This window comes from Convolutriloba macropyga, chromosome 4 (genome assembly GCF_964194025.1).
Source record: "Convolutriloba macropyga chromosome 4, txConMacr16.3, whole genome shotgun sequence".
Taxonomy (NCBI): Eukaryota; Metazoa; Xenacoelomorpha; order Acoela; family Convolutidae; genus Convolutriloba; species Convolutriloba macropyga.
The window spans coordinates 55,926,349-56,070,527 of record NC_134471.1 but is presented as its reverse complement, the minus strand read 5'-3'; the positions used below and the strand labels follow the sequence as shown (position 1 = coordinate 56,070,527).

Genomic DNA, 144,179 nt, shown 5'->3' with positions numbered 1-144,179 from the left:
ATGGTATTTATTACTTTGAAGTTAACTGTTTCAAAAAAATAAGTTAATTTTTTTACTTTACTGTTTTTGTTCTTTTTTGTATAATTGTTACCAAACCTTTTTATGGACTGGTCGCATATGTTTTCTGGTGATTTATAAGTTATTTTTGTTTAGTTTTAGGTTTATCTGACGGTATGTTGACTTTGTTATTAAATTTAGTTTTTCAGAGGGACATAAATTTTTTGATGTAATGTTGTTGTTGTTTGATTTTGCTGTTCGTCTTGACTCGCTTTCTTAATATTGACATATTACAGCAATCTAATGCATCATTTTTTACTCCACTGAGTTATTTGCTTTGGAGGCTATCTTATCGTTCATACAGAATTTTTTGAAAAAGACTTGGGATTTTTTGGGATTCGCAAAAAATAATTTTTGGGTTTTTCTATCTGTTCCTCATTTGGTAGACAATTATGCCAAAATTCTTGATGGGCGGGGTCGGAACCTTATGTGCCATCGCACATTACCGAGCCGTCTTGTTTCATAAGTCGACACATAAAACAGAAATTGATCCGTAATATTGGTTAATCTGAATTTCTGTTTTTGATTAAGTTGTATTTTCCAGGAGAGCCTCAGAACAGTTTGTTTGTTTTGCACTTGGAGAGTGACTTCGCCCTTGTTTACTTCTGCTACGAACTGAGAGGGGGCGTGAAAACCGACATTGCTTGGGTTCTCTCTAGAGATCGGTTCCCAAACAAACAAAGGTAAGTTTCTAAAGCTTGGTCTGAGTTCTGACTAGTGTAAAAAGTCAAAGCCCAAATTAAATGGAACAGCTGGATTAACAAAATTTTATAATTCTGAGATTTTCAACAGAAATTTCAAACTTAAATGTTGATTTTCAATGCGTATTTCATCAGAAACTCATCCAACGTTATGATACAGGTTTTTAAAATTAGAATTAAAGTGGCTTAAAATGTTACACCGTTAAAAGTAAAATTATAAGCGGGTAAATTTACAGCAATTTTTTGCATGATTAACGCTTCAATAATGACCTTCTCTTCAACGAGCTGGTTATTTTTTTTCAAAAACTGATGGAGAAAATATAACTTTTTTGTAATAGATTAATCTATAACGTTGAGATTTGGAATTATTTTTAAATCTTATAGATATGCTCACTTGGACGAAAAACTCAAACAAAAAGGCGTCAATATAGAAATGCATGACGTCAGCCAAATTGACTGTCCACCGCCCAAATTGTCGAATTACAAGTGGGCCGAAGAAACAGACTACGAAGACGAAGGCGAAGATCCAACTTACCCACCGCTGAAAATTCACGAGTCGGATTTCCGATATTTCAGCCCTAAAGACAGAGCTTTTCGCGAGAAGAACTTTAAGAAAAGGAATGATTTAGAGCAGAAACAAAAAGTTGGGAAGCGCGGCTACAATATCGAGGAAAAAGACAGGAAGTTCCAAGAATGCATGAAAGAGTTTAATCACATAGATCTTGATGTTATGATGTTTTGCTATAATCATAAAGCGTAACACTAAAAAAGTTGTAAGTCATCAAGTTCTGGGAATTATATATAAACTACATAGCCCGAAATCCATTTTATAATAAAAAGTGATATAACAGTTTTCTAACTGACTTCTTTTTTAAACGAAAACTTCAGCGTGTAGCAACTAAAGTCTGCCAGGTAAATTTGACAATTACAGCAAAACATAAAGAGAGGAAAAAAATGTAAATACTTGTATTTTAACTTCAGAGCAAACCACATGTTGATCGCAACTATGAATTACTGCTGACATAGCAACTTCGAGAGAAGACTTACCCTGGGGCTACTCTTGGAAGAGCAGTTTAAGAGTAGGTGAAAACCATAAGAAATCCTTTTGAAAACAGTCAGGTAAAAAGAATTAAATTTTAAAAAAGGATATGAAAGGCTGATTGAAACGTCGTAGAAAGCATTATAGGTTAGGATGTTTGCAGAGTGTGTGAGAAAAGTCTCAGAGCAATAAAAATTTTGCAAAATCGTGAGCTGAAAAAAGATGCTTACATTGGGTCGATCCTTGAGTCGGATCCTGGTAATAGTTCTCATAGTCACAATGAACATAAATTTCAACAATAGGAACAAACCCATCAACACACTAAATAAAGTTAAGGTATTATTACCTTAACGGAGTGAAGGTAAACCGTTGACAAGGTAAAGTTAAGGTGAAGTTTACCTTAATTTTACCTTAATTTGAGATAAAGTAAAAATTTACGTTAACTCTCTTTGCTAAATTACTTTAACTTTCTTTTGTTACGTTCTGCAGTAACATTACCACAAAAAATTAGTACTGTAAAACAAACATAAACGAGCCTCCAATACACCGTTTCCAGTCGTAGAAAAAGATTAACAAAACGATTCAAAAGACTTGATCCAAAAGCAGGGGTCTCGGGCCTAATCGGAAAGTTTCGTATCAACTTTACCGTCGATAACGTGTTTGAAATACTCGTTTCCACAAAAAAAGTTCAATGGTTGTTTTAATGGTTCATTCTGTTCACAACAAGTGTGAATCACTTCGTAAGTACTAAAAAAAAGTTCATAAAAAATATTTAATGTACATATATAATGTTTCAACCGACTTTTTGCTTTGTAAATGGGACTTTTCTGTGAGTCCATACACTTTGAATCAGTAGCAAGAACCCAAAAAACCAAATGTCAGTACACGACCTAATTGTGTCTCCCGGTAAAGACGGTACAACATTTTTCAAAGAATGCACTCCCTTCTTTAACTGCATTCCACGTTTGTATCTTAATGCATCATAAAAGTGGAATGAACTTACATATACATATCTTTTCAATTGTTCTGCCTTTTTCTTTGAAATTAAGTTTTTTCGGTAATGGTATACACCTGTAAAACTAATTGCTCTAAGATGAATGGAAACTTTACGCAAACATTCTACTTTGGTTGTACTGTGTAGAATTATTCTGGGAACTTCTTTATCGAGGTTATTAGCAGATTTGATTAATCAAAAGTTACCAACAACTCCAATCTTCTTACAAAGATATTGGTTCTGGACTTAATTGTTTCAGCTTTAATCTGCTCGCTATGCAGAAACTGATTTATCAAATTATTTTCATTGAAAATTAGGAACTTTAGGCCGCAAAACGTACACGAAAAACTAGCAATCTTACAATGTACATTTCGCGGCGTAATGAGCAGATATTCGTCTAGTGTACCACTAATACAATAAAATTACTTTTTATCAAAAAGATCTGGACGTTGGAGGGACAAAGCAGGATTTGAACAGTATCATCTAACTTATAGCGCAAACCATTACACCACATTGCCTTAAGTTGCGAAATTAGTTCTCGCTTATAAGCTATTTTTCTGTTCTTTCTCGTTCCTCAAGGCGAGTTCTCTCGAGCCAAATTTATATTTATCAAGAAGAATTTCGTTTCTCGGCTATATAAATCTTAACTCATATGCAAATTACATCAGGTTGCACTTTCAACCTTGGATCAGTACTGAATTTAGAATGTATCGACAGACACTGACCTCTGTTTTGATTTTGGTCTGGACTGTTCCATTGATCTGTGCATTGACAATAGCCTGTTGGTGTTCGTGTGCTGCCTGGATCAACTCACTGGCAGCCACTGCTGCTGTCTGTGGATGACCATTCAGGACTACAGCTGCAGCAGCTGCAGAAGTGTCGAATTGTGCACCCGGGGACATTTTGCCACCTCCAGTTCCGTCTACTTGGGCACCGTTTGGTACTAAACATAGGACTTGCTTCCTTCAGCAGATCAAAGTTTAGAAAACTCTCAGTTTTTAGTTTTTTAAGCCTCGATTTTTACAGTTTGATACTACTACACATTTATATTATAGTTGTTTTTTTTTAAATCTCCAATTTCAAATTTCTACAATTTTTATATACAATTTTGATGTTTACACCTTCAAAAATAATATCAAATGAAGGTCGTAGTGTTGGCTAATTTTCCTCTAAAAAACGGAGAAATAAGAGGAAAAGGGAGAAATTTGATGTGATAAATGTGCTAAATAAGCGGGGAAAAAGGCTCAAATTCCAATCACATCTCGTTTTTTTTTCAAACAATTCCTTTATCAGGGCTTTGCCAATTTGGACACTGAAACAGAATTGATTCGCAAATTTCTCACCAATAGCATTAGCAATCATGCTGGCTGCATTATGGTTGGCCACTGCGGCCAGAGCAGCCACGTCAATTGAGGCCCCGTTCGGACCAGAAACACTGGAAGGGGTGGTCGAAGATACTGTAGGGTCCAGAAGTCCAGCTGGGTTGGGGGCGGTTTGAGCCGAGGAAGGGGGCACTGCTGCTACGGGTCCCTGGAACAAAAACAGCAAAGTTGAAACCTCCATAGGAATTGGTCTAATTCAGTAGCTGATGGCTTCATATGTTGACTCAATACCAACATTATAGTTGTGAGTAGAGTTAGGGAATTTAATGGTTTTGGTTGCAACCCAAACTATGTTTTGTGGGTTGCAATCATAAGAGGCCTCAAACTGGTATCCATATTTTTCTTAGAGTGTTCACAGTATTTATTTTACTAAAGATCTATAATTGATCTGACCAACAAACTTCGCAAGATTTAAACTTTCAGTGTACACATCTGCACAATCTGAGAGTCGGCAAAGGAAAGAGAAAAGACAATAATAATATGAATTATTAATCTAAACAGTTCGTCTGTTAAATCTCCTGATTTGTTCTTTCATAAAGCCAACGCCAGACTACATAAAGAGCTCTCTGACTGCAATTTTCAAAAATGTGCAACAGTTACCCCAGTCGACTTCAAATGGTTGAGAGATCTTGCAGCAAGACAACCCTTTATCTTGCAAACAAGAAAATCACGGAGACATGCCCGAGTATGCCCACTCATATGACCAGAACAGTGTTTTCAGTCACCTCTTTTCATAAGTTTGCAACCAATTTGACTGAAATTTATTTTTTTCTCTGCGCGCAATAATTATGCAACAAAAACATCTTTATTTTGTAAAAAGAAAGCAAAAATTGAACCGACATGATGGATATTAATATCCAATAGCATAATTTTTATCAAAGAAACATAATCGGAACTTAATTCAGTAAATATAAATGAAACGAAAAACTACTGAAGTGATTCCATGTTTCTGGGAAGTTCAATTTTTGAGCTTTTAAATGTTGCTTTTAAAAGAGTAGTGGTTTGCCTGACTGAACTTAAGTTCTCCTTAATTGTAAATTTCAGGACTAAGAAAAATTGGATATCTCGTAAAACACACGCATCTACAAAATTTCTGCGCTATAAGTGAAGAAAGAGCAGAGCTCAAAAGCAAAAAAACTTGAAAGAATCTGGCATGACAGCCATTCTTCCAAATCTTCTTGCAAAATCTTACAAAATGTTTTTTCTCAATATAAACAATCTCTGTACTTGGTTTAGGTTTTTTACTGCTTCTACGTCCAACTGGTGAAAAAAAATATTATTCGCAAAAAAGATTCTTTAAAGGTTTTTTGGAACCATTAAAGGTTTAGATTTTTTATAGCAGTTTGAAAAGCGCTTCATTTTTGTGATTATATATTCAAAAAAGAAAATTACCTTCTTATTTTAAAAATTTTATATAAATTGGGCATGTCACTGATTCTAAAGTTTCAAAAGTACAAAAATTACCGTAAGAAAAAAAATACATTGTAAAAATTCCCTGGCGGTTAATCAATTTTTTAGACTTAATAAACATTAAGAATCATTTTGTTTTTGTAATTACAAAAAAATTAATTTTTCTATTGATTTCAACTTCTACGAAAAAATCGGATTTCTGAAAATGACCGCTCAAAACTGGAAAATGATGAAGTAAAAATTATTGTAACATAACTCACAGTTATAACTGTTGATCTCGGAAAAGACACAAAGATATGTAGATTCTAATCATTTATAAAAATTTCTCTATTTTGACTATTTATTGGAATTGAAGAAACAGGTTTTGAAAAAAAACAATTAATTAGTTTCAATTGGCGAAACAGTTGAAATAATAGAATGTTTTTGATTCGGAAAAACTTGTGAGTTTGCATTAAGAATGAATGCTTTAAAACAATTATAAAAACGCAACGTTTACTTTAAAACGTACAGTAAGCGATTGAACGTCATTCAGGTTATCGATAAAAGTTTCTAAATTTCTTTGAAACAATATAAAATTTTATATTGACAAAGATCTTTTTCTAACAAAATTTTACATTTTGAATTTACGTTTTTTAAGTGATATGATTAGTCATAGAAATGCAAACCTCTAGGCAACCAACCACATCGAAAAATGGATTAAATATTTCAGTCAATAAATAAAAATTTGATCATTATTGTATTACCGAAACGTATACAACATAATAAAGTACGTTGCTGGTTTGTACTTTATTTACAAAAAACTTTGGAACTAACAGCACAAATAGATATCCAAAAATTATCCAAATTTATAACAATGCTACTTGACAAAACTACATGACAAAAATTTCCTGAGAAAGCAATTCAAAAAGAATATGGGAAAAATTTAGCAGTTAATAATTAAAATATTAGCAGTTCTGCTCTGGGAAAATTTACGCCATCACGAATTAAATGTATTCGCTAATGCGATCTAATGCGATCTACGTATCTAATGGGCTTTCATGACAACATTTAAAATGATCAATTGACATACCTATGTCTGCTTATTTTGGTATCCATTCACACATAGATTGAACCTATCTTCTTAAAAAATTGGATGATAGATCACCGAATTTAGCTGATTGGTGTTCTGATTTTCACGAGCTATAGAGAATCCAATAATTTGGGGCGCTATGATGCTCAGGTCATCAATAACCTTTGGGCAATTAAAGGGTATAAACTCAGTAATTCTCAAATGTTATGACCTTAAATTACCAATTTAATTTTCTCAATAATAATTGCTAATAACTTCAGAGTAACCATCTTTTTATTTGAAAACGTTCTCATTTCACTTTTGACGTCAGATTTCTCAAATTCCCCGACCCAATTACTTGACAAAAATGGGATCCTTTTTTATAACTAGCACGACTTGAATATCAACTCTAAAATCTCAAAATTATCGCACCGAAAATTTTGCGTCTCCCTCTCAACAAATTACGACGATTAAGATTTTACCGTCTTTTTTGTACACTTGTGAAATATTAAAAACCAGTTTAAATTTGGATCTAGGCGAGATGACAAAAAGACTCAAGAATATTGACCTTGTGTTTTTCGTGTTTTTGTAATAACCATTCGATTAAGAGTTTGCGTTAAGTAATTTCAGTACTCTCTTTTGTTGACAAATATTGAATATTAGAAAAAAATATTGTTGACCGGAAGCTTACCGTATATATCATGCTTTTCCACAAAGTTCAGGTCGCACAAGCAACTAACAAGTAAATATATCACAAGCTCTCTCTTTATGTGCAAAAATAAACTTTTCCACAAATAATTACTATTTTCTCTACAATCAACTTTGTTCCCACTAAAATCAATTCTTTCTCTCTAAGGACAATTTCTTCACATGTGCAAGCTGACAAAACAAGCTTTCAGGCCGTGAACAATTATGGTTGTTTTCAACCTTTTCAGAAAATTTGTGACTTTCAGGCTAATGTTGGGGTGCAGAAATGCTAAAGGTGCAATTTGTTTTCTGGGGTTAAATTAATAAACAAGTGTTTTCAAATGCAGCGAACGATAAACGAGCATTAAGTGAGAGATAATTAAAAAAACGAGCAAGTTTTCAAATAGTGTGTTTTAAGGTCTGACAAATTTGAATAGTGGTATTGAAGAGTAAATTTTTGTGAATTAGAACAATTAAAATTTTAATTGAAAACAATAATTTTTCATGTAAAATTTTTCTTCGGGGTGGTCTTTACTGAATTTTCTCGTTGTTGATCGGGTTTCACAAAAGAAAGTGATGATTTAACAAACAAAATGTGATGAGATTTATTGTTTCTGGAGTAAATTGTAAAGTTTTTTTGTGGGTAGGACTCAAGTATGGGGGTGAAAGGTGTCTTAGTATTAATTATGGGCAAGGGTTTAAAGTTTGGGGCGTTTTTTTACTGTAGTAGGGGGCAAAGTAGTGTGGTGTTTGGGTATGTTTAAGTGTGGGGTAAGGTAGTCTGTGTATTAATATAGATATAGGAAGATAGGTAGTAGTAATAGTGTTGTAAAGATTTTGGGCATGCAATTTTGCAGGCAAATAAGCTATAACACAGTCACACACTAGCTAGCGCAAGCAAAAGACAGCAAGAGAGGAAAGAGAGAGAAGAATAGAGGGGGTTGTGGAAAATGGGAAAATGTGGGAACAGACGAACCACGCGGAGTGGGAGAGAAAGACATAGAATGGAGGAAAAAGTAGAGAATATATATGGGATAAACTACGGAAAAGAATGGAAATAAGCAACACAAGTGACTAGCTATGAATTAAAATAACGAATAGCAAAATTCAACCGACCACGGTTGCCTCGTTCCTCGCTATTTCCCCCCGTTCTATGTCGCTTTCCTTTTCTTCTCAAAATTGGGGAAAATCGGCTAGTATTTGGGGAATTTAGAAAGAAACATTCAAAGGGAAAAGTCTGTCCTATCTATTTGTATACAGCTATGAAGGGCGAATTTATCCCCAGAAAAAGCGTGGAATTATTGGGAATGAAAGCGCGAATCAAATAGAAGAAAGAGTAGAACGAAGAATGTACTTGAGAAATACTCACTACTAGAGAGAATTGAATGTAAAGCCAAACTGAAGAGCGGGAAAAAACAAAATATCCTCTCAAAATTGAGGGGGGAAAATTGGAGGAAAATGAAAAATTTAAGGAAAAAATGAGCTATTCCCTGATATACAGCAACAACTTATAATGAAGTATAACAACACGCTACTAGTAGTAAGAGTATTGAAATCCCACTTTAATAAAAACTTTCTTTCATCCAATGGATATTTTTAACCAAATTTTTCCTTTACTTTTACTTGTTAACATTTTATCTTCGATACGTCTTTAGGGCCGGCACTTTAAAGTCGCGTTTCCATTTTCGTTCAGATATGTTAGAGCCGAGGCGAGGGCGAAATTGCGCTCTTTTCCAATGTAGCAATAAAGTGCTGGAAGAGGGGAAAATTAATGTGGGAATTGCTCTACAATTCGGCAATAGACTCGCTGTGAAATAAGGAAAAACGATTTATTGCCCAACATTTAACCCGAACTGAACGCTATACACAGCTCTAAATGAAGTATATTAAACTATACAGAACAGCAAAACCCGTGTCCAATAAATACCCCCCCCCCCCCCCCACCCCCACACCGTCTTAGTGATCCTCGCCTCACTTGAATATACTATCCCCCTTAATGGAAGCCCTTGGGTCCCACTATAACAATACTATCATTACGTATTCTGTTTTCCTTTTACAATGCTAACTAACTACAAAGAAAATGTAAAATAGCCGTAAGTCGGAGGCTATTCTATCGATATACAGAAGCTCTTCCCTGAATTTAATGAACAACAATTTCTACGGAGCAAAATCACAGCAGCAAAATACTTTCAATTTTTGTGTTTGTTACACTATTCGTGTTTTCTTATTTTATGTGAAAATACCCGCATAGAGATAAGTTTACCCAACAAAGTAAAAACCCACTATACACAATATACTGTATCATGCACAAGAAGTGAAATATATAACTTAGTGATCGCTAATCCCAATTTAGCTAAGAAATTGGAAAAGGTATGGATAATATATCATGGAATTAAATTGGTCACAAAATGTCAGACATAGTCAGCTTGGGTGATCAAATTACTGCCTTTATTTTGTTCACCTCGCATGGGCTGCATTATATCCGGTTTACCTGAATGTAAATGTATTTGTTCACCCTTTAAGCTCCTGTATATACCCTCAATTTCCTGCACAAAATTAATTTCTTCATATGCTGTTTTGAGGCCAACCTGTGCTGCTATTTTGTTTATCAAATTTTTCTGAAAAAAATTGTTGCAGTATAAAGTTCCAGTAATGTTTGTATGAAATATTTATCCATATCTTTTAATCACTCGGGGGAACCCATATAAGAAAAGTCAATTTTTTTTTAAATTTTAATTTTTTATTACTTTATTCTGTATTTTATTTGAGAAGCCATATAAATAGCCCATGTTTGGAGTTAATTTTTCAACAATTTTATAACCTAGAAAATGAAAATTGCATATTATTTTGTGGGCACTTTCGCCCGACAATTCTATGTAACATTTGCAATCACATTTTTCTTGTCAATTTTATGCAATTGCATTAGAAAAAGCGATTAATTGAGAGAAAGGAAAAATTTAAATCGGGGCAAATGGGCGAAAATTTTCAGGTAGTACGTACAATCAGCAGTCATCACTTGTTCTCGATTATAATATTTCCCCCGGCAATATGATCTCCTGAATATTTGCCCTTAGAATATAAAGTGCGTGACGCATAAAAAGAAGAAAATCAACCATGATTGTTGTCAAGGTCATGATGAAATGTTAGAAACTGGAACCCGACTTAAACAAGCCCTGGCCATGAGTATAGATGAGTTAAGAAAAGTTGAATGAAAACTGTGAAAACTTTTAGTGAAAAGTATGTGCTCAAAAGTTATTTTTATATAGTATTAGGAAGAAAAAAAACAAATTTAATTATTTTAATAATTCTATAAATTGATTTCATACTTAAAATAGTATTATTTAATAGTTGTCGGATTTGAAAATTATGTTTTTTAAAGTATCTTTAACCTTTTGATTGTAGTCTAATTAATTTGTTCAAAAAACCTGTTCATTATTTAGTTCAAACTTTTCTTCACCTATGCGCAATTGTTTTTGAAATCAATGAGTATTAACTCAAGTGGTTATTGTCATGCATCCGGATTTCAAACATGCAAATAGGGGAACCGCAGTCGATTTATTGTATTGTTGATTGGAGGGGGGGGGGGGGGGGGGGGGGTGTTGTTTAGTAATAAATCAAAGTAGTAAACGTCAATGACCTGAAAGTTAGAGACCGTTAAGTGGGTTGCATGTGTGAATAAATTACAATCGGGTAGCGTGTGTGAACGCCCAGGTAATCTGCAGGGGCCGCCCTTGTTCAAAGGAAACCACTTACAACCATGCTGAAGAGATACGGCCCAATACGGCGTTAACTGAGCAAGGCAAGGTAAATAAACAATCAGCAAAGCCTCTCTTGTTCAATGCAGCACAAGATTAGCACATTTATCAGATCGTGTGTTGATAAATTGAAAAACGCTGAATTATAATACAACCAACAATTTTTGAACTTTTAAACTTTTATAATTGTTCCGACCCCCCCCCCCCCCCTCACCTTAACCTGAAGGCAGGAACTATGGTGAACAGACAAAACCTTCCCTTCTAAATATGCTCAGGATAGTTTTTTGCTCAGTCAATTTTGTCCAAGATGTATAAATCTATGTGAGAACTGTGAATGGTATAAAGCGCGTTCATGAACTTTTGATTATATGAAAATTTCGAGCATATAATGACTCAAGGCAATCTTTTGCCAATTCGTCAAATTTTTAACGTGTTGTGACGTTAGTCACTCTAGTTCGCAACATGTGTTTATTAGAAAACAATTCAAAACTCCGGAACAATCAGAAATATTTGTCAAAAATTTAAGCTACATTTTTGCTACTTCTGGAAGTTTTTTTGCTCATTTTGCGGAAATTTTATGTAATTGGTTTATTTTCAATAAGTTGGCATCATGCTCTTGAACTTTTTTAAACCCCAGTTAAATTAAATCCTTCCTAAATCAAGTTTTCCCAAAACTCAATTCAATTAATCTTTCAAAAATAGATCAAGGTAACAAATTTCTATTTTTCGTAGATGAAAGAATAAATATATAATCTCTCCTATCTATTGCCAAGAAGCACGAGTTAAATCTGGGCTTTCATTGTTTTCCAGGAATCAGAGCCAAATTCGAGATAAATTTTGTAATTACTAAATAAACAGAAAAAGCTATTTTTGAATTGTGAACACCAATAATTGAAATGGTAGATAAATAGATAGATTGATAAATACATAAGTAGGAACAGCACACATCATGAACCAAATTTGAATTCACGCCACGTTAATTCGCCAAATTGAATTTGGCCTGGGTCCTTCTTGAATTTTTCTAAACAGTGAGTTTTGTATATTTTTTGGCAGTCACAGAAGATTTTGACAAGGTTTCATTCGCCCTCAAAATTTCAATATGAAATCAAATACCACTATTCATCACCCCCTGTTCAATGTATTTAGTTCTAGCAATCATTTTATCTACTAATTTTCTCGTCCGATTGTGAAAATGAAAGTTCGCCGTTGGTAATGGATTGCCAGAAAAACTTTTAATTGCTTGCTTTTTGTAATTAAAAATTTGTCTGGTGTATAGTGCAACCCTATATTGCATTAACATTCGAACAGGTAATATGTTAATCATTTTTTTAAGATCGTGAGATGAATCAAACTTTTCACGATTGTAGCGAGCTTTGACTGCACAGTTTAATTGTTTTTAGAGAGTTGTTATAAGAGTCTGAGAAAATGAGCACAGAAGTACTGCTGGATATTGCAGGTGACTTATAACAAGAGAGTTAATAAGTTTTTTTGAAGCTTTCAGGAACTCAGTTCCGCGATGTATAGATTGATATTACGCCTTGTGCCATACTTCGTAAAATATTTTTTTTACCTCGGATTGAAAGGTGAGTTTTTTATAAATAGTAAACCCAAGATATTTTACTTCCGTTTCTTCTTTAATTTTTTGTCCTTCAATTGTAACTGACATAACTTTAGATTCTTTGGAGCCAAAAACAATGAATTCTAATTTGTCAGCATTCAGCCTAAGAGAAATGCAATCAATGAAATTAACCAATTGTTTTACATCCTTTTCGAGAATTTCGAGACACTTGAAAATTTTTTTCGGAGGAGAAAATGACTGTGTCACCTGCATATTGGACTATATTACCAACTAAATTGACTTGCAGGTCGTTACCGTAAAGATTGAGTAAAAGGGGACCGAGAACCGTACCTTGCAGAACCCCTCTGATTAATTTCAACCAGTCCAATTCGACGTTGTTTACTTTAATACACTTAAACTCATCATTAAGAAAACTTTTGATAATGTTCCTGGCTGAACCGGTAAATTCCAGGGTTTCAAGTTTTGTGAAAAAATTCTCGTGGTCTATCAAATCAAACACTTTTGATAAATCAAGGAAAACGGCTGCTATATGGTCTTTTTTGTCAAGTTTACATTGTAATATTTCTGTTATATATATCAGTGCGTCTATCGTGGAATAATTTTTCCGGAACCCAAATTGCGTTGTGTTGTAGATATTGGTTTAGTGAAAATATTGTTCAATTTGCTCTTTAAGCAGTTTTTCAAAAACCTTTGATAAGACAGGCGTTAAAAAGATTGGTCTACATTTTAATGGATTTTCAATATCACCCTTTTTAAATAGAGGAGTGATGTGAGCAATCTTTAAATGAAAAAGAAATTGTTCGGCTTTCAATTATTCATTAAACAGAAAAAACAACGATTTAGCTAGTTCTGGTGATCCTAATTTAAGTGCCCAAGCAGGCAAGCGAGAACGACTCAGTGGTTTATCTTTGTTTAAGTCAAGAAGCACTCTTAGGCATTCATGGCTGGTTACAAATCTAAAAAAAATTGAGAGGAACCGAGTGGTGGTTATCAACCTGATATTTCCTATCCTTATTATTAAACTTAAAAGCCCCTAATTGATAAAAAAAACGTAGTTGAAGTGAATAGCGATCTCTTGTTTATTTGTTATGAGTTTACCAGAGCTATTTTTTAAGCAGTCGACTTTAGTTGCTGTTCTTTTGTAGTTCCTAACTTCATTAAAAAAATTCCATTTTTTCGATTGCTTGAGTTACTCGCAATCAACTGTTTCTGAAACGTTTCAAAATCTCTCTTGTAGTTGGATTTCAACTAATTTCTGGTATTGAGTAGTTACTCAGAAACTTCATGGTCATTATAATGTATCTTCTTTCTTAATTTGTAACTGTCTAGTTGTTGCGCTAACAAATTTTTGTGCCAAAGAGAAAAGGGGTTTATCGTTGCGTATATATACTTTTCTCAAAGGAACATGAGTTTTTGTGGCACTGAGAACACTATTTTCGAAAGTTGTTTATAGTGTTTCTGTGTCTTTTTTGAGTGAGTAAAATTCCAATCTTTTTAATCCTTTCCTGAAATGTTTTTATATCTAAATTTGTCTTATCAAAAACCAACTTTGTGCTAACGGTTGACTTTAGTGAGTGCTAAATATAGAATCGAGATTGTTGCCATATGGTCAGTTTTGATCATGGTATCAAAAACGTAAGTTTTGTTTATCGTTATTGACCCATCCGTTAAAATATAATCAATAAATGTTCCCTTTTATTTCCTATTCTAGAGGCATGTGACGCGTTATCGATATTCAAATCGTAAGGAACAACAACTGTATCAATTTTCGAACGATCTGATTGGTCCCAATAGTTCAAATTATAGTCTCCCATTAATATTTCCGGCATGTTTTGAGATATCGCCCGACCTATTCTTCTGGCTAAGTTTTCAAAGAATTCGTCAGCAAACTTTTTATTGGGACAGTATGAAAGATTGATCACAAATTTTTGCGTGGTTTTTGGGTGAGTAAATTGTACGCACATGCTTTCACGGTTTCCATCCAAGTCTTCAAAGTCCGTACGCAACTTTGCGTTCAGTGTTTTTGGTATTAGCAACATTAAACCACTTTTCTTTGCTTCGACTCTATCATTTCTCAAACAGGTCAAATCATTTTTCTTATAGTGTCGGATTTGAAAACGTATTCAACCATGTTTCGGCGCAGCCATATGTGCAATTAAGTCCGATGTCATTGACTAGATGTTTTAGTTCGATGAATTTTGTATTTAAACTCCGACAGTTTGGATGTAGTATTTTTAGATTTTTGGGATAGTCCCTCACGCATTTGTGAAAAATGTCACTGTATATTTCCTATGGGCTGGGCTTCACTATAGTAGCGAAGTAATGAAAAACTAACCGCTAATAATTGAGCAAACAGTTGGAAATAAAATAATTGCAAATTGACAACATAGATTTGAGTTCTTCTTGCCTAATAGATTTTATTCGGAGGTACGTTATAATATTTTTTTATAAAAAAATTAAAAAAAGAAATTCAATCAAATTTCACTTTTTTCGAATTTGCCCCCCAGAAATAAGCTTAATACTTCTGCGATTACACAACTATCATATCCACTGACTAATCTACAGGAAAACTTGAATTTTATATGAAAAAAAACAACGATCTGTTACCTTTGAAGTCGAACAAACCGAAGCTAAGAAACCGAGCATACTGTATCCAACAGAACAAAAGTACCGCAATGTTTTACGTTTGAAACCGTATGACCGAACATACCAACTATTTCTCAAGTGGAAAACTCAACATAATGAACATTTCTTGCGCTGTTTGTTCGATTTTCTAGACCTCGGTAAATATGTTCAATGCCTAATATTTATCTCCCGTATATTGATATTGAATAACTATTTTGAACTCCCCAGCTGTTTTAAAAGATTCTATTATATTTCCGAAAGCGCGGCTAAAGTTCAGTCTGATTTGTTGAGTTAATTTTTATTCAACTTTTCAATTCTGTGAGATTTTATTATGATGTAGAATCCGAAAATCTACACTTCGCTTCGAAAGTGTTTTTTTCACGTTCAGGACCAAATTTATCACTCTATTCACGAAAAGCTAAACTCCATTGTCTTGGCTGGCTTATTGTAGATCATATACTGCTGGATCACATACTGCTGTTCCCAAGTAACAGAGACTTTTTGAGGAAAATGATGCGGAATGAGAAGGAAGTTGTTCTTTATCTAACTTTGTTTGTGAAAAAGGATTCAAATTGAGGAATCTGAAATACAGAGAAAAGATAGTATATATATATATATATATATATATATATATATATATATATATATATATATATATATATATAGGTGAAACAATTTCTGCTGTCAACACCAAGAAAAGTTTTTTGCGAAAACAACTGGGGACAATAAACTTCCAAATTTTTTGAGTTCACAGTTTGACTGATATTGATTAATCGGTAGCATCATAAATCTGATACGGCTTTTAATTTAGTTTGAGTAGCTTTGAGTACCTTTAGTAGAGCTTGAGTAGTTTATTTGAAGTCATAACAAACCTCACGTAAGAAAGACATAGCTAATGTGGTTCAGAATGCGAAGTGAACAGATTCTTCTGTTTTGACTAATTTTGTAAATTTTTTGCTTGACGAGTTACTAAGGAGTAGAACCACAACTTTACCAAAACAATATCACCAAAGGGCTCTAGCTTAGGAGGTGACCTGAGGAGAAGTTGTGATAACAAAAACATTGTTGAGAGAGACATTGTTGTATAAAATCAGATAGCCAGAGAACACCGGAGCTAGATCAAGAGGCTTAACTGGGAGCTATTTTGAGTACTTCTTGAACTGAAAAACGCTGTTCTGATAGCGAATAGTAGCTGTTTAGTTGTTAATTTGGTTACAATTAAAAGTGTGAACCAGCTTTTATAAAAAAAACTCTGGTTGAATATTGATTTGAATTTGTGATCTCTTACATTTCTTGTTTATTCTTTAATTGTTATTTGATTACTCAAATCGATTCATGATTCCAACTAGAGTCCCTTAGAGCCGAAAAGAGCAGCGTCGGGATAATAGAACCCTCAAATAGAAATCTGAGAATCATTAAAACACCTTTTTCAATTTGTTAGAGCTTTGGGCCCGAGTCGGTCCCCAGTTAGTCAGCCCAAGCAAAGTACAAATCTCTACAATGGCGGCGTTACTGGGTGAATTGTCGAGACTTTTCGACAGTTGAGTATTGATTTGAATTTGTGATCTCTTACCTTTCTTGTTTATTCATTTATTGTTATTTGATTACTCAAATCGATTCATGATTCCAACTAGAGTTCCTTAGAGCCGAAAAGAGCAGCGTCGGGATAATAGAACCCTCAAATAGAAATCTGAGAATCATTAAAACACCTTTTTCAATTTGTTAGAGCTTTGGGCCCGAGTCGGTCCCCAGTTAGTCAGCCCAAGCAAAGTACAAATCTCTACAATGGCGGTGCCTCCAAAAAAACCTCCAATAGATGTCTGAGAACAATCAAAACACCCCTTTCAATTTGTTAGAGCTTTGGGCGCTAGTCGGTCCCCAACTAGTCTGCAAAGCAAAGCACTAAATTCTACAGTGGCGCTAATGGGTGGGTTCTCGAGATTTTTTGACAGTTAGAGTGGGTTGAAAGCTGTAGTGTTTGAGTTGGACATTGGACTTTTCAAGTGCGAAAAAAGAGTGAAGGAGAATTGACTTTTGCGACGGCAAATTAGGAAGAAAGAGAAAACCGTAGACAGAGAAATTTGGAGCTTGATTGAGAGAAAGAGAGAAGGAGAGAGAGAGAAAGACAGTGCGAGTGTGCAGTGCAATTGTCAGTTAAATTGGAGCTCGAATGTTAGTATTGTTTTCGCTGATCTTTGCTAGAGACTAGAAGATTGAAAGAGTAAAAATTGACTGAGTCAAGTGTGTAAGTTGATGGAGGCTGCGTTTGTGCAGAGGACTGAGTAGAGTGTCGGTTTTTTTTATCAAAAGTTGTTACAGGTTCTTGGCCGTGATCAAGAAATTTGCGAAGCAAGGTAGAGAAAAGGGAGAAATAGAGGTAGTCAAAAGTGAGAGAGGCTAAATGAGAACAAGTTCAGTAAACTTGTCCTTGTTAGTAATTGGTTGTTCTTGAGGAAAGAAGGCCAGTTGAGAGTGTTGAGAATTTGAAAAAGGAAATTGATAAGCTCGTGTTTAGCAAGTGACAGCTGTGAATGTTAATTTTGTGATTTTTGAGTATAGAGTAGAGAAAGAGAGAGAGAGAGAGAGAGAGAGACAAGGCGGTAGATTTCCACCGAATTTTTTTTTCATTTCATGCCGCAGAAAAATGAGTCGGAAAGTTTAACTCCAAGAGGGAGAGCAAGTTAACAAAGAAAAACAGTGACGATTCAACAACAGCAAGACTAACTTTTAGTGGCAAAGCAGAATAAGTCAGATTAGAGGAACAATAATTACTGATAGGAGTCGAGAAACTTCAATTAGCAGAAAAAGAGAGGTTAAGGGATCTTCTGAGACAGAGAGGGCTGTTAGACAGAGTTGAAAGAGTTAAAATTGAGGAACACCAAGAAAAATTACAGGAAAAAAGAGATACATAATTACTTGGTAAACAAGGAGTGCGTTCCCGTTTGTAGAGCTTTTTCCGTCAGAAAGATCCCCGTTTTGGGAGAACTGGAGGATGTACCATCTTGCCGTTGTAAAATTGCTACGATTGAGTAAGGAGCAAGCAGAACAATTAGATCTGAGTATGTTGGGAGAAGTAAACAGGGAAGAGGAATTAAGTATTAAGTATCGGTATGATGAAAGAAGCGGACAGGAAATAATTGTGATGCCTAGCGAATGGCTCTAAACCAACAACGCTTCTACAGAGTTCGAAAGGGAGTAATTTCAAAATTTTGATGATGCGTGTTGAAGACGAGAAAATGTTTGTAATAGATGTGAAAATTGCATGAAGTTGGTTGGAGAAAACTATTTGGGGGATAGAGAGTTACCGTCACGAGTTGAAAAGGAAGAGGAGGAAAGGCAACGCCGTGAGACGCTGACGCAGGTCGATATAGAGACAAGAAACAGAGAAGATTACAGGAGGAAAGTAAGGGAAAATTTTTGCCAAAAATGGAGAAAGTTGTCATACCTGAGGGATTCGAGTACTACGTTCACTGTTCATAAGCGAACGATGAAAGAGATGACTGTCTCTTCATGAGTGATTTGGACTATGAAGGCAGTGAGGATGAGGAAACTGAGCTTCCTCCTCAGTTCTTTGGATGTAATCAAAAGACAAGTCCTAATGTTGTACCTCTCATGGCACCTGAGTTTCCGTCTCTAGTAGGAGCCGGTGAAATTGATATGAAAGAGATCGAGTCCATTCAGTAAATTGTTGAGGAATGCCTAGCTGAGGACAATATAGAGCTAACTTGATTGAAGAGCTCGAAACTGTAATTGAATAGTTTCCATCCTTTACCTACCTAGTAAAGATGAAGAAGAGTCTTTTCGAAATAAAAATAAAGTCAAAAAGAAAAGTAATGGTAGCGGATTACAAATGCGCGGATTAAGCAGGACTTTTCTTCAGTGAATAAATTTGTAGAACAGGTTAAATGGCAACTGAAGGAAGATTAGATTATGAGGGAGAGCAGTCAAGTAACATCAGATGATGTTTCAGCAGTTGCTTTCCAATAAATAGTTCTAAGTGAGCGAATAAAAACAACGGACTTTGACTCGATATGCAGTTGTGATTTTGTACACTCAAGTTCATACAAACGCGCATTCAAGGCTACTATTAGGTTGCTAAGCGGTAACCATGAGCAAATTTTGTGTAGCCGACTAACTGTGAAATAGAAGCGGCAAATCGAGACAATGTGTAACGATTTGCATGGAGGGAGACGGATAAAAGGAAGTCATTTCAGGCTAAGTAAGCGCAAAGAAAGGAATTTTGGAGGAGTGTTTACATAGCGGAAAATTGGGACAGGTGTTTGAGAAAGAACAAGGGAGCACACCAGAAGCACTTAGAGGGATAGAACTATTAAGTGTTAGCAAAATGAGTATGAGAACAACCCTAATGACATGAGTGGCAATGGACTGTGGGTAACCACTACCAAGTACTGACATTTTTGGCTCGAGCTTGCGGGTAAAGTTGGAGGTCGCTTAGAAGAGTCGCTGTTTGTCGAGGACCTTTCCCAGGAGAGACTTAAAGGCAGACCTTTGGAATCTCCGCTGATTTCTGGAACTGGGGAGACAGATGAAAATGAAATAGGCAAGGAGAGAAGAGTTAAGGACGACGCAATCTTAACGAAAGAATGAGAGGTTTTCAAACAATGGTTTAAATTTTTGAGCGGCGTTTAACCGTGTTAGTCAGGCCCGAGGCCCTCGAAAAGGATGTTAATTTTTTTGGGGGTCTTCTAATTACTTTGGAAGCAGAAGCGAGGAGGTAGATTCGATGGTTGTTAATGCTCCCCACCTGTTGATAGCAAAAATAATGTTCTGTACATTAGAATGGTCAGTCTCAATCAGTACTCGAATCGCATTTTTGAGTTGATGGGATTGATGGGCGATGTCTTCACCGGAAGGGCGGAGTTCTGTCTGAGGGGATTCTGTTTCAACGGTTATCGAGACTCAATGTAATAAGAGACAACGTGGCCTCAGACGATTCGAAAGGAGAGATTGAGGAGGCTGAAGCTGAAAAGGAGATGTTGCTGGAGGAGGAGACATCCATAAGTAGGGTTGCGGTCCGGTGAGGAGATGGGAGGACATCCCCTCAAGCATCGAAGGAAGAAAGTTTTTAGTCGGTTTCAAAATCTTCAGCACGATAAATTTTTCTGATTTGAGTATCTAATCTTCTTTTTCAAATTAGTTTATCTGTCTAACTATTGATCGTTAAAGTGCTAAAGTTAGTCCGAAGACTTGCCTAATGGTGTTTAGTTTATTTATGTGGTACTATCTTTGCTCGATATTGTTATCCGAACAGTAATTGGCAGATGGTGCATGGATAATCAGTTGTTAAACACAGACGGTTTTGATGGTTAGGTAGAGCTCAATTGTTGCATAGTTTATTATATGAACCTCGTGATACGCTTAGATAGGTGATTTGAACCAATTTAATTGAAATGATAGCTACTAAATTTTGCGAAACTATTTTTTGGTGAGATATCCGGGGTGAATGATGGAAAGATTCGATGATTCAACTAAACATTTATTGTGTAGATAAGATGTAACAGAAAGTGGAACTGATTTGCAATTTTTTAGTTGTTATTTGTGTTGTGTCTATAAACAGAGAAAATTTTTAATTGGCGTAACCCTTCTAGTAGTTTTAGCCATAATTGTTGATTTGATTTTAATTGCTGTAAATTTTTTAACTGTTCCAGAGTAATACCTTGATGCAACATTATTACTCATCTGTAGATCACGATGGTTTACAAATTTGTCTACTAGGCCTAGCTTAAGTGAATAAGACTGTTGTGATTTGTTGTGGAACAAATAATGAAAAAGCAAGGTATGCACCGAGCGAAAACTACTGATAAAGAAGACTAGATGTCTCAACCAGACGAGCAAATGCCAGCTTAGCAGTATTGCGGCAGAATAATAGACTAGAAGGCAGGAGTGTAGAATTCGAAATTCTATACCAGGCTACAAAATTGTTAAATTTTTCCAGGTTTAGGACCAAGTTGATAACTCTATTCACGAACAACTTAACAGCAATGTCTTTGCTGGCTTATTGTAGACTCGTCGGATCATAAACTGCTGTTCCCAAGTAACAGGGTCTCTTTGAGGAAAAACATGCGGAAAGAAAAGGAAGTCTTTCATTATCTAACTTCATTCGTGAAAACAGATTTAAATTGAAGAATCTGAAATAGAGACAAAATAGTATATAATTTGGGGAAGCTAATTTTGCTGTCAACACCAAGGAATGCATTTTGGAAAAATAAGAGGAGACAATAACTTCCAAAAGGCTAATTTCTTGAGTTCATAGTTTGACCAATTGATTTAATGGTAGCGTCATTACGGCTTTTGTTTTTGTTTGAATAGCTTGAGTAGAGGTCAGCAATTTATAAAGAAAGCGTTCAGGTCCTTAAATTGTTCATTTGAAGTCATAAAAAACTTTACGTAAAAAAGACAAAACTAATTGGTTCCAAATTGCAAAGTGAACAGATCCTTTTGTTTTGATCACTCCTGCACGTGTTGCTTGACAAGTTACTCAGGAGTAGAAACACAAAATTACCGAAACAGTAACCCAACAGGGCTCTAGATTAAGATTTGGCCTGTAGAGAAGTTGTGATAACAAAAACGTTGTTGAGAAAGTTGAACTGACCTGATAAATTCAGAAAACCAGAGAACACCGGAGAACCACAGCTAGATCAAGCGGCTGAACTGGGAGCTAGTTGGAGTACTTTTTCTGCTGAAAAACTCTGTTGTGATAGAGAATAATTTCTCTTTAGTTGTTAACTTGGCTACATTTATGGTTGTGAACCAGCTTTATATAAACAAACTCTGGCTGAATTTTGATTTGATTTTGTGATATTTTACATTTCTTGTTTTTTTCATTTATTGTTGTTTTATTACTCAAAGAAATTTGTTATTCCAGCTAGAGTTCCTTACAGCCAACAAGAGCAGCGTGGGGACAATAGAACCCTACAATAGATGTCTGAGACCAATCAAAACACCCCTTTCAGTTTGTTAGAGGTTTGGTCGGTCCCCAGCTAGTCCATGAGTAATGTTTTTCATATTACAATAACAATTGAAGGGGTAAATGTATTCCACCTACAGTATTTGCTCTCTGCAAAACAACAGCGCCGCTCAAAACTGTTGGAGTTTTAAAGGTACTTAATTGTCACTGACTTGTGAACTTCTCCCTTTGTTCTTTTGAAGGCCTTAACGCATCCTTAAATATAGTGGATACGTAGCCTTCGAGAGTTTAGTAACTGCTGAGAGGATAAGTTGCTTTCATAGACTAGTTGCTAACAACTTGCGCGGTTACATGAGGCACATCCTCAACAATAGAGTAGCAGAAGGCAGTGAGTTAAAAAGAATAGAGTTAGAACCGTTCAAATTTGTAAAAAAAATAAATTAAATGAAATATAACTACTTGATTTTTAAAAAAATTTTCAAGATTGTGTCAGCCAATCCAGCTCTCTCTTCTCCGGGTCTGTCTGCTTATATCCTTCATCACCAACCCCCCCCCCCCTAACCCCCCACCCACACCCACGCCTCTCCCACCCCCACAATTTGTCTCTTCGACGTTTCCCATCTATAGACCACTAAATGAAAAGTTCAAATTAGAGTGCGCCTAATTCGTGCGTTTTATGTAAAAACCGTGTCTGATAATAAGCGGTACGTTTTTTATCCTTGTCCTATTCCAGGCAATCAATGCAGCCCAATGAGAGACAATGGGTCCGACGAGAGCCGGGTTGGCATTCATGATTCCGTGCAGCCCGACATCCGTTCCCCTAGACGTCCATCGACATCTCTTGTTAATTTCTGCGACCCTCGTTCACGTTGATTAAACAACATGAAAATTATTCACGCCAGCCATCCTGCTGGACAGTGATGTCAGGAGAAGAGTGCAGAGGTTGGAGGCGGAGGTCGGAAGAGCCGCAATTCAAAGAGCCACACTTCAAATTAGATGCATGCGACAAATTCAGATTCTGGCGACAAACTCAAAAACTGTAACTCAAAATCATAGTTATTTATAATCATGGTTATGATCATCGTTATAATCATAGTTATAGTTATAGTTATAAATTAAGCAGTTATTAGCAGTTCAGTTTTTTTTCAGTAGGCATGTATATTGAAAACGCATGTTTTTTAATTACGATAGCGAGAGAGAGAGAGAGAGAGTGTGAGAGAGAGAGACAGGCGTTATAATTGGCTCTTCAGCAAATAAAAATGCGATAACGCGGGTGATTATACACGCTATGCGCATATCAAAAGCAGGCAGAAACTTAATATGCCCATGACCGCAAACCAAATTAACAAAATTCATGTTCAGACAAAAGTCGGTTGATGACTCATCTTTTCTTATTAAAATCATACTAAACAGTGAAATCTCGGACCTGAACATAGTTATGGTCCGCCTTAAAATCATTATGATTTATGTTCTTGTCCAGTAATGAATCTCTATGACGACGCACTCCTGGTAAACCAAACAGAAATGTTGAATTAAAGCAAAGCTTTTTATCATATCATTGGGTTAATTTTCATTGTAAGTATTGGACTTTGAAAGATTGAATATTTTGCTTTCTATAAGTAATTTTGGTGGATAATTTTCAGTTTTGTCTTTTAAAATCTTAATTTTTTTAATTACAGATCACAATTGCAGATAATGAAAGGGAAACAAAACTAGTGGTGCAGATATTTTGGTAGTGCTTGTTCTTGTTATGAAATGTAATTTATGCTTCTTACCGCTCTTTTCCCCCATTTTGTTTTTCAAGTGTTTGCAAAAGATTTTTTGATTTTTTAAAAAATTTATATTTCGGTTTAGTTCTATTACCACAAAACCTTTCGTTTTTTTTTGATGAAATCTCTGAAAAATTATTTTTATTGCCCGTAGAGAAAACATCTAAGACTCTCATTGCCGCGTAAACGTCAAATGTTTTATAGCTTCAACTTTTCTTTCATTTTATAACTCTGAACTTTATTTTAAATCTGCAGCATGTCACCTGCAGCAAATTTAGTGACAAATTACATCAATAATTTGCAAATTGAGTTTTAAAAAGGGGCGTTATTATTCTGATTTTGTGATCTTTCAAATGCAAAGCAGATAAAAGTAAATAAAATCAGCCTTGATATCGGTTTTCAATCCGTTTGATGAAAAACGTAAGAAAACATTATAAATTACTCAAGGTTTGACATAATTTTCATACAATTTTGTTTACTCTACAAAAATACTGCTTTCAATAGATCAAACAGGCTTGAAATTCCGAAAAATCAGTTATTTCAGAATTCAATAAAAGAAATTAATAGCATTGTGTTAATTATCATTTGTGTTTCAAATTTGGCGGGAAAAAGAAATAGATAAAAGAAATTGCGCTATGACAAAATTAAGCGATGGTCTGCCAAAAATAAACAAGTTTTTATTGTTTTTTTACTGAACTAAATTCGTCACTATTGCATTCAAAAATGTTATAAGTATATCTGTATGTAACTTTACGTGAGCAAATGTTTCAGTAGGATCGAGTTCTGTTCGCACAAGCAATTAATAGTACATTTCTCATTGTTCTCAGAAACCACCGGCCCTAACTTCAAGTCAATTGCAGTACTGGAAAAAACTGAACCCCACTCAAATATCAGTGCTGATAAAAATTTATGCTCATTTCACTGTCTACGCATTTGAGTTTCATGGTTGTCTTGATTGTCGAGTCCAAATCGGAGTCCAAACATGATCGAGCAAGGTCATCCTGACTATTAGGAAAAAATCTTCTGAAGCCTGGGTTTAAAAAAAACTTTATAAAAAAAATCTCCTGGGTTCAAAAAAACTTTATTTTCTTTGGTTTTCTAGTGCCAAAATTCCCTTTTTCAAACTTTTTAAGCAGATGATTATCTTGAAATGAGTTTTAACGGCCTCTTCTTAATTCGCAGATAAGAACATGTATCTTCAATAACATTTGAAATGCAGAAACAAGAAAAAACTGTTTGAAGATAGTTTCACATAAAAATAAATTTGATTGCTAGAAGGAGAGCATCTAAAACGCTGAGAAAAGAAAATCTCAATTTGAACAACTCTTCGATTTCCAATTTAATTTCATGTTTTAATTCATATTTAGATGAAATCATTTTTGCCATCCCGACTTAATTTGTGCAATCTTGGAGAAAGTAAAGCTTCTACTGCAAAAAAAATGCAGGGGAGAAATTTCTCAAAAGATTCAGGCATTCTCAGAGACACCCATGCAACCAAGCAGCATTTTTAAATTAAATTTTGCAGCATGCTGAGACTTTTATTAATAAATTTGTTCTATTACAAACTAGAGCAAAAATTATGTTTTTATTTGACGATGCATTTGTTGGTTGCCAATATATTTCTTTCATCATTTTCATCTAGCAAACTTCCACTATACTAATTTTGTGGTTAAGAAGTAGACAATCTGTTTATTAAATTTCATTAGAACTAATCCGTTGAATAATATGATAGAAATTTCGAGCTGGATTTAAGCTGTTTCTTCTAAATTCAAGACGCCACATAGAAATTTGTCAAAAATTTTTTTAGAGAAACTTTTAATTGGAAGATCATTTGGCTCAAAAATTTCTCCTCTTTAAAATGATGAAATTGGCCCAATTAAGGAGAGCATCATCAAAATATAAGAAATAACTTATATTAAAACTTTCATTCAAATTTTTTTTTGATTTGAAGTAGTTAAATAGCTATGATTTTTTCTTTAAAGTTTCTGATAGTCATTCACCCAATATTACCAAAACTTGTTTTCACCCAATACTACAAAAACAAATTCTGCTTTTTTAATCAATTTATTTATTTTAGTTAAGTCATGATTTAAGTTTTTCTCGCAAACTGCTGCAAGAAAACAGTTTCTCGTAAATTAAGACTGTCGCCAAATTTCAAAAAAAAAACTAGCTATCAAACACTTCAGTTTTTATTTAATTTTTGTTATTATATTATATATTTTTATAAAAGTGTTTTTAGAGTTTCATTATAACAAACATTAAATAGTATTCAGATAGGTTTCCGTTGGTGATGCATTTGTTGGAATCCTATCATGTTTCATTCACTTAGTATATTTTGCTTATTTGGTGGCGCAGAAGTGCAGAGCCCTTTAAGAAAACAAGATTAAACTCCATTTGTTCATTAAAGAGATGTTTCATTCTAACGGCTTGTTCCAAATCCAAGTGGCCTGGTGGCCATTTGAAATCTTGAATGTAGGAACAAAAAATATAGTTGGAAGATGATTCCATAATAATTTGAATTTGGTTGACATAGTGAAAGCATTTAGGAAACATACGAAACATCCGTAAGAAAAATATTATCAAAACATAAAAAATACTGGAAAAATAACCACTTCTTATTTTGGTGTGATGTAGTTAAATAATTAAATTGTAATTTTTTTTATTCATATTTGGAGTCATACTCGTGTAACTCAATTTCTCTATACCAAAAAGCTATTGATATCACCTTTTGTTGTTTTGAAAGAAACAATCCGCCCGATATCATTCAATAATTTCCATCCATTTAGTGGAAAAACTGATTATATTGAAAATCATTATTACATCATTTTGCTCCACAATGCCAGGTAGACTTATGTTATGCATCATTATTTGATACTTTTAATGTGCAGAAAACATATAATTGGTTTGCTGTTGGTTCCGAGTCCAATTTTTTCTAGTACGCAGATGGAAAACAATTGAATGACTTATAAAAACCGATGTCCATTTGAACTAATTAACCGATTTCTCTGTTGTTTGAGGAGATTAAAAAAATGAAGTGTGGTTTAGATTTTTGAGTTTTTTTGCTATCTTGTTACTCACTACACCACTCGATTTCTCACGCTTACTACGTGTAGTTTTACTCGAAAAAATTCCCGAAAAAGGTTTATCCTGCTAAATGCAGCAGTAGTCTAGGGCAGTTAAGTAGATTCATTACATGTTTTACAAGCTCTGATTAAAAATTCAAGTTTGGGTAAAACTCATTTCATAAGTTTGGTATTTTTGATTAGATACATAAAATGAAAATCATTTTCGTAATCCATAATAATACACTAAAATATTAACTGAAAATAGGTTTGTTATATGACTGCTATTTGTTATCCACATGTCGAAGCAGAATCTATTAGAGTCGGTCATGACAAAACCTTGTGCTAAATGGAACACCAATCAAGCTTGCAAAATATTGCCTGAGGACAGTTTCTCATAAAATAAGGTTGAGTCAAAATTTCAAAAAAGACCCTTGCTATCAAACAGTTAAGTGTCGACTTTAATTTTTGTATACCAATGTAATTTTTTATAAAAAATGTTTTCACTGTTTTCTAATAACAAAGAGTATAGAGCATTTATTTAGATTTCTGTTCATGATACGTTTGTTTCATTACCAGATTAATCTACCACACCTAGAGTATTTTGTTCTTTTTTGCGGTGTAGGAGTGGGCAGCCTGTTCAATAAAAAAGGTTAAACTCCATTCTTTCAATAAAGAAAACATGCATTCTAACGGTTTGCTCTGAATTCAAATGGCCTAAAATTTTGTTTGAAATTTTATAGGTACAATCAAAACATATAGTTTGAATATAATTCTAAAATAAATAGAATTTGGTGCACGGAGTGAGAACATATGGAAAACATAAGAAACATCCGCAAAAAAAACCTTAAAAACACGAGCAATAACTGAAAAAATAGCCAAGTCTAGGGCGGTTAAGTAGACTCATTACGTGTTTTACAAACTCCGATTCATTTTTTAAGTTTGAGTAAAACTCATTTCTTAAGTTTCCTATTTTTGATTAGTTATCTAAAATTAAACTTGTTTTACGTCCTCCATATAAGGTGACATAATTGCACATTAAATAATTAACTGAAAATAAAAATGCTATTTTATTGTTATATGTTATGCATTTGTCACGGCACAACCTATTAGAGCCATCAAAAAACCAAAATGGTTATTCGAATCCCGAGCTTCCACAAGGAACCTTAAAAATTTTTCGAGTGACCAAAGGTCAAAATTTACCGACTTCCAATTGGAAACTGAAATGATATCGAGTTCTGCCTTGATGCGGCAGCTTGGCAGACTTTTGCAAATATTGGAGATCCCTTATCCCAGTATGAGGATTCCAGTTGACGACTTTCAGGAAGCATTTTGAGTTGAGCTGCAATAGCAAGGCATTTTTGATACATGTTAATTTAGAATCCAAGTTGCAAGCGTCAAATTTTATTAGTATAACAGAGTTGTGGGACAGTTTCTTGCAAAATGCACGCCAAATATTACGAATAAACATCCAACAAAGAAGTTAGTTTTTAATTCATTTTTTTCCTGTTGAAAGGTTTCATTCTTTTGTTAAAATTGATCTTCTTGATCGCTACCAAGTTTCATCAAGCAGTCTTGAATACTAATACGATCATTCGAAATTTTCTTCGGTTTATGAGTTATGAGTAAAACTTGACTTATCAATCTTGACAATATTTTTTCAAACAAAAGATAATTTTAGTCGTTTAATAGAAAAGTTTTTTTTTACTTTATTCGTTTTGTTTAGTATAAAAAATTTATAGGATTTAGTTTCTCTTCGACCTGAAGAAGCTGTAGTGAAAATAAGTTTTTACAATTATAATTTGTCGTCTCAGCCCGGAAATTTTGCAAATAAATTCAACAAGAATTTGTTTAACAAAATGGTATATTGTAAAAAAAAACTAACTGCTAATATTCCGTTGTTTTTATTCACAATTTCCGTATTTTTGACCAAAGTTTTGACAATTTAGCAAATAATCTGTTAAAAATGTTAACGGTAGTGTTGTTGATTTCATCTTTGAAGACAGAGGATTATGCTAATTTTTTCAAAATTCAGGATTTTTCCTGAAAAATGGGAAAAATATGGTTTTGTAGCCCAATTTCTTTGAATTTGCTGGCAGTAGGCACCAACTTGCCATTTTTTTGCTAATTTAAACTTGATAAATATACAAAATGCATTTTTTTTCTGATATACCAAAAATTTATGTTATAAAACTGATTAGTTTCGCAACCACTTGAACAATTGTGTATTTTTTTAGCCGCACAGCATTGTCAGGGCTGATTTTGATATCACCATGGATCCTTAAGTTAAAAAGTTTAAGATTTTAATCGGGCGCGCTTTTTTTCAATATCTCCGCATTTATTGGTTTTGCTTAAATTACTGACAAAATTTTCGAATCAGGGCACAGTTTTTGACAGATCCTATCTTTCAGAAAGACGCTAACCGACCATATATTATGGTTTCAGAGTTAAGCTTATGGTTTTTATGCTCTGACCATTTTTTGTAAATTTTTCTGACTTCTATGGTTTTGCTTTCATTTGTTATATTTTTGTAGTCATTTGACTTAGTCTCCCCAATCAAAGGTCTAATCAGTTTTTTAGGAGATACTGGCGAACCTAGACAATGATTTCAGTTGTTATCGAATGTCTCTTATGTCTTTGAATTTACTTAATTTATGAAAAAGTCGGTGAATTTTTGAACTTTGACAAAATTTTATCTTTTTTCTCTCAACTTCTTGTGTAATACCGGTAAAACATATTGAAACACATTCCTTTTGAGTTGTAAATCAATGTGTGGTTTTAGCTAGTCGATTCTTGGTTTTGATACTACACGTATTCTCTTTTTTTTTCCTTTTTGAGCGTAATTGCACATTTTATGAGTTCGTTTTGTTTTCTTGTCCAATTATCTTATCATTTACAAGTCCAGTTGCGGGAAATTGTAGTTGGTAAAAGCACAGATTAAAAGAATTCGTATCTCAACATAGTATTTGATTTTGTTGAACAGTTTATGGTTTTGGGCTGTGACACAGTTCTCTCGCAAAACATAGTGGATTTTTTTGATTTTTGCCTACGTTTATTTTTCTTTTTGTTGTTGTACAACTTATAACTGATAAGGATAGGTTGCCATTGCTCAAATAAAACGTATAATAGATCCTATTTGAAGCTATTTATTTTAATGACTTTCAGATTAAATTTTTTAAAAATATTTTTTCAACTGTCTCATTTTTGATTTCCTTTTGGTCACCTTGTAACTCAAATTCAACAAAAAGAACTTTCCGCTGCATTTTTTTAATGCAAACATTGCTGCCTCAATTGGATGTACAATTTGACTGATAGCTTTTACAAATTCGTTTCATCAAAAATTTCGAGAATTCTTTTCTACTCATTTTTTGGGTTTCTTTTTATTGCCATTCCTATGTAGTCCTTTTTATAAAGAAGACCCTTTACTTATCAGAACGCAAACGAGTGACGATTTAAAGTTTTTGAAGATAACATCTTATAAGTATAGTGCCTTGAATACTGTGTTGTCGTAAAAATGATTGTAAAACTTAGGCTTCTGCCTGTATTTGTTGTTACCTTGTAGTCTCGTGACTTAGTCTCAGTATTAAAAGGACCAATTGGCCTAGTGAAACTTTGTAAGCTAAACTTCCTCTTTTTGATGAAATCTGATGTCTCTTATGACTTTTGAAAATGTTCACTTTGAAAACATATTCGGATTTTTGAGCATCGGCATTTTTTTAAACCGTTTTTTAGTCAATTTATAGCTTAGTGTCTGTAACGAAAGGTCACAACCCAGTTGCAGTGAGCTGTATTTAAATTATTTTAACGGTTTTAGTTTCAGTCCTTCGGTTCTCAGCTTTCTTTAAACTGTTACGACAAGATTTCAAAAGTGTTTGAGAATTTTATATACTTGTACGTTTGAAATGATTTGTTTTTTTTATAACATTAATGGTACGTCCCACTTCCTTTGACATATTGGGCACTTGAACATTTTCAATGTTCGTGTTAAAAATTTTATGCTTTTAACTGTTTCTCTGCCATTTTCACGCAAAGTATAAGAATTTTTCTGTTCTGCCTGGTACTTGTCTTTCTTTTTAAGTCGTATGACGTACACTGGATAATGACAGGTCTCAATTGCTGCCCATGGAGAAAAAAGGACATCTTAGTGTTTTAAGTTGTTGTCTAATGACATTAATCTAATTTCAGTTATTTTTTTAAATTAAAAACTTTTTTTTGAACTTCCCATTTTTGTTGACCTGTTACCCAGTCGCATCGAGGGCCGTTGCCATATCAATTTTAAATAAGTGCAGATTTTTTTTAGGTTTTATCTGATGCGAGTTTGGGTTCAATGATTTTTTTAAATATAGACATCGAGGTTTGGTTGTAAAAAATGTGTTATTTTATTTTTTTTCTATTCTTTTTTCTATTAGCCCTATAAACAAGAAGTAGAATCGGCCCTCTGGGGTGGCATTATTTTTTTCATTTGTTTTTTGAACGATATGTATGTTTTTGAAAGTTTTCTATCTCTTCATCTTTTGGTAGACAATTAACTCAAGAATGTGGATGAGGGGGGGGGGTCGTAACATTATGTGCGTACGCACATTACAGAGCCTTCTTGTTAAATAATTGGAAAAAGGAACATGACAAAATTTTGTTAGGTGTACCTGTAGATGGATTTTTTCGCTACTTTAGTTGTCTTTAGTCTTTTATGTTATTTGAACATCATCTAAAGAGAAAACTTTTTTTCTATAAAATTGGGCTGGGCTAAGATTAGTACCTGAAAAAAGTCATGGTAAACCTTGCTTTAAACAGAGATTGACAACAGCTATCACTGATTGCAGCTAGGTGATTCTGATACCGGAAAAAGAACTATAAGAACTTTCCAAAGTAACCTTTCTGATTTATTGCGAAAATAGAGATTTAAATGACATGAGCATTATGTGACAAAACGAATTGGATTTGTTTACATTAGAGACCGGCGGTCATCTAGTTAAGATCAAGTGACGCTTGAGAAAAGGATAGAAGTCACACAGATTTTTAAGGCTGCAGAGTCCCGAGATAGGCAATCTCGGAAGGAGGCGGCCTTGGCATACAATTTTTCGTTTTGCACCTCAGCCTGGGAACAACTGGTCAAAACATTTGAACAAAAATAAAAGCTCTTAATTATTAGGAATTCTTACACTTGATGGATTTTATCATCACACTTATCGACGGGGAAGCCAATAGTCACAACTGACTATAGTTGAGCTACACCTTAAATTGAGGATCAATTAAGTGGGTTGAAACAAAGCGACAAAGATAAACACCGGCAGCACAGGCAAGAATGTGACTTGTGATTTCAGCTAATTTACCTTTTGTCTTTCACAATAGTACTTAATCGATAGTACTTTCAAGATAGTACTTAATCGACAGTTATCAATCAAATGTATCAACGTTCTTGCGGTTTACATGCAGTGCAGGTTAAAATCCATTTTGATTTTTTAAGGATTAATTACTGAAATGATATGATGCCTAGGTCCGGGTGACAATTTACCCAATTCCATTATTATCCAATGCTATTATATCCAATGCCAATTTACCCAATGTCTTTTAATCTTTTCGTTCAATGATCCGATTACAAATTACCCATAATTTAATTTAAGGGGACAATGGTTGTTCGGTTGTGCTGACATCGTTTCCGCTTTTTATTTTTTTTCGATTTTGCTTTCAATTTTGTTTTATTTTTCGTTTTTGTTTTTGTTTTTTAAAAGAGTATTCAATTTCTTTTTTGAATAATGGCAATGGGGATGTCCAATCAAAGTCGTGTAATAATGGCAATCTTATATTCGTGTCCTTTCATGTCAAAAACTACAGCACTCTTTTAAATTCTTTTCGTTATCTCTATAAAAAGTTTTCAAGGGGTCAAGTTATCCTCACCTGGTTAATACAGTAGAAAAACATGGTTGGCTATCAAATATGAGTAGAGTAATAAGCGATAACACAAAATCAGTGACTCATAGTAACAACCGAAATTAATGGCAACACACGCAAAGCAGCAGAAAGAGGCAAGATCTATGCTAATAAATCAGTGTGGTTATAATCAAGTCAGGAGGGGCTAGAGCCCAGGTGTACTGATTAGGAAGGGATAGTTTATTATTAGTAATTTGATCCCGGGTATCACTTTTGCATTGTTGTCAGCCCAGGCAAGTAATCTCACGCGATTTGTCTTTTACAAAACAGAAAAGCATGTAGTAGTAATGTATACAGCAAAAATCGACGTGGGCTGAGGAAAAAAAGCAGCAAAATGAGCAAAAAATAGGGAAAATCCGAGGGTAAAAATTAACCCGGGGTAAATTTTTGGGCAATTTTAACAGGAGAATAACAACATTTGGGACTATTAATTTAATTAGAACGTGTAAAACGAATCATCTTTGAAATTCTTTGGTTCACTTTATCGCTATCTCTCCCCCTGTTTTTTTTCCTAGGGATAACTTGTTTTTCCTAAAAATTGGGTTAAAACGGAAAAGGAGAGAGTTATATAAAAGAAGACTATATGTATGTGGCGGGTTTAAAATGATTAATATTCGTTATTATTATAACTAGTATTACCCGTATTACGTCTACCAGGGTAAAAACAAGCATTATTTGGGTGGCATTTCCACTGTAAGCTAAGACCGTTGGAAATGGGGCTATCTTTTTTGCACTTGCTGTGTAATTTTTGCGCCCATGAAAGACTTATTTGGCGTTTGTCTTCATTTTCCTTCATTTTTCCTCGCGAATGTCTTTCATTTTTGAAAGCAATCAATAATTGCCAAAAGCAATTCTCTTTTCATATTTCACAAATCTCCCAAATCTGGTCTTTTTTCTTTTTCTTTATTCATCGCACACAATCTAGGTTATTTTGCACTCGTGTGTTTTTGCCTTTTTGTCGCTTTCTTTTGTTTTTCGTGTTTCTTTCTCTTTCTATTTCATGTCTCCATTAAGCTAAGAACATGTTTTACGTCAGAAAACCAAGTATTTGAATCATAGATCTTTCTCAATATCCTTTTTTGCCTTTCTTCAGTTTTAAACACAGTAAAAGTTCTTTATTTGCTCTAGGCATTGGTTTTAAAAGTTATGGGCGTAAGTTTTGTTCAAAAAGATCTTGGGCTATAAAATTTTAAACTTAAGGCCTCCAACTTCAAGTTTACTTTAGTTACCAAAATTATATCACTACTTGTATTAAATTCCAGGTTTTCCCGATCAAACCCAGTGAAACATCATCATGTTGCTAAAAAAAATGAGTTCAGAATTCATTCGACTAAATATCTTATCCGTTTTTGCTGTCATTTGTTAGTGGTGTGCGAAATTTGTGTTTTTATACCAATTTTTTATCAAAAACAACTTATCATTCTTCTTTTCACTTTAATTTATTCACATCTGATTTCAGCTCAAAGACTAAGTGTGCTGCGTGTATCTTTTGATTTATTTTTCGTCATCTTGTGAATGAAAAATCTTTTCATCTGCACTGCCTTAGCAATCAGATAAATCTGTAAATTTCCCTGAAATTTTCAACATTTTTCCAATATTTCAGTCTTTTATGTATCCTGCGTGAGTTTGTCACTTTTTTTAATGAGGATTGGCCGAATATATCATCAAGCCGAAATTAACTGGAATAGGAATTGCGGTCAAATGTCGCTTTTTGACTGAAAAAAATCAATAGACTTACCAACTTTATGTTACTGGCATGTCAGGAAATAAATAAAAGTTAAGATCTTTACTTTTAGTTTTCAACGGCAAATTGCTAGCAAACTAGTTTCAAATATGAAAAGTGTCTTTTTGAAAAATTCGAAAAAAAGCATGCTTGTGAAGAATTACTAAATATAACAATCCTTAATAAAGGTACAACCTAAAAAAATTTTTTCACAAATATCTGTGAAACATGATTCTAAAGTGGACTTACACTTCGAAACATGATACTAAATTTCTCTGAAATGTACATGCACTTTTGCCTTAAACACTTTATGCTAATCAGTTCTGATAGTTTTCAGAAAAACATTCAGATTCAGTACAGAATTACAGTACTGAAAGTCATAGTTACGAGTTAAGCCAATATGGCGCCTATATTACCCACAGACCACCAAATGTTAAGCAAGCAGTTTCATGATGAGGTTTCATGCTCGACTACAAAAGATTATCTCACTAAGCCAAATCATGTTTCAGGGATATGTTCTCTTTTTTTCAGTATCATCCTATTCTAAAGGAATAAACAATTCAATAAATTTTACCAGGCTCCCTGATATTGCATAGAGCAACACTTTGGCATTTTCGGCTAAGTTAGCCCATTCGGATAAGCTAGCACGCAGTATTGTTAAGTGTGTCTCCCTAGTGAGGAGAGAGAACCCTGTAGATAAAATCAGTCATAAAAATGACGGACTGCTTTTTATTTGTTCACTCCCGGCAGCTTTATTGACTTACCCGCTCAAAGTGAGTAGGATGGGCATCCAAGATAGGGGAGAGAGGGAAAGAAGAAAGAGAAATGATAAAAAAGAAAAGAAAAAGGGAAAACTGGGAGTGTGTTAAGTAAAAACATAGGTGGTCACAAATGTTTACGTTCCACCGTACAAAAATATAAGCGGCAAGATGATAGAAAAAAAATTAACCATTACGCAAATTGAGCGTGACAAATGACACGTAATGGTTAGAAAAGTGGCAATTTAGAGCGGAAATTAAAAGAAATCGTGATTGATGTGCAACACCTAAACCACTGATCATAATCTAAGTTCCTTGCCAGATGTTTTTTGTGGTGATTATTAGATTTAGGCACATTAAATCAACCATGTGATAACAACATGTTACAAAATTGACGTCAAAAATTGTGCACAAGCAAAAACGCCTCGAAAAAATCTAATAAACATGCTCAATGAAATTGATGATAATGAGTACAAAATAACATTACATCGATTCAGTGCTGAGTCCATTAAAGTCTGGACATTGGCATTCAACTTCTCGAATCGGAATTAGCGTTGGTCTGTTCATAGGGAACTTCGAGCGAACAAAGTCTCGAGCGCTCTGTAGTCTAATCAAAAGTCACTTCAGTATGGGGTAATATGCTCACGAGTGATATCGGCCTGGACATCAAACTGAGTACGTTTGGAATTAACCCATTTTTTGTTTTTGTTTTTATTGAATTTTTTATTACACTGTATTACAAAGAGTTTAACAAAAAATGTTGAGAACCATATACTAGCCACAACCATTTTTCTTTTCAATAGTTGACTTCTTTCAGTTGTCTGCTCGTGATTTGAGAATAATTGTAGATACTTTTCAAGTTATGCAAGCTATATTCAATTTTAAGAGTTTTCGAACCAAGATTTTTTTGTAGCAGTGATGAAAAAGTATTGTGTTGAATCAAGAGCCTAATCTCAAAGCCTTGAAATTACGAAACGAAACAATGCAAATCTGTTATAAGAAAAAATTTTAAATTTTGACGACTGGAAAATTTGATGATAAAAATAATTGCTGGACATTTTGGTACCATTAAATAATTTTGGTTTCAGCAAACTTCTTTTGCTGTCAAAACAGCAGAAATGAAAACGAAATAATAATGAAATCTTAAACAAAAGACAAAACTGCGGTCTCAGAAAGCCAGTTCTTTAAAGTGGTTGCCTCAATTGAGTTGTTTTCCACAATTTGGCCTTTCTTACATAGTCTAAATCAATGCTTGTTTTTGACTTTGCCTGATAAAAAAGATTTCATTAAAACCACAAATGTTGCAACTTGTAATTGATATAAAAGTTAAAGTAGATTGTAGTTAAATTTTTATATAAACTTTTAGAGATATAAGATTTTGAATGTTTAAGGCTGTCAACAATTTTCTGATTTTCTGGTACTCAACTAACAATTACAAGTGCACACTCATCCATTTCCGAAAGGGGTCTTTTAAACTCCACGGCCCATGTTTATAGATTAGATTTTTAAACGTGTGTGGAAAATAGTTACACTTAGCAAATTCAGTTGAAAATTGGATTAGATAAACCCAAATTTCACAACGCGTGTTCTTGGAGATGGCTCAAAAACTTCGGACAAGGTCTACAGTGCCTGATGATCAAATATGCATAGCCAGAAAAGCGGCAGATTATAGCGGAATTTTAAAAAATCTTGATTGACGCGCAACACGTAAACCATTGATCACAAACTTAAATCCTTGCCAGATATTTTCCGTGATGATTATTAGATTTAGACACATTAAATCAACAATGTGATGGCAACACGTTAAAAAAATGAGCTCCAAACTAAAAAAAATATGAGGACCTGAAAATACACCTCGAAAAAATCTAACAAACATGCTGAATGAAATTGATGATGCTGAGTACCAAAAAAGTATAACGATTCTGTGCTGAGTCCATTAAAGATTGAAAATTGGTATTCGACTTCTTGAATCAGAAATGGCTTTTTTCTGATCCAAGGGCATTTTGAGCCGAAAAAAATCTCCAGCACTTTGAAGTCTAATCAAAATTCACTTCAGCATGGGATGATTTGCTCGCAAGTGATATCAGCCTGGACTTCAAATTGAGTGCGTTTTGAAATAATCCATTTTTTGTAATTGTTTTTTTTTGAAATTTTTGTAACACTGTCTTGCAAAGAATTTAATAAAAAGTCTGAGAGCCATATACTATCCACAATCATTTTCTTTTCAATAAATGACTTCTTTTAGTTGTTTCCTCGTGATTTGAGAATAATTGCCGAAACCTTTCAACTTATGTGTATTATATTCTCTTTGAGAATTGTAGAAGCTAGAGTTTGTTTGGAGAAGTTATAAAAAAACTGAGTTGAATAAGGAACCTGATCTCAAAGTTTTGAAATTCCGAAACAAAACCATACAACTTTTCTATAAGAAAAACACAAAAGTTTTAGATTTTGATGACTGAAAGATTGGATGAAAAAACAATTGCTCGTCTTTTTTGTTCAATATACTAATTTAGGTCTAAGCAAACTTCTTTTGCTTTCAAAAAAAGAAAGATAACTAAACATTAATGAAATCTTAAACAAAAGACAAACCTGCAGTCTCAGAAAACCAGATTTTTAAAGTGGTTGCCTCAATTGAGTTGTTTTCAACAATTTGGCTGTTTTTTACTTAGCCTAAACTATTGCTTGTTCTTGACTTTACCTGATAAACAACATTTCAATAAGACGTCATATGTTGCAGCTTGTAACTGACATAACTGTGAAAGTAGAGTGTAGTTAGTTTTTAAATAAATTTTTAGAGATATAACAATTTTCATTGTTTATTGCTGTCAACATTTTTCAAATTTTGTTGTACTCAATTAACAATTCAAAGTGCACACGCATTTATTTCCATTATAGGTCTTCATAACGGAACCAACGTGCAATTCTCGCCTATATTTGTTGATTAAATATTTGTGATTTTGTCCCTAAATTTTACGGGCCACGTTTAGAGAATAGATTTTTAAACTTGCGTTGAAAATAGTTACATTTAGCAAATTCAGTTGAAAATTGGATTATGTATACCCAAATTTCAGGATGCGTGTTTTTAGAGATGGCTCAAAAATTTTGGACAAAGTCTAAAGTGCCTGATGTTTAGATTTGCATAGCCAGAAAAGCGGCAGTTAGAGCGGAAATTTAAAAAATCTTGATTCATGTCCAACACCGAAACCACTGATCACAAACTAAAATCAATGACTGATGCTTGTGGTGGCGATTATTAGATTTAGGCACATTAAATCAACAGTGTGATGGCAATGCGATAAAAAATGACGTCAAAACTATAACAAAAATGGGACCTGAAAAACACCTCAAAAAAATTTAACAATTATTCTGAATGAAATTGATAAAGCTGAATACCAAAAAACAACATATAGATCCTATGCTGAGTCCATTAAAGATTGAAAAATGGTGTTGAACTTCTTGAATCAGAAACGGCTTTGGTGTGATCAGAGGGCCTTTTGAGTCGAGAAAAATCTCCAGCACTCTGAACTCTAATCAAAAGTCACTTCAGTATGGGATGATTTGCTCACAAGTGATATCAACCGGGATATCAAATTGAGTGCGATTGGATTATTTCCAGTTTTTGTATTTGTACTTTACACGAAGTTTTCATTACACTGCATTGCAAAGAGTTTAACAAAAATGTGAGAACCATATACTAACCACAAGCCTTTTTTTTCAATAAATGACTTCTTTTAGTTGTTTGCTCGTGATTTGAGAGTAATTGCAGAATCTTTTTAAATTCTGCGTGCTATATTCATTTTAAGAGTTTTAGAAGCTAGAATTTGCTTGGAAAACTTATAAAAAAGAATTGAGTAGAATCAGGAACCTGATCTCAAAGTTTTGAAATTCCGAAACAAAACCGTACAACTTTTCTATAAGAAAAAAGTAAGAGCTTTAAATTTTGATGACTGAAAGATTGGATGAAAAAACAATTGCTTGACTTTTTGGTTCAATTGACTAATTTAGTTCTAAGCAAAATTCTTTTGCTGTCAAAACAAAAAGAGAAAAAAACTAAAAATTAAATCAATCTTATACAACAAACAAAACTGCGGTCTCAGAAAACAAGAGTTTTAAAGTGGTTGCCTCAATTCAGTTGTTTTCCACAATTTGGCTTTTTCTTACTTAGCCTAAACTTTTGCTTGTTTTTGACTTTGCCTGATAAACAACATTTCATTAAAACCTCATATGTTGCAACTTGTAATTGATATAACTGTGAAAGTAGAGTGTAGTTTGTTATTAATTGAATTTTTAGAGATATAACAATTTTCCTTTGTTTTTGCTGTCAACAATTTTCTTATTTTGTGGTACTCACTCAACAATTCCAAGTGCGCACGCATTTATTTCCAAAAGGGGTCTTCATAACGAAACCAACGTACAATTCTCGACAAATTTTGTTTATTAAATGTTTGTGATTTTGTCTCTAAACTTCACGGCCCACGTTTAAAGATTAGATTTTTAAAGGTGTGTTAAAAAAATTGCACTTAGCAAATTCAGTTGAAAATTGGATTAGGTATACCCAAATTTCACGATGGGTGTTTTTAGAGATGGCTCAAAAATTCCGGACAAAGTCTAAAGTGCCTGATGTTTGGATTTGCATAGCCAGAAAAGCGGCAGTTGGAGCGGAAATTTAAAAAATCTTGATTCATGTCCAACACCGAAACCACTGATCACAAACTAAAATCAATGACTGATGCTTGTGGTGGCGATTGTTAGATTTAGGCACATTAAATCAACAGTGTGATGGCAACGCGATGAAAAATGACGTCAAAACTATAACAAAAATGGGGACCTGAAAAACAACTCGAAAAAATCTAACAATTATGCTGAATGAAATTGATAAAGCTGAGTACCAAAAAACAACATATAGATCCTGTGCTGAGTCCATTAAAGATTGAAAATTGGTATTGAACTTCTTGAATCAGAAACGGCTTTGGTCTGATCAGAGGGCCTTTTGAGTCGAGAAAAATCTCCAGCACTCTGATCTCTAATCAAAAGTCACTTCAGTATGGGATGATTTCCACACAAGTGATATCAACCGGGACATCAAATTGAGTGCGATTGCATTATTTCCAATTTTTGCATTTGTACTTTACGCGAATTTTTCCTTATACTGCATTGCAAAGAGTTTAACAAAAAATGTGAGAACCATATACTAGCCACAAGCCTTTTTTTCAATAAATGACTTCTTTAAGTTGTTTGCTCGTGATTTGAGAGTAATTGCAGAATCTTTTCATTTTCTGCATGCTATATTCATTTTAAGAGATTTAGAAGCTAGAATTTGCTTGGAAAACATATAAAAAAGAATTGAGTAGAATCAGGAACCTGATCTCAAAGTTTTGAAATTCCGAAACAAAACCGTACAAATTTTCTATAAGAAAAAAGTAAGAGCTTTAAAATTTGATGACTGAAAGATTGGATGAAAAAACAATTGCTCGACTTTTTGGTTCAACTTACTAATTTAGTTCTAAGCAAACTTCTTTTGCTGTCAAAACAAAAAGAGAAAAAACTAAACATTAAAGAAATCTTAAACAGAAGACAAAACTGCGGTCTCAGAAAGCCAGATTTTCAAAGTGGTTGCCTAAATGGAGTTGTTTTCCACAATTTGGCTTTTTCTTAATTAGCCTAAACTATTGCTTGTTTTTGACTTTGCCCGATGAACAACATTTCATTAAAACCTCATATGTTGAAACTTGTAATTGGTATAACTTTGAAAGAAGAGTGTAGTTTGTTTTTAAATGAATTTTTAGAGATATAACAATTTTCATTGTTTTTTGCTGTCAACAATTTTCTTGTTTTGTGGTACTCAATCAACAATTCCAAGTGCGCACGCATCTATTTCCAAAAGGGGTCTTCATAACGGAACCAACGTGCAATTCTCGACCAATTTTGTTGTTTAAATGTTTGTGATTTTGTCCCTAAACTTCACGGCCCACGTTTAAAGATTAGATTTTTAAAGGTGTGATTAAAAAATTACACTTAGCAAATTCAGTTGAAAATTGGATTAGGTATACCCAAATTTCACAATAAGTGTTTTCGGGGACGGCTCAAAGACTTCGGACAAAGTTTACAATGCCTAATGTTTGTATATGCATAACCAGAAAAGCGGCAGTTATAGCGGAACTTCAAAAAATCTTGATTGATGTGCAAAACGTAAACCACTGATCACAAACTTAAATCAATGCCAGATTTATATTTGGTGGTGATCATTAGATTTAGGCACATTAAAAGAGTACGATGGCAACACGATAAAAAATGACGTCAAAACTAAAATAAAAATGGGGACTCAAAAAAACACCTCGAAAAAAATCTAACAATTATGCTGAATGAAATTGATAAAGCTGAGTATCAAAAAACAGCATATAGATCCTGTGCTGAGTCCATTAAAGATTGAAAATTGGTATTCAGCTTCTTGAATCAGAAATGGCTTTGGTCTGATCAGAGGGCAATTTGAGTCGAGAAAAATCTCCAGCACTCAGAAGTCTAGTCAAAATTCACTTTAGTTTGAGATGATTTGCTCACAAGTGATATCAGCCTGGACATCAAGTTGAGTCCGTTTTGAAATATTCCATTTATTGTATTTGTTTTTTTTTTGAAATTTTTATTGAACTGTATTGCAAAGAAATTAATAGAAAATCTGAGAGCCATATACTATCCACAATCATTTTCTTTTCAATAAATGACTTCTTTTAGTTGTTTGCTCGTGATTTGAGAATAATTGCCGAAACCTTTCAACTTATGTGTAATATATTCTCTTTAAGAATGGAAGAAGCAAGAATTTGTTTGGAGCAGTTATAAAAAAAATGATTTGAATCAGGAACCTGATCTCATATTTTTGAATTTTCGAAACAAAACAATACAACTTTTCTATCAGAAAAAAAAACAAGAGTTTCAAATTTTGATGAATGAAAGATTTGACGAAAAAATAATTGCTGGACTTTTTGGTTCAATTTACCAATTTATCTCTAAGCAAACTTCTTTTGCTGTCAAGACAAAAAGAGAGAAAACTAAAGATTAAAGAAAAATTAAACAAAAGACAACACTGCGGTCTCAGAAAGCCAGATTTTCAAAGTGGTTGCCTAAATGGAGTTGCTTTCCACAATTTGGCTTTTTCCTACTCAGCCTAAAATATTGCTTGTTTTTGACTTTGCCTGATAAACAACATTTCATTAAAACCTCATATGTTGCAACTTGTAATTGATATAACGGTGAAAGTAGAGTGTAGTTAGTTTTTAAATGAATTTTTAGAGATATAAGATTTTTCAATGTTTAATGCTGTCAAGTTTTCTGATTTTATGGTACTCAATTAACATCTTCAAGTGCACACACATTCATTTCCGAAAGGCGTCTTCAAAACGTAACCAACATGCAATTCTCAACTAATTTTTTTGATTAAATGTTTGTGATTTTATCACTAAACTTCACGCCCATGTTTATAGATTATGTTTTTAAACGTTTGTGGAAAAAAGTTACACTTAGCAATTTAAGTTCCAAATTGGATTAGGTATACCCAAATTTCACGATGAGTGTTTTCGGAGATGGCTCAAAGACTTCGGACAAAGTTTACAGTGGCTAATGTTTGTATATGCATAACCAGAAAAGCGGCAGTTATAGCGGAACTTCAAAAAATCTTGATTGATGTGCAAAACGTAAACATCTGATCACAAACTTAAATCAATGCCAGATACATTTTTGGTGGTGATTATTAGATTTAGGCACATTAAAACAGTGCGATGGCAAGACGATAAAAATTGACGGCAAAAATAAAATAAAAATTGGGCCCTGGAAAAACACCTCGAAAAAAATCAAACAAACATGCTTAATAAATTTGATAATGCTGAGTACCAAAAAAACAACATATCGATCCTGTGCTGAGTCAATTAAAGATTGAAAATTGGTATTCAACTTCTTGAATCAGAATTGGCATTGCTCTAATCAGAGGGCATTTTGAGTTGACGAAAATCTCCAGCGCTCTGAACCCTTTTCGAAAGTCACTTCAGTATGGGATGATGGGCTCACAAGTGATATCAGCCTGGACATCAAATTGAATGCGTTTGGATTACATCGAATTTTTTAAAAATTTTTTTTGAGTTGTTTATTACACTGCATTGGAAAGAGTTTAACAAAAAATGTGAGAGCCATATACTAGCCAAAATCCTTTTTTTCCAATAAATGACTACTTTTAATTGTTTGCTCGTGATGTGAGAATAATTACAGAATCTTTTCAAATGCTATATTAATTTTAAGAGTTTTAGGAGCTAGAATTTGATGGAGAATATATATAGAGTTCTAAATTTTGACGACTGAAAAATTTGATGGAAAAATAATTGCTGGACGTTTTGGTTCAACAGAATAATTTAGGTCTTATCAAACTTCTTTTAAGGTCAAAACAACAAAAACAGAAAAAGAAATACTTATGAAATCTTAACAAAAGACAAAACTTCGGTCTCAGAAAGCCATTTTTTTAAAGTGGTTGCCTCAATTGAGTTGTTTTCCGCAATTTGGCTTTTTCTTACATAGCCTAAACCACTGCTTGTTTTTGACTTTGCCTTTATAAACAACATTTCATTAAAACCTCATATGTTGCAACTTGTAATTGATATAACTGTGAAAGTAGAGTGTATTTAGTTTTAAATGAATTTTTAGAGATATAAGATTTTTCAATGTTTAATGCTGTCAAGTTTTCTGATTTTATGGTACTCAATTAACAATTCCAAGTGCACACGCATTCATTTCCGAAAGGAGTCTTCATAACGGAACCAACATGCAATTCTCGACTAATTTTCTTGATTAAATGTTTGTGATTTGTCACTAAACTTCACGGGCCATATTTAAAGATTAGATTGATAAACGTGTGTTTAAAATAGTTACACATAGCAAATTCAGTTGAAAGTTGGATTAGATATACCCAATTTTCACGATGCGTGTTTTTGTAGATAGTTCAAAAACTGCAGACAAAGTCAACAGTGTCTGAAGTTCGGATATGCCTAGCCAGAGTTACTGGCTACATATATCCAAACTTCTGGCAGTTTTTCTTCTGGCACTGTGGACCTTCAGCCTTTTATGACGTGCGCATGAGAGGTTTAACGTTTATGGGGTTTTTAGCAGATTAATGGAGTCTATCCCATTATAGCCCGGTCATGTAATGGTCATATAACATAAACTACCGAGTTCGCTCATTACCAAAAAATATACCATAATCGGGGACTATAACTTCGAGGCGGGGGGGGGGGGTATAATGTGGAATACCCTAGTAATTTTGATTCAAAAAACCTCCCAATTGCTTCAATTCGTTTAATGGAATTCGTATTAGGCATGGGAATCTATATGAGACCTCCCGAAGGAGCCAGGGCATCTTACAAAGAATGAGTTCTTTCTCCAGACATGAACAGTTGGAAGAAACTGAGAAAGTGTTCGGAGCTGCGAATGTGGATGCCAAAAAGGCTAGCTTTGGTTTTGCTGAGAGTTGTCCAATTATTCTGGCAGCTCAGCTACACGTGTACGCCAGAGCGACAAAACTTTGAGACAGATATAAAGTTTTTAAACAAAAAAGAGAACGATAACAGAGCCAGCAATACAAGATTATAAAATTTTTCGCTTTTGTACTGCTATGTAAATAATGCACTTTTTTATTGATATTATGATTTGGCTCGTTTAGTCTATCAATTTTATCATCGCTCGTTTTCCCCCGAGATACGATCCGAGGACGGTGATTATTCAAAAAAATTAAAAAGTTACGAAATGCAGCAGCATCGTAGTTGAATCAATACAGAATTGAAGAAATGATCAATTCTGCAGCTTTCACAAGCTTTCCTATGTTCAATAATTCATTGTGTTGAAAGCAGCTTTTCAGACGGGCTAACTCAGAGAGGAATGTGTAAAGTTATTATAAGGCTGTAAAAAAATCTTTCGTAACTTTATTGGATTCAAACTATATAAAGCAAGCAACGTATTATCAGCCACGTATAAGCATTAAGACAACATGTGGTTTTAGACGGCAAGGTTTTTTATGCTCTTTTACAGGTTTTTTGTCTGATGTTATTGGCGTCAAAATCGGTTCATAATCGGTCAAAAATAGTCCAGAGAACCTAAAAATATTAAGCCGAAAACCGCCTTATTCGATACATATCATGGTATTATTTACTTAAAAGTAGGTTATACGAACTTTTTCGGAACTTTTTTTGTATATTAGACGCAATTCTAGTCTTAATTAGAACGATTTCTATGTGCATTTTATTCAATTAAATACTCGATTCTGAACGGATAATAATCTCTCGCTTTACTCAGTAACATCTGCCGGCCCAGAAGAAGATGTTGGGAGAAACAGCACTAATTTTATAAACGGGCGGACGAGCGATCTGGTGGAAGTGCGCAATACGGCGGAGCGTGCGACGCTGTCGGAACCGTAACGAAGTTCAGTGATCCAAGCAGTAGGTTAGTAACCCCTTGGGTTGATCTCTTCAACTACCCAGACCAAGTCACCGGTCTTCAAGTGTTGCTCGGCAGGCTTCTGCCACTTAGAGCGTCGGTTCAGCGTCGGTACGTACTCTTTGATCCAACGAGACCAAATAGCGTTAGCGTAAGATTGCGCGCGGGCGTAACGCTTACGCTGATCAAACTCATCTACACTAATGAGGGAAGGAAGACTGCTTGCTTGGGTACCGAGAAGAAACGAATTAGGTGTTAATACGCCTAGGTTGGACGGGTTGGCGCTTACAGGAATTAACGGACGTGAACTAAGTGCATGTTCGACCAGACAAAAAGTGGTTCTTAAAACTTCGTCTGTGAAGCGACGTGTTCCAATGACTGTCTAAAGTACGCACTTAAATCTACGCACTATCCTCTCCCAGATGCCACCTTAGTGTGGCGCAATGGGCGGATTTGACCTCGACATAATGCTTTTATGGGCAAGTTCCGCTGCAATATAGATAGTATTCCACTTTTCGATTTTTTCGCGTAGTTCTTTTTCCGCGCCAACAAATTTAGTGCCATTGTCTGACCAAATAATGAACATAGGAATGATAATTTTGCCTGTGTCATTCCTACGATCAATATTTCATTGTGTTGAAAGCAGCTTTTAGGACGGCCTAACTCAGAAAGGAATATGTAAAATTATTATAAAGCTGTAAAACAATTTTTCGTAGCTTTAATGGATTCAAACTATAAAAAGCAAGCAACGTATTATAAGCCACGTATAAGCATTGTTACGACAAAGGCAACAAGTGGTTTTAGATGGCAAGGTTTTGTTTGATGCTCTTTTACAGGTTTTTTGGCTGATGTTATTGGCGTCAAAATCGGTTCGCAATCGGTCAACAATTGTCTAGAGAACCTAAAAAACATTAAGCCGAAAACCGCCTTATTCGGTACATATCATGGTATTGTTTACTTAAAATTAGTTTATACACACTTTTCGGAATCTTTCGTTTATATTAGACGCAATTCTAGTCATATTTAGAACAATTTTTATGTGAGTTTTATTCATTTAAATACTCAATTCTGATCGTATAATAATCTCTTGCTTTACTCCGGTGGAGGTGCGCAATACAAGTAGTCAAGCATGTGAAAAGGAAACCCCACCTCTTCTCGGTTGTTTTACGCACAGTAACGTAAAACTGGCCCAAGTAGTCAACCCCGGTGCTAGTGAAGGAAGGAGACTGTTATGCAAGTCTTTCTACTTGGCGGTCAGCCATTATAGGTTGAATACTGGCAGCGTGGAACTTTCTGCACGTGACGCAGTTGGATTTAATTGAACTCAGTGAGGATCGTAATTTGAGGATGGTATAACGTTCTTGTAATTTAGCCCGCAGGTAGTCAATACCTTGATTATGTTTAACGTGGGTGTGTCTAAAGAACAACTTAACCAATGCATGGCATGCGCCGAGAACGATAGGATGTTTTACATCAAAGTCAACTTCGACCTACTGTTTTTTGCGGCCAGCCAATCGAATTAAATGATTTGACCCAACAAAGCGAGAAAACGGAGCAACACGGTTACTCCGTTTAACGGATGTTTTCGAGGAGGTCTCTTTTCTCCGCATTAAACGATTATCCTTGCTCAAGGTACTGGTGATGACGCTCGGCTTCGTCAAGCTCCGTGGGGTTTATGTTGCTACCATCGGCATTACGGTAACATTCGTGAGAAGGTAACAGGCGGAGTGCGTATGCTGTTATCCGTAGCAACTTTTGATAAGAACTCTACTTATGGAAGGGAGTTAATTGCGGGTTGGATCCTTAGTTAACTTGGTTACGGATGCGGCCAATGATGTAGTGGTTTCATCAATTTCCTTAGTTACTATACCAAGTTTGATGTTTTTAACTACTTCGGTGCATGGACCGAACGGGAATTTCTTGGTTCTTAAGAAATCTGGACCCCTCACTCAGCTACTTGATTGCAAAACCTCAGCGGACATACTACGAGTACGGGCATCTGCCGGATTATCGCCTGAGGCAACGTGGTTCCATTCGTCAATGCTAGTGTGTTCCAAAATTTCGCATACACGGTTTGCAATAAATATTTGCTGATTGCTTGTGGAGTTAAGCCTCTTCAAGTAGTGCTATCGGTTCACATAAAAATTTTGTTAACATGCACAGTAAGGGCTTGACAGGTGTCTTGTTTCAACCGGGCGGCCAGTAGGGCAGCTTGCAGCTCTGGCTTTGGAATTGTCATCACCTTCATAGGTGCTGAATAATGCAAGACCTGTTTTTGGCCCACTAGAAGTGCTTACTTGAGCTCGGAGGATTACAACAGCGCTGAAGACCTCTTGAGAACTATCGCCAAACATGTGCAATTCCAGGTGTTCAACGTTTCCGCAAAAGTAGCTCCTTGGTATAGTGATTTCGGCAAGATTAGGTAGTTCTACACTCTATTCGAGGAACCCTTCAACATTGTCTTTTGGTAATTCTTCACCCCAATGCTGCCAGCTGACACGCCAGATGTCCTTTAGTAACATTCAGGCACCAACGGTAAAAGGTGCCACTAGGCCGATGGGATCAAATACCTTAGACAATAGGCTCAAAACCAAGCGTTGTTATAGACTTAGTTATTGTACTGGAGGTACCCCGACTCACAACTAGATTACCATTGTTGCGATCCCATTTCAACCCATGCGAAGAAACCTACATAGATGTGGCGATTACTTTTGGTTTGTTGAACTGAGGTGACCCATCAATTCAATCAGCCAGATTTGGTACATTACTTACAAACTTAGTAAGCTTGAACCCACCTAGATGGAGAAGATATATCAACTCTTTCGATCTTTTGAGAGCCCTCTCAGGCCACTCCACCGAATCCAAATAATTGTCCATGTAAAAGTTTTCAAGGACGCAATTGGTTGTTTTGTGCCCTTCTTTCGTGCCGTGCGTTTCAATGCATAGTTAGCGCATGTGGGCGAGTCTTTAGCCCCAATATGGCGCGTGTTTTGATACACTACAACATTTGTTGTGGAGTTCTCCCGCCACAAAAAACGCAAGGATGGCTGGTCACAGTCAGGGACATTCACTTGGAGGAACATACCCTCGACACCTGCTGACACGGCGAATTGAAGTTGACGGAAGCTAAGTAGCACATGGATTAGGTTTTGGAGCTGGTCGGGGCCAGTGAGCAAAATGTGTTCAAATAAGTACTTTGAAACTCTGCTGCACCATTTAGTACCCTACGCACTTACCCAGGTTTGTTCGGGTTTATTACGGGATGATGTGGTAAGTACCACTCTTTATCCGACCGCTGCTCGACCATGTGAGCATCAGGGATTTGAATTACGCAACCTTTTTCCAGGTTTCCACTGATAGCTTTAGCGTAATTTTATTTCAATTTTGTATCTCTCGAGAGCCGCTTTTCGAGAGACTTGAGCTGTACCAAGGACGAAAAGTAGTTATTCGAGAGCTGGATGTTGTCATCAGCCCATAAAATACCGACATCGTATCTTTGGCTGTTATGAAAAGTTGCAGTTTCAAGTATTTCCGCTGCGGATCGTGGGTCAACCTGCTTTCATGCGCCGTACGATTCCATATTATAACAAAATTTAACCTGACAAGCTAATTCATAATCCTGTTTGATATTGGCTTTGAAACACGTTGAGACTAAACTTGAACTTGACGGAACTTGGTCGCTTTAAAACCAACCTATGGGCAAGCGAACAGCAAACTACTCTAACGGGTGGATGGCATGGTAGACATCCTGTCCAAGTATCATCTCAATGTTCCCATAGCTATACCTTACTGGATCTAGGACGGCCAGATGTGGGTAAAATTCTTGCATGGACTTAGGGTCAATGATATCGGAACCTACGTTTACTGTTTCCCTCACATAGGGACGTACGGTGAGTGCTTCGAAGTTTTGATCTTTATAAGGTGTCACAGTCAATTAAACCACTTTTCTGTCGATGAGTTCTTCCGTGTTTATACACATGACGGTCTGCTTTAAAGCGGTTCCAATGCAAACCGAGTCTAGCTGCGAGATTATCGGACACCCAAGAGTTACTGCAAGTGGCATCGTATAAAACCAACGCCGTAGTATTGGTACCAAAAGAATTAGTCAAGTTCAGTTTCGTGAACTGAAGGACGCCTTTAACATCCGTCACGGAAGAAAAGTGGTTGTGTTGTTGGTTGCTGTTGACCGGCAGATGGACTAATAGTAACAGCGTTCGACTTCGAAGTATTGATGTTGTTTTTTTTGAAGGTTTAGCTGGACAAGCCCTTTCAGCTCCTTGAAGTAAGGTGTTATAGGAGCTGTTGGAACCATCTTTTCTACATTTACGGGGACAATTGCACTACCTGAACATATGTTCATCACGAGAAACAGAGCTTTGCCTCAGCCACGACCTCGGCTCTCTGCGTGGGGGTCTTTTCCTTAAAGACACGGCATTCCCGCAGCCGGATATTGCCTTTGCAAACAATGCAACTAGAAATTGATGTTGCCGCAGAACTCTCTTGCGGCTTAAGGTTACTCTTGTGTTGCATATTTGCAGCAAATGCCTTCGAAGCAACCTTTGTTCTTGTTGACTGAGTTGATGGTATCCTCAGTCCACGCTTTAGTTGAGGTATTCTCTAATAAATCGTGCGCTCCGGCCTTCTCCTTTAACCACTCATTAACCTCCAAAAAAGTAGGTTTAACCCAACGCTTTTTGACGCTGAAGAGTGACCATGACGCCTTCAAATTTGGTGTTAGCTTCTGTACGGCAGTGTTGAGAAACGCAGCACTCTTTAAATCCAAATCACATGACAGCGATTTATATACCCCGACAAGACTTGAAATGCACCCCGAATAGTTAATGAAGCTATTGCTTTTGTGCATCTTCAAGGGTGGAAAGCTGTTGAGTTTATAAAAATGTTCACTTACGACCGCCTGTGGTTGGTCAAATTTACGTTCTGAGGACCTCAGTCCGTCTTTGTACATTTCGCCGCAGTAGGAGAACTCAGCTATAGCTGTTTTATTTTTACTTGTTACGAGGGTCTCCAGGTATGTCAATTTTACATCGTCAGTTAAGGACTGAAAGTCAATTGCGCTTCTGAATTGACCATACCATTCGTGCCACTGTAAGAGATCACCACTGTATTGTGACAATTTCCATTCAGGTAGCGGATCATTCCTATTGCTCGTTATGGCCAACGCCTTAATAAGGTTTGCGTTTTGGTTGCTGGCACCTGAGGCGTGGGATGCAGTGGGCAACCCCAACACAAAGGTGCAGGTGCTCTATGGCCGTAATTGGGAGGAATAATTGGCGTGACAAAAGTTGGATCGATATTAGTTGCTGTACTGAATGGGTTTACATGGTTGCTACAGGTTGCCGCGTGGTTGCTACTAGCGTTTTGTGGTGCAGTAGTTTGTGAGATGGCATGGCTGATGGCAGAGTTAGCAGTGCTTGGCGTTAGTGTCTGTTTAAAGTTGTTGTAAACGGCTCTAGTTTTTGTCAATTGATTTACTTTTGTGGGGCTATTCTGATGGAAACACCACAAGTTTAGGTCAGGGTTACGGTTAAGGGGAAGTTTCCGTGCGGTCGGACACGGCAATGGTTGGGTTGGAGGGAGTAGACGGGGTTTCGCTGTGTTTTTTAAGGTGGGTACTTGCGGTGCTATACTTAGTGGGATTACGGGAACTTGGGAGTTAACTAGATAAAGCGGCGAGATTACGGGTGGCTGTACCACGTGTGGATTCAGAAATGGAGAGAAGTTATGCGGGAGGTGGGTATTAGGGAGTTGTGTTGCGTTTGGAATGTTACTTTGAGGTGGATTCTGTTGTTGTCGAACATGGAGAATGGACAGAGGCACACTGGAGCTTTTTGGACCCAAGAACCAATTTACCTGTGGTTTAGTTGAAAATTCAGGTACAAAAAGGGAGTCTGTTGGTGCCAGTACAGGATTCGGTTGCATAGGTGGTAGAAAGGGTGTAGGTGCGACAATTTGCACGGCTGTCTGACATTGGTTCCCTGGATTCTCGACACCACTACGTGATTAACAATTTGCCTGGCCCACTCCTTGGTCTTGCCATATTGCTGTGTTTGAGCATGGAGGTGTACTCGATACAACGCCTCCTGTTGAGCATTAGAAATGGCAACACCGTCTACCAAAATATCATTTCGAGATGGTTCAAATTACCTGCAACTTTACCTAAGTTTTTGGTCTGTATGACTTCTATATTATTCTGACTGTTAACATTGATAGCATTCAAGTCTGAAGGCGTTTGCTCAGCTTGATTCATTATCTGAACTGTGGTTTGTTGCTGTTATGGCTTATTATTATCGGCAGTGTCTTGAACCGGAGATAGAGTGTTTGCTGAACCAAGACATGACGAGTTCAATTCACTTGAGGTAGTCCTTTTTTTAACGTTAGTGAACCAATTTACCCAATCCTCAACACGTTTTTTGCTTCTAACTGATCCCCTATCTTTAAGTAGATTTAGTTCACTTCAGTGATAGCTTAATAACGAACAATTACCCATCAATTCCCCCTGAGTCAATATAACTTCTAGCCGCTTGCAAAAATTCATCATTGTTCTTGGCTACATTATCAAACCATTGCTCAAGGATGGGATAAATTGAATCTGGGTTCTCGGTTTTACCGGCCAAGTCAAATAGTTCCCCGTTTTTCAGTACCAGCTTACAGAAACTATCCTTCAATTTAGAAGACAATTGTTCAAATTTAACCCTCCTGTCTTGGCGATCTATGACGTCAGTTATATCTTTGTGGATGTTACGTAGCTCAGACTTGAGATTGGATCTTGCACTAAAGAGCTTCTTCAATTTCTCTTGTGATTTGGTCATGATCTTAAAATGGCTGATTTCTCAATTAAAGTAGACTCCAAACAATCACACGGGATGAGGGTTATACCGAACCCAATTGACGAATCCTAATAATCAAGCCGCCAAAGAGCATTAAAGAAATTGCCGCGTAGCACAGTACCCAGCAAAAGTGAGTAACAAAAGCGAGAGCGCCTGACGTGCGTGTAAGCAACGTGAGACTGGATGGGGAAACGACCAGAGTGAGACTACCCTGCAAACCACGCAAGAATGAACGGACGGGACGGAAACACCGGCCGAATGACGCAAGGTGAAACAGGAAAAGAAGCTGACGCGAAGGATAAGTCGGGCAGATTGAGCGCGCCGAAGCGGGAAGGCGGGATAGAATGGCAAGAAAAGAGTACACGACAAGTTAGAAGGTGGGAAGACCTATGCTAGCAGACCACAGCCACAAACTCAACCAAACCAACTAGCCGTAGCTCCAGAACTAACTTAAGTCACACCATAGCAATGAGGAGAGAAGCTACTGCAAGACAGACTAGCACAAGTCATTATGGGCTGAAAAAACAATCAAGGCAATTTACGGCAACGAGTTCTTATACTCAAAGGTCGAAAAGGTCAAGAAACTTACTAGCCTCACATCCAGAACAAACTTATGTCACATCCCAGAAATATCCAGGCCCAAACAAACAATCAGCATTCTCACAAAATTAAACATACTACAGCAGAAGTTAAAGAAATTACAATATTATTCTTGTAGACTATGTCAGTTGGAAAAATCAGGAAACAATCTAGCCGTAACTCCAGAACAAAATTAAGTCACACTCCAGACGGCAACAGAACCAAACGAACCTATAATCATACAAACATTCAACAACACACAGCAGTAAAAAATTCGATACTACAATAGGGGAGCCAGTAAATGATTAAGTTGAAAAAGTTTAGTGGCCAACTTGCCGTAACTCCAAAACAAACCTAAGTCAGACCCTAGAAAGACACAAGACCAAAAAGAACCAAAATGCATGCCAGCATGAGCAACATACGGCAACAAACACAAAACCACACTTCGGAACATATGAAATACTACATCGAATTCGAAAAAAACAAGTAGGCACAGAAAACAATAAATGATGTTTCCGGTGAGCGACGGTCATCTCAAAAAACGGAACACGGAGGAAACGAAACACGGAATGGACAAAGAAACCGGGGAAGGTACGGTTTTGAAACGAGCGACGAGAAAAAGATAATGAGAAGGTAGTATTTTTTCTTTTTTATTGGCCGGAGGTTGTGAAATTTTTCACACCTCCTCTCTGTATTGAGTTTCACTCAATTAACAAACCGTCGATTGAAAAAAAATTAAATTTTTGACGAGTTTGTCAAAATTTTTATGCTTTTGTCCAATTTTTCCAATTTGGTTTATCAATATTCGGTATTGATTTTCTAAAGTTTTTATAGTTGCATCAAAATTGACCAAAAAAATTTAAAATTGAACTCAATTTTCTCTATATCAGAGGTTATTTTTGATATCCGAACTGACTCGATCACTTTTTACAAATTTTCGACAATTCGACCAAAAACGTTTAAAATCGATGTTTTTTCGTCTCAATAATTTGGGGTTGTTAAAGTCCTAAAGAAGGTGCCTTGTATTTAATATTTTATCAAGAAATTGTTTGATATAACTACCCTTTCAAGGGTTTGGGTTTCTTGCCGTCTAAATTTAATGTATCAATTTAGTGCAATGCAATTTACCATGCAGTTTATTTTTGGTGTTACAGTTGTGTGATGCGCGCGTCATTGAGATCAACCAAACATGTGAATCTCCGCAAACTTTCGCGAATTCTGTTGCGTCATGTTTAGATTGTGAGCTGTTTTTTTGCGGATCACATCTATTGACTGATAGAATTTTCCTTTTTTTAAGTCCGCTGCAGAAACATGTACTGTTTTGATCTTCTCTGTGACAAAATCTTCTGGCTTGATGCTTCTGTCCAGGGTCCCTTTTCCATTTTCAAGATTCTCTCTACCAGTGATCAATCATCATCCTTGTTAATGTACTTCTGTATGTTCACCACTGATGCACTGCGGCCAAGGCTATTGCTGATCCACAGATTACGTTTTTTTGGGTCCCTGATCCTCACATCACAGAGCATTCAGAATTTGTTTTTGTTTTTTAGATTATAAAATAAGAGGCGTAAAATGTCAATCACAAGATTGTCAAAGTCCAACAATCATCGGCGGATGAAGGAAAAGATCCAATTTTTCAATAAATGCTCCTCCTGTTTTGGTCAAAGGTGACTCAAAACGGAGCGGCACCAATATTAAGCTGTAACACAATCTTTCCTAACTTTAATTGATTCAAACTATATAAAGCAAGCAACGTATTATCAGCCACGTATAATCATTGTTACGATCAAGACAACAAGTGGTTTTAGACGGCGAGTTTTTTTATGCTCTTTTACAGGTTTTTTGTCTGCTGTTATTGACGTCAAAATCGGTTCATAATCGGTCAACAATCGTCTAGAGAACCTAAAAAACATTAAGCCGAAAACCGCATTATTCGATACATATCATGGCAGTGTTTACTTAAAATTAGTTTATACGGACTTTTTCGGAAATTTTTGTGTATATTAGACGCAATTCTAGTCTTATTTAGAAAGATTTCTATGTGCGTTTTTTTCATTTATATACTCGATTCCGATTGGATAATAATTTCTCGCTTTACTGAGTAACAGTTATAGATTAGGCCAATTCGCAATTGCTCTCTATATAGAAAGTAGTTAAGTTGGCCTCTTTTCCGTCAAATATCGAGAGGAAGTGAATGTCAGTGGAAATATCCGCATGTGTGCAACTATTGCCTTTTTGCCAACCCCCCCCCCCCCCCGAACAAACTGAATATTGGTTCAAAATGTCCAGTTATCATTGTGCAAGATTTTAAAGCACTGGATTTCGTTGATAATTTTGTGGAAGTGTATCTTGACCACCTCGCTATTAACGGGAGTCACACTTTTGGGAGCAAAAATCACACTTTTATCTCAGACTGTAGAATAAGTGTGATTGCACGATTTAACACCTACCGGGAACCAACAATACAATCGAAGGTTTCCATAAAAAATTTGAAACGATACTTCAACCTATAGGCCCGATATTTGGCAATTCTTGCGTTCCACACAGAGACAACAACCACTTCAAAACTTTACCTCGTCACAACGAAAAGAGGGGAAGCACAGGGTTTAATAAAATGCGGATCACGGCAGACAGAAAAAAGTGAATTGTTTTCGCCGCATAGCAATTGCAGTCATAACAATATTTGCGAGCAATTGCTTCAAATATGTTATTCTGAAAAAGCGTTTCAATCTTTTGCTTTCGATCAGTGTAATTGTGTTGAAAAATAATTCATATAATTTCATCTGATTAATGCTAATACTGCTTAACCGTCAAATGGGGGTTTTTATCCGTGGGTTTTTTTTTCTTCGGAGTCTTTTTCCGTTGGGTTCTCCTATTTATTTTTGTTTAGGTTTTTCCGTGTTTTTTTTCCGAAATTGGTCTAAGGTGCTGTGTTTTGTTGAACAATTTGCCAAAAAAACTCTTCTGGAGAATTGAACAAGTTGCTGGAAATTTCCTCTAGAAAACGTGTTCAATAAATTTTTGAAAATGCATTTAAGTGGCCAGTTTTCTGAAAATCTTTATACTTTTTGGTAAATAGGGGAAGCGATTTTCTCGCTGTAGACTGAAATTTTTAAAAAAGGCGAGGTCTCCATCAGCTAATTTAGCAAAAAGAGAGCAGCCAAATAAAGAATTTGAGGTTATTAATAAATCACCTTTGCGTCAGCTGTTTATTACTAAGATTTGACCAAAAAGCAATCCATATATTCTTCATCACTACTGGAAAATTATGATTGTAGTGGTGCTAGGGATTAACGGTCAAAAAATTAAAAATTACGAATGATTTTTCATCCAACAATTAGATTTTTATTTCACAATGCACCTTTTTCACAACTCTAGTTTATTCAGAAATACAGGATTTATTTTTTTCGCTATAATTGCATGGACCTCATTTATTTGAAACTTAATATAATTGTAAAATTGAATAAAGAGTACTAGAATTGTAAAATATTTTAACAAGAAAAGTCTCCAATAAATCACATTTCTCTGCATCTTTAAAAACAATCAGCGAAAATTGATAAGATGAGGAACTAAGAAAACGAGGATGACTTTTGCTGTTGCGCACGGCAAGCTCTGAGATTGCCCTTATTTAAAACAATTATGTGACAATATCGAAGACGCACTTTAAAAGTTCTTAGAAAATTGGAAAGAAAACAACTAAATGTAAATTATACATAAGATAAGATTCAAGTCACTTGACAAGAAGCTCAACTTTTTGAACATTTACTTGTCTAGAGAATAGAAGCTTTGAGGAGCAAGAAAAAACTTGCAAATGGGTTACAGGAGATGCCCAAATTCGAGTTCATAAGACCAGTTGATGTAATGGTTAGCACACTAGGCTTGCAAATAAGACATGCTGGTTCAAAAAGCATTAAACACGAGCTGTCTTTTCGATGAATGATTTACTCTGTAGTTACAGGATTAATCTAATTTGGGGAGGGACATAACATGCTGGGAAAGATCAAATTGAGCAAAGCCAGAATTAGAACAGCCAATAATCTACAGGTGTTTTTATTCAAATTTGTGAGAAATGCGCTGATTGTGGTTAGGGTTTGGTTGTATGTGCTGAGTAAAACAAATTTCAGGAGTTTACTATCCATTTTCTTAAAAGTCACTTTTCACATTTTACATTAGCACGTCTCTTACATAATAGATTTACACATTTGGTAATCAGAACTTTGCGAATCTTATACAATATTGCAGCAAAAATTTTACTATGTTTAAGCACCTAGTTCAAGAGAGTCAGCTGGTGTTCTGATGTTTATACAAGAAATGCGCTGGAAGTGTGCATAAAATTAGCAGAATTTGGAAAAAATGCAACAAAACGCTCGTGGCCACTTTTCTCAGCAATTCTTAGTTTTTTTCAGCGTTCATTTCTAACACAATTGTCCGCTTGGTGGGTTGATAAGTTCAGCATTAACGTTAAAAATGCGTTCAAATTTCAACAGATTACACATTTTTTTTTGCTGTCAACTAATTTTGAAGCAGAGAGTTGGTCACATCTTCTATCAGAAAGTTCCCCAATCTGGATATAGAAAAACTTTTCTATTTTCTCGTCTGAAAAAAATTCTCTACAAAGACAGCGTTTTTTAAAAACGGGTTTGTGACGTATTTTGCCCTCTTGACCTATACCTTAATTACTCATAAAAGTTTGAAGGATTTCGTCTGAATTTAGCAAGAAAATTTAAGATGAAATAAGCCTTTGTGAAAAGCAATTGTGAAAACAAACAAAAGTGAAAATAAGAAAGAACACGAGGAGAGAAGATACAAATTTTTGAAAATATTTCACAACGATTATCAGTGTCTTAAGAAATGATGCAGCCTTCTTTAGACAATAAAATCTTCTTTATATGGAAGTTTCGACGAGTATCGAAGGAACAAGAAGTTTATTTAGCAAATTAACCGGAATTGTCTCAGAGCCTTTCAGCGGTGAACGAGCACACTTCAAGAGTGAAACATAATTCAGCTCTAAATTATTTCCTCTCAAGAATAATTTACGTTTCCTTATGTGCAGTTTTTCTTCGTTTCGATTATATTCAGGTCAGAGTTCGCCCAGGCTAAAATTATCATCTAAAGCCTGAAAATAACTCATTCGCCGACGTAAAGTCTGGGCGTAATTTTACTGCTTACAACTCGCCATTACTAGAGTAGGATACACGTTTTATTCCTAAAAGAGGTTGCAGGCCATTACCACAAAGCTATTCAGCGTAGTGGTTTGACTTGGTAAGCAAATTAAATGTTACTAATACTCACGTTGAAGTTCGATTCGTATATAAAACGCAAATCTTTTTGGCGCGAGTTAAACTGAACATCATGTTTTTCATGCAGTAAATTTTACTCAAGACTAGCCAGTGTAAATCAAGATTAGCCAATAAAAATGATGACATCAACAGAGTACTGGCCATCCAGAAAAAAACAAAATGACTCCGGACTGATTCAGAGCTGTATTGCTCTGCCACCAACCTAAGGGTAGCTGCCAACCATTTATTTGACGCCAAGTTAAACTATATGGCAAAATATCAAAATAATGGCACCAATAATTTGAAATTTGCATAAACTATCACTAAATGAACTGATAACACAGTAAATCCCGGAATTTGTTGTGAAGTTAAAACATTCGGCGAGATGTTTTGAGGAGCAAAGGTGTCCAACCAGTTTTCAACAAGGAACTACTTTATGATTGATTGCTTGCTGAACATTTTACAGGATCAATTTTAATATTCCTCATTAGAAAATGTTATGATAGATAGCTCCTGGGATATCTGCTGCTATACTTAACAATGAGAAATAAAAATAAATTGCTTGAGAAAAGGCAAGTTTAGCTCAGTTAGAGCGAGTAATGAAACTCTCAGAAAGGGAGAGAAAATCGGAAGAATATTTGCAAGCAAAAACCTGAATGTTTGCTTTGGTATCGCAATTTTGTGTTAAAACTCGCTCTGACATTAGATGCTCCAAAGAGACCAAAAACTCAACGTTTAAGAAGGAAATCTACATAAAAATTGAATTAATTCAAGCAACGAAGAACTCACCAAGACCTTGCTAACTAATATCGGGTCGGTTGGAAAACAGATGTGCTTCAATTAAGCTAATTGAAGCGCTCCAAATAATGTTTTCAAAACTTTTTGCACAAAGATTAGGATCCAAAACAGAAAGCATTTTTCCAGCACTTTTTATTTGATTTTCAGCAGTTTAACCGCAACACTTTAGTTAAGCTGCTTAATATTTTCAATGAACGCAATACTAATTGGCTTAGGCTATATGGTTACCAAAGATCTTCAATTTTTGTCAATAAAACTTGCATTACTATTGAAAAAAATTGAATTGCGCGCACCGTTAATCTAATTGAAAATATAATTGACTAATCTTAAATAACCCGTAATTCAAGATAGGCGTAAAATATGCATACAAGATAATTAACAAATCAGAAAAAAACTGCAGAAAGGGACAGTGAAAATAATCTTTTCTAAGTTTTGATTCTAAGTTAAAATATCGGAGAACCGGACAAGACCTTGAAAACGAAAATGTTAGGAATTGAAACGTAGTTATTTTGACAAGTCTCCAACTGTATAACACAGATCAGAGGGAACAAACTACTCAGAAATCTTTTGACGCTATCGACTGTTAAGAAGTGAAACTTCACAAAGTGACCTTTTCATCTTTAATTTTATCAGTGGTTACTATTTACTGCAGATTTAAAACAAAGTAACAATTTTTATGATCAAACCAAAGTTCAGAAAAGTCAAAGTTCCAGTCATGTAGATATTGGCATCAACTAAACACCAAATAAGGTGGAATACTCCAGAAATGAGCAGGGCTCAAACACTAAAGCCGTAAGCTATGAAGTAAAACGGTCAAAAAAGATTCATTTAAGCCTCTAAGATAATTAGCCTATACGACAGGACATTAAAAACAACAGAAAAAACAGGTGAAGCAAAATTATTCGCGCCAGTCATAGAACTGTTGGCTAGGATCTACCATTGAAAGGATCCATTTAAGTCTTCGAGAACATCAATTTCGGCCTTCTCAGCAGTTTCGGTGAACTGTCCTCCATTAAAGACGAGTTACTGGGCGTTTAAGCCACTTTGTGAGGTTAGTCATGCGTGCTAAAAATAAACTTCATTCACTCAAAGGTTATAAAGGTACACCCCGAATAAAAAACCGTTCCAAAAATAAACCCTCCCAACCTTGGTTGGTAAAAGGAAAACCAACAGCCACTTCTGGATCGTAAAAAACTACAACACTAAAACTAATATACCTTCTACCGACGCGCGAACTGCTCTCAAATGACCGGCTAGCGTTGGTAGTAGCCAGCTTGGTCTTAGGGAGACTAATATCAGGAGCGGGTGAAGTTTGACCGGGAATGGGTGTGAGCTGAGTGGGGACTCTAGGGGCGCGGGTCAAGCGACCCGAGTTAGCGATGGACGGGGGGGGGGGGTGTTAGACAGGAGGAGGGGGGTCTAAACCAGTCAAAACTGCCCTTTACACTATGATCTGATGTCATCTCAGCTTCAACATTTATCCGCATCCAGCAGTCACCTCACCTATTATCCTTTTGAGAACAAAAGATAAAACGCGCTGGACAAAAAATCGGTCAATCAAAAATCGGTCAGACAAAAATAGCTGCTACACAATGCGTTTGAGAGCAGTTTTCAACAGTAAAACTAGTCTTCGGTCGCAGAAAGACCAATAAGACACCAACACCCGCCAAAAACTTCCTTGAAGAGCAGTTAATAAAAGCCAGATAACAAATGGACTGGCAAAGTTTTTCCATGCATGTTATAAATTAAACAAATAAAGTTAAGAAAAACATGAAAACTTGAAAAAAAAACTAAACCGGAAAACCACGATTTCTGTCTTGCTCCTTTTTCTTCTCGAATATAATTAACCAACGTCGGGCGAATCCCTCTCAAAACATTGGTGGTGCTGATATTTGTTTGCATTATTGGAGTAGATAGGGGGTAAAATGAGGTGGAAGCATAATCTTGCGAAGCATAATCAAAGCTCACTAAACGACCGGTAGAATACACTTTGAAAACCCTTGAAGGCTAAAATATTGGAATAGAAAAATAAATTCAGAACTCTGGGTTAAATTACAGTAGTATCGATTATTTTAATACCATTATGTAACAATAACAATAATCGTCTGTCAAATGATTTTTTTCTGCAACAAAACTACTACAAAACAGGATGCTTGGTAGCTCATTATTAATTTTAGGAATTTAAAGTTCAAATAAATAAAATAAACAAAAGGTGATAACATCGTGAACTAACAAAAATTCTTCAGACTTTACAGTCAGTTAGTTGGTAGAAACTAATCAAGGTCATCATGAAGTATAAAACAAATTTGAAAATTTGATAGAAAATAAATTTAGAGGCATTCAAGAAACTCATTCGAACTAAAAACCTGCACCAAATATACTATTTCACTTTAGACAAATAAGTTCTGTACAAAAACGCATAACTAGCACTTTTTTCGTAAAAAAATAGTTATTGGTTATTTTTAGTACCAAAGACTGGCGAAGCGTTTGAATATCGAATAGTATACAATCATTAGTCTTGGATTAGCTCAAATATTTTACAGCAAAAGGATGTATTTCGATAAAAACTGAAATGCACCCAGACCGAGCTCCAAGTCAATATCAGTTCTGTTCAAGTCTATATCCAAGTCTCATTTCGTTTCCCAATACTGGGAAAGTCTAAATGCAAGCGTTACAAGTCTTAGCCAAGACAAAAACCAACATTTCAAAATTTTCCGTATGAAAATTCCGAATTCCGAAAAATTTTGGAACATGCCACGTTAATTTCTATGCACTTTCTCGGGCACCTGCAAACTGATACCAAATGACAGCAGTGGACCCTAGGAGATCAAATGGCTCCAAATTGGAACTGTACCCAAAAAAATGGTTAACTAAAAAAAGTTTCAACTAAAAAAATAGGTCTCAACCAGTTGCGTACCAATTTCACAAAAGCCTGAAAAACGAGTACAAGGTAACATGTATCGATATAAGACAGCTTGGGTAGTACTGGGTGGTGATGGTAGTAGTAGGAGTAGTCACTGATTTAGGGTTGACCCACGGGTTACAGAACCCTTAGTTCTGTTCAATGGTGTAGGTTTTAAGCCGTCAGAAGTAGTTCTTCAAAGTCATTAAAATATTAGTTGCCACGTAGAGGATTTCTGCGCATTGTAGTGGTCAATTGACATTGTCTTGTATTTCGGCAAACACGCGACCAAATAAGACGCACTATTTAGTGTCTTAAGTCAAGCTACTAATGGTTTGAATGCACTAGGTATGACGAAAATTAGTCAAGTATTTTGCGAGTTATTCAATATTTGATGTCATGTCCCCCAAAACAAGGTATCCTGATGTCCGGTGGCTAATAATTTTTTGATGAACTAACCGATTTGGCTCAAACTAGATTACTATCCACCCTAACAAGGAATATAGTATTGTAACTAGATTGTGTACATTTTGTTGAGATGATAAGCAATGCCCATCGGGCAGCAGATGGAAATTTGAGTCAGACTGAGCAATGGGAATAGTCGTGTACTTCATTAAATACTAAATCAAATAAGACGTATTATATTACATTTAAAAGCTAACACACTGACATTTCTAGTGCACTAGGTGAGACCTATATTGAATAAGCATTTTGGAAGTTAATCAGGTTTTTAGGGTCAATTCCCCAAAAAAAGAGGTACGCCGTAAGGCCGGTCGTTCGTAACCTTTTACTGAATTGACCCATTCATCTCAAATTGTGATATGAGGTAGAGTGTTATTGCCCTTATCAGGTATTTTAACACTAAATTATATTTTAACTACAGTGTCCCGTTTCATGTAGATATGTAAGAACGCCTGGGCATTGTCCGATGAAGAATTCAGCATTTTTTAATAAACATTAATCATTGAACCAAATAATTCTCATCATGTAAGATTTAAAGTTTAAAATAATTAGGATTTAAATGCACTATGTGCGAATCAAATGGGTCAGTTATAAAGATATTCAATACTTGGCGTTATCCCCAAAATTTATAGTTATGCCAGATTGTCGCCAGTCGTTAAAACACTTCAATTGAACTACCAATTTGTCTTAAAATGTGATATGGTTTAGAGTTTTATACCCTCTAATAGGTAATAAGGCAATAAAACTGGTTTGTGAACATTTTGTCTTGTATTTCGTCAAATAATGGACCAAATAAGACGCACTATTTACTGTCTTAAGCCAAGATACTAATGGTTTGAATGCACTAGGTATGACACAAATTAGTCGAGTATTTTGCGAGTTATTCAATATTTGATGTCATGTCCCCCAAAATAAGGTATGCCTGATGTCCGGTGGCTAATAATTTTTTGATGAAGTAACTGATTTGGCTCAAACTAGATTATTATCCACTCTAATACGGAATACAGTATTGTAACTAGATTGTGAACATTTTGTTGAGATAAGCGATGCCCATCGCGTAGCAGATAGAAATTTGAGTCAGACTGAGCAATGGGCATAGTCGTGTACTGCATTAAAAACTAAATCAAATAAGACGTATTTTATTACATTTTAAAGCTAGCACACAGACAGTTTTATTGCACTAGGTGAGACCTATATTCAATAAGTATTTTGGAAGTTAATCAATATTTTAGGGTCAAGTCCCCAAAAAAAGGTACGCCGCAAAGCCGGTCGTTCATAACCTTTTACTGAATTGACCCATTCATCTCAAATTGTGATATGAGGTAGAGTGTTATTGCCCTTATCAGATATTTTAACACTAAAATATATTTTAACTACAGTGTCCCGTTTCATGTAGATATGTAAGAACGCCTGGGCATTGTCCGATGAAGAATTCAGCATTTTTTATTAAACATTAATCATTGAACCAAACAATTCTCATCATGTAAGATTTAAAGTTTAAAATAATTAGGATTTAAATGCACTATGTGCGAATCAAATGGGTCAGTTATAAAGATATTCAATACTTGGCGTTATCCCCAAAATTTATAGTTATGCCAGATTGTCGCCAGTCGTTAAAACACTTCAATTGAACTACCAATTTGTCTTAAAATGTGATATGGTTTAGAGTTTTATACCCTCTAATAGGTAATAAGGCAATAAAACTGGTTTGTGAACATTTTGTCTTGTATTTCGTCAAATAATGGACCAAATAAGACGCACTATTTACTGTCTTAAGCCAAGATACTAATGGTTTGAATGCACTAGGTATGACACAAATTAGTCGAGTATTTTGCGAGTTATTCAATATTTGATGTCATGTCCCCCAAAATAAGGTATGCCTGATGTCCGGTGGCTAATAATTTTTTGATGAAGTAACTGATTTGGCTCAAACTAGATTATTATCCACTCTAATACGGAATACAGTATTGTAACTAGATTGTGAACATTTTGTTGAGATAAGCGATGCCCATCGCGTAGCAGATAGAAATTTGAGTCAGACTGAGCAATGGGCATAGTCGTGTACTGCATTAAAAACTAAATCAAATAAGACGTATTTTATTACATTTTAAAGCTAGCACACTGACAGTTTTATTGCACTAGGTGAGACCTATATTCAATAAGTATTTTGGAAGTTAATCAATATTTTAGGGTCAAGTCCCCAAAAAAAGGTACGCCGCAAAGCCGGTCGTTCATAACCTTTTACTGAATTGACCCATTCATCTCAAATTGTGATATGAGGTAGAGTGTTATTGCCCTTATCAGATATTTTAACACTAAAATATATTTTAACTACTGTGTTCTGTTTCATTTAGATATGTAAGAACGCCTGGGCATTGTCCGATGAAGAATTCAGCAGTTTTTATTTAACAATAATCATTTAACCAAATAATACTCAAGTAAGATTTCAAGTTTAAAATAATTAGGATTTAAATGCACCATGTGCGAATCAAATGGGCCAGTTATTAAGATATTCAATACTTGGCGTTATCCACAAAATTTGTAGTTATGCCAGATTGTCGCCAGTCGTTAAAACACTTCAATTGAACTATCCAATTTGGCTTAAACTGTGATATGGGTTAGAGTTTTACACCCTCTAACAGGTAAGAGCAATAAAACTGGTTTTCAAACATTTTGTCTTGTTGAGATGATCAGCGATGCCCATCGGGTAGCGGATGGAAATTTGAGTCAGACTGAGCAATGGGCATAGTCGTGTACTTCATTAAATACTTAATCAAATAAGACGTATTATATTACATTTTAAAGCTAACACACTGAGTTTTATTGCACTAGGTGAGACCTATATTGAATAAGTATTTTGGAAGTCAATCAAGTTTTTGGGGTCATGTCCCCAAAAAAAGAGGTACCCGCAAGGCAGGTAGTTCATAACCTTTTACTGAATTGACCCATTATTCTCAAATTGTGATATGAGCTAGAGTGTAATTGCCCTTAACAGCTATTTTAACACTAAACTATATTTTAACTACAGTGTTCCGTTTCATTTAGATATGTAAGAACGCCTGGGCATTGTCCGATGAAGAAATCAGCAGTTTTTATTGAACAATAATCATTTAACCAAATAATACTCATCATGTAAGATTTCAAGTTTATAATTAGGATTTAAATGCATATGTGCGAATCAAATGGGTCAGTTATTAAGAGATATTCAATACTTGGCGTTGTCCCCAAAATTTATAGTTATGCCAGATTGTTGCCAGTCGTTAAAACACTTCAATTGAACTAACCAATTTGGCTTAAGCTTTGATATGGGTTAGAGTTTAATACCCTCTAACAGGTAATAAAGCAATAAAACTGGTTTGTCAACATTTTGTCTTGTATTTCGTCAAATACTGGACCAAATAAGACGCACTATTTACTGTCTTAAGCCAAGATACTAATGGTTTGATTGCACTAGGTATGACACAAATCAGTCGAGTATTTTGCGAGTTAATCAATATTTGATGTCATGTCCCCCGCAATAAGGAGGTATGCCTGATGTCCGGTTGCTTATAATTTTTTGATGAACTAACTGATTTGGCTCAAACTAGATTATTATCCACCCTAACAAGGAATATAGTATTGTAACTATATTATGAAAATTTTGTTGAGATGATAACCGATGCCCATCGGGTAGCAGCTGGCAATTTGAGTCAGACTGAGCAACGGGCATAGCCGTGTACTCCATTAAATACTAAATCAAATAAGACGTATTATATTACATTTTAAAGCTATCACACTGACAGTTTTATTGCACTAGGTGAGACCTATATTGAATAAGTATTTTGGAAGTTGATCAAGTTTTTAGGGTCATGTTCCCAAAAAAAGAGGTACCCGCAAGGCCGGTCGTTCATAACCTTTTACTGAATTGACCCATTATTCTCAAATTGTGATATGAGCTAGAGTGTAATTGCCCTCAACAGCTATTTTAACACTAAACTATATTTTAACTACAGTGTTCCGTTTCATTTAGATATTTAAGAACGCCTGGGCATTGTCCGATGAAGAATTCAGCAGTTTTTATTTAACAATAATCATTTAACCAAATAATACTCATGTAAGATTTCAAGTTTAAAATAATTAGGATTTAAATGCACTATGTGCGAATCAAATGGGCCAGTTATTAAGATATTCAATACTTGGCGTTATCCCCGAAATTTGTAGTTATGCCAGATTGTCGCCAGTCGTTAAAACACTTCAATTGAACTAACCAATTTGGCTTAAACTGTGATATGGGTTAGAGCTTTATACCCTCTAACAGATAATAAAGCAATGAACTGGTTTGTAAACATTTTGTCTTGTATTTCGTCATATACTGGACCAAATAAGACGCACTATTTACTGTCTTAAGCCCAGATACCAATGGTTTGAATGCACTAGTTATGACAAAAATTAGTCGAGTATTTTGCGAGTTATTCAATATTTTATGTCATGTCCCCCGAAACAAGGTATGCCTGATGTCCTGTGGCTAATAATTTTTTGATGAACTAACTGATTTGGCTCAAACTAGATTATCCACCCTAACAAGGAATATAGTATTGTAACTAGATTGTGAACATTTTGTTGAGAAGATAAGCGATTACCATCGCGTAGCAGATAGAAACTTGAGTCAGACTGAGCAATGGGCATAGTCGTCTACTTCATTAAATACTAAATCAAATAAGACGTATTTTATTACATTTTAAAGCTAACACACTGACAGTTTTATTGCACTAGGGGAGACCTATATTGAAAAAGTATTTTGGAAGTTAATCAAGTTTTTAGGGTCATGTCCCCAAAAAAGAGGTACCCGCAAGGCCGGTTGTTCATAACCTTTTACTGAATTGACCCATTCATCTCAAATTGCGATATAAGGTAGAGTGTTATTGCCCTTAACAGCTATTTTACTACTAAACTATATTTTAATTATGTGTTCCGTTTCCTGTAGATATGTAAAAACGTCTGGGCATTGTCCGATGAAGAATTCAGCCGTTTTTATTAAACAACAATCATTGAACCAAATAATACTCATCATGTCGGATTTTAAGTTTAAATTAATTAGGACTTAAATGCACTACGTGCGAATCAAATGGGTCAGTTATTAAGATACTCAAAACTTGGCGTTGTCCCCAAAAATTATAGTTATGCCAGATTGTTGCCAGTCGTTAAAACACTTCAATTGAACTAACCAATTTGGCTTAAACTGTGATATGGGTTAGAGCTTTATACCCTCTAACAGATAATAAAGCAATGAAACTGGTTTGTAAACATTTTGTCTTGTATTTCGTCATATACTGGACCAAATAAGACGCACTATTTACTGTCTTAAGCCGAGATACCAATGGTTTGAATGCACTAGTTATGACAAAAATTAGTCGAGTATTTTGCGAGTTATTCAATATTTTATGTCATGTCCCCCGAAACAAGGTATGCCTGATGTCCTGTGGCTAATAATTTTTTGATGAACTAACTGATTTGGCTCAAACTAGATTATCCACCCTAACAAGGAATATAGTATTGTAACTAGATTGTGAACATTTTGTTGAGAAGATAAGCGATTACCATCGCGTAGCAGATAGAAACTTAAGTCAGACTGAGCAATGGGCATAGTCGTCTACTTCATTAAATACTAAATCAAATAAGACGTATTATATTACATTTTAAAGCTAACACACCGACAGTTTTATTGCACTAGGTGAGACCTATATTGAATAAGTATTTTGGAAGTTAATCAATATCTTAGGGTCAAGTCCCCCAAAAAAGAGGTACCCGCAAGGCCGATTGTTCATAACCTTTTACTGAATTGACCCGTTCATCTCAAATTTTGATATGAGGCAGAGTGTTATTGCCCTTAACAGCTATTTTAACACTAAACTATATTTTAACTATATGTTCCGTTTCATGTAGATATGTAAAAACGCCTGGGCATTGTCCGATGAAGAATTCAGCAGTTTTTATTTAACAATAATCATTTAACCAAATAATACTCATCATGTAAGATTTTAAGTTTAAAATAATTAGTACTTAAATGCACTATGTGCGAATCATATGGGTCAGTTATTTAGATATTCAATACTTGGCGTTGTCCCCAAAATTTATAGTTATGCCAGATTGTTGCCAGTCGTTAAAACACTTCAATTGAACTAATTAATTTGGCTTAAACTGTGATATGGGTTAGAGCCTATTACCCTCTAACAGGTAATAAAGCAATGAAAGTGGTTTGTAAACATTTTGTCTTGTATTTCGTCAAATACTGGACCAAATAAGACGCACTATTTACTGTCATTAGCCGAGATAACAATGGTTTGAATGCACTAGGTATGAGACTAATTACTCAAGTATTTTGCGAGTTATTTAATATTTGATGTCATGTCCCCCGAAACAAGGTATGCCTGATGTCCAGTGGCTAATAATTTTTTGATGAACTAACTGATTTGACTCAAACTAGATTATCCACCCTAACAAGGAATATAATATTGTAACTAGATTGTGAACATTTTGTTGAGATAAGAGAAGCCCATCGCGTAGCAGATAGAAATTTGAGTCAGACTGAGCAATGGGCATAGTCGTCTACTTCATTAAATACTAAATCAAATAAGACGTATTATATTACATTTTAAAGCTAACACACCGACAGTTTTATTGCACTAGGTGAGACCTATATTGAATAAGTATTTAGGAAGTCAATCAATATCTTAGGGTCAAGTCCCCCAAAAAAGAGGTACCCGCAAGGCCGATTGTTCATAACCTTTTACTGAATTGACCCGTTCATCTCAAATTGAGATATGAGGCAGAGTGTTATTGCCCTTAACAGCTACTTTAACACTAAACTATATTTTAACTATATGTTCCGTTTCATGTAGATATGTAAAAACGCCTGGGCATTGTCCGATGAAGAATTCAGCAGTTTTTATTTAACAATAATCATTTAACCAAATAATACTCATCATGTAAGATTTTAAGTTTAAAATAATTAGTACTTAAATGCACTGTGCGAATCATATGGGTCAGTTATTTAGATATTCAATACTTGGCGTTGTCCCCAAAATTTATAGTTATGCCAGATTGTTGCCAGTCGTTAAAACACTTCAATTGAACTAACTAATTTGGCTTAGACTGTGATATGGGTTAGAGCCTATTACCCTCTAACAGGTAATAAAGCAATGAAAGTGGTTTGTAACAATTTTGTCTTGTATTTCGTCAAATACTGGACCAAATAAGACGCACTATTTACTGTCATTAGTCGAGATAACAATGGTTTGAATGCACTAGGTATGAGACTAATTACTCAAGTATTTTGCGAGTTATTTAATATTTGATGTCATGTCCCCCGAAACAAGGTTTGCCTGATGTCCAGTGGCTAATAATTTTTTGATGAACTAACTGATTTGACTCAAACTAGATTATCCACCCTAACAAGGAATATAGTATTGTAACTAGATTGTGAACTTTTTGTTGAGATAAGAGACGCCCATCGCGTAGCAGATAGAAATTTGAGTCAGACTGAGCAATGGGCATAGTCGTGTACTGCATTAAAAACTAAATCAAATAAGACGTATTTTATTACATTTTAAAGCTAACACACTGAGTTTTATTGCACTAGGGGAGACCTATATTGAAAAAGTATTTTGGAAGTTAATCAAGTTTTTAGGGTCATGTCCCCAAAAAAGAGGTACCCGCAAGGCCGGTTGTTCATAACCTTTTACTGAATTGACCCGTTCATCTCAAATTGTGATATGAGGTAGAGTGTTATTGCCCTTAACAGCTATTTTAACACTAAACTATATTTTAACTACTGCATTCCGTTTCATGTACATATGTAAAAACGCCTGGGCATTGTCCGATAAATAATTCAGCAGTTTTTATTTAACAATAATCATTGAACCAAATAATACTCATCATGTAAGATTTAAAGTTTAAAATAATTAGGATTTAAATGCACTATGTGCGAATCAAATGGGTCAGTTATTAAGATATTCAATACTTCGCGCTGTCCCCAAAATTTAGAGTTATGCCAGATTGTTGCCATTCGTTAAAACACTTCAATTGAACTAACCAATTTGACTTAAACTGTGATATGTGTTAGAACTCAATACCCTCTAATAGGTAACAAAGCAAATAAACTGGTTTGTAAACATTTTGTCTTGTATTTCGTCAAATACTGGACCAATAAAGACCCACTATTTACAGTCTTAAGCAGAGATACTAATGGTTTGAATGCACTAGGTATGACACAAATCAGTCGAGTATTTTGCGAGTTATTCAATATTTTATGTCATGTCCCCCGAAGCAAGGTATGCCTGATGTCCTGTGGCTAATAATTTTTTGATGCACTAACTGATTTGGCTCAAAATAGATTATCCACCCTAACACGGAATGTAGTATTGTAACTAGATTGTGAACATTTTGTTGAGATGGAAAGCGATGCCCATCGCGTAGCAGATAGAAATTTGAGTCAGACTGAGCAATGGGCATAGTCGTGTACTGCATTAAAAACTAAATGAAATAAGACGTATTATATTACATTTTAAAGCTAACACACTGAGAGTTTTATTGCACCAGGTGAGACCCATATTGAATAAGTATTTTTGAAGTTAATCAAGTTTTTAGGGTCATGTCCCCAAAAAAGAGGTATCCACAAGGCCGGTTGTTCATAACCTTTTACTGAATTGACCCATTCATCTGAAATTGTGACATGAGGTAGAGTGTTATTGCCCTTAACAGCTATTTTAACACGAAACTATATTTTAAATACTGTGTTCCGTTTCATGTAGATATGTAAGAACGCCTTGGCATTGTCCGATGAAGAATTCATTTTTTACTTAACAATAAGTATTGAACCAAACAACACTCATCATATAAGATTTCATGTTTAAAACATTTAGGATTTAAATGCACTATGTGCGAATCAAATGGGTCAATTATTCAATACTTGGCGTTGTCCCCCGAAATTTATAGTTATACCCGATTGTTGCCAGCCATTTAACCTCATTTGAACCCACCAATTTGGCTTAGACTGTGATATGGGTTAGAGTATAATACCCTCTAACAAGTAATAAAGCAATAAAACTGGTTTGTAAACATTTTGTCTTGTATTTCGTCAAATACTGGACCAAATAAGACGGACTATTTACTGTCTTAATCCGAGATACCAATGGTTTGAATGCACTAGGTATGACACAAATCAGTCGAGTATTTTGCGAGTTATTCAATATTTTATGTCATGTCCCCCGAAACAAGGTATGCCTGATGTCCTGTGGCTAATAATTTTTTGATGCACTAACTGATTTGGCTCAAACTAGATTATCCACCCTAACACGGAATGTAGTATTGTAACTAGATTGTGAACATTTTGTTGAGATGAAAAGCGATGCCCATCGCGTAGCAGATAGAAATTTGAGTCAGACTGAGCAATGGGCATAGTCGTGTACTGCATTAAAAACTAAATGAAATAAGACGTATTATATTACATTTTAAAGCTAACACACTGAGAGTTTTATTGCACCAGGTGAGACCCATATTGAATAAGTATTTTTGAAGTTAATCAAGTTTTTAGGGTCATGTCCCCAAAAAAGAGTTACCCACAAGGCCGGTTGTTCATAACCTTTTACTGAATTGACCCATTCATCTGAATTGTGACATGAGGTAGAGTGTTATTGCCCTTAACAGCTATTTTAACACTAAACTATATTTTAACTACTGTGTTCCGTTTCATGTAGTTATGTAAGAACGCCTTGGCATTGTCCGATGAAGAATTCATTTTTTTAACTTAACAATAAGTATTGAACCAAACAACACTCATCATATAAGATTTCATGTTTAAAACATTTAGGATTTAAATGCACTATGTGCGAATCAAATGGGTCAATTATTCAATACTTGGCTTTGTCCCCCGAAACTTATAGTTATACCCGATTGTTGCCAGCCATTTGACCTCATTTGAACCCACCAATTTGGCTTAAACTGTGATATGGGTTAGAGTATAATACCCTCTAACAAGTAATAAAGCAATAAAACTGGTTTGTAAACATTTTGTCTTGTATTTCGTCAAATACTGGACCAAATAAGACGGACTATTTACTGTCTTAATCCGAGATACCAATGGTTTGAATGCACTAGGTATGACACAAATCAGTCGAGTATTTTGCGAGTTATTCAATATTTTATGTCATGTCCCCCGAAGCAAGGTATGCCTGATGTCCTGTGGCTAATAATTTTTTGATGCACTAACTGATTTGGCTCAAACTAGATTACCCACCCTAACACGGAATGTAGTATTGTAACTAGATTGTGAACATTTTGTTGAGATGAAAAGCGATGCCCATCGCGTAGCAGATAGAAATTTGAGTCAGACTGAGCAATGGGCATAGTCGTGTACTGCATTAAAAACTAAATGAAATAAGACGTATTATATTACATTTTAAAGCTAACACACTGAGAGTTTTATTGCACCAGGTGAGACCCATATTGAATAAGTATTTTTGAAGTTAATCAAGTTTTTAGGGTCATGTCCCCAAAAAAGAGTTACCCACAAGGCCGGTTGTTCATAACCTTTTACTGAATTGACCCATTCATCTGAATTGTGACATGAGGTAGAGTGTTATTGCCCTTAACAGCTATTTTAACACTAAACTATATTTTAACTACTGTGTTCCGTTTCATGTAGTTATGTAAGAACGCCTTGGCATTGTCCGATGAAGAATTCATTTTTTTTACTTAACAATAAGTATTGAACCAAACAACACTCATCATATAAGATTTCATGTTTAAAACATTTAGGATTTAAATGCACTATGTGCGAATCAAATGGGTCAATTATTCAATACTTGGCGTTGTCCCCCGAAACTTATAGTTATACCCGATTGTTGCCAGCCATTTAACCTCATTTGAACCCACCAATTTGGCTTAAACTGTGATATGGGTTAGAGTATAATACCCTCTAACAAGTAATAAAGCAATAAAACTGGTTTGTAAACATTTTGTCTTGTATTTCGTCAAATACTGGACCAAATAAGACGGACTATTTACTGTCTTAATCCGAGATACCAATGGTTTGAATGCACTAGGTATGACACAAATCAGTCGAGTATTTTGCGAGTTATTCAATATTTTATGTCATGTCCCCCGAAGCAAGGTATGCCTGATGTCCTGTGGCTAATAATTTTTTGATGCACTAACTGATTTGGCTCAAAATAGATTATCCACCCTAACACGGAATGTAGTATTGTAACTAGATTGTGAACATTTTGTTGAGATGGAAAGCGATGCCCATCGCGTAGCAGATAGAAATTTGAGTCAGACTGAGCAATGGGCATAGTCGTGTACTGCATTAAAAACTAAATGAAATAAGACGTATTATATTACATTTTAAAGCTAACACACTGAGAGTTTTATTGCACCAGGTGAGACCCATATTGAATAAGTATTTTTGAAGTTACTCAAGTTTTTAGGGTCATGTCCCCAAAAAAGAGGTACCCACAAGGCCGGTTGTTCATAACCTTTAACTGAATTGACCCATTCATCTGAAATTGTGACATGAGGTAGAGTGTTATTGCCCTTATCAGATATTTTAACACTAAACTATATTTTAACTACTGTGTTCCGTTTCATGTTGATATGTAAGAACGCCTTGGCATTGTCCGATGAAGAATTCATATTTTTACTTAACAATAAGTATTGAACCAAACAACACTCATCATATAAGATTTCATGTTTAAAACATTTAGGATTTAAATGCACTATGTGCGAATCAAATGGGTCAATTATTCAATACTTGGCGTTGTCCCCCGAAATTTATAGTTATACCCGACTGTTGCCAGCCAATTAACCTCATTTGAACCCACCAATTTGGCTTAAACTGATATAGGTTAGAGTATAATACCCTCTAACAAGTAATAAAGCAATAAAACTGGTTTGCGAACATTTTGTTGATATTATAATCGACTCCCGTCAGGTAGCAGATGGAAATTTGGGCCAGAGAAATGGTCATAGTCTTGTATTTAACTCACTACTATATCCAATAAAACGTATTATACAGTATTTGGACACTGACAGTTCTAATACACTAGGTGCGAACCAAATTTATTTAGTATGTTAGAAGTTACTTAAGTTTTGGTGTCATGTTTCCAGAAAAAAGGGAATGCCTGATGGCCAGTCGTTCACAACTTCTTACTGAATCAACCCATTTATCATAAAAAATGATACGACGTAGTGTTATTGCCCCTAACAGTCATTTTACCAATATGCTGCTGTGTTCCTTTTCATGAAGATATAAAAGTATGCCAACATTAATCATAGAGGGTGTGGGCAACGTCCCTTTGAGCAAAAGGCATTTTTATTTACCAAACATTATTGAAGCAATTAACACTCTTTTTATAAGTTTTCAAGGCTAAGATAACGAGGGTTCTAATGCACGATGTGCGAATTATATTGGGCAGTTATTAAGATAAGTATTCAGATATTGGTGCTCTCCGAAATTGAACGTCCCCCGAAATATATAGTTATTCCCGATTGTCGGTCGTTAGTAACGTTTCATTTGAACCCAGCGATCTGGCCAAACTGTGATTTAAGTTACAGCATTATCCCCTTTTAGGTAAAAAAAAAGGATTGAGTTGGATTTGTGACCAAATGCATGGCATTTTGATGATCAACATTAAGACCTTGTAGGGAGTGGTGGGTGAATGATTAAAAATCATCAGGAAGAGACCAGAACTTATCTCAGCACTGACTAAACACTGCAACTGTTAATGCCTAAAAGTTGGGAGACAGCATAAGGAAGAAGGGATCGGGGATTGCTGAAAAAATTAGTTTTAATTGGGCGGAAAAAATCTCATTTGTTTCTTGACAATTTAATAAAATTATTTTTAATATTTGGCTAAGGTCTTTGCAAACTTTCCTTTTTGTCTTTATCTGTTGTAGTTTCAGAGCTAGGGGGCTATGTCTTATGGATACACGGGATTTAAGTCAAAAAGACTAGGAGGAGGCAGAAATATTGATGAACATAGCTGTCTTTTTGAAGAGCTTTTTTTCTCAAATTCGAGCATAAGTCCCTCTTGTTGTCAGTGCAGCATTCAGTGGAGCAATTGTTTTACGTAACGAGCCGAGTGTGGCAATAAAAGCGGGTTTTTTGTTCTTTAACAATGCTGCAAAATCGTGAATTTTGTTTTTATTCGTCAAAAAAAGAATTTCTTAAGGCAAGACTCCATATTGACGTCTGAGACACAGTCAACTACTGTTTGGAAGATGAACTACTGAACTGCTTCTCCTCAATTAATCAGCTCACAAGTCAATAAGAAACTCGCCTACATTGGGAAAAAAGCCAATGATACTACCATTCCAAAATCGGGAATTGGGTCTTGCTGCAAACTGATTGCTCTATGCAGATGAATTGTGACAAGTTAAACAAGATATTGGGAGAAGATCTTCTCCAAATTGAAGAGGGAGAACTGATACAGTGCAACGTTCAAAAACTGTCAGTAGTTGCTCAATTCCTTTCATATGTTTTAGTTCAATTTCAGCTTATGTAGACAAACTGTTCTGTAGTATCTACTTCAACCCCAGCAAACACCAAAGGGATCAAAAAGAACAGGACACCAGTTTGAGGATGCTTAGCGGGCAATGAACTGCAAAAAGACTACTGGAGGCAGTGAGATACAGCGTCAACATCCAATCTGAGCTGAGGGATACTGAAGCGACTTTAAGGAAAAACAGTCAAAGATTAGAAAGTAGCAAATAACTAATTGACTAATGGAAATTACCATGAGCTGCAGTTTCGCACCAATCCGCTGAAAAAGTTGTTATTTTTGTTTATCGATTGCAAGCAAATTTAAGTCCACCTTCTGTTCAATTAGTTGGCACATGTTATTTTAGTTAGTTTTTTGTCTTTTGATTCGTTGTTGTAACCCAGTCAACTAAATGCACGGATTGGTTTGGCTTTGCCTCAACCAAAGGACATTTCAGACGGGACAGAGCCATTGCTGCGTGTTTTGAGGGGTCGTGAAAGAGGATTCGAATTGGCCAAAATAACAGGCAAAAACGCCGCCTCGATAATGCTCCGGACCGCAAAGAATTGGTTCGAGGAGAAAATGAGCCACATGCTATCTCCAAAAGAGAAGACAGAGTGGAATGGTTGCAAGGACTGACTTCAATCCGACGAGCAAAAACCAAATGAAGGGCCTCAACGCAATTAATGTGAAACTCGTCTACTATGTTTGATCATAAATCTAGTTGAAAAAAAAAAAGAATTTTCGTTTTCCTTTGCAGAACTATTCAGACTTAAGTACAACAACAGCTGTCTCGCCATGTATGCGTATGCAAAGACGAGCTTTAATAGTCGCGCAAAAGAGCTCAAGTCCGAAAAGCGAAGAAGTTTTAGAAGTATTGAGCCCAAGGATGAGGTTGGAGCCGCAGCTCATAATTTTGTACGAAAGACGCCTGAATCAAAGTATTAAAAAAATTAAGAAAACGATCTAGTGCGGTTTATATCTATGCGGACCTCTGATCTTAATTTACAAATCATTTGTTATCTGAAAGCGTGAACTGCTTTCACGAGTTAATTATTTATTGTTGATTTTCGTCACCATGCCGGTGCGTCTGCTTTGTTATAGTTGTTTGTTTCAGTTGCCTCAAATTTATCTTCACTTGACGAATTGATGTTGCGATTATTTATTTTTCTTCGAACTGTTTCTGAAGCTTGTGGAATGATTCAAAATTTTATGGACAATTTTCAAATTTTACAGCGATGGGTGATTCGAAACCAAGTTTTTTGTACGTTTTCAAGAAAAGTTCACTGGATTAAACCCATCAGTGCGTGTGCAAACTGTCAAACGAAACGTGGAAGTTTTATCGGAGTGCGGAATGCATAGGAATGCTTTAGGAGCGGTTATTTAATCAGAACATCTCTAAGAAAAATTTGAAGGAAACATATGAAACAGTTCGCAAATCGTACGACAATTTGAAGCCGTCTTTGAAAATTGATAGCGATAGTTATGGTGGATATCAGTTAAGCTATTTTGGTGATGTTAACTTGCAAGCCTCATGTAATCGAGGGGCCAGTAGGGTTTGTGTGCGCCGTTCCTGATGGCGTAACCGATTGCTCCGTAATGCGCTAAAAGGCCCGTTGAAAACTTTTGATAGTCGTTCCAATTCGCTCCGTGAATTCAGACCGCAACCCAAATTGCAATTGATTTTTCGAGCAGCTCTTGTATTGTCCAACTGATAATTAAAAGCAATACAATTTCTGAGTTTTCAGTAAAACATGGCCCCGAATTTTTAGAAAACTATTCTACAAGTCATACATACGAGCGTTCTGTACAGTTAAATCGGAATTTGTTGATAACACAGATTCGTAATCAACAAAAGTGCACAAGAGTATCAGGAAGATAATGAACATTAGAATTCATTGCCTGTCGTTAAACCATAGAAAAAACGGTTGCCACAAAAAGATCAAGATGAGATGTATAATCGTTTAACCAAGGCTCCAGCCAGTCACTTCCCAATAGTGCCCGTTTTCTCAGTAGACACGTACCTACGAACAGCAAAACCCCTGCAGTAACACTGTGTTCTGCCTCGCCATAATTTGTTCCTGCGTGCGAGTCGGGCGATGAAAGGGAGATAACAGATGACTGCTTTTGCAACAATTTTCTTTCAAGTTATCCAAATCTGAGAGCATCGTCTTCATTAGATTTTTCGGCCCTTTGTTAATCAGTTCTCCACATTGTCAGAAACTAGCCTATTTGGAAATCTGGAGGAGAATGCATATCCAACAATGTTATAATTCAACAATGTAATATACTCAGGCCTCTTTCCCCAGAGACAATCAACTGCCTTCTGGCCACTCGTTCTTGAGACAAATGAAAAACATCTGGCAATGAGACGAGAGGATAACAAAGCGGTTAATAAAGCGTTGTCCAAATCCCGAATCTCAAAAATAAATTACGAAACGTTTTGAAGCGCAATCAGGTTCGCGCAATCAACAGGAATCAAGTGATGAGAAGGAGATATAAGACGACTGTTTTTGCCAAATTTTTTGTCAAATAATCCAATTCAGAGAACAGAGTCAAATTTTTAGACCTTTGTCCGTTCTCCACAATATCAGTAAATAGCTTACTTGAAGATGTGGGGGAGAGCAAAAATCTAACAATGTAATGTTGTGGCAGCGCTGTTAAGGTTAAAACAAGCAGCTTTTCGTGCGTTATTAGTTCTTGCTTCGATCTATCCGATGAGGCGTCTGTTGCTTTGTAATTCAGTTACCCAGGATTTTTCCCAGTGAAATCAATAATTGGCTTGTGGTCACTCGTTTGTGTGACAAAAAGACCTCAGCCATCAGACGAAGGCATACCTAAACGGTTCAAAAAGCGTGGTCATAACCCTGAAATTCAAAAAAGAATTACAAAAACAATTGAAACGCTATCAGATGCAAATTTTCGCTTGTCAAGGTGAAGAGATGTCAAGGTGAAGAGATGAATAGACTTCTAATTAGACTTCAGGCGTAAACATTCTGCCCTTCACATTCACTCAAAAGTTGCACCTAATGCTCATCTGCAGAACGGTTCAACCATTCAATTGAATCTCATGCTCTCAACGGACTGTGTTAATATAAAGCAATCTACATACAGGAGGGAGTTGTGGACAGTATGGCTCTATTGCTCCGATTTGCCACCAATATTACGTATGTCCCGGAAGAATACTATATTGGCATGTCTTTGGGTTCCGGACCGCCAAATGGCACGAAAATGTTCCTCGGTTCAGATCAAGTTGATTAAGCCGATGGAAATTTACAGTCAAGATTGAGCCTGAACAACAGCTGTCAAAATACTACTTACGGCACATATGTGTGCCAAAGTTTATACTTTAAACATGACGCAATTTAATGGATTTTTCGGCTGTCATTTCTGTACCGCTGGGGGTAAAACGATTGGGAAGCCTATAGGACGCGTACTATTCTTTCCAGCAAAGTGGTTCGGTTCGGGGGCCGGAGATAAAAGATCAGTTTATTCAGAAGGCTGAATTCCATCAGCTAAAAATGTGCCGTATTTTGGCGTCAAAGGACGTAGCGCAATAAGTGACTTTGCTTGCGGTCTGCCTCTGGATTATATAAGTTGCATTCTGCTTGGAGCTTTTTCCGAGCTGCTGAAGCTTAATCCTTAGAAAACTTAGAGCTATAAAAGAGCTATAAAACAAGAACAGTTTTTGAAACGGATGCTTTACCTGAGCCATATTGTTTTTTTGCAACAGCATTCCTAGCACTAATATGACAGCTTATCATCTCGCCTTTGGCGTTCGGCTGCTACCCGAATCAAGTAGGGAAAACGACATTGTTAACCGAAAATTTGTTGACTCAATTCTCTTCCAATATAGTTGACATTTTTCACGGAACCGAACGGTCGGAGACAATCAACGTCCAGTCTCACTGTCATCTTCCAGACCAATTGAAATGGTTTGGGCCGCTTTTCGCGTTTTCGGTAATGAGTTTTGACACTGTGCACCGAATCTTAAGTGAAATTTATTCTTCGTAGATTTTTGCAGAAACAGCGCTTGTTGGACGTTCATCAAGATCAGTTCAGCGGCCTCGCTAAGAAACTGCTACGTCGACTAATATGCTTAAACGTCGACTTAACTATGTTCCAAAAGGTTACTTGTTCGAACTTTATTTATTGCTTGTCAATTTTTGTCCAAGCAGACAACTGCAGCAACCTGAAAGAAGAGCACAAAAAAAGAACCTGCGGCAACATCTTCGTTTGGCTCAACTGTTCACTCAAACTTTACTTGCTTTCAAGAAACTCTGACGCCTTAATATTCAGAATACGATGCCTTTGCTTTTCTGTGTCATTTTCTTCGTTTTCTTTCGTTGATTTTTTTTCACTTTGATCCTAAAGATAACAATTCATACGTTACTTGCCTTGAAGACACTAAGTTAGTCTTGCTCTCGTTCAAAAAACGAAAACAATAATATCTGAAGTCTTTATATTTCGAAAACCATGCCTTTTTTGCGTCGTTTTCTTTCGTTGATATTTTCTTTTGACCCTGAAACTTTCTATTCGTGCCTTACATGCCTTTAACTCAGTTTGCATTGCTGTGGGTCAAAAAAAATCAATTCTGATGCCTTTATATTTCCAATACGCTGTCGTTTCCTTCTTTCGTTGAGTTTTTTCGTATTGACCCTGAAAATGTCTTTTCACACGTTAATTGCCTTGAAAAGAACTCAATTGGTCTTGCTCTGAGTCAAACACCTAGAAAATTGTCAACTTTCATGCCTTCATATTTCTAATTCGATTCGTTTATTTTTCTTTGTTCTTTACTTCTTCCGTTGACTATTTTGTTTTGACTCAATTACGGTCAATTCATATTCTACTTGCCTTAAAAAATCAACTAGTCTCGCTGTGTCAAAACCAAAAAACCAATTTCGATGCCTTTAGATTTCGACTACGATGCCCCAACTTTGTATGTGTTTAATTAAGAAAAAGACGTTTTTCGGTGTTTTTGTCGTTTGCAGCCAGTTCGAAGTTAAAGAAGCGCTTTTAACCTGAGTTTAGAACAAAGGTGTAGACACAGCTAACAACTCCGGTTTTCGCATTTCTCCGAGTTCCCGCTGGCTTTTTTGGACGATTTCCCGACCAAGTTCATTCAATTTTTGGACTATTTTTGATGATTTTCCGACCAAGGCCAATTTCTGTTAATTTCCCGGCTATTTTCGACAAGTTTTTGGCTAATTTTGGCGTTATCCCAACCTATTTTAGGCGTTTTCCGGACCTATTTTGGACTTTCCAAGACTTGGATTTAGACAGCCAAGTGTTAGATCAGACTTGGAATTAGACTGCCAAGAGTATAAAGTGATTTGATCATAGTTCTGAATCAGTAGTGAAATCACATTTGCAATTAGACTTGCCCAGTACTGAAATTGACTTGGCTTTAGGTCCGGGCAGTGAAATAAATTACTGCTCAATAAAGCATGCCGCCGAGGGTTGAAGGTAACTAAAATTTCAGGGTTAACGTTTAACTGAGTCGAAGTAAATTAAGCTGAAAACCGATTCAAATGTAAAACTCGCGTTGACATTTCTCAGTAACAACGATCTTATGTGATATTTACGCTATTTCTATGTACACTCCCTGTTATGGTTAGTAGAAAATCGTCTAAAGTTCGTTTGTGATTACCGAAAGATATATTCGTTAAAGGAAATCAAAAGAGGTGAAGACCTTATCCAGGAATTTCTAAGCTGGAGTTACCTAGCGTCAAATTGGGTACCACAGCACTGGTAAGAATTTCAGATATCACTTTAACAGGCTTCAAATTTTAAGGAATTGAAACTACTTCTTGCAAGCTTTCTCTCAGAAATTGAGGGTCTCTTTAAATGTTAAGTTCAAAGGACTAAAAATGAGGCCATAATTTTAGGACCCCCGAACGCTGTTTACTAATTCTTCAGCCGATGAATCCTGAAAACGTCAGTTTTGTAAGCTGTGCAGTTATTGAGTGGATGTTTGCTCAAATAGATCCATCAATTTGCAGGTACTGGACTACAGCCTTGATGCCATGTGCAATGTCCACACAACAGATGAATATCTGGCTTATGACTGTAGCTATGAGCTCCTGGTCAGTGTAGGGCTCCAGCTCATCGAATGCAGACTTGCATTCAATCTGGAGTCTGTAAGAGCTGTTCTCCATCACCTCCAGGGGAGAGCGAATCACAGCACCGTGCATTTCGAGGTATTTCTAAACAGAACACACAGTCAAGTCATAAGAACGCAATGTCAAGCATCTTTTACACCATCTACGTGGACGTGCTATTTTTAGATACTAACGTGCTATACAACAAAATACAATTTGCTACTTGGTGCTTTAAACGGGATCCGGGAAACAACAGATCCCAAATGAGTTATGAATGAGAGCATGATGTTTATCAGATTTGGACTATCATTTTTGTTAAACGCCGACACTCAAGATAACCAAAAGAAAATAGGACGGATGTCTTACAGGTGAGAATACAGCGATGAACTCTGAGACGAGAGCCTTGATGTTATCAGAGCAGGGAACGAAGCAGTCATGTCTCTGCTCTTGACACGCTTGCCACATCACTTTGATCTTCTTAGTCAACTCTTCCGTCTTCTTACGCACCTATTTCACAACACAACACCCATATTATTTGAATATAACCAGATAGCCAAAGCAGCTTCGAAATAGATTTGCATTTGCCGATGCAATCAATCTCAAACTATTTGAAAATTTTTCTATAATTAAATCTTCAAGAAACAGAAATGGCTGATTTCCATTCACAATACATAACCACCTAACCTACGGAAGAATTGCGCTCGAACGACAGGCGCTTTTAGCCGGCTTAAGCACAGGACGGCTAGCCTCCCTCAGAGGGTGAGGATAAAATCGGGAGGGAGTGAAACGGGGGAGCTGTCCTTTAAAATATGAATTTCTGCCTGCTCAAGCACTCTCCTCGGCAGATTCGGTGAACCATACAGTTAGAGCATATTAAAGCTCTAAAAGAGCTGCTCGGTAACTTATTGCCCTAATGCGTAACAGGTTTAGCCCGCTTTTGAAAAGGAAAGTGATCTGAAATCGCTCAGGCGAGAGAAAAATGTACAATTGCACGCACAATTTTCCCACGCAAGTGACAGAATTCTCACAATAGAAGATTTCCAATAATGCAAGTCCTATCGTTGCTTGATATCGAACGACTATGTTAGATCAGCAGATTTCAGCCCCATCACATACAAATCCCATCATCTCAAAAAATATGCAGGCAAAATTGAAAATATCTCCTTCATGCCAAAAACCATAAAATGGAACAATACTATCCCTTATCAACCTTATGAACTTGTAACAATGCAAAAAATGGCTGCAAAACCATATGATTCAGTATTCTCTAACACAGTGCAACATAGATAATTGAATATATTAGATCTCCGCAGAAAACTGATTGCAATAATATGTCAACATAGCTGGCAGATAACCAAAAATAGCCGCAATAGCGTCGTAGATCTGAAGTCTCAAAAACATGGTAAAAAATAAATTTCTCCTTCTCATTAAATGCTGGGATGTTATATTTTGACTAAAATCTTTATTTTATTGCTGTTCTTTTAGCTGCGCTCAAATAACCTCCAGTTATAATGACACGCAATCACTTGACCATACCTTTTTGACCTAAAGGAAACAAAACTCAATTTCAGAGTGATGAAGTCATTTTTGAGAGTAAGTCACATGTAACCAAAAACTTTACACGCGAATGAACAAAAAACTCGCTCCACTAAGAAAGAAAAATGACGTCACGCACGCAATTCAGTTGAAATTACCTGAACGAATGAAAAAGCAGATTTAAAGTAAATGTGACGTCAGATGGTCGTAACAAAAACTTTGACGACGAAAAAAAACAAAGCAGGACAAGTCCTGACACAATTCAAAGAATCTTCATTGACTGTAAGAAAAACAAGACTTATAATGGACAGTAAATCGATTGGTAAAGCAATTTAAAAATCCGATCATAACAAAATCGAAAAGCAAAAAACAACAAAAAATGGCCGCATGTGAACAAAAAACAACAAACGAGAAAGCGAATTGTTTATTCAAACACCCTTTTCTCAGACTACCTTTAAAGTAAGGGGGAAAAATTCTCGACGCAAAACCACTCGCTCTTTTGCTCCACTTCCTGTTCCGGCGTGACCAAAATCACCTAAATTTGACTTCAAAAATCATGAAAATGTCTGAACAGATCATTAAAAGACAGCCCCCAATACAACTCAGATTCGTTGAATTGTAAAAAAGACAGAGCCTCGGCTATCGCTTTGCGGCTATTATTAATTAGAAAACAAAAATCCTTTAACAACAGGATTTCAAATTTTGTGACCATCTCTGCCAAAAACAAAAACAGTGCAATTGGCCACAATTTAGATGCGTTTTCGTAGACCTGTTATCTGAACATACAAAGGAATTAATCAGAAAGGAGAAACATAGCCGGCAGATTGCCGGAATAGCTGCGAAAGAATAGACCTGCGTGCCATATAATAGAGATAGAAACAGATACAGATCTAAATTGAAAAATAAATCGACGCCGCTCAAAAAACTAGGCTAAAAAACATTCTGCGATAAATTAATAAAGCTGGTTAAATTTCATTCCACAGAAGCCTCTTATTAGGGACCTTTACAGCACATATGAGTTCCTTTGACCTTAAACAAACTCAAATTAAACTTAAGTTTTAAAGTGCAAAAGTCATTTTATTGAGTGAGGTAAGTCACGTATGATCAAAATCTAATCACGCAATTAAACTAAAAAATTTTTGCTAAAGCGAGTGAGAAATGACGTCACGCGCGCAAATGCCGTTAGTGAGAGGAAGAAGTCATTCAGAAAATTTGACTTTTTCAGCTTTGCTGTGTGAACAAATGTAAAACGAAAAAAGAGCGTCAGACGAAACAAAAAAACATAGCAGGACAAGTCCTGACGTACAATTCAAAGAATTTTCATTGACTAAACAGAAAACTAGACCGAGAACAGACTATAAAAGGATTGGGAAAACCATTTACAAAAAAATCCGATCCAGAAAATCGAAAAAACAGTAAAAATCAGAGTGAAATTGCCGCATGTGAACAAAAAACCACTACCGAGAAACCGAATTTTTGTTCAAACACCGTTTTCGCACTCTACATTAAAATTAGAGCGAAAAAAATTCACGCCGCAAAACCACTAGCTTTTTCGCTCCATTTCCTGTTTCGGCGTGACCAAAATCACCACTCCAATTTGACTTCAAAAATCATGAAAATGTGTGAACAGATCTAAAAAAAAAACATAGCAGGACAAGTCCTGACGTACAATTCAAAGAATTTTCATTGACTAAACAGAAAAACTAGACCTAGAATGGACTATGAGTGAATTGAGCAAACCATTTTAAAAAACTCAGATCAAAAAATAAGAAAAAAAAACAAAAAATCAATGTCAAAATGCCGCATGTGAACAAAAAAACCACTAGCGAGAAATGAAAATTTAATTCAAACAAAAAAACTAGGCCTAGAATGAGCTGTGAATGGATTGGGAAAACCATTTAGAAAAAAATCCGATCCAAAAAATCGAAAAAACAGTAAAAATCAGAGTGAAATTGCCGCATGTGAACAAAAAACCACTACCAAGAAACCGAATTTTTGTTCAAACACCATTTTCGCACTCTACTTTAAAATTAGAGCGAAAAAAATTCACGCCGCAAAACCACTCGCTTTTTCGCTCCATTTCCTGTTTCGGCGTGACCAAAATCACTACTCCAATTTGACTTCAAAAATCATGAAAATGTGTGAACAGATCTTAAAAAAAAAAGACAGCGCACCAATACAATTCAAATTCTTTGAATTGTAAAAAGACAGCGCCCCAATACAATTCAAATTCTTTGAATTGTAAAAACCAAGAGCACCGCAATATAGCTACGCTCAGCTTACAGCTTCGCAGCTATAAAAACAATTGATTTGTCTACATTTTTAATTAATTTTACGAGCTTCCATTTAAAAAGTGATATAGATATCTTTACTCGACTTTAACTCCTTTACAGTCAGCGAGTCATTTCGAGAGTCAGGTAAAGTCAATGTGAGATTGATTACTTTGTTTGTATGCACTGCGTAATAAATCTGTAATCGGCGCAAATCATGATATTCTACAGACGGCTTTGTCAAATAGCGCGCGCAGATAATCTCAGGTGATTACAATTCTGAATCCCAGCTCGAGCAAAAAGCCAAGTGCTTAAAATGTTGCCCAAATAGGTCAAACAAAGACAACCACTTAAAAATCAACAACGCCAACACAGAGGGAGGTTAGACTTTGAGCAGGCATTATGATTGCAATAATGGTTAAGTAGAACAGAACACCATATTTTTCTCAGGTAAGGCATCTATCATAAACTGGCAGCTAACCAGCATAACATCAACTCCTTCGGCTGGATTTCCCGTTGCTTGTTCGCGTTCATTGTTATTATTAGCTGAGAGTACTTTAGCATTGGACACAAGGGATGCTTGCTGTTTGGGCTGAGAGCTGGTGCTGATTGGTTGTTGGGTACTAGTTGAGGAATTACTTGATTGTGATTGGCTACTATCTCCACTGGTTCGGCTGCTGTGACTCTTCGTAGACGAGGCACTTTAAACATCATTCTCAGTGAATAACTTTAAGGGCACAAAGACGTTAAGAGTCATGACACCACAATCACTTAAAACTTCGGCATAAAGTGTCGATCCATTTCATGTCTTACACCAATAAACAAAATTTTAAATATTAGCATAATTGTCTAGACAGTTTTAGTATTTCTGATAAATTAAACAATAGGGTAAACTATTGAGAATATATTTGGTATTTTGGCATTGGGTATTTCGCCTTGAGACCTCGCGTTCGCATTCTAAATTTCATTAGTTCGATTAATGAACGCACTATTATTTATCTTTTCAACAAATTCATAATCTTCCACACTTATTTGCAGTCCGAGAAATTCTTTGGCAGTCTCAAACTAGTTAATGATGAATTGTTAATATCCGACACCAAGAAAGAGACTTAAACCAGCAGTTGAATTGTGCTTCACCTCACATTAGTCGATTTGGATCTCGACACGTGTCCACAACGTACGCTCTACAAAGTTTATTCTTAAATATCAAGTGCTTATTCCTAATCAGCCTGAAAAAATAGCAGAAAACAACGCAACTTGGCGTGGTTGAATGAAACTTGATTTTCAAAAAAAAAATTATAAGCAACCCTCCCTTGGTATAATATAAACACATGTAGCTGTTATATTTATATTCTCGAGCAGATATTATTAGATTATTATATTATGGTGGTTAGCACTGAATGATATGAGACTAGAAAAAAAACAGCTGCTTACTGCAAAACAGAACGCTTTTTCCGAATATGCGTATAGAAAAACATACATGGTGGGGCGTGTGCTAGATGCATAAATCAATGACTGTAATCAATTGTTTTTACCTTTCTTCCATAGAGTTGGAACTGTACATATTATTGTTGTTATTTGGCATCGGAACAGCTGGAATGCCTTTGGGGGGTAACTCAGGAGGCGGTTTGTTGAGGTCGAACTCATGGTGAGTGTTGTTGGAGGGATTAGGGGTGGTCGAGGAGGGAGGGGGAACTGCAGAAGTAGCTGATGAGAAGTGGGGAGGGGTCACTCGGGTACACTTCTCGTCAATTACCATCTCACCCGATGACTCGATCACCGATATCTGCCAAAAACACTTTATTATTAACGAGAGAACATAGCAATGCGGTTAATCAGGGCAGATCTTTTCCGTTAATGAGTAATATCCCAGCACGAGTTGCATAAATCCGGCAAAATTGCGATATGATTATCAGAGCGTCGTTGTAACTGCAGTACCCGATCATGGTGTTAAACAAGTAGTCAGCGCGGGTCCTGGAGGTTCTAAATTCAATGCAATTAGCAAATGCAATTAGCCAACACCACAGTTTATTGTTCGAAATAAAACCCATTCCACGCACTAATAAGTGGGTCCACATTAGAGCACTTACCCAGCATGCTATACTATTATAACCATAACACGGGGGACGCTAAGGAGGCACTAACGGAAAAGATCAAATACAACAACCAATTGCAAGCCAAAATTCTGTTATAAGCAGAAGCAGCAAAGCCGATTTGTTTTAAATTATTACCCATAATCAACCACAATAAGCACTCTTACGTTTCGTCATACCACCTATTGGAGAAATGATACCTAAGCTACATTTATCCTGTTTCCGTGATTTAAAAAAGCAACATAATCCTGCCCCTGCTCTGGAGTATAGCAGAGCGGCCCATATTAGACTAATAGTTGTCTAAATGGATGAAATGGGAAAGAAACCGTTTCTATAGCGGATCAATGATCATTTATCTTTGATAATTTACACCCTAATAGTGCTATGTGTCAACGATTATAGTTAGCCCCATCTCATTAGGTTCTAGGCAAGACATCACAAGCGAACACAATCGAATAATGTCGAAGGAATTGCTCCTAATGAGAATTGGGCGAGGGTGAACCCTGATGAATGCAATTGTTCCGTACCTCCGGACGCTTCTTCACCTCTCCTTCATTCAATCCATCTTCACCCGATGATCTTGCCTCATTAAAGCCACTGTCACTTCCACCCACCTTCCTGGGAGAGGAGGATGTAGCATTACTCACCGATGAGTAGGTCGCATTTGATTGGCTCACCACGTCGTATTCTTGGAAACAGGTACTCGGCACACTGTACTCGTGGCCTGAATACTCGTGAATGGTCGCCGCTGAAGGAGCGAAGCCAGACGACTGCTTTTTACCTAAGTAAAATTTATTTTTAAAGAAACAAGAAATTTGCGTCAATAACTAAAATATGACTTTTTGAAGATGTACGTTTTGAAAATGTACCTTTTAAATAGACACATAGAGAAAAGAATCCAACTTTGAGTATTTACAAAAGATGAAATCTCTAATTATATACCAGTTACAATACTTTCTGCTTTCAACGAATTGCTCTCATCATCACTTGTCCCTCAGTTACGCCGACTTTATACGACAACCTTTGGGGGGAACAACCATACCTTACATCGAAGACAGATTCAAGAAAGTGAGTAGTCACTCCCACAATAGTTGGTCTCCTAATTTCATCTCTTGAAATCCTGTGGATTGATGTGGAGTTTTTTAGGCCTGAGACAGCTATTTTGAGGAAGTCATTTGATACCTGAAATTTCACCGCCGAAGCCTCCTCCGATGTTTCCGGAATGTGTTGCCGGAATGTCCCGTCGCGTACTTCCAGTGGCGATAGATGCCGGTCGAATAGGAGTTTGTTCCTGCAACCTATCCCCCTTTCCCCCTCCTCCCCCCACACCCATACACGTGCAGTCTGTCTGGGATTTCGACAAGAAGTGGTTTCTTTCCACTAATTCTAGTATCATGCGTTCCTGAGTTTTTATTCGCTCTTCTAAGTCTTTGTTGGTATTCTCCAGAACCTAAATTTAATAATGTCCATTATCAATATTGCGTCATAGCAGGAAGAAATGTCTGTTGGCATTGCATACTGGAACATTTCTCCAAAGGAAACGCGAATCCCACGTCAAATGTTAACATGAGCAAGTCACAGTTCAGTTTCTATTTCACTCATACCACAAACAAAAAAGAAAGAGCATATCACGAAGTTGCAACATGTCAGAAGCAAACTTTTCAAACTTACAGGACACCGTTCAAAAGTCAAATTTCAAAAAAGATTTGGAAAATTTTGACATAAGGCAAGGCAGAATAAGAAACATAGCCGGCAGATTGCCGGAAAATAACCGCAATAGACGCTTGTGGCCTTCCATGAATTGAAACAACTAAAGAAACAAGATAGACAGATTGACCAAAAGTCCTTTAGTAGACCATTAGATTTTTTGGGACGTACAGTCAATTTTATGACACATACGGTCTGTAATGTTAATAAAATTTAAAGTTCCATAAGTGAGTTCAGAAGTCATTTTTCAGTGAGGTATGTCACACAATTGACCTAAACGAAGAAATGACGTCACGCATACAAAATTTAACGGCAAAGCAGTAGACTACACTGAAATTGAAAAAGTCAATGGTCGCAAGAATCATCGATGGAGACGACGAATTAAAAAACATAGCAGGACAAGTCAGCAAAGAATTTCCATTGACTAAACAAAAACTAGACATAGGTCTAGTTTTTGTTTAGTCAATGGAAATTCTTTGCGGACTTATCCTGCTATGTTTTTTAATTCGTCGTCTCCAACGGACCATGAGTAAAATGGGAAAACAATTTCAAAAAATCAGATAAAAAACAAAAAATCAAAGTCAAAATGCCGCATGTTAACAAAAAACCACTAGCGAGAAAGAGAAATCTGGTTGAAACAAAAAATTAGGCCTAGAAGGAACTTTGAACAAAAAACCACCAGCGAGAAGGCTTATTTTTTGTTCAAACACCGTTTCCCCAGTCAACATTTAAATTAGAGGCAAAAAATTTCACGCAGCGAAACCACTTGCTTTTTCGCTCTACCTCCTGTTTTGGCGTGAACAAAATCACTACTTCTTAAGAACATAGCCAGAAGAATTCCGGAAAAAACTCGAAGATTCGTATCTCAGAAAAAAAATACATATTGAACTAACTGTCACTTAACAAAAACGTAAAAATTAGGTCATAATTTGAAAAAATAGCCCATACAGCCAACGACAAAAAAAAATTGAAAAAGTTTATTATTCCTGTAATTATTACGAGCAAAAAATACCTTATAAAAATTGTTCTACGGAATTGAAAACACCAAACTGCTCAAGCGGCAATATTCAAGCTATGTTATGCTGTCAAAATTTTCTATTTTTAAATTGGCGGCAGTTTAATACTCTATGCGACTTTTAAAGTTTAAAGAAAACTTTAAAAATTGCAAAAATTGTCACAAAATTTACCAAGTTCCGTAAAATTTCTCATTCAAAACACTAATTTATACCATAAAAATTGTTATCATTTAATAACTAAATAAACTTTAAGCAGTAGTTGTTGTTTTAAATCCCAAAGAAGGCAATGATAAAACTAAACCATGACCATCAAATTCATTAAGTCAGAAAGTGATCATGAAAGACTTATAAGAAAGGTCAATATTCAAAAGCAAAACTTTTATATCACCAAAACCTAGCCCTGTGAATAATCCCAGAAGAAACCTTTCCACCAAAAAATTTTACAGTGAATCTGGCAAAAACTCAGTGCTCGATAGTATTCAAAAACAAGCTGCAAATGAAAAAGAATCAAGACAAATTATTAGTTCAAAAAATCAATAAATTTAAAGCTAAAAAAAGCAGGGCCAATAAAACTATAAACCTTAGGAGATTGTTGAAAAGTTACATGCTACAGTGTGGAGAACACAGACATGGTAAAAAAGAACATAATGGACTAAACGTCGGAAGAATTGCTCTCGAACAACTAGGGGAGCTGTAATCAATTGCAGCCTGCTTCAGTTGGGGGGAGCCAAAATGGGACTAAGAAGTTCAATAGTGGGCTTCAAATAACCATATTAGAGGTTAATATATACCACTATTACGATTTAAAAAGAAAAATGGCACCAGTTTTGGTGCACTTTTCAGTCGACATAGAGTATTAAACTGCCGCCAATTGAGTTCAGCTTCTTGAAATTGTGATTGAGAGGGAATTTTAGATCACGCAAAACGCAAAAAATCAAGGGCGTAAAATTCACTCGAAAAAGTCAAAACGGTCAAGTGAAACTTTGCATAAAAAAGACATGTTTACAATATTTACTTCTCTACGAGAGCAATTAATAAGAAAACAAATTCGCAACTTCTGAAAAATAAAAAATCAACAAGGAAATTGTAATTAACAATCAAACTGAAAACCATTAAGCATAGAAAAACATGGAATTGTTATTATTAAGCTATCGAGGCTAAAACAATTTGCTTACCCAGTCTCAGTGAGAAATAAAAGTAGTTCAAGCTCGAAACAAACTAATTGAAAACAAAAATGGCTAAACCGACTTTCGCTTTTAGGTGAAAAAGCCCTTTGAACAAATAGTACTTCCTGTAAAAAAAAAATAACCGACTAATGTCGGGCGAATTGCTCTCAAACGACCGGCGAGTGGTTGGCTTTGTCAGTATCTAGCCACGGTTTAGTCAAGCTACCGTTAGATTGATTCGACTATGCAAATTTTAGTTTTCTAGCCTTGTAATTAAATAAATCAAATAAAAAACTGATATATTAAATATTCCAAAATTTAAAAGAAAAGCTTCCAGATTCTGCAGTCAAAATGTTCAAAACTATTTTTTTATCTCTGGGGTTATCTCAGGTAACCCATCTGCAAGGCTCGAAAAGCTTGTTTGGCCTGTAACGATCGTTAAACTCAGAATTGGACAAAAATATTCAAAAATTTTGAAAACAATCGCAAATTTTAACAAAATTTCTCCTAATGTCAAGATATTAAAAACTTCAAAACCATTTCATTGTTTCAAGAGACAATCCAGTATTACTATTTCAAGATTTAATTAGTTTCACTGGCTCACAAAGATCTATAAACTTGGAACATAATAATTTTCCGAAAATTTGAAAATATTGAATTTTATCAAAAAATTGCTAAAGCTTGAGTCATTAAAATACTGATAACCATTCCATTGATTATAGAAACTATGCAATAGCTTCTCATCAAACCTTGGAGGAGCTCCATAGGACCCTAGTGCCAGAAAAAAAAACGGTAAAAAAATCAAAGATTCAAAAAACTTGAAAAAAAACTGCAATTATTTTTTAAAAAATGATGATATTAAAATCTTGAAAACATCTACATCTAGAAGCTATGCAGTAACCTATAACAAAACAATAGAGGAGGTTATGTGGCTCTTGAGGCTGGTGAAACCTAAAAGATGACAATCAATTTCAAAAAAAAAACTTGAGAAAAATTGCACGTTGCATAAAAAATCTGCCAAAAAAGTTGAAAACTAATCAATGGCCAAAAAAGATTTTCAAACATAATATCAAATCCTAACGGGGATTTTCTGTTACGCTGAGAAAAGATTTTCAAAAAGATTTTCAAACTTATCAAATCCTAACGGGGATTTTCTGTTACGCTGAGAAACTATACAATAACCTTTGTCAAACCCTAGAGGAGGTTCCTCGGCTCTTGAGGCCGGAGAAACCTAAAAACCGAGAACAATTTTCAAAAAACTTGAAAAAAATGCAAAATTATGTTTAAAAAATTGCTAAAATTGATCGTATTAAAAAATTGAAAGCAATTCCATTGCAAATAATTTAAATTTTTTTTCAGTAACTTATTATCAAACTCTTAAGGTCGTTTTCTGGCCCCTGCGTCTCGAAAGACGTGAATACTGAAAATTAAATGTCAAAAAAATTGATAAAATTTTGCACGTTTTGTCAAAAAGATGCAAAAATTGGTGATGTTGAAATGTTGAAACCATTCCACTACCACTAGAAACTATGCAGTAACCTAATATAAAACCTTAGAGGAGGTTTCTTGACACCTAGCGCTGAAAAATCACAAAAAATGACAAAAATTTTCAAAAAAAACTTGAAAATAAGAAGTTGCAAAAAAACTGCTAAAATCTGAAAATTAGTATAAAATTGCGCGTTTTTAGCGATCGGTTGTTCGTCAGTAGGCGGGGGGGGGGGGGGGGGTTGTACACCGGGGGTCTGATGGGGAGGGGAGGGGGTTGGGCAACAGCGCGGTGGTGGGGGTGGGGCAATAGTGGGGGGGGTCAACAGTGGGGGGAGGGGGGGGGTGTCGTCAACCTCTAAGAACCGCCCTTCACAACATAAGTATAAGTTTCCAAAACAGTTTGAGCTGAAACAGAGCTGAAAGGCTCTTAGAGCACGTAATGCCCGCTGGGCGCTACCTGTTTATCCCGTTTTTGAGGACGAAAAGTCAAAAGTGTCAGACGAAAAATCGGTCAAGCGAAAAATCGCATAAAAAAGACCGACAGGACTAATATAATTGCTACAATCTTCGTTTGAGAGCAATTAAAAATCTTAAGAAAACCAATACTCATTTTCGATTCGTAATAAAAAAAGACAGCGTCCCAGTACAATTGAAATTCTTTGAATTGTAAAAACCACGATGTCCCCAATAATAGCCGCTATCGCTTCGCGGCTATTAATATGCAAATGTACATACTGATGTTTTTTCGAGTAATTATCGAAAGTTCGCTGAGTTTTTAACTTTACGCCATGGTGTATAGGTATAAGATGCTGTCAAATATGACTATAGTTCAAAATATTTCAATATTACATGTCATATATTCTCAAAATTGCGGAACAAAACACGGAACGAGGCAAGTTTTGCAACTAACCTTGATACGGTCCAGAGCAAGTCTGAGTGTCTCACTGAAGGAGCTGTTGTTGTCTACAGAGGACGAGTGACCGATAGGTGAGTCAACATTCAAGTCATACACTGGGTTGTTACTGTTCAGAGGACGGGGAGAAGAACCACTCGTGTGTCCACTCATGTTGCTACCCATCGCCTACAAATCATAACAACGGTTAGTTTCAAAAGACAACAACAAAAAGCTGCAGGGTTAACGTTTGAAATAATTCCATAAGTGGTGATATCATTGGTGTTACGTACCGAGTACAAAGCTACCACGGATATCAATACATTACTACACCCTAGATGGTGCACTGATATTGAGCAGACAATTGAGTTTACAAATTGCATTCTTGCAATGTTTTTAAGATGCTTTTGATATTAAAAGAAACTTCCAAAAACTTGATTACGAAATTTAATTTAACTAAAATGTGCCTTTAATTTAACTAAACCTCAATAACAAAGTGGAGGCATAACTCATAACAATCGCCAAAACCTTTTATGAACAATTAATGTTATCGACGATTTGGTACAAACCCTCGAGAACCGAGTGCTGGCATCCAAATTCAACTCCTGACTGGGCGACTCAAGTCCCGCCAGTCCAGTTGCTGAAGACCCAGCACCACTTCCTCCAATGAGCAGCTTGCTACTCGGTCTCCGTTTGCTGTCGTGTGAGTGTGATGGTTGGAAATCGTCCGCAGAGGTGAGAGCACCGCCTAAACTGAATTCAATAAAACACGTCTGTCCTTGGCATCAATCTTTTTAGCAAAAATCAAATGGCAAATAATGTTTTTGTTATATTTACTTCTCGCGATAAAACAAATTGATGAGATTATCTAAATTCATACAAAGCACAATTGATTAGATTGTCAAAATTCATAAAGGCATAAGTTATTTAAAAATACATCAATCTTGTGTACCTATATTTCATCTACTTACGCATTAAAGAGAATATCAAACTGTCACTGTGTCTAATAACGAACTTCTCAGACAGTAAGCTTATCGTCAAAGGCTCGTCTTATTGTTCAAAAGAAAGGAAACTCTTTGGTTCCACTGCGTTCAAAAATTAGACAGAAGATTGAAATCGACGAGTACATGCAATTCAATTCCTTGAAAGCTGAACAGAATGGTAGGGGAATCTCGTGATATTTTCAAGTAAATATCCTCAACACGTGCGTCTACGACACTCCCGAAATCAATTGTTGGTATCAAAAAATGGATATATTCTATCCCGACCCCCCCCCCCCCCCCCCTAGTTCAATTTATGAACCTCAGGCACCTTTCATTACTCTCTGATTGATACCTGGTACGTTGCTAGGCGACGAGGATGCAGGGGCATTCTGATGTGACATAGAATGTCTTCTGGGTTGCTGTCCCTGGCTACCTCCTGCACCTGATCCCGCAGAAGAATTGGAGTGGATGTGCTGTTGTTGCTGATGGTGGTGCGAAGAGACTGTTGACTTGTTAGCTGGCAGTGGGGAGGCGGCACTACTCTGCTGTGCAAAGGCTGCGGGCTCATCATAATCGTCCTCTTGGTACAACAACTCTAAACGATAAACAACCAATTAACGTCAGGCAAATTCCTCACAAGCAACTTACGTACCAGTAGTTGGCTGGCGTTTAAGGCTGCTAACTTACGCTTAACTGAAAGGGCGAATTGAGCAGAACAAAGGGGAGCATATGGAGGGTGGGTGGGGGTATCTAAAATGCCAAAACTGCCCATCACACAGAATTCATGTCTTCTTAGCAGCTTCAGTGATTTGTACACTTAGGCTAGTAAAGCTCAAAGAGAACTAAAAGTTCAGTGACGTAATGCAGTCCAGGCAGAGTACATGTTGTCCCATTTTTGAGGACAAATTCAATGGTCAGATAAAATGTCGTTAGTACGAAAAATTGCATTTAAAAAGACCAACAGGACTATGATAATTGCTAAACTTGCATCATTCTTCACTTACAAAACTGAATGCCAGTTGCCAAAAAGGAAAGCTCTCTCACCATCATTGGTCAAAACAAATAGCTGAGCTCATCCTCTTTTTTAAACCAAGCAGGCTCAGTTTGAAAAATTTCTAGCGTGCCTCTAAACAATCATTGATCTCCTATTTACGCGTTAAATTTGGATATCTTTTTTCATCTCATGTGAAAATAATTTCTGCTTTATTTAGCTCATTTTGTTTAGAGTAAAAAAAAGGCAGTCGAAGTTACCAATCAGAACCTAATGATGATGTGCTCCTCAGCAATATCGTTGAACCAAATACTTAACAACCAGTAAGGCTTTTATAGAACTTCTCTGCTCTCCGGATTTACCAATTTATCCCGTTTTCTCAAGACAAATGGTCAGACAAAAGTTGTTACAGAAATTCTCAAGACAAACGATCAGGTCTGAATTGTTACAGAAATTGCTTGAGAGTAACTAAAAACCAAATGTACCTCAGTAAAGCTTCGCTCAGCTTACAGTTCCATTGTTATAACGAATAAAACCGACTGACATTGGAAGAACTGCTCTCGAACGACCGATGAGAGCTCCAATCTATTACAGCTTGCTTCAGACGGGATTAGTTTCATCTTTAACTTTAAAACCACTATTAAAACTTTAAGTTATAAAATAGACCAATATCGGAGCAATTCTTATTTGAACTTTAGCAGTGAACTGCCGCCAGTTAAGTTCAGCTGCTGACACTTATGAATGAGAGAGTAATATAGATCACGCAAAAGTCACTCGAAAATTCAAAAATTTCTAGGCAAATTTTGAATAAAAACATACCCAGAGGAACTCCGAAAGTGACTAGAAGCGACGGACTTTCCTCGAAACAGATCTGTTATTGCCGCCAAAACCATTATCAGAAAAATTTGAACTCCCCTCGTTACGAACATTGAGATAAATGAAGCACACAAACAATTTTATCGCTATCCAAAATTAAATATTATCAACAGTATTAAGAAATCTGCAAGATTTAAAGCTTCAGACAATAATTTGACCCTAAAACCGTAAATCTTTTAATTTTGTATAAATCGAAAGTAGAAAACTTTAGTATTGTTGGAAAAGAGGGAAAACTTTTAAGATAGACAAAAAATGAACACAAAAAAGGACCGGTTTCACAGCTGTAACAAATTAACTGGTCTCAAAATCTAAAAACTTTTTTAAAAAATCTGCGACCAAAAAGGCACATTCTGAAAGCATAAGGCAGATAGAACTGTTGGAAACTAAGCTCATTCGTAAAAAAGGAAGACTTAAATTTAGGTCTCAAACAAAATTTTTCGTTGTGGCATCACAGTTTTTTAAAAACAGCAAACGCAGATTTTAAATTGATTTCAAACAAAAACATACCATGCAGATTGCCGGAAAACAGCTGCCGTTGATTCCAATAAGCATGATTGGGATTGAAAGAATAGAAGATATTGAAAAAGATTAAAAATTTTTGTACAAACACATTCTTTAAGTCCGATTTATTTTGATGGCATTTCGTAGCTGAACATACTTCTGTTTCTTAGAGAGAGGCTACAGGGGCTATTATCAATACCAATAAGCATTAGAGATGGTAACTAAGACTTATAGGAACGACGTTCAAATAGCGGGCATCTAAAATTGGGCTTTATGAGTTTATCCGGTTTCTACTTCTGACTTCAATTTTTTATACTGACTCTGTTCATTTTGATTTGCTTTACTGAGGAACTGATGTTCAAAATCACTATTAGCAGAACGAGAGAAGAGAGAAACTAGCCTAGAGAAGTCAGAAAGATTTCACGCAAAATGTTGAAAAAGCGGCAAAATGAGGTAAAGCGAAACATTTTTTTTGTACGGCGAAGTAAAAAAAATTAGCAGCGCTATAATAGCCGGCTGAGAAGATGAGGGCGGCTATTAAACACTAAACAGATTACTACTCAAAAGCAGGAAATCGTTTATAATCAAAACCTGTACTAAAAAAAATTCAGAGAAAACAAACATCAGTAAAATTTATAGTAAAAATTTAAAAGTAAATTCAACAAAATCTCAGAGCTACGTGATGTTGAATGGAACATTTTTTAAATTAAATTTTACACAAATTTCAAACTGCAATCTTTAAAGGTTTTATAGAATCCATGACGTCAGAGCAAAAAAAATAATAGGTTATGGCATGAAAATATGCACAAAATTAGCATGCACGAAATGAACAAACACTCTAATGAACTTTGATAACCTAATTCCCAATTACTTACTCACCGGTCTTTATCGGTTTATCCTGTCTCTTTTGATTTTGACCTTTTGTCTTTGACAGTATTCACCACATTGCGCAATTGAATTCTTGAAAGAATTTTTAATCCATTTGGGGTATTAACCACTCAGCTATCAGGACCTTGTCATCTAGTCTCTAACAATCTGTTTTGTTTGAGCAACAAACTTTATGTCAGAGTGAGAGCAAAAGTGCGTGAAAAAATTACTTGAGATTTCAAAGATTATTCTAGAAGAAAAACGCAAAGAGGTCAAGAGAAAAATTTGCATTAAAAAAACGCACACGTTTACAAAAATTGCTTTTCGTTCGAGAGCAATTAATAAAACAAACCCGGTAGATTGCCCAAAAAGAGCAGCAATTGATTCCCATAACCCCAATTGGGATTGTAACAAAACAGGAAAAATGGAAGATTGATTGCTGTACAAATCTTAAAGTGGCAACTTTTTTATTTAATTTGGCAATTAGACATAGTCCGGTTTCACAATGAGAAGAAATAGGGGCCAGTATCAATGCCAAAAAACCATTACAGATGGTAGCTAAAACTTAAAACCAAAGTTCAAATAGCGTGCATCTAAAAATGGGCTTTCTACGTTTCTATTTTTTATTTCGTTTTTCGGCAATGACTCTGTTCAATTCAGATTCCTCGGCTGAGCAACTAACGAAGGAAGAGCAGAATGAAGGACGAGTGAATTTAGCCTAGATAAGTCAAAAAAGAAATCACGCAAATCAAGCTAAGTAAGGTAACGCGAAAATTTTTTATGCGACCAGGTAAGAGGAAGAGGACGGTTAAATTTTGAAAATTCAGAAAATTAATTTCAAAATAGACAATTATGATCCAAATTTGTACACAGAAACGCATTATACAGCATCCAAACAACACTAAAATATTTATTCCAGAGTTTTGTTTATCGATGCATTGTCAATCACAAACTATTTCAACAAAAAGCGGTTTGCTTCGGAAGAACCAGGTAGGGCTTAGGGATGCCAGCATTAGATGCGACCTGTGTTTGTGTGTGTGTGTGTGTGGGGGGGGGGGGGAGGTGGGGGGGGGGGTTGGGGGGTGAGCGTTGGGGGATAATGGGTGTTGGGGGTGACTGAGAGGGGTCAAACTTTCGAGATTAAGAATAAGAACCTTTTAAGATTAAGATTAAGTAAGGCTTAGGGCTCTAAGAGAACTTAATGCCCTCCGAGCACTACCTGTTTATCTCGTTGTTGAGGAAAAAACGTCAATTGGGTCACACGAAAAATAGATCAAGCAAAAAATCGCATAAAGAAGACCACATGACTAATATAATTGCTAAAAACTTCGTTTGAGAGCAATTAAAAACTAGTTCATACGGCAATTTCACTTTCGCGGTTAGGCCAAAATACTGTTTGAACGAATAATACTTCAGGTAAAAACATAAACCAACAAATGTCGGAAGAATTGCTCTTGAACGACAGGTGAGGCAATTTAATTCAGGGGTTGTAGCCTAGATCAATTTTTGTTTATGGGTGCAAAAAACTTTTCCCCCGCCGGGAATCGAACCACTGACCTACCCCTCCACAACCACCCGCACTAACCTCTGAGCTTCGAATCACTTACCATTGCTAAGCTGCAACCGATTATATATTAGCAACAAGCTTTACTTCGGAGTGAGAACAATAGAAACCACTCAAAAATGAAGAACAAAAGCGTGAAAAAATCACTTAAGAAGTCAACGCATGTTCTAGAAGAAAAACGCAAAATCGTCAAGCAAAAAGTTTGCATAAAAAGACATACACGTTTACAATAATTGCTATGAACTTCGTCCAAGAGCAATTAAAAACTTAAACCCAAAACTCATCTTCGAGTCGTAAAAAGACCAACACGTTTAAAATAATTGCTTAACAATGATTCGAATAAAAGGTAATGAACATAAACCGACAAATGTCGGAAGAATTGCTCTTGAACGACAGGCGAGGCAATTTAATTCATGGTCTTTACTATAGATTAATTTTTCTTTATGGGTGCAAAAAACCTCGATCCCACCGGGATGCAAACCAGTGACCTCCCGATACATGGCCACCCGCACTAACCATTGCGCTACGAGTCACTTAATTTTCCTATGCTGCAATCGATTTTATATTAGCAACAAGCTTTACTTCGGAGCACTAGAGATCACTCAAAAATGATGAACAAAAGAGTGAAAAAGTCACTTGAGAAGTCAAAGAATGTTCTAGAAGAAAAGCGCAAAATTGTCAAGCGAAAAATTTGCATAAAAAAAACACACGTTTACAATAATTGCTATGAACTGCGTTCAAGAGCAATTAAAAAGAGTACCGAGAATTATCTCGGCGTATAATTAACACAAAGATAGAAAAGGTTATTAGCAGGTACGAACCTCCAGTAGTTAAGTCAATCTGTTCAGGCTGTAGCTGCAGTTGCCTCCTTCTAGTCTCAATGAGGACATCTCGAATGAACGTATTCAGCTCACGGGAGTTGAAACGAGCCAGTTTCTGTCGACTCTACAATATAATCGCAATACTCATTGGTGCAATACAATAATTTTGTTTCGTTAAGAACACGAGAAAGGGATCTCTTTTAGAAATAAATTAGCTGGTCGGAGACAAAAAGTAACCAAAATACATTCGACGCTATTTTGGGAAGCAGTTACTGCCGGAAATTTGTTCTGCTCAAAGATCTACAATTTTGCAGTTTCTGCATGCTAACTTAATTTTTACTTTCCAATGAACAAATAACCAGAGCACCAGAAAAAAAGATTATTAGGAAAACATAAACTTTGAAATATTAGGCGAAAAAATATTTTTTATCAATTAGGAGGAGGCACAATTCTTTTAGGTGCTAAGTTGCAGCTAATTGGCCGTGTGTACCTTAACGCTCTCCATAAGAGAACACAGCTCCGATAATTGCCGACTAAAATAGCTGCGCTTATATCTCACCGAGAATTGAAAAGCAATATTTCATCATCATTTATTAGGTGATTTGGGTTACCGATTTTCGGTTATACCCAAGGAGGTCAGCAACTTTCTTCAGCAGGTTAATTTACTTTTCTTGTTTTGCCGAAGTAGCTTTGACACGTTGGCCAATATTAATCATGTAGAGCAAATTAGCATCGCAAGTGTACATACTAAGTTCTTCTCCCTGTCGATTTTTAGCAATGGATTTTGCGCATGAAAAATGCAATCTGTACCTGATTCCGAGTGGACGAGTAACTGGGATTGAGAGGGAGGAAAGGCACGATGTGAATATTGGGCTGTTCGAAAGGGTCACTGGAACTTGAAACCAGGTATCCGTCAACCTCACGCCTCTCCACCTCGTCAAATAGGTCAGATACCAAGTCACAGAACTGCTCGTCTGTCAACTAAAACAAAATTGGGATCAACTTATTAATGAGATATAGCACGATTTTTATGTGTAAATAAAGCTAGTGAAAGTTTGGGTTTCAAAATTTATCTGCCAAACAAGGCGAGAGCCAAAGCGGAATAGATCCAGTAATCGTTACGTATTAAACAAAGAAAAACCTGGTGCTATAATGAAAATTATTTTCCCTAATTAAACCGCATTGTACAAATTCAAAGTATAATTGCTGCACAAAAACGCATCAGCGATTTTGGGTATACAAAAACTCAAGAAGCAAGGATGGCGTTAATGGCAAAAACTTAATTATTTAGCAGTTCAGAAAACCCTAAAATACAAGGGTCAATCGACGTGCGGGCGGAATTATGGATCATAACACGTACCAATCCGATTAACAGAAAATAGCCACCATAGAATCCCATAACCCCATTCGAATTGAAAGATCCGAATTGACTGTACAAAATTTTCCTAAAATATGAGCTATTTTGATTGAATTCTTTCGTTAGACATATTCTGTCTCTTAATGAGAGGGTACAGGGCATGGTTTCCATGCCAATAAACATTTGAACTGGTTACTTAGACCAATTAAAATAGTTCAAACACGGGGAATTTAAAACTGGGCATTATGGGTTTATCCCGCTTCTATTTTTCATTTCGTTTTTAGTTCAAAATAGATTGTTCAGCTAAGCAACTGCTGTTCAAAAGCACATTCAGCAGCATGAAAGAAGAGTGCAACAAGCCCAGAGAAGTTAAGAGTTCACATAAAATGCGGAACAAATTTTTGTGTTACCAGAGTTAGCTTTAAAAAAATTGAAAAGTTTGAGCTGACTCCAAAAACATAAAAAACGTGCTCTATTTTATATTTGACGCAATTTTGAAGCAGAAAACCTACTGTTAAATCTCAAAATTGCAAGATTTTGGATGGTCAGAAACTTAGAACGTTAAAAATAGTCAAAGTTTCCAAGATGGACAAAAACGGATAAACTGAAAATCTGTCTGTGCTAATAATTGTTACGCAAAAACCGCTTGCAATAAATCAGAACTAACTCTGTAATCAACCCTGATGGCTAATAGACATTGTGAAAGGCAAGGCACATAAAATTCTTGGTAAATGAGACCTCAAGAAAACAACAAATTTTCCGTTTTGGCATCAACGCATTTTTAAAACATAGCCGGCACATTGCTGGAAAATAGCCGCCGTTGACGCCCTTGATGCATATTGGGGTTGAAACAGAAAAAGATGAGACAAATTGACTGATTTTTTCTGATTTTTTTCAGTGTCAAAGTGTTCTATTTGGCATGCAGTTTCAGTTGGATTTGAAAGCTATAATTAATTCAACTTCTAAATTGAAAGCCAATAATATTAATACCAATATCAGCTAGCAAACATTAATGAACTTTGATAACCTAATTCTCAATGACTTAATGACCGGGCTTTATCGGTTTATCCCGTCTTTCATTTAGCTCTTTTGTTTTTGACCGTATTCACCATATTGCGTAAATCAATGCACGGAAGAAGTTATAATCCATTCAGTTGAAAAGGTGAGAGAAGTCAGTCAGAAGTCAAACGTGAATATCTTGACAAAAAACGTGATCAAAAGGTAAGGCGAATTGCTCTCAAACGACCGGCCAGCGGTTGGCTTCGTCAGTAGTTAGCTATGAGGGGTGCACAGGGGGGCATCAATGGGGTTGGGGGCAACAGCGGGGCGGGGGGAGTGGGCGACAGCGGTGGGGGGGGGGGGGTTGGGGGGAGGTCTTCAACCTCTAAGAATCTCCCTTCACACCATAAATATAAGTCTCGAGAACAGTTTCTGTGAATCTGGACGCCACATGTTTATCCCATTTTCAGGACGAAAAGTCAAATGGGTCAGACGAAAAATCGGTCAAGCAAAAAATTGCATAAAAAAGACAGACAGGACTACTATAATTGCTACAAACTTTGAGAGCAATTAAAAAGTACTTCTCTCTTTTTGGACATATTTTTGTCAAAATTTCAAATCCACAGGAAATGACAACCGGAACAGATTAAAATTAACGTAAAAAATAGTTAATCACCAGAAAACAGCGCCAAGAAACTTTGCAGAAAAAATTGCCCTTTAATTCATGAGCTGCATTAAGTTGAACTAAATCAACTGCAAAAATAAAATCCAAAGGAAAATAGGTAAATACTTTATCACAAAGGCACAGAATTAAAATTACAACAAAATGTATAACAAATTAATAACGTAAGTCGTTATTAATTAATAACAAAAAATCGAAAGTCAAATGCCTAACAAGACCATAGATTAATAACAAAAAATCGAAAGTTAAATGCCTAATAAAACCATAGAAAGTGTTGAAAAATTAACACCTTAAAATTTTGGAGGATAGGTTAGGTGAGTGGTTGTTGGTGGAGATCGGAGGGTGGGTTCCCTCGATTGGGGGTACGTTAGTGGGAGGGGTAGGTAACTAAGTCAAAATTCAATTCATGTAAAAATTTCCTTCAGCTACAAAACCTGTAGAATACCAATACTCCTCCTCTTTAGGTAGTTAAACGACACACACATTTACAATAATTGATTCAAATTTTGTTCGAGAGCAATTAATAAACGCTAAGGCTATGTATAGAAGGGGCAAAAACGGAACAATTTGATCATCTTTAATGTTCTAATGACGATTGCAAATCATCAACTTTGTCAGGGAATATTATTGAAAGCCAAAATACCCCGCATGATCAATCTCCCAACCAAAAAAGACCGCAAATTTACACAAAAAATATGAAAATAGTTCAACAACTCCACTGGAGAAAACTTACGACGCACACAGATATATAATCGTTCTTCAATGGGCGAAAAAAGCAAACATAGCCGGCAGAATATTTGCAAAAGAATAGACATGGGTGCCGTATAACAGAGATAAAAACAGATACAGATATAAGTTGAAAAAATTATCGACGCCACTCAAAAAGCTATGCTAAAACCATTCAGCGATAAGTTTAAAAAGCTTGTTAAAATTCATTGCGCAAAAACCTTTTTACTAGGGACATTTATTACACATATGAGTTTCAATGACCTTAACCTAATTCAAATTTCACTATTCAAATAGCTGAAAACGTTGGCTAAAGAGGTGAGAAATGAAGTCGCGGTCAAATGCCGTAAGTTAGCGGAAGTAATTCAGAAAACTTGACTTTTTCAGCTTTGGTGTGTGAGCAAATATAAAACGAAAAAGAGCGTCAGACGACAAAACAAAAAAGAGCACCGCAATATAGCTCCACTCAGCTTACAGCTTTGCAGCTATAAAAACACAAATTTTCTTCGGTTGCAAAAAATCTGAAAATTTTTGTTCCGTAAAATTGGTTACTACTTAATTGTCATTACGTTGCCGATGTCCGAAAAATCGAGTTTACATATTTGATTTTGTCGGACCTTTTCACGACCTATGTTCTAAGATCAGATTGTAAGCTTGAGTGGAAACAATTGAAGCTCAAATTTGCGTAAAATTAACCCTTTCCCCATGATACAGTATCTAATTACCAAAAGCCTAATTAGGTGATTAATTGCAGAAATGTCCCCCTCGATACTAATTTTGAATTAAGACGAGAGTTGGTGGTTTTGAAATAAACAGTTCACAAGAACAATCCAGAATTTTTTCCAGTAACTACTAATAAAACAGAGGCAATAAAATTTCAGGCTAATTACATGCTGAAATTAGTTTTGTTGCCACAAAACGCAAAATTTATCGCAATTTGGCTGTTCGTAAATTTTCCACGCAATGGTAGATTTCTATCACTTCGAAAAAGCTGAATATTACTATTTCCAACAGATCTGGAATGATCTGTTTTTATTTACTAATTTTGGAAACAAACGGAGTTCTTAAAAATCTTTACCGGGAAAAATTTAAAACCTCAACACGTGGGGTTGCAACAATCTGAGAAAAAGCTCGAAATGTTTAAACACTGCAAAAAAACTTTTTGTCAATTCTGCCAATTTCGGATTATTGAAGCGCTTTGCTCCTGACCAATATAACGTAGAGGCCAGCTTCCGAGAAAATATTTTGATTGCGTACAACAAAGAGATGCAAATACTGGAACCCTAGGTGGGGAAAGGAAATACAAACAAACCCAAATTCTGCACTGTTAAGCAATGGTCAACCAAGAAATTCGCATTTGGACATGGTAGCGGTGATCTTGTGCCCAAGCACACACAAGCGTAAATATTTGCTACAGAATGAGAAAAAGTAACACTAAAAAATCTAAATAAGGTTTAGGTGGTACTGAGATTCGATTCATCTAGTTGGACCAAAGAATTTTAAGCATTCGGTTCTTTTAAGCATTTTAAAACAGCAGATAAACTTTTAATGCAGATTGATGTGCAAAAAAAGGTACGCAAGCTGCACAACACTTACAATCTGGCACCAAGGAATATCGCTGAAAAAACTAATTTTAAAACATCTGACAAATTGCCGCAAAATTTTACTAGGGACATTTATTACACATATGAGTTTCTCTGACCTTAACCTAATTCAAATTTAACTATTCAAATAGCTGAAAACGTTGGCTAAAGAGGTGAGAAATGAAGTCGCGGTCAAATGCCGTAAGTTAGCGGAAGTAATTCAGAAAACTTGACTTTTTCAGCTTTGGTGTGTGAGCAAATATAAAACGAAAAAGAGCGTCAGACGACAAAACAAAAAAGAGCACCGCAATATAGCTCCACTCAGCTTACAGCTTTGCAGCTATAAAAACACAAATTTTCTTCGGTTGCAAAAAATCTGAAAATTTTTGTTCCGTAAAATTGGTTACTACTTAATTGTCATTACGTTGCCGATGTCCGAAAAATCGAGTTTACATATTTGATTTTGTCGGACCTTTTCACGACCTATGTTCTAAGATCAGATTGTAAGCTTGAGTGGAAACAATTGAAGCTCAAATTTGCGTAAAATTAACCCTTTCCCCATGATACAGTATCTAATTACCAAAAGCCTAATTAGGTGATTAATTGCAGAAATGTCCCCCTCGATACTAATTTTGAATTAAGACGAGAGTTGGTGGTTTTGAAATAAACAGTTCACAAGAACAATCCAGAATTTTTTCCAGTAACTACTAATAAAACAGAGGCAATAAAATTTCAGGCTAATTACATGCTGAAATTAGTTTTGTTGCCACAAAACGCAAAATTTATCGCAATTTGGCTGTTCGTAAATTTTCCACGCAATGGTAGATTTCTATCACTTCGAAAAAGCTGAATATTACTATTTCCAACAGATCTGGAATGATCTGTTTTTATTTACTAATTTTGGAAACAAACGGAGTTCTTAAAAATCTTTACCGGGAAAAATTTAAAACCTCAACACGTGGGGTTGCAACAATCTGAGAAAAAGCTCGAAATGTTTAAACACTGCAAAAAAACTTTTTGTCAATTCTGCCAATTTCGGATTATTGAAGCGCTTTGCTCCTGACCAATATAACGTAGAGGCCAGCTTCCGAGAAAATATTTTGATTGCGTACAACAAAGAGATGCAAATACTGGAACCCTAGGTGGGGAAAGGAAATACAAACAAACCCAAATTCTGCACTGTTAAGCAATGGTCAACCAAGAAATTCGCATTTGGACATGGTAGCGGTGATCTTGTGCCCAAGCACACACAAGCGTAAATATTTGCTACAGAATGAGAAAAAGTAACACTAAAAAATCTAAATAAGGTTTAGGTGGTACTGAGATTCGATTCATCTAGTTGGACCAAAGAATTTTAAGCATTCGGTTCTTTTAAGCATTTTAAAACAGCAGATAAACTTTTAATGCAGATTGATGTGCAAAAAAAGGTACGCAAGCTGCACAACACTTACAATCTGGCACCAAGGAATATCGCTGAAAAAACTAATTTTAAAACATCTGACAAATTGCCGCAAAATTTTACTAGGGACATTTATTACACATATGAGTTTCTCTGACCTTAACCTAATTCAAATTTAACTATTCAAATAGCTGAAAACGTTGGCTAAAGAGAGTGAGAAATGACGTCGCGCTCAAATGCCGTTAGTGAGCGGAAGTCATTCAGAAAACTTGACTTTTTCAGCTTTGGTGTGTGAGCAAATATAAAACCAAAAAGAGCGTCAGACGACAAAACAAAAAAGAGCACCAAAATATAGCTCCACTCATCTTACAGCTTCGCAGCTATAAAAAAAACAAATTTCCTTCGGTTGCAAAAAATCTGAAAATTTTTGTTCCGTAAAATTGGTTACTGCTTAATTGTTATTACGTGGCCGATGTCCGAAAAATCGAGTTTACATATTTGATTTTGTCGGACCTTTTCACGACCTATGTACTAAGATCAGATTGAGAGCTTGCGTGGGAACAACTGACACTAAGCTAACTTAGCTCAAATTTGCGTAAAATTAACCCTTTCCCACTGATACAGTATCTAATTGCCAAAAGCCTAATTAGGTGATTAATTGCGGAAATGTCCCCCTCGATACTAATTTTGAATTAAGACGAGAGTTGGTGGTTTTGAAATAAACAGTTCACAAGAACAATTGAGAATTTTCTCCAGTAACTACTAATAAAACAGAAGCAATAAAATTTTAGGCTAATTACATGCTGAAATTAGTTTTGTTGCCACAAAACGCAAAATTTATCGCAATTTGGCTGTTCGTAAACTTTCCACGCAATGGTAGATTTCTATCACTTCGAAAAAGCTGAATATTACTATTTCCAACAGATCTGGAATGATCTGTTTTTATTTACTAATTTTGGAAACAAATGTAGTTCTTAAAAATCTTTACCGGGAAAAATTTAAAACTTCAAGACGTGGGGTTGCAAGACTGGGGGTTGCAACAATCCGAGAAAAAGCTCGAAATGTTTAAACACTGCAAAAAAACTTTTTGTCAATTCTGCCAATTTCTGATTATTGAAGCGCTTTGCTCCTGAACAATATAACGTAGAGGCCAGCTTTCGAGAAAATATTTTGATTGCGTACAACAAAGAAATGCAAATACTGGAACCCTAGGTGGGGAAAGGAAATACAAACAAACCCAAATTCTCAACTGTTAAACAATGGTCAATGAAGAAATTCGCGTTTCGACTTGGTAGCGGTGATCTTGCGCCCAAGCACACACAAGCGCAAATATTTGCTACAGAATGAGAAAAAGTAACACTATAAAATCTAAATAAGGTGTAGGTGGTTTAAATTGTGTTGAAAAATACTGAGATTCGATTCATCTAGTTGGACCACAGAATTTTAAGCATTCGGTTCTTTTAAGCATTTCAAAACAGTAGATAAACTTTTAATCCAGATTGATGTGCAAAAAAGGTACCCAAACTCCACAACACTTACAATCTGGCACCAAGGAATATCGCAGAAAAACTAATTTTAAAACTTAAAACATCTGACAAATTGCCGCAAAATTTCACTAGGGACATTTATTACACATATGAGTTTCTCTGACCTTAACCTAATTCAAATTTAACTATTCAAATAGCTGAAAACGTTGGCTAAAGAGAGTGAGAAATGACATCGCGCTCAAATGCCGTTAGTAAGCGGAAGTCATTCAGAAAACTTGACTTTTTCAGCTTTGGTGTGTGAGCAAATATAAAACGAAAAAGAGCGTCAGACGACAAAACAAAAAAGAGCACCGCAATATAGCTCCACTCAGCTTACAGCTTCGCAGCTATAAAAACACAAATTTCCTTCGGTTGCATAAAATCTGAAAATTTTTGTTCCTTAAAATTGGTTACTGCTTAATTGTCATTACGTGGCCGATGTCCGAAAAATCGAGTTTACATATTTGATTTTGTCGGACCTTTTCACGACCTATGTTCTAAGATCAGATTGTAAGCTTGCGTGGGAACAATTGACACTAAGCTAAATTAGCTCCAATTTGCGTAAAATTAACCGTTTCCCACTGATACAGTATCTAATTACCAAAAGCCTAATTAGGTGATTAATTGCGGAAATGTCCCCCTCGATACTAATTTTGAATTAAGACGAGAGTTGGTGGTTTTGAAATAAACAGTTCACAAGAACAATTGAGAATTTTCTCAAGTAACTACTAATAAAACAGAGGCAATAAAATTTTAGGCTAATTACATGCTGAAATTAGTTTTGTTGCCACAAAACGCAAAATTTATCGCAATTTGGCTGTTCGTAAATTTTCCACGCAATGGTAGATTTCTATCACTTCGAAAGAGCTGAATATTACTATTTCCAACAGATCTGGAATGATCTGTTTTTATTTACTAATTTTGGAAAATGGAGTTCTTAAAAATCTTTACCGGGAAAAATTTAAAACCTCAAGACGTGGGGTTGCAACAATCTGAGAAAAAGCTCGAAATGTTTAAACACTGCAAAAAAACTTTTTGTCAATTCTGCCAATTTCGGATTATTGAAGCGCTTTGCTCCTGACTAATATAACGTAGAGGCCAGCTTCCCAGAAAATATTTTGATTGCGTACACCAAAGAAATGCAAATACTGGAACCCTAGGTGGGGAAAGGAAATACAAACAAACCCAAATTCTGCACTGTTAAACAATGGTCACGTTTCGCGTTTCGACTTGGTAGCGGTGATGTTGCGCCCAAATACACACAAGCGTAGATATTTGCTACAGAATGAGAAAAAGTAACGCTAAAAAATCTAAATAAGGTGTAGGTGGTTTAAATTGTGTTGAAAAATACTGAGATTCGATTCATCTAGTTGGCCCAAAGAATTTTAAGCATTCGGTTCTTTTAAGCATTTCAAAACAGTAGATAAACTTTTAATGCAGATTGATGCGCAAAAAAAGGTACCCAAACACCACAACACTTACAATCTGGCACCAAGAAATATTGCAGAAAAAACTAATTTTAAAACCAAGGAATATCGCAGAAAAAACTAATTTTAAAACATCTGACAAATTGCCGCAAAATTTTACTAGGGACATTTATTACACATATGAGTTTCTCTGACCTTAACCTAATTCAAATTTAACTATTCAAATAGCTGAAAACGTTGGCTAAAGAGAGCGAGAAATGACGTCGCGCTCAAATGCCGTTAGTGAGCGGAAGTCATTCAGAAAACTTGACTTTTTCAGCTTTGGTGTGTGAGCAAATATAAAACCAAAAAGAGCGTCAGACGACAAAACAAAAAAGAGCACCGAAATATAGCTCCACTCAGCTTACAGCTTCGCAGCTATAAAAACACAAATTTCCTTCGGTTGCATAAAATCTGAAAATTTTTGTTCCTTAAAATTGGTTACTGCTTAATTGTCATTACGTGGCCGATGTCCGAAAAATCGAGTTTACATATTTATTTTGTCGGACCTTTTCACGACCTATGTTCTAAGATCAGATTGTAAGCTTGCGTGGGAACAATTGACCCTAAGCTAACTTAGCTCAAATTTTCGTAAAATTAACCCTTTCCCACTGATACAGTATCTAATTACCAAAAGCCTAATTAGGTGATTAATTGCGGAAATGTCCCCCTCGATAATAATTTTGAATTAAGACGAGAGTTGGTGGTTTTGAAATAAACAGTTCACAAGAACACTTGAGAATTTTCTCCAGTAACTACTAATAAAACAGAGGCAATAAAATTTTAGGCTAATTACATGCTGAAATTAGTTTTGTTGCCACAAAACGCAAAATTTATCGCAATTTGGCTGTTCGTATATTTTCCACGCAATGGTAGTTTTCTATCACTTCGAAAAAGCTGAATATTACTATTTCCAACAGATCTGGAATGATCTGTTTTTATTTACTAATTTTGGAAACAAATGGAGTTCTTAAAAATCTTTACCGGGAAAAATTTAAAACCTCAAGACGTGGGGTTGCAACAATCTGAGAAAAAGCTCGAAATGTTTAAACACTGCAAAAAAACTTTTTGTCAATTCTGCCAATTTCGGATTATTGAAGCGCTTTGCTCCTGACCAATATAACTTAGAGGCCAGCTTCCGAGAAAATATTTTGATTGCGTATAACAAAGAAATGCAAATACTGGAACCCTAGATGGGGAAAGGAAATACAAACAAACCCAAATTCTGCACTGTTAAACAATGGTCAATGAAGAAATTCGCGTTTCGACATGGTAGCGGTGATCTTGCGCCCAGGCACACACAAAAGCGTAAATATTTGCAACAGAATGAGAAAAAGTAAGACTCAAAAATCTAAATCAGGTGTAGGTGGTTTAAATTGAGTTGAAAAATGCTGAGATTCGATTCATCTAGTTGGACCAAAAAATTTTAAGCATTCGGTTCTTAATCTCCGTTCATTTCCATTCGGCTCAGCGACTGTCCGGCTCTAATTCCTTGCTCCCAAAGAGTACGTCACGATTCCTTATATTTTTATTGCCTTTTGACTTTTACCTACTGATCACTAAAATTGTGAATATTAACTTTGAGGGACAAAAATAAGGCATTTGACGATAACAATGTTATTTTATAAAAAGCCATTTTTTGAAGCTGTGCATATCTTCACAAAACAATTCAAAGTCGAACAACGCAAACTTTTCAAGTGTTCCTTCCCGTCTTCGAAAATATCGTATTTCTGTTTATAAACAGTGACAGAAATTCCTTGCTTCCCTTCGGAGATAGAAACAAAATACAAAATTGAATAATTGTGCGAGGTATTTAATCGGCAGAGCTGCAACTGGTTTGGCCCACGCAACAACGCACCAAGCATCGGTGGTTCAGTGGTAGAATTGTCGCCTGCCACGCGATAGACCCGGGTTCGATTCCCGGCCGATGCATGTTTATTAAAGAGTGAGTTACAGTGAGTTATTGAAAACAAAGGGAGGGGGGATTTTGTTCATTCAGGAGTATAATCGAGGATAATAAAAACTATTACTGACACGAGCATTTTAAAACAGTAGATAAACTTTTAATGCAGATTGATGTGCAAAAAAAAGGTGGCGAATGCAAAGTAAGCCGATAGGCAAGCAAGCCGACAGAAAAGCAAGCCGACAGAAAAGCAAGCCGACAGAAAAGCAAGCCGACAGAAAAGCAAGCCGAAAGTTATGTAATAGTTATGTAATCTATCAGAAATAATACATTGTCAGCCGTTAGAATCAATACTGCGCGTAGTATATGCATAATGTATTCCAATGCACCAAAGAAACAAAAATGCGTCAATTTTTAGACATCTAGTGGGTACGGGCCTCAGCAGACCGCTGTCCATGGCCATGCCTCTCATCCGCTGTGGGATGTAATCCGGAAATAGCGGGCCGGTTATCGCAGCGAAGCCGCGACGCGCGCGAAGCGCGCCCACCGGCCCGCCAGGGGCAACTTAAAATACGGGTATCCGTAAATTTTTCGGCTTACTTGACCTCATTTTCAAAATTCGGCTTGCTTGCCTATCGGCTTGCTTGACCGCCACCAAAAAAGGTACCCAAACTCCACACACTTACAATCTGGCACCAAGGAATATCGCAGGAAAAACTTATTCCAAAACATCTGAAAAATTGCCGCAAAATAGCCGCCGTTGACCCCACTGACCAGCGTTGGGATTGGAACAGTTAAAAATTGAAAAATTGGCAATTTATTTCTAAATGTCAAAAAGTGTCCTAATTTTTTCTAAGTTTTATTAGATTAGACAAATATGATGCAGTCACCTTTCAAATTGGAGAACAGTAATCTTGATAATAATACCAGATGTCATTTTTCTACAAGGAACTTTGATACCTTAACGAACTAAGTCTTTGAATGAACATCAAGTCTTAGTGCCCGGTCTATATTCGTTTATCCCATTTCCTTTGGATTTGCTTTTGACCGTGAACGTATTCGCGTAAACTTGCAAAAAGGTGATCAAAAAGAATAGAGTTATCGAAGGAACTCACGGGCAATATTATTCCAGCAATATAAAACTATGAAAATCAGCAAAGCACTAGATCCTATATGCTCAAAAACAATAAGAGAACGAAAAATTAACAATTTAAAGACAATCACAGCATACAATAGATATTTAGAAGTAAAAAAACAGCCATTAGCATTGCCGTTAGGTCAAAAGGGACAAAAAAGACAACAAATGAAGGCAAGATTCAAACATTCACCAATAACCTTCCAAAAACAGACAGTACCTAAGTCTATAAAAGTATAAGCTAAGTTTCAGCCGATGTAGAGACCGCAATTACGCCGCACAAAAAAAAACAAAAACTGGCAAGAGTCAAAAATCCACAAATTGATCTTATGATCGATCAGATTGAGTGATAAGGTGACAAAAAACAACAAATAGAAGCAAAACTCAAAAATTGGCTCACAATTTTGGAAACAAATGGTGTCGAAGTCATGAAAGACAAACTATGAACTCCAACTAAGACTTAGATTTAATTAGGCCTCATTAGCAAACGATGAGATCAGTTATTAAAGAAACGACTACAAAAAGAACTACAAAAATAGGCAAAACAAGAGATCCCCGATATTTTATTAAAACAGTGTCTAAGTAATACAAACCATTAACTGCCCTTTGATGAAAAAAACAAGCTATTTATTATTAGAGCACATGTATGATCTCTTGAAACAATTAATTACAAAAACAGCAAAAATAGAAGTCAAGTTGATGCAGGTGAACCGAAAACTGCTTTCAAAACTAAATTTTGTTTAAACACCAATTTCTCACTCCATTTTAAACGTAATTTGAAAAAAAACATGCTTCAAACCTAATCATTTTTTCGCTCCTTTCACTATTCCAGGGTTAATAAAATCACCACTTTAATTTGACTTCTCGTTGACACGAAACAGTCGAAAAAAGAGATAGTTCTTGAAGGAAAGACAGTGCACCAATATAATCCAAAGCCTTAGTAAGGTAACATTGCAGAACAAAAGATGGATAGAAAGGGATAGACAAAAAATGGATAGAAAACCACGATCGAGAAAGCAAGTTTTTGTCCGAACACCGTTTTCTCACTTTACTTAAAAATCAGATAGCAAAAATTTTACGCCACAAAACCCACTCCTTTTTCTCGCAACTCCCCGTTTCAGCGAGACCAAAATCATCACTTTAATTTGACTTCAAAAATCACAAAAAATATCTTATTCTTGCGAGGGCAAGAAAATTTAGAGTTGAGTAGCTTAGAAATGTTTTATGGGTAAAAAAAGGCCCAACAGGGGGTTCGAACCAATGACCACGAGATTGTCAGTCTGACATCATAGTCACTCAGCTACAATAGCTTTGATATGCATTCATTCTTAATCACTTATGCCAAATAATTTGATTTCAGAACAAGAACAACTTAGATCACTCAAAAATGAAGATTAGAATTGTGCAAAAGTCAATGAAGAACGCAAAAATATGTTCTAGAACAAAAGCGCAAAAACTGTCAAGCAAACATTTTGCACAAATAACTGCAATACATTTAAAATAGTTGCTTCAAACTTCGTTCGAGAGCAGTTGAAAATTTCATTAATGAACACCAACAGAACTAATATAGGTTCTACAAATTTTGTTTGAGAACAATTTAAGAAGTAGAAAGGCACAGCAATCAAACTCAATTAAAAAGCAAAAACAAGGGGACTGAAGTAGGACAACATAATCTCGAAAGATAGGTCACGCAAAAACCAAGACGTCAAGAGAGGAAAAGTCACTCGAGAAGTGAAAGCGGAGGAACAAAGCGGTCAACCAGAAATTTCTCAAAAAAGACTGAAGTTTACAATAATTGAATCAAATTTCAATCAAAACCAATTAAGCAAATATATCGGTTACGAATGCCTCACCAGAAGTCCAGTTGCCTCCAAAAATAAAGCAAATATGAAAAACCTATATTGTAAAAAATATATATATAAAAACAAATGTAAAACACTTAAAATAAAGATAGAAAACACAGACACCAAAATAATATAAAACGGAAAGCATAGAATGCTAACAAATGATCAATAGTTTTTAAAATTTAAGAAAACCGCAATAAACAAAAACTTGAAAAACGCTTCAAAAGTCAACAAAACAGGCCGAAGTTAATAAATTTTTCAGCTCAAAATAAATATAAATCAAATCAAACTATGTGGACCATGAAAACGAAATGAAAAAAACCATGAAACAACCCATTAATGTCGGGTAAACTGCTCTCAAAATTTTAAGAACCACCCTTTACACCATGAACTTTTGTCTCCACAACAGTTTCGAGAATTTGCATTATTAGAAATTGGTAAGCCGAAAGGCTCTACGAGCCCTTAGAACCGTGCGGGAGATACCTGTCTATCCCTCTTTCAAAGACGAGAAGCCATAAGAGCAGACAAAAAATAGTTTGAGCAAAAAAAGCATAAAAGAGACCAAGGCGTAATATTAATGCTACAAACTTTGTTTGAGAACAATTAAAAAGCATCTCAAACAGCAAAAGACAAGAAAACGGTACAAGTGTACATCTTTAGACGGCATAAAACTTTGATTGCGCGCAATCAATTGAACTGTGTGGTAAAAATCAACTCGGGTAGGACAATTTAGGGGTAAAATCTTCAAAACTTAAACCCACTAATGCCGGAAGAGCTGAACGACAGGCGCGTGGAAGAGCTTTTGACCCCACCGGGGGTTCGAATCACTGGCTTTCCGATCCATTACCAGATGCACTGCCCACTCGGCTATCAGGCCCTACATTTTGTTATGCTGCAACCGACATTATATTAGCAACAAGCTTTACTTCGGAGTGAGAACAATAGAAACCACTCAAAAATGAAGAACAAAAGCGTGAAAAAATCACTTAAGAAGTCAACGCATGTTCTAGAAGAAAAACGCAAAATCGTCAAGCAAAAAGTTTGCATAAAAAGACACAGACGTCTACAATAATTGCTATGAACTTCGTTCAAGAGCAATTAAAAACTTTAAAAAGCAACATGTAAAATAATGCTCTTAAAATCATCCATAACAAATTTTCTCACTCTTTCAGAAAAATGCATAAACAGAGATCACTTTTTGCTCACGCTCCTCTTTACTTTTGATTTCAGTTCAGAAATTTGACTTAAACACTTGTTTTCAGGTGCAGCATTTGACTTTCATATCCTAATTACTAACATCTTACGGACTTCAAAAACCACAAAAACTAAATTTTCCCCCAAAAATTAGAGCAATTGAAATGATTCATCGTTAGTTTGAAAATAACCACAGATTTAAATGACTGATATTCTCAATGCAGCTTTCACCTCATGAACCAATGATGTTTTCTACGCAGCTTCGATGAATTGTACACAGACTAATAAATCTAAGGAGAGCTGCTCAGTAACTTATTGTCTTCAGGGCTTTAACTGTTATCTCATTCTAAGGTCAAAAACTCAAAAAGGTCTTCTAAGGTCTTAAAAGCTCAGAAAAATCCAGCTTAGAAAACAAAATTGCATGCTAAAAGAACAACAGAACCCAAATGACCGCTACAAACTTTGTTTCAGAGTAATCAAGCAATTCTCAAGCTGCAGAATCATTGTTAATTTTATAGACCGTTAAGCCGCAAACCGGAGATTTATGCGTATAACAATGACAAAACTTGACACATTTTTCTCATTTTAGTGCAGTATTTCCTATCGAGAAAAATCGATACGTTAACCGTACAATAGTGGCGAAAAACGCAAAAAAAATTGTAACCATGGATAACGTAACCTGATTCGGCGATTTTGAGCAATTGATTCTTCAAAGAATTCTTCAAATTGTCTCAAAACATCAAATTTTTGCAGCAGTAACATGAAACAAAAATCCAAGCACTTCAAAATTGCATTAATCAACACCAACTACTATTATAGATGCTACAAATTTTGGAGAACAATCTACAAAAGTAGAAAGGCACATCAATCAAACTTAATTTAAAAAAAAAACAAAAAAATAAAGCGACTTAAGTCGGACAACTTGCTCTAAAATGCTGATATTTGGCTACACACCGGTCCATACAGCCTGAACGATGTGCAGGTGTGAGAATGTGTGTGTGTGTGGGGTGGGGGGGGGGGAGGGGGAGTTGTTGGGGGAAGTCTCCAAAACAGTTCCTGTTAATCGCATAGTTGGAGAATAGTTAGCTGAAAGGCTCTAAGAAAACTTAATGCCCGCTGGGCGCTACCTGTTTATCCTGTTTTTGAGGAAGAACAGTCAAAGAAGCCAGACAAAAAAATTAGTCCAGCGAAAAATTGCACAAAAAACGACAAACAACACTAACATAATAACATAATTGCTACAAACTTCGTTTGAGAGCAATTAACAGTAGAAAAATATTCTGAAAAGCCCAAAATATCAAAAAAAACAAATGCAAAAAACGTCAAAAATTCAAAGATAGAAAAAAACAGGCACAAAACTAATTTAAAACGGAAAGCAAATAAAGAGCCCAGATTATCACCCTTTTGAAAATTTTCAGAAAATTTAAACATAGCCGGCAGATTGCCGGAATAGCTGCGAAAGAATAGACCTGCGTGCCATATAATAGAGATAGAAACAGATACAGATCTAAATTGAAAAAAAATCGACGCCGCTCAAAAAACTAGGTAAAAAACATTCAGCGATAAATTAATAACGCTTGTTAAAATTCATTCCACAGAAGCCTCTTATTAGGGACCTTTACTGCACATATGAGTTCCTTTGACCTTAAACAAATTCAAATTAAACTTAAGTTTTAAAGTGCAAAAGTCATTTTATTGAGTGAGGTAAGTCACGTATGATCAAAATCTAATCACGCAAATAAATTAAAACCTTTTTGCTAAAGCGAGTGAGAAATGACGTCACGCGCGCAAATGCCGTTAGTGAGAGGAAGAAGTCATTCAGAAAATTTGACTTTTTCAGCTTTGATGTGTGAACAAATGTAAAACGAAAAAAGAGCGTCAGACGACGAAACAAAAAAAAACCAAGAGCACCGCAATATAGCTTCGCTCAGCTTACAGCTTCGCAGCTATAAACAAAAACATACAAAACGCTTCAGACAACAAAACAGGCCGAATTGAATCGATTTTAATTTTCATGAAAGCTCAAAATTAATAGCAATCAAATGAACCTACCTAGACTATAAAGACAAAATAACAAAAACCGCCCAACATAACCGACTAACGTCGTGAGAACTGCTCTCAAGCTTTAAAGAACTACCCTTCACACCATGAGCTTTTGTTGTCTCCACAAACGTTTCGTCGATTTGCATCATTTCCTACGGAGAAAAATGGATACGTTCAAGAAAAATCGATACGTTAACCGTACACAAGTGTCACTATGGATGACGTAACCTGATTCGACGATTTTGAGCATTTGATTCTTCGCAGAATTTTTCAAATTGTCTCAAAAAATTAAAACTCAAATTTTTGTAGTAGTAACATGAGACTTAAACCAGATAATAAATCTTTCTTAAGAGCTATAATCTGGGTAGATGCAAAATTGCCAATTATCTGTCTAATATTCACTTAGTATTATGAGGGACTTGTATGCAACTAATATCAATGAGACTTTCAATGATTTTGGTTTAATTGACTCGTCAAACTATCGTGGACATGAGATTTATTAAGGATGTACAGGAGTGACATATTGGACAACAGTAACGGTAAGCGAGGATAATAGTTCCAAAATTTTGTCACGCTATTTCAAAAATTAACATCGTGGATTGTAGCAAAAGATGTTTTCTAATTTGAACCAGTATTCCTTATTGTCACTGTTGTCTACACATCCTTGCACCAATAATAAATTTTGGGTCGAGTCATGAAAAATGCTGGTTTTTTGGGAGTAAATTTATCCGCTTAAAGTGCGTTCCGCAGCGTAATGACATACAATTCAACTGCGAAAACAAGCAGAAGCTCAATTTTAGAGCGAACGCCTCTAAGTAATCTAATCTCTTTAAAGATGTAACTTAACATAAAACCTCAACCGATTGTGGACGTTTTCAGTAGTCTGAAGCACGGTAATTTTAGACTCACCGACTGTAGTTTCTCGATGGCGTTCTTCAACAGGTGCGCAGAATCACAAGAAGACTCCTTCAGCCGAGGTATCAGGATGTGTTCTCCTTTCGCATGCTCTGAAAACAGAAAACACTCAAAACTGAAAACAAAAAACATGGACTACAGCTATAACGAACGGCCGAGAGACAGCAAAAACGTCATTAAGGAGATTCCAATGATGTTATTAGACCTCATTAAATACCACTACCATGATAAATTGACAAATTGAAACCCATTTAGCTTTTTATATGGCTTTTTGTAGTAAACATGACTTCAGCTGCTAAAAATTAATTGACAGCAGAACTTAGACATTGATGAACGACACTTTAGTCATATTCAAATCTTGATAAAGAAATTTTTTTCGACGAAGTAAAAAACAAAAAATAGCGAGAATTCCAGAAACGACTCGAAGTCGCATTTCAGGAAAAAACTGGCTTTTAAAATAGCATTATATCCTCACAGAACGCATCCACGAAGAGATTTAAAAAAATCAAACCTACGTGTCTCGCTTTGTTTCAAAAGAAGGTATCAAGAACAATAGCTACTCCTTTTTCTCCGCTCTTCGAATTTGACCACCAAAACAAGTTTTTCAAAATTTAAGCAATCCCTGAACTTCTGGTTTCTTTGCTCGCTCACTTATCCAAAAAAAAACCAATAATAACGCCTCTTCGAGTCTTAAAAATAGGAGAGCAAAAAAGCCTGCTGAGAAAATGAGGGCGGCTGCTGTTAATGATAAGACACGGACGTTGGAAGAATGCAAGGTCTCGATTGTAAACGAAGGCCAAATGAAAGGTCGATCAAAACGTCATATCCGTCAGACGAAAACAAAACAAATGCAAGAGTACTGCATACCAAGAATTTATGCCTCATCAACTCTTTCGGTGAATCGCATTCTTAGAAACTAGTAAAGCGCAAGGCTCTAAGAGAGCTGCTCAGAGATTCAATCCCTCCTTGTTTTACTTGTTTTGCTTTTGAGGAACAAAAGTTAAAAGCGTCAGACGCAGAATCGTTCAAGCAAAACCGCATAAAATATCGTAGGGCTAATATACTTGCTAAAAACTTGGGTGCGGAGTTTAATCACTCTCAAACAAAAAGTAGCAGAAAGCTTTCACCATAAGTTAAAATAAATAACAAAAACCCAGCAAGCACTGGTTAAAAAGTTTCGAAAAAAGAACTCCAATGAATGCTACAAACTTTGTTTCGGAGAAATTAGGCAAATCTCAAGCTGCAGCATCATTGTTATTTCTATAGACCGTTAAGCCGCAAAACGTAGATTTTTGTGGATAACAGTGACAAAACTATGCCACGTTTTCTCAATGCTACCGAGAAAAATCGTTACGTTAACCGTATACATGTAGCAAACATGGAAAAATCTTTTTACTACGGATAACGTAACCTGATTCAACGATTTTGAGCATTCAATTCTTCACAGAAATCTTCAAATTGTCTCAAAACATTATAACTCAAAATTGTGTAGTAGTAACATGAGACCTAAATCAGAGGAATATATATTTCTTAAGAGCTATTATCTGGGTAGATGTAAAACAACCAATCATTTGCTTAATCTTCTCCAAACATTCTCTCTCCAAACAATCTAAAACGTGTCTATAATCAATAGTAATGTTTTCCATCACGACGTTATCTTTCATTCAGAATATAATATCCAGAAAGAGAACTGAACCATTTAGTAAGTGAAGCGATCTGAAATTCTTTAATGTTCAGAATCTGATATACCTCGAGTGTTTTGCGCAATACTTCTTTCACTGTTCAAAAACAGAACTGGAAAACTAGCTGAGCAGATCCTGTCAATTTGACGTCACTGAATCGGACATAATAATGAAACATAGCAGGGAAATTGCCAGAAATTGCCGCAATAACTTCGTAGATCTGCAGTTTCAAACATAACCGAGTCGGGCGAATTGCTCTCAAAAGACCGGCAAGCGGTTGCCTTTATCAGTAGCTAGCCACGGTTTAGTGAAGCTGGCTTTAGCTTAATTGATAGGGACATGACTTGAGCGCAGCGGGGGGGGGGGGGCGCAACAGTGGACTGGGGGGACTGATGTGAGTCAGTGGAAGGGTGTGTCGGATCAATTTATAAAAACCGCCCTTCACACAATAAGTAATAGTCTCCAAGATTTTCTGTGAATCGCATACTTTGAGACTAGTGAGCTCAAAAGCTCTAAGAGGGCTCTAATACACGTTGGGCGCTACCTGTCTATCCGGTTTTGAGGACGAAAAGTCAAATAGGTCAGAGGAAAAATCTGCGAAATTCTCTTATTATTGTGGGGGGGACTTAGCAACCAATTACCAAGGACTGTTCGTTTAATTTAATCGTCAAATTATCTTGGACATACGGGAGTGACATTTCAAACATAGCCGACAAATTGCCGAATAATAGCTGTCTTTGACCGGCTTGACGCACATTGGGATTGAAACAGAAAAAAATAAGAGATAGAAATTGAATGTCAAATTCAGAGTGAAGTAGTCATTTTTGAGAATGTGGTACATCACGTACGACCAAAAGCATACTCAGGCGAATAAACAAAAAACACTCGATTAGGAGTCAAAAAATGACGTCAAGCACGCAAATCAGTTGAAATTGTATGAACTAATTAACAAAAATTACGAACTAACAAATCCCGTACGAACGAATTAACAAAGTCTGTTGAAGAAACAAACGTAGCCGAAAGAATTCCGGAACCGAATCGAAGCGTCGCAACTTCACAAAATTTTATTGAAGCCGAAACCACTACTTTGTCAAAAAACAGTAGCTCTTTTATCTCACCAGATCTGTAAAAACTAAGAAAACATTTAATAGCGTTCGTAGTCGAAAATTCTCTGGATGGTCAAATACTTCTTCGCTAAAAAATACAATTTTCTTATGAAATAACTCATGAAACCAGTCTTATAAACTAAAATTTGGCAATCAATTCTGCAGCACACTAGACACACTATGGAGGCATAAGGCAGATAAAATTTTTCGAAACAACTCATATTTTCAAATAAGAAAACTAAAAATTAGCACCAAAAAAACCCATTTTTTCGATTTGGAGTCACCGCATTAGAGGCAAAAATGAAATTTACTTTTCTCATTTGGTAGACAAACTACAAACAAAATAAGTTCAAACTATTCCAAAAAGTAATTTAATCATGAAAGAGGAAAAAGAAACAGAAAAAACACAGAAAATAACAGAACGTAACAAACAAAACAGACAAAAGTTTATTGCCAACACCGAAGCGCCGTGAATATTCAGTGAACATATCAATCAGTCAAAACTTTAAACAGAATTCTAGTAAATTCTTAATGCGATATAATAAATGAAATGAATTGAAAATCAATAAAAAAACATCTAAGAAGCAGGCTAAAATCAATAAACTTTATAAACAACTGATAAAAGCAGAGGAAAACACTATACGTTCTAGGAGAAAACTAGATTGATACAAGATGAACTGTGGAGAATATCGACATATTGTTATCATAACAAACCAAAAGAATGCTTTTTGAAAGTTAAAAAATCAAATTGAAAATGGGTCAACATCACTATTTTGAAAAACTACATAGCCCTCCATCTGAAGATCTGAATTATTACAATATTTGAAAGGTCCAACTAATTTTAAATTTGCACCTAAAAATTTGAAAGACTTCTAAAAATTTTTAAAAATTGAAGTACAAAAACCAATATTTTTCATTAGTCTTCATCAGACGCTTAGAAAAACTAAATAGCCATCCTCGAGTATAGATTAAAAAAGTGAAAACAAAAATCGAAACATTGAAATATTTTGCAAAAAAAAACGCCATATTTTTAAAGGTTCACTCAAACATATTGAATTTCCGAGATTTTACGCTACAAAATATCTCAATTTTAATTACACGAAAATCGATACTGTGCCGAATAAGACCTTTTGAACTAACAAAAATCAAAGACCAACCAAAAAACAAGAAACAATTGGACAAAAACTACCCTAATCGCAAGTTTATCTAAAATTTTCTAAAACAAAACACACCTCACATTAAAAAAAGATTAATAATGAATTGTCAAAGGGACGTTGCGATGTACACTGAGTTTTCAAAAAATCTCTCAAAGCGTCTATAAAACACATATATACCCCAGGCATATTGAGACCATTTCCGTTCCAAAATGAGCATCCGCAAAAGCTGCTTGAAATTTCCCAACATTTAAAATGCCGCACAAACAAAAATTTTTCTGGCTTAGCAAAATTTTGCACACCTACTTTTCACGCTCTCCCTCTCAAAGATGGATATGCAAAAAAGACCACCAATACTCTTATTCAAGTCGTTAAAACCACGCTACAATAATTGCTTCAAATTTGTTCGAGTGCCGTTAGAAGTAATTCATCAAGTTCATGGGTTATCAGTTTCATTTCAAAAAACAACCCATTCCATTCATGTCGCATTAAAAAACATAGCTGGCAGATTGCCAGAAAATAGCCGCAATAGATTCGTAGATCGGCAGTCTAAAAAAACAGTAAAAAAAGACAGACCAAAAAAATTCGTCTTTTGATTGAAGGCTGATGTTATATTTTGATTAAAAATCTGCATAAGTTATTGCTGCCTCTATTAACTGCTCTCAAATAACCTTCATTTATAGTGACACTCACCCATTTGACCTTATCTCTTTGAATTAAAGTAAAACATAGCTGGCAGATTGCCAGAAAATAGCCGCAATAGATTCGTAGATCGACAGTCTAAAAAAAACAGTAAAAAGGACAGACCAAAAAAATTCGTCTTTTCATTGTAGGCTGATCTGTTATATTTTGATTAAAAATCTGTATAAGTTATTGCTGCCTCTATTAGCTGATCTCAAATAACCTTCATTTAGAGTGACACATACCCATTTGACCTTATCTCTTTGAATTAAAGGAGATAAAAGTCAATTTCAAAGTGAGGAAGTCATTTTTGGGAGTGAGGTAAGTCAAGTGTGACCAAAAATTTAATCACGCGCATGAACAAAAAACTCGCTCCACTAAGAGCGAAAAATGACGTCACACATGCAATTCAGTTGAAATTGCATGAACGAATGAACAAAAAGTGGCTGTGACGTCATATGGTCGTAACAAAAATCATGACGACGAAATAAAAAAAAAACCAAGAGAAGGCCAATAATAGCCCCAGCTATCGCTGTGCGGCTATTAATAAAAGTCAATTTCAAATTGAACTCATTTTTGAGAGTGAGGTAAGCCAAGTGTGACCAAAAATTTAATCAAGCGCATGAACAAAAAAACTCGCTCCACTAAGAGCCAAAAAATGACGTCACCCATGCAATTGCGTTGAAATTGCATGTACGAATGAACAAAAAGTGGCTGTGACGTCATATGGTCGTAACAAAAATCATGACTACGAAATAAAAAAACATAGCAGGACAAGTCCTGACGTACAATCAAAAGAATTTTCATTGACTTAACAAACAACTAGACATAGAACGGACAATGAGTGAATTGAGAAAACCATTTCTAAAAAAAATCAGATGAAAAAAAAACAAAGAAAAACAGAAAATCAATGTCAAAATGCTGCTAGGGAGAACAAAAAACCACTAGTGAGATATGTAATTTTGATTCTAACAAAAAACTAGGTCCAAAATGAGCTGTGAATGGATTGAGAAAACTATTAGAAAAAAATCCGATCCAAAAAATCGAAAAAACAGTAAAAATCAGAGTGAAATTGCCGCATGTGAACAAAAAACCACTACCGAGAAACCGAATTTTTGTTCAAACACCGTTTTCTCACTCTACTTTAAAATTAGAGCGAAAAAATTCATGCCGCAAAACCACTCGCTTTTTCGCTCCATTTCCTGTTTCGGCGTGACCAAAATCACCACTCCAATTTGACTTCAAAAATCATGAAAATGTGTGAACAGATCTTAAAAAAAAAAGACAGCGCCCCAATACAATTCAAATTCTTTGAATTGTAAAAAAAAAATAGGAGCGCTATAATAGCCGGCTGAGAAGATGAGGGCGGCTATTAAAAAAAAAGACAGCGCTTCAATACAATTCAAATTCTTTGAATTGTAAAAAACCAAGAGAAGGCCAATAATAGCCCCAGCTATCGCTGTGCGGCTATTAATAAATAATCTTCGTTTATGCGCAGTTTTAAAGTGCCTAAATGTGCGCTGTGATTCCGGAGTACCAACAGCAAAAATATCTAAAAGCACCAGAACTGCTAAGAATACCCAATAACGTGCGTATAATTTCTATATCTAGAAAACACTTACTAGGCCTCTGTGCAGATATAAAATAGGTCAGCTTGTCTGTCACTTGGTATCTCAACTCTGTCATCCTGGCAGCCAGACCCAACTTACGATGCTCCTTGGCCACATGCTCCGGTAGTCTATCCTCGAAGTCAGTGGCACAAACATCTGCTCCGTTCAAGACTAGTAGCTCAACCTGGATCTCGTTCCCATGCTGGGCTGCAATGTGAAGCGGTGCCATACCTGTCATCTACACAGAGAAAACGCGAACAGTATTAAGTGGGAAAATGTATCACAATGCAAGAATTTGCATCGATCTACAACGAGGCGGAACATTTGTGTTGTATCCCTCATTAGTTTATAAAAAATAGTTCGTTTTTTCATACCACTTGTTTATTTATAGAATACTAGCTCAACAGACAAGACCATTAGAGTGTCATAAACACTCCAGATAAAAGTTGATTATTTTTATTAGGATGCTTTAAAAAAACTCCCAGAATACATTCAGCCGGCTCTGTGCCTTGCTAAATCGTTTTCTATAAAAATCGGTTTGTCTATACAATGAATTTAGAAATACAATAGAAATGTTACCCCGTTTTTCATGTTCACATTTGCGCCCATGATTATACATCTTAGAGTAGACTCTAATTGAGGTGTTTTCACTGCAGTCTGTAAAGTCTGAAACAATAAATCTGTCATATTAGAAATCTAACTCAAACAACCGTTTTATTTAACAGAGCAATCAACATACTTTGCTCAGCTCAGAGGGCGAAATGACATCTTCGGTTCGTTTCACGAAATTCAATCCTGCGTATTTGGATCGGATGAATTCACTTTTTGAAGTTCTAAAATTGGCCAATATTAGTCAACTATAATTAATTGCTGAACACCAAAATTTCAAGGGATCCCATCATGTCTCAGTATAACTTACATTTTGTCATCTTTCGTTGGCTTTTTCTGATTTCGTGATAGCGATTTTGAAATATTTTCTTCCCATACAGAGTTGCCATTACTTTTGCATATAGCTTCGACTAGCTGAAACACGTCAAAATGTTACTATATTTTTCTTAAGAAATTCAACCCGTACTAGATAACGCTAATCGAAAAAATAGTAAAGAATACAAAAATCCCAAATCTTAGGAAAAATAGCTTCTTTAAATACCGATTAAAATATATTTTTTCAAAACCTCAATAGCAATCTCTTCGCTTTTCCGGTAGACTCAATAATATAGAAGAATCCCAAACTGCTACCAAAATCACCGTGTAATCAAAATTTTGAACTTTTTGAAATTCAGTTTAGGTAAACAAGGTAACTCAGTCGACAGTTTAACGGTGTCAGGACAATACAGCCAATATCAAAATACCCAATGCCATAATACCCAATTCCAAATACCCAATGTGACAAAATACCCAATGCCAAAACACCCAATGCCCAAACAACCAATTCCATTATACCCAGTGCCAAACTACCCTATTTAAAAATTAATAGGTATAATCTGCAAATTAACGAACAATCTCACAATCAAGGTACCAGTCTACAATTAAGTACAAATTAACTAAGACACAATTTAAGTAAACAAAAAAGAAAAATTTTCACAATTAAATTGTTCGGAATTTGTTGAGGCGTCATTCTACTAATGAATTTGGTCCAAAATAGACATCGAAAAAGGCCAAAATTACTTGGGGTACATCCCAGCAGAACCGATTAACTTTCATCCTTGATGGACACGAGTTTCAAAAGAAGTTGGAAACAAGGACTACTGCGCTCAACAAAAAGCTTTTAAATATAAAATTACTACCACTACCACAGGAAAACAATAACTATGATAAAAACGAGCATAATCAGATTCTTGGTCAAATGAAGGAGACTACAATAACGGAACAGAATCCAGTCAACAATATGATAACTGCCAGCAGTCTGTTACTAATCGGGTCCGATTTTGAAACTCACTATAGCTTTACGCACCATTCACAAACTCAAAACTGCTTTCAAACTCAAAGATCAAATGGAAATCAGTTTTTCCCGATAATCAAACTCATGGGGTATTAGTTTCATTTCAAAAGGCAACTTATTACATTCAAAAGGAACAGCAAAACTGAATGATCTTCGCCAAAATTTAGTCCTGACATTAGGAACCTTCAAGTTGATGCATATTGGCATTTAGTCACTATCATTTCGAAAACTAATGCGCCAAGACACGTGGGAAATTTTCACGGATGGTGAGCCAAGCGGTGACCAAAAAGTAGAATTTTGTAGAGGACATGTTGTTTCATGGGTAGTCAACGAAGCTCTTTGATATAATTTGGTGTTGGAGAACCAATCTAAAAATCAGACACCATTCTGAGTTCATTATACACTGTACTTTCTGTACACTATCCACAGGTAGTCCATATTACAGTGAGTTGCAGTACTCTATTCGCGAGAGAATCATCACCCGAACTAAGTCAATCAACGACTTCTGTCGACCAGATCTCTGATGGAATAAATTTTTCTCAGGAAATAATAACATCTACGACACGCAGAACTAAATTTTTGTATATAAAAGTCTGGTATCTAAGTTGAAACCCAACAAAGAAACATTGTTAGAAAAATGGGCCTCTGCTGGAAGTTCATTATCGCAATTCAGACTATTCTTTCTACTAATAAACAAGTACTCAGTTCTCTTCGAGTTTAATCGGTGCATAGCAATACTGAGCCACTTCTGCAGAGTCTTAAGCATCAAATCAAGAGCCTCCTGATTTATCGAAGCATTGTAAACAAAATAGATAACAGTGTCATCGGCATAACAACGATAACTGACATCAAGACGTTCGAACAGAACTTCCAGACGAACAAGATAGCACGAAAAAACGGACCTACAACAGACCTTTGAAGAACACCCCTTCTTAAAGTTTTTGGCATGCAATATTCACCATCGATCAACACTTTTTGAGATCTACTACTCGGATAACTAATGAAAAAGCTAAGCGCTTAATCATTGAATCCCAAACTTGCTTCTAGAATCGGAAAAGTAATTCATGATCGAGAGTGTCAAAGGCAGCTGATATATTAAGTACAATATAATTCAAAGTACTTTTTGTCTTATATAATTGAGGATCAAATCATTCGTCGAGTAAATCGGACGCTGAACCAACAAAAAGCATGTGAATACGTATGAGAGCCGCCAATTACAGACACACATTTCAAAGTGCCTACCATGGTTAAAGAATTCTGCCTTTATGACACGGGAACAACTGACAATGAGAATGCTAATTTTTAGAACACAAGAAAATCTAGAGTCGCTGAAAACCAACAAAGCGCTTTGGCTGTGACGGAATTTTCAAAATATATCCCACCCAATTTTACCAATTATACACAATTCAAATTCAGATTGGAGGGTTTTGGATTACAGTGGTATTTTGAGTTATCTTTTTGTGTTACGCTTCAAACATTTAAACTAAAAAGCGGGCTGACCAGAAAGGCGCTTTAACCTAAAAAGCGGTTTGACCTAAAAGCGGCATTCCAATTGTCAAACTTTTTTGTTCTCTTAAGTTTTTCTGTGCAAGCGTTCTAACAGTTGACGTCATTTCGTCTCGCTTTGTTCTTTATTTTCACAAGTAGGCTTTATCAATTCGCATTTGAACATAAAACGAGCATTATTGAGCATAAAACGAGCATTAAGTTAACAGCAATGCGATTATTGTTATTAATACAATTGGGTATATTGGCATTGGGTATAGTGGCATTTGGTATTTTGGCATTGAGTATATTGTCATTTAAATAAACAATCTTTGCTAATCTATTGAGACACAAAGGGCTTTTATTGAGTCTGCAATTCAAATTGACACTTTTTGAAGTTTTGTCATTCTCTTTCATTGAACTCTTCTGATCCAAATTTAGCCACAGCGAGTTTTCAAATGACCAAAAACATCTTATATAACTGATTTTGGAGAAATTTATGAATTACATTGTCGTGGCTGTTACATAGTAAGCGATTGATGCAATAATTACGTTGGCGTTTTCCACATCCACCGATATGGTAGTAGTAGTAGTAGTAAAAGATTCAATTCCTTGTTAGGGAAGAACATAAAAGCGTACAAAAAATGCTAAAGCAACTTTTACAGATCAAAAGGTGATTAAATTAAGATTAAGTCCTGCAAAAAGAGCAACAGCATTTCACATAAAAAGAACATGAGTTATCCAGGTCAAAGTATTCAATTCGAGTGCGTAAAAACTGGTCGATTGCAAACGTAAACTGACGTTTAGACATGTCACAGTCGATAATCTTCATTCGCATCTGATGATTTGCGGCTCGTTGACAACGATTCAAAAAGTGTTCATCCGTCTTGAATTTCTTGTTTTTTGAAATTTCAAAATGTCCAAACTGATGAGTTCTTGATGTCGAGCAGACAAAAGTTGCATTGGGATTCGAATCAATAAAGCCATTAAAAAACATTCAAGGTAAGACTTTTTACAATTCAGAACCCATTTGAGACAGCGGTGTTGAAACTTTTCCAACTTTCGTAATACCGAAATTGAAAGATACCACGCAGGCGAACCGTACTCCAAAATAGACGACACCATCGATTTATATAGAAGTTTTCTTCTAGACACATAAACTCCGACTGGAACACTACGCTTCAAAAAATTTAAAACTTTTGTAGCCTTTGCAATGCTAAGGTCATCATGTTTATCCCAACACAATGAACTGTTCACAGTGATGCCCAAATCTACAATTGAATCCACGTGTTTCAAGCGCGACCCATTCAGAGAGAGGTCAGCATTGTTGTAGTGTTGACTAAAAGACAAAATTTTACACTTGTCCGGATGAAAGTCCAACTCGTTTAAAACTGACCAGGAGGACAAGCTGTCTATATCATTTTGAATTTTGTCGATAGAAGAAATAGAAAACAATTTAAGGTCATCGCAATAAAGAAAATATTCAGAATGTTGTATTGAATCTGTAACATCGTTAATAAAAATGATGAAGAGAAGTGGACCCAGCACGCTGCCTTGAACTCCTGACGTCACCACTGCTTCACTTGAAAAACATCCGTCAACTTTAACAACTTGCTTTCGACCGATGAGATATGATTGAAAGAGCATTAGGAGATTGTGATCAAAACCAAATGAAGATAGTTTATGTAATAGTAACCCGTGCGAAACTGAGTCAAAAGCTTTTTTCACATCAAAATATACAGTCAAGCAATCGTGAGTTGTATCTTTAGCAGCATAAACTTTGTCCAAGTACGAAATGAGTTGGGTGACCGTGCTACGTTGTTTCATGAACCCGTGCTGTTCACGTTTTATTTTGGAACAGACTCGTGAGTAAATGAAGAGTAACAGACTCGTGAGATATGAAAATGACTACAACAACGGTGGATTTCAACACAACCACTTTCAGAGATAGCATTCCCACCATCTCTAAGAAGCAAAAAAAGAAATTGAAGATGTCCGACAAACCACCAAGTACTTTAAAGGACAGGGAAAATTAATCCCAGTCGCCTAAAACTCAGCACTGCGCAGACAGTTTGCGATCACTCGCATATGCCAGAATAGCCTGATAAATTCACCGCATTAGCAATTATGGTTGGTTCTATGAATGATAATACATTTGTCAGGCGCAACTCAATTCTTGCGTCTCGCAAAGATATATGACAGCTTCCATATCAGTTGTTGCTGCTAAAAAATGAAGGACTCAAAATTAATGATATTCAAATTTTTCTCTCTTTTTGCGTGGGACAGTGCATCGAAATATTTTGTCGAATAGTTTGAATTTCGATTTGGGATTGTATGTCAGCGTCTGCGAGACATCAAAATTCAATCTCTCAAGTTCGATTTGGGCGAGTCTTTAAAACACTGGTGATTTTTCCTGTCAGTCGTTTTGAACCTTCTAAATTTGCTTCAAGCAGTTCGTGAACTGATGGCTAGCACTCTTTTCCACCAACAACTGCCGTATTTCTTCGAGCCTTCTCCACTTTTATCCCTTTTATCATTAACCATTGCGTTTAATCAAAGTTAGTAATATGTAATGAAACTTGAAGATCCTATAATTCAGCTGATTACCACTGTAATCAATAACTTAGAATTAAAAAAAAATAAACTGAATAAACCCAATTGTGCAACCTGTGAATAATAACGGAAATTACGTTGAACAATCCAAACATAAACCGACTAATATCGGAAGAAATGCTCTCGAACGACAGGCGGGTGGAAAAGCAGTTGACCACGACGTGATTCGAACCATGGACCTCCCGATCCCTCACCAGAAGCACTGCCTACTCGGCTATCAGTCCCTGTTTGTTGCTATGCTGCAATCGTTTTATTTCAGCAACCAGCTTTACTTCGGAGTGAAAACAATAGAGATCACACAAAAATGAAGAACGAAAGGGTGAAAAAGTCACTTGAGAAATCAAAGAATGTTCAAGAGGAAAAGCGCAAAAACGGTCAAGAGAAAAATTTGCATAAGACCAACACGTTTACAATAATTGCTATGAACTTCGTTCAAGAGCAATTAATCACAGACAGTTGAGTAGTTTATCTGCCATCGGAATTTGATCTCAGTTGAAAAATTGCTTCTAATCATTAATGGGATCAATAAAACCCTTGTGAATGAAAGGCCTACCCAGCTCTTGCCTCATTCGTCGGTCAGATAGCAATATGTGGGTCTTTCCCATTATAGCCACCCAGCTTAGTGGTCAGATAACCTATAGCCCCCCTCCCCCCAACATGGTAATTATACTATAATGGGCTGCTATAATTTCATGGGGAGGGCTATAATGGGAAAGACCCCAGTATGCTACTTCTCAAAAAGCAAACAATTTTGCCATTTACTAATTTGCTCTGAAATCCGTATTGTTGGGGTTGCTCAAGTAATTGGACGTCGTTTCAAGGCAACACCCGCCTACACCGATTGGAATCAGCGTCACAAGGATTTGAGAAATGGGGAAGTCGATAATGATTTAGAAAAATCTGAGTAACAAGATGTGCCACTGCTTTTTACCTGAGCTGTCTTGTCAAAAACTCAATTTAACCTTTGCCTTTAACAGAAGTGACGTTCACGTCTGCTAAAAACCTTTTAAACACAACCCACTAACGTCGGGCGAATTGCTCTCAAACGACCGGCGAGCGGTTGCCTTCGTCAGTAGCTAGCCACGGCTTAGTGAGACTAGCTTTATCTTAATTGAAGGGGTGTGAGGTGATCGCAGCGGGGGGTGCAACAGTGGATTGGGAGGGGGTGGGGTGGCTAACTGATGTGAGAGCGGTGAGTGGGGGTGTGGGATCAATTTATAAGAACCGCCCTTCACACCATAAGTATTAGTCTCCAAAAGCTTCTGTGATTCGCATACTTGGAGACTATTGAGCTCGAAAGGCATCAGTAGAACTTAATGCCCACTTTGCGCTACCTGTTTATCGCGTTTCTGAGGACGCCTTATCAAACCCGAAAGGAGGTTTCCTTACCCGTAAAGCTGAGAAAACCTGAATAAGGACAATAAATGTCAAAGTAAATAGAAAATACAAGTTTGTCAAAAAAAAAAACGAAATTTTGTGCTGTTAAAATCCTTTAAAAAACATTCCAATACATCTAAATTTATACAAAACACTTATTGCCAAACCCTTCAGGAGATTTCCTGGCTCTTGAGGCTGGAGAATTCTAAAAAACGAAAAAAAATTCAAAATTTTAAAAACCAAGTTTTATCAAAAAGTTGCCGAAATTTGTGATATTAAAAAATTGGAAACTATTTCTTGGCCAATAAAATTTTTCAGAAACTTATTATCAAACTGTTAAGGAAGTTTTCTGGCACCTGGGTCTATAAACACTTGAATAATGAAAAATAAATGTCAAAATAATGAAAAAATTTGCCCATTTTGTGAAAAAAATTCTAAAATTCATGATGGTGAAAAATTGAAACCATTCCATTACTACTAGAAACTATGGAGTAACCTATTATCAAATCCTAGAGGAAGTTTCCTGACACCTAGGGCTGATAAAACTCGAAAAATGACCAAAAATTTTAAGAAGATTTAAAATTAGTGTGAATTTGCGTGTTTTTAGCGTGCGGTTGTTTGTTAGTAGCCAGCCACGGGGTGGTGGGGGTACCGGTCGTCTATGGTGGGGGACAAAAGCACGGTGGGGTGTCAACAGTGGGGGGTCTTCAACCTCTAAGAACCGCCCTTCACACCATAAGTATAAGTTTCCAAAACAGTTTGAGCTGAAATAGAGCTGAAAGGCTCTAAGAGCAATTATTGCCCGCTTGGCGCTACCTGTTTATCCCATTTTTGAGGACGAAAAGTCCAATCGGTCCGACAAAAAATCAGTCAAGCGAAAAATCGCATTAAAACACCCACAGGACTAATATAATTGCTACAAACTTCGTTTGAGAGCAATTAATAAGGTTCATACATGCAGTTTTCTAATCATTTTCTATAAATGCTTTTCTTTGAAGAGTTTATGTAGTATCCTTTTTGTCTGTTAAAAAATGTCAATTAAGAAAGTCCCTCCCCTAAAACATAGTCGGTCAACTCCAGGTCAGCAAGTCAACTCCTGTGTTTTTATAAATCCTGACAGTAATTCAAAGTTGTCAAAAAAAGCATAATTTAGTGCTGTTAAAATCCTCTAAAAAACATTCTAATACATCTAAAATTATACAAAACACTTATTGCCAAACCCTTCAGGAGATTTCCTGGCTCTTGAGGCTGGAGAATTCTAAAAAACGAAAAAAAATCAAAATTTTAAAAAGCAAGTTTTATCAAAAAGATGCCAAAATTTGTGATATTAAAAATTTGGACTATTTTACGGCCGCTAAAATTTTTCAGTAACTTATTATCAAACTGTTAAAAATTTTCTGGCACCTGGGTCTATAAACACTTGAATAATGAAAAATAAATGTCAAAATATTGAAAAAATTTGCCCATTTTGTGAAAAAAATTCTGAAATCCATGATGGTGAAAAATTGAAAGCATTCCAGTACTACTAGAAACTATGGAGTAACCTATTATCAAATCCTAGAGGAAGTTTCCTGACACCCAGGGCTGATAAAACTCGAAAAATGACCAAAAATTTTAAGAAGATTGAAAATTAAAGTGAATTTGCGTGTTTTTAGCGTGCGGTTGTTTGTCAGTAGCCAGCCACGGGGTGGTGGGGGTACCTGTCGTCTATGGAGGGGGACAAAGGCTCGGGGGGTGTCAACAGTGGGGGGTCTTCAACCTTTACGAACCGCCTTCACACCATAAGTATTAGTCTCCAAAAGCTTCTGTGATTCGCATACTTGGAGACCATTGAGCTCGAAAGGCATTAGGAGAACTTAATGCCCACTTTGCGCTACCTGTTTATCACGTTTCTGAGGACGAAACGGCAAACGTATCAGACAAATAGTCGGTCAACCAAAAAACTGCATAAAAAACAAACAGGATTACTATATTTGCTACAAACAGCGTTTGAGAGCAATTAAAAACGATTTCCTACAAAAGCTAGTTAAGTCCTTCATAATCAAACAATTCTACTATAATTCAGCGTTAATAAGGATAACAGATGATGACATTTTAAATTGCTTAAATTCGTGATATTAAAATTTCGCCATGGCCAATAAAATTTTCCCAGTGATTTCTTATCAAACCCGAAAGGAGGTTTCCTTACCCGTAAAGCTGAGAAAACCTGAATAAGGACAATATATGTCAAAGGAAATAGAAAATGCAAGTTTGTCAAAAAAGCAAAATTCTGTGCTGTTAAAATCCTTTAAAAAACATTCCAATACATCTAAAATTATACAAAACACTTATTGGGAAACCCTTCAGGAGTTTTTCTGGCTCTTGAGGCTGGATAATTCTGAAAAACGAAAAACAAAATCAGAAATCAAAAAATTACCGGGGCAACGGTCGTCTATGGTGGGGGAAAAAGGCACGGTGGGATGTCAACAGTGGGGGGTCTTCAACCTCTAAGAACCGCCCTTCACACCATAAGTATAAGTCTCCAAAACAGTTTGAGCTACAACAGAGCTGAAAGCCTCTAAGAGCAATTCATGCCCGCTTAGCGCTACCTGTTTATCCCGTTATTGAGGACGAAATGTCAAATCGGTCCGACAAAATATCAGTCAAGCGAAAAATCGCATTAAAAAACCCACAGGACTAATATAATTGCTACAAACTTCGTTTGAGAGCAATTAATAAGGGTTCATACATGCAGTTTTCTAGTCATTTTCTATAAATACTTTTCTTTGAGTTTATGTAGTATCCTTTTTGTCTTTTAAGAAAAGCTCAATTAAGAGAAAGCCCCTCCCCTAAAAGTGTAGTCAGTCAACTCCAGGGCAGCAAGTCAACTCCTATGAGTATTTATAAATCCTGACAGTAGTCAAAAATTGAAGCATCAGATGCAAAAGATAGAGAAATTAAAGCATCGGAATTTTACCTTTGCGTAAAGATTTGCGCGGTCTGGCGAGTATTTAGGTCCATACTGCTTATTTTATTGCGTCGTAGAATTAAATTTATATATTGAGCGGAATCGTAAAAATCTGCACAATTTCGATTGTCCCAGCCTAACTGTCCAAAACACTTCACATAATCGTCATTTCTCAAATCGGATCTTTTCCGTTTTGCCCCTCAGTAACTTATGGACCCCCAGTTTTTGAGTACGTGATAATACATACTAAAACAGAGAGGCCCGTTAATGTGCGTTCGCACATGATGTTCCGACCCGCGCTCATCTACTTTTTTGACTTAACTGTCTTTTGACGTGCATTTTTGACAAAGAGATAATCAGAAATAGATGCGTGAGTTTAAAAAATCGTTACACAACCAAACTAATAAATGAATTAAATAATGCCATGCCTCATTACAACGAGATCTGCCATTGAAAATATAAAGCGAAGAAAACAACAACAAAAAAAGCAAAAACAAATTTCTTGGCAAATCTCTTATCTAATTTTAAAAACACATGATTACATAATATACGACATAACATACGACGATATATGACTTAATATTATTACTAAAATTCATAAATGAACGACAATGGAATCAAAGAAAGTTGCATGATCGGTGATCCGGGCCTGCAGAGCGTATGTTTTTCTCCATTTACGGAATAAAATATCGTCTTGAAGTCAACAAGGAGGCTCTTTATTGTGCGTTTGCACATGATGTTCCTCAAATGTTCCTCAAAAAGTAGATGAGCTCATCTACATTTTTGACTTAAGTGTCAACTAAATGAAGAGATAAACAAAAATTCATAGTTGAGATTTAAAAAAACCGTTACACACCCAAACTGCTAGGCTGAATTACACAATGCTATGCGTCGTTACAGCGCGCACAAAATCTGCGAAAAAAGAGTACAAGAAAAAAAAACAAACTACAAAATAAGCAAAAACTAAAATTTCATGGCAAAAATTCAATATCTTAATTTGAAAGCACCCAGTAACAACGTCAAATTACAGACAAAACCCTAACTACACAAATTTACTTTTTCCTAACTGCACAACAGACGGGATTTTTCCTTAATGAGACTAGGTAACAAGTCGAAGAAAAGAAGAAAATGAGGCAAAATTTAAAAACATTCAAAATTTTTTAAACCCATTAATTCCAAGAGTCTGAAAAATCTTTAGCTTTTAACAAAAAAATTCTAGACAAATTTACTTTAAAGTCATAATGAGTTTTTCTTAAATGAGACAAGGTAACGCGAAATTCAAAAATCAATCAACCCTTTTTAAACCAAATAATTTCAATTCTTAAAAATCAAAATCTTTTAAAATAATTTTTGTAAATTTTATAAAAAGATATAGTGAAACCAATAGGACCTGTCTTTCGTTATACTAAGCCATAGGAACGGACTAAAGATGCAAAAAAAATCAAAAAATTGGGTACAAAAAATTACAAAAACACAAATTAGTGAAGCCATTTAAATCATGAGCAATTATCTGAGTATTATATAATTTTATTGCAATTTCTATTTCTACTAACTCAGCTTAAAATATATTGAATGAATGAACAAGTTCAACTGGGCCACATTTGAAAATCATTGGGATCTTTTATTACACGATTGTGCTAAAAAACTAGAAAAAAAACAAATACACCATTAACATACCTTTTTATGAAAACGCATATTGTCCTACAAACAAAACATCAGTTAGGTCATAATATAAATAAACATTTTACTTTTTAAAATATACGGAACTGTACGAAACCTCTCAATGATGAGAATAAGTTACAAGTCGCTGAAAAGAACAACAAAACCTGAACAAATCCTCGCAAATCTTAATGTATAATATCATAAACATCCAGACTATTCGTTATAAACTGACTGATTTGGGTAAAATCATTCATTCGATAATCAATTACAAGCTTGAGACCAATCAGCATTTTATGGCTACCTAAAGAATAAAAGAAACAGGCGAAAACAGCAAATCCAAAACAAAATTATGCGAGAAAAGTGTCGTAGCCAATAGAAAACGAAAAACAGTAAAACTTTTCAACTTTGAACTAATTTTAGCAATGGAATTAACATTTTTAATATTTGAATCCAATAAATCAACAAATGTACGAATAAAATAAAACCCCGAAAGTTTTGAGAAAACCGTAGTATCAACGCCATTAAATTCAATAGCAGTAAACGGAGCCTAATACATGCGCTAAGTTGACTCGATGAGACAACAGGGATGTTTTTCATTCATAAGTCATAAATAAGACATTACAATAAGTCATTGGTTATGAAAACAACAACAAATACAAGCAAAATCTAAAATTTATATAGAAAAGTGCGAGAAGTGCTTTTCTCTGAGAACTTTATGAATGATCCGATGAACGTCTTCTTTAAGCCAATGCAAATATCAATATTAAAATTCCAAAAGTAACTAAAAAGATGAAAATGTCCAAAAATTAAAAAAGATATGAAAACTAGTGCATCGAAGTCATAACACTAATAGTCAAGAAGATAAAAAAGCTCACTGGACTAATTTTTCTGAAGTAGAAAAGAAGGGGGTCCGGTCATTACTGAGACTGACTTACGAGTTCACGAAAAAAGGTTTAGAATCGATTAAGGTTAAAAAAAACTCGAAAATCATCTTTAAAGTCCTTAACATCCACTAAACTCAATAGCTTTCCACAAAAGTCAAAAAATACGTTCAGTTATGCTTCAAATGGAGGACAAGGATTTTTTGTCTTGCATCTAAATAAGACATCACGATAAGTCTTATGATTATGGAACGAACACAAATACAGGCAAAAACCAAAAATTCCGTAGAAAAGTGCGAGAAGAGTGTCGAAGCCATCTGAACAATAAGCTTTTCTCTGAAAACTTCATCCATGATCCATTGAACGTCTCCTCTAAACCAATTGGAGACATCAATATCAGGATAATGTAATAAGATTTCAAGAGGAACCAATAATACGAGAATATTCAATATTTTTTTAAATTACGAAATCTAGTGGCATTGAAGTCATATAACAAATAGTTAGAAGATAAAACCACTAAACAGATTAATTTTGGTTGCAGTAGAAAGAAAGGTCCCGTCATTACCGACACTGACTTACAATTCACGAAAATAAGTTTATGATCGCCATTAGCTGTCCACTCAAAGCTCTAGATAGGTTCTCTTAATGATCATCACGAAACCTATCATACTTTTAGGCAACGAGTCTGTACCATAGGACTTAGTAAAACTTCAAAAAGAAAATCAAAATATCATTTTAAATTATGAAGACTCAAAGAGTCGAAGCCAAAAAAACACCAGCAATTCCTTGAAAACGATTTTTTTGTTCATGGGGCTGTAAATGAGCTTTGCCATAAACGCAACCTATATGAAAAGTGACTAGTCTCTAGGGGACTAAAAAAACAAAAAAAAATACGATAGTTCTCTAAAAAAGAGCTCTCAAATAGAACTCGAATTATTTTTCTAGTAAACTTCCCCATGGGACCAGAACTAGTCTTTTTTAACTCCTTTCATTTATTAGGAACTGACAATTGATTCATTTTGTGGCGTGAAATGTAATTTCGGATTAATATTCTTTATAAAAAAGATCTTAATTTATAGATCTTAATTTATAGAAAAATTACACTAAAAGTGAACAAAATCATGCCAAATATCCCGTGTTCACACAAAAGTTCAATCCTCGATAGCTCCTCGAAAAAAAACGAAATTCAAAAAATCTTTTTAGTTTCGAATTCTACGCTGGACGATCTTTTCAATGATACCACTCACATTTCTCTACGATGAATATATCGATCGGCAAAAATTGTCTGAACAAAAAAAAACCCATTTGAGTTTATAGTTCCCCCCCCCAAGTGGGGTCGGAACGATTATGGCAGGTGCTGGGGGTGCAAATACGATGCACCCACTAAGCTGTGGGCCTCAAACGGAAAAGATCCCTCAAAAACCAATTAATTGGCATTAGAAACTGCTTGCAATCAAATAATTGGCACGCAACATCGCAATGACACTCGGTAATTCCAATATCCTGACAAATACTTGATTCTGCATAAGATTCGCGTTTCCCTTGGAGGGGTTGGAATAAAAAACAAACATAACCCGTATTTAGAGTATAGTTGGCACATTTTGGGTGGGTAAAGTAGAAACCCGGCGAATAAAATCAGATACCTTGAATTGAGGCGAGTTCTTCAGAAGCATTATTGGTTTCACATAAGAGATATGGCTTCCAAGACTTCTGTGAACAGAAGCACACTCGCTGCACAGCACCACGCATTTATTTAGTGAAACCCAATCGGCGACTAAAAAGATTTAAAATACCGAGAAAAAGAATTAAAATGCCAGCCATATCAGAATTTTTTGTACAGTTAATTTATATCTATGAACTTGGAGTCATTATTTAGGAGTTAACACAGATATAAATTTACAAATACCGTTTTCCGCTAATTTGAATAGGAACTTAGGGGTTTGAATAAGAACTTAGTGGTTTGAATCAGAACTTAATATTAATAGAACGAAAGTACTTATTATTGCAATATAAAAATTTATGGTTGCAATATAATATATCCAAAGTACACCCTCCTAAAGGTGATGAATAGTACCTGGACAGTCACAGTCAGCACAGCAAGCCATTGTCGCAAACTTTATCTTCAACTCATCTAGTCTGAAAAACATTAATGAGTTTGTTAAAAAAAAGGTCAATTAAGAGAAAGCCCCTCCCCTAAAAGGGTAGTCGGTCAACTCGGGGGCAGCAAGTCAACTCCTATGTGTATTTATAAATTCTGACAGTAGTCAAAAATTGAAGCATCAGATGCAAAGGATAAAGAAAATAAAGCATCAGAATTATGAACAAGATAGATATGGTAAGTAGCAATTAAAGTATAATATGCAGTGATTTTGAATCAAGATTAGAAAAAATATCAAGCATTTAGCATAACAGCCTCCCTTCCTCTACAATGGTTCCTATTGACGCTTCTACTGCAGGGCGCCTGCGCATGGAGCGCGCGCCACGGAGGCAGAGTATGGAGCTACGTAAAAGAGCGAAATTTTGTCCTTATGTACGTGATCACGTCCGAATATGAATCTTCTTTCTTATCGCTGATCCTAGAAGCCAATCTCTGTATGGCTTTTGATGCTGATGGACCAGCTCCTCCTGTACACGAGAAGATTAACGGACAGAAGGTGGCTTTCTCGACGTCGATTATCCTTTGTTCGTATTTCAGCTTCTTGATGGACTCGTGATATTTGTAGGAATCCGGTATGCTTCTTGGGCAACTCTTCGCATACGGATTAAACACTTTCACATCAAAGAACGTTCTGCTGAAGCATGAATCGAAGAAACCATTAGCTTTGATATCTAGTCGAGCGTCGTCATCAATAGTAGTAGTTCTATTTGCGAAGGTTTCCCCTTGCAAAGACTGAAGACAGGGCTCTACTTCGACATCATCGCAGACCTCATTGAGCAGGTTGGCAAAAGAGTCACGGATGTCATTGTGTCTTATGTGCGTATAGCCACCTTTTGGACAATGAAGAGCATGGGCTACATTAAAATTTTCTCCACATGCGCATCTTGATGGCAATTTTACGGGATCCCATCCATATCTAAGAGCAATTCCATCTCTAAACTCTCCCTTGGTTAAATCAAAATGATATCTTTTCAATGGAAGTGCATTTAGCCAGCATGATGCTCCTTTTTCCATAGCCAAATCTAGAGAATATGCCTCTTTATCATTGATGAGATCTTTGATTGCCAACTTTTTCGCTATAGCTTGTTCCTGTTTTTCTTTTCTGATTTTCTGAAGTATTTTCTCCTGATAAAACTCTGCTTCTATAGCGTTTTGATTCTGTAATGGCTCACAAACCCGAATAGATCTTTCATATTCGTTTGCCCTGTCTTCAGGAAGAAGAATGTTCAGCCCACCCTCTTTAAGAGGAAGAGAGAAAACCTTCCGGTATCTGTCACTGTAAGAGGGATGATTCAACATTGAAGGTATAAGATTTTTATCAATTATTTTTTCGGCTTCCCTCAGCAGACTGTCCGCGTTTGGAGTAGTCCTAGCAATAAAAGTCAACTTGTGTTGCAATCCGTTCGTAAATGATTTGTACACATTCTGAGGGGACACCTTACTATGTTTAGCGAGTTTCTCAAGCATGTTAGAGTAGTTCACTGACTTTTCTTTCAGAAAATCGTTACAACTTTCATCAGAACCAATAACTGAACCTAGGACTCGATGACCTTCAATAACATCAACATCTAATCCCGAAAAAACTTTGTTCGCCTTCTGAACAAACTCAGGTTTTGTAATAAGATGACATTTGATCACATTATAACCGAATGCACTGCCATGTTCATAGAGCTTATCTAGCACTAATCGCAGTGTTTCAAGACTACCGGCCACATTGCCGTCATCTGCGTACCATTTATGAGTCAAATTTTGATCTTCGAGCATGTCGATGAGAGGAAGTATAGCAACTCCGTACATTGCCATGGCTATTGGATCACCTTGTGTTGTTCCTTCTTGAGACTTGATTACTTTTTTATCAATGAAGAGGTCTGATGGGGTCTTATACGAGTTTCTGATTGCTGTATAAATTGAGGGACAAAGCTTTCTGATGTTTTTTAGAGCCAGATCTCTATTCAAGCTATTAAACGCGTTCCTGGCATCAATCAGTAGGATACCTTCAGTACGATCTTCAAGAAAGCGCTGCCGGAGTGCATGGATAGCATGTTCGATGCCACTCTTTTGTCCAAGGCACATTTGTACGTTTCCCCCAAGTAATTGGAGATCTCGTTTAACGCACTTTACTATACTCCTGCCTATAATTCGTCTTATGACCTCGCCTTATGACCTCGCCAATTCGCTTAAGAAAATCTCTTGCAGTGGAAGTTCCAACCGCAAAATTTTAAACCGATACGAACAAAACCATGCTCAAAATGTCTTCTTCCATAAAATTTTAGTCAAATTAGACGATGGAAACGAGAAAATTTCTACAGCCAGAACCAAAAGATCCATAGCCAGAACTATAAGAAAGAGCAGCAGCTACCTAGAGAATCCAGAATCGTACAGACCCATCAGCTTAACGTCGGTTATTGGCAAAGTCATGGAGCGAATGGTATGTGAAAAAATGAAGCATCACCTCGAGACGAACAATCTACTGTGCGAAGACCTAGCAGGCTTCCGGAAGTGGAGATCGACAGAAGACCACCTGATACGACTCTCACAGCAGCTCAGTGACGGCTTCCAAAAAAACCCTTGGAACGGACGGTTCTCGCGTTAACTGACTACAGCAAAGCATATGACACCGTATGGAGAGACGCCCTGCTGTGGAAATTGACCGAAAAAGGCTTCAGTCGATAGATGGTGCGATGGATCCAAAGCTGGTTAAGCCACCGCCTCGCTTACGTCCAGTCCGGGAACAGTAGAAGCAAGATAAAGACCTTCAAACAGGGAGTTCCCCGAGGATCAGTAATCAGCCCTATCCTATTTCTGGAATAAATACGACATCAAGGAAGGACTAGAGGAAGATCTACACGTGAGCTTATTCCACGATGACGTTGCTGTCTATGCTCAGAGCAGAGACATTGAAGCTGCCAGCCAGAACGTGCAGCGAGCACTTGACCATGTCTA

The 144,179-nt window shown here is 35.9% G+C and overlaps 3 protein-coding genes and 1 non-coding gene across 5 annotated transcripts in view; 2 read left to right on the top strand and 2 right to left on the bottom strand.

The window, feature by feature from the left end:
• Positions 1-1,621, top strand: part of LOC142337775 (apolipoprotein D-like) — a 7,197-nt gene extending 5,576 nt beyond the window's left edge. The window contains exons 3-4 of the mRNA XM_075387283.1: positions 602-740; positions 1,143-1,621. Coding sequence (XP_075243398.1) covers positions 602-740; positions 1,143-1,518 — 515 coding nt within the window. The 3' untranslated portion in view covers positions 1,519-1,621. The remainder of the gene's footprint in view (positions 1-601; positions 741-1,142) is intronic.
• LOC142337774 (uncharacterized) overlaps positions 1-33,567 on the bottom strand; it is an 80,069-nt gene extending 46,502 nt beyond the window's left edge. Inside the window, exons 1-3 of one of the 2 annotated variants that reach the window (XM_075387281.1) lie at positions 32,932-33,567; positions 4,135-4,321; positions 3,517-3,734 (exon numbers count right to left, since the gene is read on the bottom strand). In XM_075387281.1, the coding sequence (XP_075243396.1) occupies positions 3,517-3,734; positions 4,135-4,321; positions 32,932-32,955 (429 nt within the window). In that variant the 5' untranslated portion in view covers positions 32,956-33,567. Of the gene's footprint in view, positions 1-3,516; positions 3,735-4,134; positions 4,322-7,322; positions 7,415-32,931 lie in introns of those variants that run through there. The other variant, XM_075387282.1, reaches the window with a different exon arrangement.
• Positions 33,568-81,684: 48,117 nt separating this feature from the next.
• Positions 81,685-141,220, bottom strand: LOC142337773 (uncharacterized). The gene is made up of 18 exons (XM_075387280.1): positions 141,153-141,220; positions 140,722-140,852; positions 127,091-127,194; positions 126,911-127,004; positions 126,751-126,837; positions 126,184-126,409; positions 119,933-120,030; positions 101,977-102,147; positions 101,167-101,290; positions 95,899-96,141; positions 95,133-95,311; positions 94,582-94,752; positions 89,477-89,744; positions 88,822-89,075; positions 87,737-87,987; positions 86,683-86,902; positions 82,762-82,902; positions 81,685-82,500 (listed from the first exon to the last, which is right to left on the bottom strand). The coding sequence occupies exons 1-18, from the start codon at positions 141,181-141,183 to the stop codon at positions 82,273-82,275; spliced, it is 3,021 nt and encodes a 1,006-aa protein (XP_075243395.1). The 5' UTR covers positions 141,184-141,220; the 3' UTR covers positions 81,685-82,272.
• Positions 112,766-112,836, top strand: Trnag-gcc (transfer RNA glycine (anticodon GCC)). Its single transcript has one exon. It is a non-coding gene; the product is annotated as a tRNA-Gly (tRNA).
• Positions 141,221-144,179: the final 2,959 nt, after the last annotated feature.

Coding starts and splice junctions, on each gene's coding strand:
- LOC142337773 (XM_075387280.1), bottom strand. CDS start 141,183: ATGGCTTGCTGTGCTGACTGTGACTGTCCAG. Junction 127,005..127,090: donor CCAACGAAAGATGACAAAAT/GTAAGTTATACT, acceptor GGCCAATTTTAG/AACTTCAAAAAGTGAATTCA. Junction 89,076..89,476: donor CTTCGGCGGTGAAATTTCAG/GTATCAAATGAC, acceptor AATTTTACTTAG/GTAAAAAGCAGTCGTCTGGC.